This window comes from Miniopterus natalensis, chromosome 11 (genome assembly GCF_054644295.1).
Source record: "Miniopterus natalensis isolate mMinNat1 chromosome 11, mMinNat1.hap1, whole genome shotgun sequence".
NCBI classification, from domain to species: Eukaryota; Metazoa; Chordata; class Mammalia; order Chiroptera; family Miniopteridae; genus Miniopterus; species Miniopterus natalensis.
In genome coordinates, this window is record NC_142091.1 from 61887890 (window position 1) to 62007514 (window position 119625).

At 47.0% G+C, this 119625-nt stretch overlaps 2 protein-coding genes across 2 annotated transcripts; one reads left to right on the forward strand and one right to left on the reverse strand.

Annotated features, from left to right (window-relative positions):
- The first annotated feature begins 12246 nt into the window (after positions 1–12246).
- Positions 12247–72918, forward strand: PRR5L (proline rich 5 like). Its single transcript, XM_016206231.2, has 9 exons — positions 12247–12286; positions 28632–28922; positions 29387–29467; positions 41872–41920; positions 53537–53594; positions 57991–58082; positions 60762–60902; positions 64949–65075; positions 69602–72918. The coding sequence occupies exons 2-9, from the start codon at positions 28759–28761 to the stop codon at positions 69994–69996; spliced, it is 1107 nt and encodes a 368-aa protein (XP_016061717.2). The 5' UTR covers positions 12247–12286; positions 28632–28758; the 3' UTR covers positions 69997–72918.
- A 10331-nt stretch (positions 72919–83249) lies between these two features.
- TRAF6 (TNF receptor associated factor 6) lies at positions 83250–100037 on the reverse strand. The gene is made up of 7 exons (XM_087821813.1): positions 99926–100037; positions 94341–94658; positions 91230–91380; positions 90180–90338; positions 88754–88825; positions 86879–86956; positions 83250–84487 (listed from the first exon to the last, which is right to left on the reverse strand). Exons 2-7 carry the CDS (start codon positions 94634–94636, stop codon positions 83621–83623), a joined length of 1623 nt encoding a protein of 540 aa, XP_087677939.1. The 5' UTR covers positions 94637–94658; positions 99926–100037; the 3' UTR covers positions 83250–83620.
- Positions 100038–119625: the final 19588 nt, after the last annotated feature.

The window sequence follows — 119625 nt, forward strand, 5'->3', positions numbered from 1 at the left end:
TAAATAAATTAATAAATAGTTTAAATTTTTCTCAGTTTTAGTTTTTAATATATTAAATATTGATAGATATAACTCACAAAAGCTGAAGGTCTTTTGAGTCATCAACATATTTTAAGAGTATAAATGGGTACTGAGTTCAAAAAGCTTGAGAGCCACGGTTCCATAAATATTTACTATTTCTACTAGTAGAAAAGAACCATTAGGAGATGTGATCAAAAGATACAGTGTGTTTGTTTATACTTGCTGTATTAGGGTTCGCCAGAGAAACAGACCTTTAGGATGTGAATATAAATGGAGACTCATTATAGGAATCAGCTCACGTGACTGTGGAGGCTGAGAAGTCCCACGACCTGCCACCTGCAGCTGGAGCCCCGGCAGAGGCAGCAATGTGGTTCAGAGAGAATCGTACGCCCCGAGGTCCTGGAGCACCCGTGTCCAGGGAAGGAGAAGACGCCTGTCCCGGCTCAGGCAGAGAGCACATTCACCTTTCCTCTGGTTTTTGTTTGTTTTTTGCTCTTTTCATACTCTCAGTGGACTGGATGGTGCCCACCGTCACTGGTGAAGGAGATTTTCTTTACTCGGTCTACCAATTCAAAGGCTAACCTCTTCCAGAAACATCCTCACAGACACTCCCAGAAATACTGTTGCATCCTGTATCTGGGCACCCCAGTCAAGGTGACACATGAAATTAACCATAATACTTGTTCATTTATGTAGGTAAAGATATATCTATTGAAAGATGAGCCCAGCTGGGCGTGGCTCAGCGGTCGACCTAGGATCCAGGAGATCGGGGATCGATTCCCGGTCAGGGCACATGCCTGGGTTGTGGGCTGCAGCCGATCAATGACTCTCAAATCATTGATGTTTCTATCTCTCTCTCTCCCTCTCCTTTCCTCTTGCTGAAATCAATAAAGATATATTTAAAAAAAAAAAAAGAAAGAAAGATGAGGCAAAGACATAATCTTTCCCTCACCCTTGAACTTCTGCACAATTCCCCAAAGTGTCCTCTAACACAATTTCCTCGATTTTCCTTGTTTCTCTCCTTTGTAGGAGTTGCGGAGTGGCAGACTTTGGGTTGCACCTCGCTACTGGAACTTTCTAAACTGGAATGGCTGCTTCGAGAGGTAGCGAACTCCTCTCTCCTCAAGGGGTTCCAGCAGAAGCTAGCTGCCCACTTCTGGAGGGGTGCTGCCCACTTCTGGAGGGGGGCTGGAGAGGATTCCAGCATGAGGCTGAGTTGGACAGAGCGACCTGAGAGGTCCCCGGCCCGCCTGGAATGTTAGTAAATGAGAGTGTTTTCCCTGACCACATCCAGACTCGCAGGGCTGAAGTAGTAATGAATGGGTACAAATCTTAAAGGGAAAAAAAGAAAGAGAGAGGGAGAGAAAAGATATTCTGTCAGCCCCAAAGCAGTGGACTAGACCCTGGCGGTTCCGGCCTTGCACATGACAGGGCACCCACTGGAGCCTGGGAGAACTTTCTCCAAGTGACGCAGGTACGTGAGGGAGAGCGCAGGGCAGGACACGGTGGGGGTGGAAATGACATGCTCTGGTTCTCGTGGCGCTGACTCACTGAGATTGACATTTTTTAAAGTCACGGATCCCTCCCTTCCCTTTCAGGAGCCCCTTTCCTCTACTTTTAGCAGCAAAGTGTTCACGTGCTTTCTCCCCATTTGCTCTTTAAAAATCCATCTTGTACAGGAATGTAAGGCGTTTGCAGTTGATAATTCAACACATTACCCTTGCGAAAGAAACAAGGAGATCCTGGAGACAGTATCTTGACTGCAAGGAGCAAACCTCCTAAGGAGGAACTCTGAGACACTGGGTAGGCAGAATAAGACATGTGAGTGGGTGGGGAGGGCTTTTCTAGCAAGTCTCCAACTACACCTACTGTTCTAAAGGGGTGATGAATTATGCCTGCCCTCCCTCTCTGCAGCTCTTTCCTTCTTCGTTCCCACTTTCCTCTTTTCTTCTGTAAAATCTTTCACGGAGCCTCTTGTTATACCCCAGGCATTGCCTAGGTATTGGGGATTCAGAGATCAGCAACGTGGCGTCACTCATTTCTTAGTTTGTGAGCGGAAACACAGGTGAACTGATCACTACAACACGCAGAGGCCAAGGCTGTAGGGGGAGGCGGGCCAAGTGCGAGGGCAGCCCGCTGGGATGGGGGGAAGGACACTCCTGACCTCGCTCCTGGAAGGGAAGTGGGGGTTTAGATGCGGAACAAGGGAGCAAGGCACTCCAGGCCCAGAGAGGTCAAGGCACGTGCCCACAGTCACACAGCTGGACCAGCGCAGAAACCCGGTTCCATAGCCTGTACCCTTGGCCTAAACATAAGGAGCTCACCTGGCACAGGGTGAGGTGGAAGAACAGGAGGAGTGACCCGGAATGAGCCCGGACGTCGCATAGCATCCCTTTTGTCACACTGGTAAACAGAAAGGGAGGCAAGCATTTATGGACCAGGGCAAAAGACAGCCACTTCTTTAAGGCGCTGGTAACTTATATCCATGTCACAAGTTATTGACATAGATGCACTGAGCGCCTGCTCTGTGCCGGGGCAGGCCTCGCTCCCTCCCCTCCGGAGCGCACGTCCTTCCAGAGTAGCTGGGGGCAGCCACCGTGCTCAGCGGGACTCATTGTTAATGGCTCCCCGTCATTTCTGTAGATGCTGCGGTTGCAGCTTCTCACCGCTTCCTTAGAAGACCTTCTGCCCCTCCTCCTAACAAAACCCCCGACTTACGCCTTTCCTTCCCTCCTTTCCTTCCTCCCGCTCCCTCCGTCGGGGGCACGGAAGAGCAGCGAACTGACCCCGCAACAGGTTTCCCGCCCAGGGAGGAAGGGGCCGGCGGGGCAAGCAAGGATTGACCTACCTCTACCAGCTCCCGGACAAAGGGACTTGGTCCCCTTTACCTGCCCGATGCGGGCAGAGAGCTCGCTCTTCCAGAAACAGCCGGGCCCAGGGAGAATGGCCCACCCCTCCCGCAAGAATGCAAACAAACAATTGGCTATTAATCTCAAGGAGGGGGCACAGGAACCCATCCAGCCAGGAAATCTAAATCGAAGAGTGCTTAAGTGCAAGCTCCCCGGCTCCGGCTCCGGTTAACTGCCAGGACTGCAGATGGCTCGGCATTCCCCTTAGAGGCCCGTTTAGTGATAGGTCTTGGGAAAGGACTACACTTTTCTTGAGGGGCCCCCTTGTGCTCATCCGGCAGCTCTCTGGGTGGTTAAACCTGAGGACTAGGGAACCAGACTGTCTGGGTCTGAATCCTGCTCTGCCAATTGCTGTGCGTCTTTGGGCAGATTATTTAACTCTCTGTGCCTCAGTTTTCTCATCTATGAAATGGGAATAATAATAGGAGCAGCCTCATACTACTGTTTCTTTATATTATGAGAATTACATTAGTTGATATTTGTGATGGGCTTAGAACTATGTAAACACTTTTAAGGGTTAAACTAATAAATATATTATCCAGCTGCAGGTGGTACTTGTTTCTGTCTTGTCCATCTCCCAGCATGTCTGTGACTGGACAGAAGGAAAGGATTTAGCAAAGAGGCTTAAGAGCAGGAAATTTGGGGTCAAACCATGTCAGTTCAAATCCTGACCCACTGCTTAATTAGAGGCTGTCAGCTAATCTCTCTGATCCTCAGTTTCCTTATCTGTAAAAGGGGGTTATTGTTGTACCTATTTCTTAGGATGGTCATGAGGAATGAGCTGTGTCAAGTTCTCAGTGTAGTGCCTGGAACATGGGAAGCATGCCCTAAATTTCAGCTATTATTTTCAGGCATTCTGGGGGAAAAAGTGCTGTATAAACATAGCAATTTTAATTGCACAAGTTACACTAGGGCCAAAGTTAACATACTGAGCAAATGTGGCCAGACCCTCAAGCCAGCGCCGAGAAGCGGGTTGTGTGCTGGGTAAGGAAGAGCTTGGCGGCTTGGCGGGGTGTGGAAGAGCCCAGCTGTCTGAGTTCTGGCTCTCCTGCTTGCTAGAGGCGTGATGTTGGGCAAGTTAACATCTCCAAACCTCAATTTGTTTCCTTCCTCCCACCCTTCCTTCCTTTAATAAAGATTTATCGAGTGTCTACTCAGTGGAGGCACAATGCCAAGCTCTGGGTCTTCCCCTAGGGGACAGGTCAGTGATGCATCCCAGGCAGCTGTAAGGACTGAAGGAGTCACTGTCTGCTGGGGTTTAGCCTGGGGCCTGGGCCCCAGTGGGCCCTGCTCACGCTAATTTACTCTCAGATGTCCTCAGATCACATCCCTCCTCGTGGCTGGTTCTTATTCTTTTCTCCAGCCCCGAGGAGGTGCTTGGGCAGGTCAGGGGAAATCACTGGTCGAGGTTACTCGTTTTGTTTCTGCAGTGGCAAGTGAGCAGTGATATTTTACCCCAGTAGATTTAGGATAGTATCAGTAGATTAGTCATCCAAGAAATTAAAAAGCAGAAAGCACAGTCTACTGAGTAGACTCAATTAAGATTTCCCCTTGATCTTATTTAGTCCTGGGCCCTTTTCAAAGCAAATTTGACCAACATGCAATTCTTCTGTCTAGGATAGCATTTCCCTAATTACAGTCTGTGGAACACTAGATCCTAAACTGTTAATGATATTCCATGGAAAGAAATTAAATTATTGAATGTTTCTTTCCTGCAGACCACGGCCAAGTTCTTAATAGACTAATGCATATTATGCTATTGTATGCAGTATTTTCAAAATTTATTTGACTAAGGAATCTTTCTCCAGCAACACTAGTCACATCCTGGGGTCCTTCCTTGGAGAACAGTTTAAGAAATGTCCATCTAGGAGATCTAAGCTAGACTTTGTTGATGAAACCAGGCTAAAATACCCAAGCTCTGGTAACGTGAGTATCATATTTATAAGGAGAAGTGAAACAGGTGTTGAGTGAGAGGCTGGCTGTTGCTGTTGTTAGACCAGAACTGCCCCAGTTAATGCTGGAGCAGGAACAGAGAGTCTTTTGAAGGGCAGCCATCTACATGCCAGCCTGGCTTACCTGGATGGGGGGGGGGGGAGGCATCCAAGCACTGCCTGGAACTGCTGTCCTAGGGGTCAGGGCATCTTTGCTCTGCCCACTTTCTACCACTGCAGAATTCTCCTCATTTCCCACATCCAGCAGGAAGCCTCCCTACAGTTGGTGGTTTGGATGAAAATATTTATCTTCCCCAAACAGCTCTGCAACTTCCCCTTCCTAAATTGGGAGGTCAAGATGACTAAAAGTCGGGAAGAACTTACAGTGGGAAATAACACCTTGTAATTTGTGGTTATTTCTACCTCCGAAGAGCTGAGTGACCTTGAGAAAAGACTAAACCATTTATTTTAGCCTTAATTTTTTCATCTGTGAAATGGGGGTAATAATAGTGTGCATGTCATAGTGTTGTCGGAGGAGTGAGGTACTGCTTGCAAAATACGGTGACTATAAAGGTGACTGGTATAGTGTCAGCACCTTGTACGTCTGCAATTAATACTAATGTCAGTTGTAATTGTTATTATGGAGTCTACACTTGTATATGTGTGTGTGTGTGAGAGACGTTGAGAGAGAGAAAGAGACTGGGAGAGAGCGTTTGAGAGAGTGAGAAGGGAGGAAAGAAGGGTGAGGCATGTGTAATGCTTAGGGTATAACGGGAATTCCATCTTGCAAAGAAAGATTTAGATTAAAATGAAAACAAATAGACTTCCTACTAATGCTGACGCTTCCATCTAAAAAGATAATTTGTAAGTGCGATGCTAGGTAAAGTCCCAGGGGCCAATATTATTGATTATATATTAATATCTTAGTTTATACATCAGTCTCTGGAGAATTTAGTTACCATGGATCAATCCAAAAAAGCTTACTTTACTTGGATGCACCTTGTGGGGGTATCATGGTACCCAGGAGGCTGGGTTAGTGGGTAGAGGGCTGTTTGGTGGGCACTGACTCTGAGGAAAGGGGCTCAGGTGGCCTCAAAGGATTTTTCATTGACATTTTGACCGTAGCCTAGATGAACTACCTGGATCAGGAGGCCTCTTTCACCGCTGCCAGCTGTGTATCTGTCCCTTCCTGTCTCCTTCTCCCCTCGCCCAGTAGGAATAAGCGAACACATTCTCGTTCATTCCATTTGCCTTTGTCCACACGCGATGCAGACTATTCATTATGTCATCATATTTATACGATTATGCTCCTTATTTTTATTTTATCTGTTTTTGAAGCAGGGAGAGCATGAATGTCACGTCTTTACTCTTAGGATTACCAGTTTATTTCCATATTCTTGGACCACGTATTGAAGTCTCCTTTATAGTCAACAGTATTTTTTAATACAAAAATACTTTTGCATATGTGTATTGCAGTAATACAATAAATACTAGAGTATAAAGAAAAGCTGAAACATATCTGAACCCAACTGGGAATCGAGCACAATACAAGGCTTCAATAACTGTACAATTTCAATAACTCTTATAAACCTCATTTAAGTCTCATAAAGTCCCTGAACACCAGGCTGTGTCTGCAACTGGGACTATGATGGATTAAGGAACTGCCGCCCAGCAGTACACAAGGTCTAAACCAAACCTTAGGCTTCTTCCCACAAGGAAATATTTCTTGGCTTTTATAAGAAGGGATGACTGTTCTGGTTAAGATACCTGTGGTGCAAAGGACAGCCTTACCTGTACCCTGTACCCCACTATCTCAAATAAAAGGGGCCTCTCATAGAAACGAGGCCAAGCTGGACTTCATGATAGCTGGGGCCAGAAGGAAGTCTGTCTCCCTCTCTCTGTGTCTCTCTCTTTATCTCTATCTCTCTCCCTCCACCTCCCTCTATCTCTCTCTGTGTGTCTGTATGCACATGCGCACACAGATGTATAAATTACCAGTTGTGAGATTCTCACTATCTGCGGGTCATTCATTCATTCTCTCAACAAGTATTTGCACAGTTCCTATGTAACATGGAGGTCATGGGTAACACTGACAAATGGTTTCAGCAGAACAGAGAGGCTGAAAGCCCGATTGGAGAAAGTCAGAGAAAGAAAAAGAGAAGAAATATTAGGGACATCGAAAACTCTTTCAAGGTGTTTGCACTACATGAACCAAAGGGTGGGGTCGGGGACATTTTACATGTTCCACTGGGAGACGGAGAAGGGAGGGGGGCAGGATCTGATGCCCTGTGGAGGGCGTAACCCCAGGTTTGGCACTGGCAGTTCATCCCCAGCAGCAGGAGGGAGGCAGAAAATGGCTACAGCAGTGCTAGTCTACACCTCTTAGCTCAGGCTGCTACTACGAAAACCATAGATGGGAGACTTAAACAACAGACACCCATTTTCTCACAGTTGTGGAGGCTGGGAAGTCCAAGATCAAAGTAACAACATTTAATTCTTGGTGAGGGCCCTTCTCACAGCTCGCAGATGCCACTTTCTTGCTATGTGTTCACATGACCTTTTCTTGGTGGAAAGAGAGAGGAGAGAGAGAGAAAGAGAGAAATCCTGTGGTGCTTTCTCTTTTTAAAGGGTCACTAATCCCATCTTGAGGCCCCCATCCTCATGATCTCATCTAGCCCTAATTACCTCCTAAAGTTCCCACCTCCAAATGCCATCCCCTTGGGGCCTAAGGGTTCAACACATCAACTAGGGGAGGGAACACCAACATTCAGTCCACAGCATTATGGAAGTTAGTATTAGACTTTCCTATATTCTCAAGCAAAGAAGGAAGGAAGGTTCTCAGGTGAGAGTGAGGATGTGGGAGAAAATTTTGTAATGTTGGAGACAGTGGGAAAGGGAGTAGGCTAGAGCCATTTCTTTGATGTGGGTGCAGAGCAGTGTGGTTGCGTATATTTCTCCAGCCGTGTTTTTACTGAGTAGGAGGAGGCTCAGGCTAAACAACTTTGACTTAGCAAAGCAAATACAGTGAAGTGAGAAAGGAGCAAGGGAGTCCAGGATGTATGCAAAGAAGTTAACATAATAATGGAATCTAATCTGGGTGAAGACAGAAGTGAGGACATGAAGGGAATGAGAGGCCATAAAAAGGCAGCATATCTCAGGGAGTTGAAGATTTATGGGAGTCAGATTACTGGAAAGTTGGAGACTGGGAGAGGGTGGCAATAGGAAATGACAAGGTCAAGGCTGGCCATGAGAATAAGCCACGGTGGTGAGAGTGGAGAACAAGGGCATTGGGGCAGAGCTCAAGGAACTGAGATGCCAGGAGATTGAACAAGATTCTTTCTATGGAAATTGAAATCACCTTGTTTCTCATAGAAACAAGGCCAAGCTGGACTTCATGACAGCTGCCCCCAGTCAGTGTTTGTCAACTGACTGACTTATAACTGTGGGAAGGAATAATTGAAATCTGGAAAGTTCAGGGGAAATTCGAGTATGATTGCTAAAATTCTTTTCACTGTTCAGATTCGCTCCTTCAAGTCATTCTCAAAGTACAATCAGATCGAATTCAATACCAGCCCCTTTGGAATGGATGACAGATACGTCCCAGTACCGAAGACAAAAAAAGAGAGTAAAAAAACCAACATACCAGAAACACCCCATTGTTATCAACAAAAAGATGAAAAGGGTGTGAAAATTATGTTTTGTTTGCATCATCCAAAGTTCTTCCAAAAACAAACTTCAAGGTCCTCAGTGTTCTACTGTGGAAGTTAGGAAGAGAGCAGAAGGAAAGGAAGCTATTTTTGACGTGTGTAGTTAAGTTTTGCTGCTGTGCCAAAGGTCACTGATTTTACACCCTGGGGTTAGATCAGATGCTGAGCTTATTTCTCCAATGGTCTGTTTTTATGGATGGTGTAATACTGTTGATGAATATTGAGTGCTTATGCAAGTTCTATATCTAGATGAGCATTTTTCATGAGTAAGTACATTAACTTATTTTATGACTGGAGCTCTGAGGACCTGAAAAACTGTGTGTTTTAACACTGCACAGGCCTGAGGGACCTACTTGTACTCCTCAAAACCTTTGTATCAGGCATCAGCAAAGGATCCTTTCATCTATATAAAGGAGATAAGTTATGGAAGGGTATGATGCTTTCCTTCACTGGAATAATTTTTTGACATGGTATGAGACATGGAAGTAGCATGGAAGGAGGTCCAAACTGGAGACCAGACCTTGAACACCTTAATTCAGCAGATGTTGATTTCCTACTTATTGTAGATCAGGTCCTAAGGCACTAAATGCTATGATTCAGGGATGGAAGTAGTCAATCAGACCAAGAAGGAATATCATGTAGTTCAAGAGCACTGAGTTGGGATCAGGGTTCCATGCCCTGTCCTTTCTTGTCCGTGTATAACTTTGGATGGGCACCTACCCTTCTGGAACTCAGTCTGGTAAGTCTTTGGGGATAGACATGTGCAATGGGGATGGGGTGGGTAGGCACTGTTACGGGAACAAAAGAAAAGTAGAACAGGCCTCTGGAAGAGCAGGAAGTGGATGGTGGTTTTGATCTCAAGGCAGCCCTTTGGGAGGGCCTCCGCTGCTTCTCCCTGTCTTGATGCCCATTGGCCCCCATTTCTACCCCCTAGCTTGTTTTACTTCAGTACCGTCCAGATTATGTGAGTGCAAGCAAATTTTGGTTAAAAAAACCTTGTTGCCATGGAGCTGGAGAGAACCCATGCCATCCTATAGCATAATTTCTGCTTCTTCCTTCCGCTGGTCCCTCCTGATATATGTCAGCATCCCTTCTCTAGGTGCATCTGGTGGCAGGGGAATGGGTGAGCGGGCTGGGAACGAGAAGCATTGATTGGGGAGCGCCTGGCCTTGGGGCAAACTGGAAACTGCCCGGTCTAACGGGGAGAGAAGTGCTCCAGTTCCAGCTAACTGTGGCTGTGCCTGCCTGCAGCATGTTCAATGCCACGTCTTCCAGAGTTTTCAAGGCAAGCTGAAAATTCATATTTTTTGCCTGAGGTTTTCTGATTTCTGCACGTGAGCAATTATTTTTTTTAAATGTTGACACAATGGGGTTCAAAAAATATACATTGAATTTACATTTAGCCCGTCCACAGACAGCCCATCTGCAGCTTCTAGAGTCTAAAGTTCAGATAAAGCCAGGACCTTTCAGCTTTTGTTCTGGATACTAGCTACAGTGTGTGTGTGCTTATGTTCTCATTCCTGAAATGAAATCCCATTGGCTCAGTGTATCTTTTTCATGCCAGTGTTTGTCACAGAGTTTGGCTACATTTGGGTGAGGTGCTTGCCCTTAGTCTTAAAGGGGGCTACCTAAGGCCAACTTCCATTTCAGAGGCTGTGGCCATGGCAAGCTGGATACCTGACGTGTCTAACAAAGACCTTGAATTTCCTCTTCCATAAATGAATGTTTAAATAGAGAGACCAATACTGGATTGTCCTGAAAAAATTCTGTTTCTTAATAAGAAAAGGAAATGTTCCAGTGACACTTAGAATTTTGGTAAAAATTTGGGTGGTAACAAGTATAATATATTAATCATCCTTAGGACAAAGTTCTGATTTACACCAAAAGGTCAGCTACTTCTTATTTTGAGAAAATTCCGCTTACAAAATCAGCAACTTCTAGGGCAGAAGAGACTTTAACCTCTGTAAACCTCCCTTCTAGTCCCTGAATACTCTTTTATGGCATCTCCACCAAGCTGGCATTGCCTACATTGTGAATACGTCTCTTTACCAGGGAGGGTACTCCTTCCAAAGGGAGCTTCTTTTATCCTTGGATAGGCCTGGTGATTATGTTTTAGATTTTTTTTATTTGCACAGTGCCCAACCCACCATAAGCACTCAGTACAGCATAAATTTGCTAAATGAATCCACTTACCCTTCATTCATATAATATTTACTGGGTGCACAGGATATACCTGGCACTGTTCTAGAATTTTGGGCAATATCAGTGAACAGAATAGATCCATGTTCTTATAGAGCCACGCTGTCCTGGAAGTAAGAGGTGGTGGGAGAGAGACAATACATTTTTTTTAAAGAAGTAAATTGTGTAATATGTTACAAGTGATAGATGCAATGGAAAAAGAAAAAGTAGAGTTGAATGAAGGGGTGAGAGGAGTGAGTTACAATTTTAAATAGACCCAATAGAGTGGACCTCATTGAACAAAGACTTAAAGGAGATGAGGGAGTTTGCAACATAGAACGAATGTTCCCAAGTCAGTCTTCCTGTAGCTTTGTAGAAATAGCTTCCTTTTCACCTCCAAGACCTGACGGATAATTATAGTAACAATAGCATAATATCTGTTGAATCCCAGCACTTTCATTAAATCCTCATAACAACCCTAAGAGATAGTTACTACGCTATACCCATTTTCATGGTGGCAAACTGAAGAAACTTGGCTCATACCCTGCAGCTAGTAAGGAAAAGAAGTGGCACACAAACCTTCACCTTCTGCTTCAGGGCTTTGGCTCTTAAAGGCTCAGCACAGCTGCTTTTAAGACAAAGCTCAAATCCCCTCCCAGATCACTGCCCCCTCAGGTTTTTCTTTCTTAGGCACGTGCCTGGCGCCAAGTTCCTTTCATTGTACGTGATTCCTGGGATAGATTTAAAGTCTCTCCATCATCCTGGGGTTTGTACTGAGAATACTTGAGCTTCTCACTAATGTCGCTGGACAAGTGGGAGACCCAGAGCTTCATCAATTCCCCCTCCCCTTTGGGCACACCCTGACCAGCGACCCTTACATAGGTGTTGTAAGGTCACAGTGATCAAAATAAACATGAATTTTTCCCCCTCTGTTTTGACTTAAAAAGATGCATCTTTTCTTCAGCAAATGTCACTGTGGTTTTGAAGCCTAAGTGTGATGTGTAAGCAGGCAGCATTTTAAAAGTATTTCCTGCTCAACCATAGGGTGAAATTATGCAAGCCAGTGAGTCCTGAAACAGCTGCCTTTAATTCTTAACACCTGCAAAAAAAAAGAAGTTTTGAAAATAATTTTACGTTGTTTTTAATTTTGGGATTGGTTGGTTTTCTGTTGTTTCAAACTCTGAAGGGCCGTCCAATTCATGAAACCTTCAGTTGGAAAGAGCTTTCAAAGAGCTTTGCGTATCTAAGGGAGAGGCTTCACTGAAATTGTACTTTCACAAATGCACTTAGAACAACTTCTGGAATGGGCCAGGGGGGCGCTTCTTAAGACAACAGAAGGTCCAGGCTCTAGCTCTCCAGCGAGCCTTCGTGTTTCCAGTCGTGAGGAGGGGGAGTGTTGGGGGGGGGGGACCCCGGCGTGGAGGGGGAGGGGCGTCTGTGCTTGTGTGAGGGAAACGCCGCACCGAGCTCCCTGACCTGTTGCATCCTCCCAGGCTTTTCAAGTGCGAGAGTTGGATTTCCTGAAATTGTTGAACTGGATGTAAGTGCAGGCGCCCCCTCTCCCCTTCTCCCCCCTCTCGAGCCGGGTGAGAGTGCGATGGAGGGAGGAGGTGGGGGCCTCGCAGGGAGACTGAAGCGATGAACACTGGACAGGAAAAGTGGGAGGAGGAGGCGGCGGGGGAGGAGGCCGCGAGACGAGCGAGGAGGGAAACGTGTCACCCGCCGGGCTCCGGGAGCTGCGCGGCCGCCGGGTTGGCTGACTCGCGCTGGAGACGACTGGAGGCTGGACGGGACCCCGCGGAGGGCAGCGCTGGGAGCGCGCGCAGGGGGAGCCGGGCAGAGCGCGCCGGGGGGCCCCCCACGTCCCGCGCTTCCCTCGGGTGAGAAAACTCTCGGGCACAGCGGAAACTTTTCCCCGGGCGCGCGCCTGGGCGGGAGGCGAGCTGCGGGTGTGCGCGACCCGCAGTGACTCACTCCCGGACCCCAAGAGGGAGAGTGGGGAAGCCTCCGGGAGGGGCCGGAGTCGTCGGCTCAGCAGGAGCACGGGACTGAGAACAAAATTTCCGGGCACGCCGCGCACACACTCCGGTGGGGCACCGGGAAAGGGGGCTTGGGGAAAGCGTCACATTTGGGGGCAACCGGCTGGGGACCCCCGCGAGGTCGAGGGTCCTTCTATGGGACGCTGCAGGCAGGCTTAGAGGTCCGGACACGAGACCCCCTGGGGGGGCAGGGTGAAGCGCGCTCCGCGTCCGCGACTTAGGGTGGGCGAGGCACCAATGTGGCTCGGGATGGGGGATGCCGCCGATCGTGGGACCCAGGCTGAGCCCAGGCTGAGATCGAAAAAGAAAGTTTGCTTGTTTGTCTCTCTCATTCTCCTTCGGCCTGTGGGGCAGATTGCTGCCGCCCTCGGGCGCAGGCGCCCCGGCGCCCCGAAACAGCCCATCTTTTCCTGCCGTCTCCGTTTTCCGGAGGGAGGTGTGGGAGGGGAGGGCTGGGAAGGAGCCGCTCTGTCGTGCGCGCCGCTGGACGTGCGCCGACTGGGGTCCGGGGCGCAGCCCGCGGGAGACCCGCCTGGGGCCGGCGGCGCTGGGCGCTGGGCGCTGGGCGCTGGGCGCCGGCCGCAGCCCTTTCGCTTCGTCTTTCCCGCCGCCCTGCTTTCGGCTGGGCTCTTCCCTGCGCGCCTACTGTGCGCGCGCGGCGTGCTCACTTGCGCACAGGGGGCGCTCTGGAGCCCCGCCCGGGCGGCTGGGCTCCTGGGCCCCTAGCGCTTTTCCTAGGGACGCCGCCCCGGGTCAGACCTGGTTGTGTACTTGCAAACTGTGCTTCAGGAATCGGCCCTGGGGTGCCTCCCTGGTTGGCGGTAGGGTTTTCCCCTCTTCAGCCCGGCCCCAGCCCTCGGTCACATGCCGCCGCCTCTTCCCCGCGGTGGCGGGAGCCCGCGCTTTGTGGCTCAGCTGCACTGCGGTGAGTATTTATAGATGCCACTGCCATCCTGCGGTAGGCAGGGTTTCAGTTACTGCGATGCGCTCCGAAGACCGACGGACGGCTCACGCGTGGCGGCTCAGCGGCTCGTCTGCTTCCGAGACCCGCAAGGAGAAAGCTCTAGGCTGGAGTCTCCAGGCATCCCTGCCGGGGCGCAGTTCTCGACCAGAGGAGACGTGCACATTCAAATGACCCATGCAAAGGGACAAAGCAGTCAAAGGGTCCGGATTGTCTCCTTCCTCTGCCCTCCACCCCCACCCAAGGGTGCTCGCTGATCAAGCCCTGGAGACTGCCCTTTTTGACCTCCCTTTGGTGATTCTGACCACCCTGGGTTGCAGACTTGACATTTCGTTGGCCTACATGCTGCAAAATGTCACAGTGCTGCACTCTGGTAAATTGTTCTGGGGTGGAAGGCTCTTACTGACAGCAGCAAGTGAGTCAGGAGGGGAAATGGAGCTTGCAGAAACTAATTTAGCCACATTTTAAATTTAGCTCGTGCTACTGAGAACCCTGCAGGGCTCCTCTGTGGAACCGGGTTGCAGGATTGAGCCCTAGAATCTGACCTAGGGTGCTAAGGGAAACAATGCTGGGTGAATTCACAAAGTTGTCTTCAGTTTTTCCAACCCCAGCCATTGTCCTTTCGGTATTTTACTGACGCTTCTAATAGCCAGCACCATTAATGGTGTAAAAAAGAAAGGCATTAGAGGTAAGTAAGTTAGTCCAACTGGCTTATTTCTCAAGGGCTCAGTTTAGACTAGCTTGTTTCTCAATGAGGAGACCTCATTTCTTTCAGAACCAGAGGGTCATGGATGTATACTTGTTTCAGTAGGCAAGATTTCAATAGTGGTCTGTGTTTAAACATTACAAAAATCTTCCCTGTTTGAGAAGTTCAAAGTCACACGCGGGGTGGAGCTGAGAATGGGTTCCAGATCTGTTACTGCAGGCTTACAGTGCCAGCCTGGCCTCGAAGCGGCTTTCCCTTCAGCTCCTCAGTTGTTGATTAGATTATAGTTGAATTTACCTGGTGGCTTCTTTCTTTTTGAATGTCACATAATACATAGAGCGGCTCAATTACTGAAAATAAAAAAATCCACCCTGGCTGGTGTGGCTCAGTTGGTTGGGTGTAGTCCCATGTACCGAAAGATCTCGGGTTGATTCCGGGTCAGAACACATGCCGGGGTTGGAAGACATGCCCGGGGTTGCAGGCTGGATCCCTGGTGGGGGGTGTGCAGGAGGCAGCTGGGTGTTTCTTTCTCACGTTGATGTTTCTATCTCTCTCTTTCCCTTTCCCTTCCTCTCTCTCTAAAATTAATAAAAACATATTTAAAAAGAAAAAAACCCTAATCTTGTCTTTAGAACCCTGTTACACTGCTATGTGAAAATTTCATGCTGGTAACCCAGACCTAAATGTCATAATCTTTTTTGTTCATTGATGATGTATGTGCAACATTTAAACCATTTATCAGTAGAAAATTGAATTTAGTAAGGACTTTGTGGATTTCTTAATTATTTCTCTATCCTAAGGATTTGTGATATGCATGTGTATATTTCCCTGTGGTCACTCCTTTTGTACTGCCCTTGTACAAGGTAAAATGTACCAAAACCTTTCTTGAATTGCAGCCTTTTTCTCTTAATCTATACAGAATTGATTTGAGAAATAGAGTTTGAGCCCCTCTGAAAGTTCCCTACTGTGTTTAACACCTGTCATTAAAAGTGTGTTCCCCAGAGTTGCCTCTATATGCAGAATGCAAATGCTTGTTAAAAGCAATGCTTATAGAAACTATCATTTGTTAACTCAGTGTGAATTAATATCTCAGTTGCTGAAATTTGGAAATCACATATTTTGTGGATTTTTTAAAATGGAGAATGGGGTTAGGAGTGTGATACCCTGTTAGGCAGAAGGCGTTGTTTTTCAAGGGAAGATTCCCCTTTGGAGCCTATAAGGAAGATGGGAGTGGATGGTGCAAGGCAATGACGGGGCATTAGAGGTGAACTTGAGTTAATTCACGTTTTTGTTAAGGGTTGGGGATCTAAGCTTTGCTTTGAAACTTGTACAGTTAAACAGCCTAACTTATGTATTGGGCAAATACTGTGAGCCAGGTACAGCCATGGTAATGTTGTTTGAGCCTACCAACAACCCGAGCAGGTAGATGCCCTATTTTCTGCTTAAGATGTGAAAATAGAGGCTTAGAGAAGCTCATTACTTTCCTGATATCACACAGCCATTAACTTAAGCTCCTTGTTCTTTCCAGTCCATTTTGATATCTAACCTTGAAGGCTTTCCCTGAGGAACCAGTGTCCCAGGTACTCAAGAAGGGCCTAGTGGTTCACGTGGAAGTTTCTGGATCGGAAATTGATACCAGAGCAGTGCAGGAACTCTAAAATGAGGGGACAGGAGGTGGGTGAACAGTGGAGGAGCTGAAGGGACAGACTGGATAATTCTGACAGTAGTTATTCCACAGAAGAAGGAGACAGGCCCTGTAGAGAGTGGGAATATAGAGAATTACCAGCATTGATCTGGAAGAGGAGGGGCTGTCACACAGCAGAGCAAGACCTGGCGACTGGCATGCCAGACGAGGTGCCCAGAGGGCAAGAGTGCGGAGGAGTCCCTTGACCTCCCTTGGCAGGCCTTCTGTTGTGAAGATGCCTGGTTATAATCCTCAGGTTATAGTTGATATAAATTAGGGAGCTGGTGTGACCTGTTTTCATTTTTGTTGAACTTGGCCCTTTGAGGTAACATTTGCCCAATCACTGTCTTTAAATATTCTTTTCTTATTCTTGCCAGTTTATGGCCTTTGTAGATCAGTTCTTGAATTTTATTTAGAGGAGAGAGAGAAGTAAAAAGCAAAGGTTAGTGATTACCTAAATTGGATTAAGTTCTGTCTGCCAGGGTTTAAAGAAATATGTTTACTCTCTAATTACCATCAACTAGGAATTTAAACGGTCTATTAAATTTGACTTTTTTTTTTTTTTTAAACCTGCATTTGTTTCAGCTCTAACCTATTCTGGGATTTGGGAGGCTTTTTCTGTTCTTCAAATGTGTAGAGGAAAGTCTCTGCCTCTCTCCCACCCCCTCCTATAGGAAAACCTGGTTAGCATCTACCCTCGCTGCTTCCCAAACAACCTATCGTAATTATTTGTATAGTTTATTTTGCGTATAATCATATGTTACATAAAAGCATGTATTTACCTCTCTGGGCTTTCATCTCTTTCCCTCTCCTCAATTTTGAGTTGTAGATTTCTGTCATGCACCCATCAGTGTTCTGGTTTCACTTTAGCTGCTTGCCAAACGCCAGCAACACCTCCAGTTTCTTGGTTCTTTCCTCACTGGTTCCAGAACTTTCTCCAGTTTGTTGGTCCTTTTTGACACAGGTCAGTTCTGGGGCCACTTTGGGCTCCCTCAGCCATTCAGGAAACAGATTCTGTGTCAGCTTAAGCTGAGCCTGGGAGAATACCTGAGAGAATTTGTTTTTTGTTTTTTTCCCAAGGACTGGGGCAAAAATCCAGCAAGGGCTGTGATGTGTGTCCGCATTATTCTGCACTAAGCTGCCTGAAACCCTGCTATAACCTGCTCATGACCTCAGCTGCGTAAATCCTCCGTGTAAAGCCTTTTACACTTGCTGGTTAATTCTAAATATGCTTTAGAGCTAGTTTGGGATCACTCCCCACATGTCTTTGGGAGAGACCACGTCAGCGGCTGCCGTCATTTTGGAGAACTCTGCTCCGGCTTGCTGGCCACTGGCTGCTGGAGTCCACCGCTGTGGGAGCCTTGTGGCCACTTTCAGTGTAAACTATCTGGAGGCAGAATTAGTGGGCAAACGTGGTAATCCTTTGTTTAATTATCTCAGATAATTAAAAAAAATTCTTGACCAATGGGACAATCAATTCCTTTCAGGCTTCATAAAAGACCCCCAAACACCTAAAACATCAGTATCAACTTCGCAGAGAGGGGAAAGCTGTTGAAACAGTTTGGGTGTTGATCCCCAGTGGCATCTCAGAGACAACACGGGTCAGGGTATTGAGATCTGGAATCCGGTTTTGGCTCTGCTGTGGGTAAGCTGTGGGACCAGGGGCAAGTTGCTCGGTTGTTCTGGGTCTCAGTTTTCCTGTCTACAGAATGAGATTGGCCTACCGCCCAAGTCCCTTTCTGTTCTGAAATTCTGTGATGGCCAAGGAAGCATGGTCTAGAGCAGTGCTCAGGTGCATATGAATCACCTTGGGATCTTGTTAAACCAAGAATCTGATTCGGTGGCTCTGGGTTGGGGCCTGAATTTCTAACAAGCTACGACTGAGGTGATGTTAATTCTGCTAATCCTCAGATCACAGTTTAAGAAGCTAGGAGCTAGAGTCTAGATCAGGGTTTCTCAACCTTAGCTGTGTTGACATTTCTAGCTGGATAATTTGTCGTGGGGCTGTCTTGTGCAATGTAGGATGTTTAACAGCATCCTTAGCCTCTACCCACTAAGATGCGTGTAGCATCATCCATTGCCATGCACTACAGCCATGACAACCCAAAATACCTCCATACATTGCTCAGTGTGTCTGGGGAAAGGAAGGGAATGGCAAAATCAGCCCAGTTGAGGATGTTGGTCTAGACCAGTGTTCTCAAGCCTGGTTGTGCATCGGAATCACATAGAAGATGTCCAGAAAGTACAATAGCCTGGAGTTCTTCTCTTTGAGATTCTGGAAAAGTACAAGTGCTAGATTTGAGTCCCAGTGCTGTCCCTCCACAACAGTGGGACCAGAGCTCATATGCTCTCATCCAGAAATCCTTCACTTCTAAAATAGGGGTGATAATGATGCCTGCTTCATAGGGCTGTTGGGGAGATCAAATGAGATGACTTGATCATGAGCTTTGGAAACTACGAAGTCCTGTGCAGAAGTTAGTGCTGAGGGTTATACCACAGGCCTCTGGGGTTTGATGTCATTGGTTTAATGACTTGATTTTTCCCAGGACTGGATTCATCTTCCCTCTGGCCTGCCTCAGTGACCTTCACACCCTTCCTTCATCATTCCTCCAGCCCTCACTGTGACAAGCTGTACACGGTTTCCTGCAGTCACTCTAGAGTCTAACCCAAGGGCCTCAAACTGGCAGCCTGCGGGCCCAACTTTAGCATCAGATGTGTTTGGTTTGGTTTGAATGGTGTTTCTGTTTCACTGCAGCCGGCCCTGGGCCCTCTAATCACCATGGTGCTCCCTACCTCCCCCCCTCCCCGCATCGAGTTTGCCCTTCCTGCTTTCGGCCCTCTTGTCTTTTTCTTTAATCAGGATGAGTCAGCCTTCCCCTTTCTTTTCTTCATCATTGGTAGGACCATATCTGGCTCATCTTGGTGTCCAGGGTGGTAGGTGCTCACCAGGTATTTGTTGAGATGCGGTATTTTCATCCTGTCCTTGCCTATCACAGATAAAAAAGCATATTTGTTGAGCTTTATCTATGGAAGCTTGTTTTGCCTTCCCCAGATTTCCTTTCCAGTCCCCAGTGTCCGTATTCCTTAGCTGGATAGGACAAGGAAATGGAGAACTCACCTTTGTTAGCTGACCTTTCATTAGTTTTGCCTTGTAACTGCCCCAACCTTGTTTCAACTGCCCATCTTCAATTACAGCCCTTGGTGTCGAGTTGCATTTATAACATTACTTTTGAGCATTTCCTGAGAGCCCCTGAGGCCCTCGGGGAGGAAGGTACTCCCTTCTTTGCCCGGTAGGGCTTCCTCTCCTCAGATCCTGGCTCACAGTGGACCTTCCATCGTCTGGTGTTGAATGGACTTGAGCTGAACTCATGACCTCCGTGAAATGATCAGATGTGAGAGCCCATTCAAGGCCCTTATACCTAGCTATGTGACCTGGGGACACGTTTCCTTTCCCTTCATCTCCTTTTCTTATGAAAAAGTATTTCATCCTGTTGAGAGAGTGCAGCTAATTTTTAATCAATAGCACATGTTAGTCTAGGGCACATTTCCCCATAGTTAAAACTCTCGTGGGCTGCCAGACAGTAGCTTTTGACTGCTCTGTCACCCGCCGGGGTTTTATATGTGTTACATGTCAGAAATGTAATTGCTCACATAATGGTCAGTCAAGCTCCCGCTTGCTTGTGTCTAGACTTATCGGTTTACCATCTGGTATGCGCAGGGCAGAATCACCCTGGATGGCGTTTATGGGCCACACCCAAACAATTTGCACTCCAAGAAATTCGATGCTGAAAAGTGGGGCTTATAGATGAGTAAATAAGTAAGATGTGTGGTTCTTTCCCACAGCTTTGCCTGACTGGTACCAAAGCGGGGATTTTTCTGGTGATTACACAGTGGTTTTGCAGGCCAGGGTGGTGATGATGATGTGATGAAATAATTACTGCTAGATGGGTCTAAATTGTCAGTGCTCTGAGTCCTGTGGACATTTAGCAAAGGCTGCTGAGCAGAGATAAACACTCCAGCTTGCATCCTGTTTGCGCCAGTGTTTACTACTGCACAAATTCGGACTTCCAGACTCTTTTGTCTGCTTGGTTTCCAGTGGAGGGCTGAGAAAGTTGTCTCATCCTTCCTGTTGAGCCTTTTCCATAGTCCAAACGTGACCGTTAACATTTTCTCCTTTGTAGGAGCGTCTGTCTCTCTGCCGGCCTTTGTCTCCTGAGTTGTGAAGTCCATTCTGAATTAGAATAGACCCGCTGTGCTATGCATAAGGTGCCTCTCCTCTGCCACGTTTGTGGGCTCCCCTAACCAGCAAACAGACCCAGGGTCCATGCTTGACAATGCTTAGGTGGCCTCGAGTTCAGCCCACTGTGAAGAGAATTTTTCTGGTCCCTGGGAAATGGGAAGGCCCTTCTTCCTGGTTGCTCAAAAGTCCACATTTCATTCCATCATTCATGAGTATTTACTGGGCACCTTTTGTGTGGCCAGCACTGAGCTCACAGCAGGATACTGCCATGAAGGAGATGGGCAAAGTCTTTGACTTTGAGGAACTTAGATGCAATCATTCCGGGCTGGTCAGACAGTAAACAAACACGATGACTTCATTGTGCTTGCTAAGTGCTGTGAAGAAACACAGTCTCCTTCCTGTGAGGGACAGAGCGCTTGCTGCCTGGACCAGGTAAGAAGCTGTCAGTGGTGTTCAAGAAGGGAAGCCACCGGTGGCATTCAGCTCTTGCCTCTGCGTGTGGTAGACGTGAGCATTGCTTAACAAAGTGGTTAGCAGTTCAGGCCCTGGAATCAGGTAGGATTTGACTCTGGGTCCCTCTTACCAGTCTTCTGACTTTGGGCAGGTTAATTCCCATGCTTCAGTTTCTTCATCTGCAGAATGAGAATAATAAAATCTACCCCTCTGGTTTAGGGTGGAAATGAACTGAGATGACAGATGCCAGTAGAGCATTGGCACCATCCTGACCCTCATGGCCAGCCTGTGATGATAGATACTATATTCTTATCTGCAATAAATATAATAAAACAGTTATGATAAGCAATTGATTTGCAAAATCAAATTACTGCTCTTAAGAGAAATCCTACTTCTGACTTGGCTTCTATCCAGTGGGCAGGGTGCCGTGTGTGGAGTTCAGACCCACTTTCCCAGGTTGGCTCGGTGGGTCCTGTTTGCTGTGTGTTTCTTTTAGCCATACCCCAGGTGCTGCTGGCCTGCCCTGTTGTAAGAGTGGATCTGGGTGTGTGTTCAATACAAAGGGGAACTGAGGACTCAGTGGTGGGATCAGAGTGAGATAAGATAGAGAGCTGGTTAAGAGGCTGGCCAACTAGATGGTGTGGTAGATGGGAGTGGAAACATCAGCGGAAGGTTCTGGGTTTGTGCTGTGCCACCTGCTCTCTCAGAGGTGCCCAGGGCTCTCAGCCAGGGGCTGAATGTATACTTGGTTATGCTGAGAGATCATCATGGCCATCGACTAGGCCGAACTCTTAATTAATTGATAAGTCAGAAGCCCTGGGAAAGGGGAAGGACTTGCCCAAGCCCACAGTGGCTGGTTCATGCAGGCTTACATTATACCTGGCTTAGGCCTGGGTAAAAGGTGTGAGAAGGCTGGTGGCCATAGCTGTGACGGGATAAAATAAAGGTCTGGTCACAAACCTATATGTCAGGCTTCTAAAGTGCTAGATGGCTTGGTGAACTCATTGCCAACGCTTACAAATCAGTGATTTTGCAGTTTTAAAAATCTAGATTTCTGGCTTTTCTTGAAAAATTCAGATCTGACAAAACTGAGCTTATATCCTGAGATGGTAAAACCAGATTGGACGGAGTGGTGGCTGCCTCCTTTAGCCTGGGCAGGACTTGCCCATTGTCTGTGACGTTCCAGGCCTGGACCTTTGGGTAAATGTATAGTAGTACATGGTGCAAAAAGGAAAGAGATTTTTTCTTCCTTTTAGCTTTTCTTACCAGGGTTTATTTTCTGGCCCATGTGTCCCTTACACAAGGCAGCTGCTTTGTAGAATAAGTGCTGAATAAATGAATTTGTGTGGAATGAATGAATGAACTGTAATTGATAGAGCATTGAACTTGGGATCAGAAGCCACCTTTGAATCCTGACTTCCTCCAAACAGCTGAGTGACTTTGAACAAATCCTATAACCTGTATTTTTGTCTTTCTTTTTTAGGGGGCAGAGGAGAGGGTTCACTGTTGTTCTTACTTACTTATTTGAATAAGTAATACATTTTTATGTTTCAAAATCCAAAGGTACAAGAAAGTTTATGAGAAAAGTCTTCCCTGCTGTGTTCCTGCCACCCAACTCCCTTCCCTGTGGGAAAGGAGTGTGAGCAATTTCTGCTTTGTCCTTTCATAGATATTTTTATACATATAATAAAATATGTAAATGCTCTTTTCATATTTTTTTACCTAGATAGTAGCATAATATGTACACTCACATCTGCGTTTAGCTTTTTAGCACACTTTCATTTAGAGCGCCCCCTGGAGAGCACCCCGACCAATGCATGAAGAGTTTTCACCTTTCTTAGAGCTGGGCAGGGTTCCAGCATGTGGGACACCATAGGTTACACAGCCAGTCCTCTGTTGCTGAGCATTTAGGCTCTTTCCCACCTGTTGCCGTTGTAAAGAAGGCTGCAGTAAAATCCCTCGTTATGTAGGTCATTTGAGACACCTGGAGTAAAATTCCTGGAAGTAGAATTGCTGGATCAGAGGCCTTTGTCATTTTGGTAGGTCTTCCAGCAATGTGTGAGAGGGCCCTGTTGCCCCATACCCTGGCCAGATGTCACCTTTTGAAGCCTATGAGAGTTTAGCGAGGGACACAGTGTTTTATAAAAATGTTAATGCGAACTGCAGTTTTTTTGGCCCTTACTATGGACCTATCATGATCTAGGGCATCTAATTTAATCTTAACAACGTTGAGGGAAGTATCACACTCATTTGACACATGAGGAAACTGAGATTCAGAGTTTGAGTCATTTACCTGGGTCACCCAACTGATATATTGTAGAGGCTCGATTTAAACCTAGGGTGGCCTGGCCAGACGTTGCTCAGTAGTTGAGCATTGACCTAGGATCCAGGCGATCGGGGTTCGATTCCCGGTCAGGGCACATGCTCGGGTTGTGGGCTTGGTCCCCAGTCGGGGGCATGCAGGAGGCAGCCGATCAATGACTCTCTCATCATTGATGTTTCTATCTCTCTTTCTCTCTCCCCCTTTCCTTTCCTCTCTCTGAAATCAATAAAGATATAATTAAAAAACAAAAACAAAAAACAAACCTAGGATGATCTGATTTCAGTACCAGGATGTTTTCATTGGTAAAGCTCTAATTTAGGTGTTGGTGTTCCCAGGTGACACTTGCTTACAGTTCCTGTGCCCCTCCCAGCAGTAGGGCCTCTCACATGGCTGGTTTATATGCCCATTCATTAAATGCCTGTGAATCCCTGCATTATACTAAGCCCTGGGGATGCACTTTTCAAACAAGATAGACATAGACATAGTTTATGGACTGCACAAAAACAATACAAAATAGTTCTGTAGTCATTTATTGTGATAGATTGTGACAGGACAACAAAGGTGGTGAGGAGGGTGGGACTGTGGAATGATGTGACCTAATCATGGGTAGGGGTGAAGGAGTGCCTCTCTGAGCAAGTAAAGGACAGGTGATAAAAGGTATGTGGGTTTGAACCTGGAGAAGTGGCAGGGGAGTGGGGGGAGAATATTTCACACAGAGGCCACAGCAGGTGCGAAGGTCCTGAGGTAGGGAAGAGCAGGTGGTGGTGGAGGAAATGAAGGAAGGCCAATGAGCTGGCATGCAGAGGTGGGAGGTGAGTGTGTGACGATGGGGTTTGGGATTTATTCTAAGAGCTCGGTGGAACCTTTGAAGGCATTGGAGCTACAAGGTGATGTGAGTGTGTTGGGCCCTGGACTGTTGGGTTCTTGCCCCAGCACCACCTGTCACAAGTCTTGTGACCTTAGATAAGTTAAACAATTGGCACTTCTGTTTCCTTCTCTGTAAAATGGGGATGGTAATAGATCAGACACAGGGACTTTCATACATTTTCACTGCCACATACAGTGTGAAATATGTGATACATTTTGACTCAGTCCACGAGTACACACGTAACGTGTATGTTTCCCCAAAATGCAATTGATGCACTCTGATGTTTCTATTCCAACTTATTTCATTAAAGATTTTGGTCGAGCCCTACCCGGTTTGGCTCAGTGGTTAGAGCGTTGGCCCTCGGACTGAAGGGTCCTGGGTTCGATTGTGGCCAAGGGCACGTACCTTGGTTGCAGGCTTGATCCCTGGCCCCGTTGGAGCACGTGCAGGAGGCAACCAGTTGATGTGTCTCTCTCACATCAATGTTTCTCTCTCTCTCCCTCCTTCCCACTCGCTGAAAAAGCAATGGAAAAAATATCCTCAGGTGAGGATTAAAAAAAAAAAAGATTTTTGGTCAAGACCCCCTATGTTCATTTAAAAAATACTGAGATAATACACACCAAGTGCCTATTCCACAGTTGACACTTGTTCAATGGTGCAATCATTCTCCTCAATGTCATCATTATAAAGATAATTCTGGCTGCAGTGAGAGAGTGGATCGGTCGAGTCCAATGACAGTATCCAAGTCCTGACGGTGCTGAAGGACATTGGTCTCTGTTCCTGTGTCCCCTGGCAGAGAAGAGCTCCACGCCGGGCATACTGACTGCAGGAGCTCCCGAGGGGAGTGTGTAACATGGGCTGGCTGTCTGGTTTCCCTGGGAACTGGCTTTTCCTCATTTTCGGGCAGTCACATCATACTGTGCTGTTTTCTTTGACTTCTTTGTTATTTACACGCAGAACGGCTTTTTCCTGGAAGCCTCAGAGTCATTATAAGCCTCCCACTTCTTTATTTTCAGTTTTGCCATGATTTTACTTCCCTTTTCAGGGTCAAGGGTTGGTGCCTTAGTAGAATTCATTTGCATTTTCCACGAAGAGTCCCACCTTCTTCTGCCCACTGGCCCTGCCTGATGGCTGTGCCCCTTCCCTGTGCCCTGGCCCAGGCAACTGGGGTGAGAAAGCAAGACCCCACCTTCTTTTTCTCCAGGGACACATCCTGGATCCTGAGCTCAGGTTCGATGCTGATTTTCTGGCTGCGTTTGGTAGCATGACTAGGTGGGAGTGGGCTGTAGCATTGGGCGCCTGTCAGGGATTTGACACTTATTAGCTGTGTGACTTCTGGCAGGTTACTTCACGTCTCTGATCTCCTGATGGGGTTTTGTGAGGACTGAGTACGTCTACCCACTGTGACAGTGCTTGTCACGGTGTCGGGCGGGCAGTTGATGCCTCATTAATTGCTGTCCTTTCCTCCCTCCTCACCGTGGGCAGCGTGCTTAATCTTGAGGACACAGGGATGAGTCAGTCCCCATACCAGTCTTCAAAGAGTTTATAGGATGGCCTAGGTGGGGGCTGGGGAACTTTCTAGATCAGGAGTCGGGGAACTTGAGTTCTAGCCAGTGCCGGTTCTCCCCTACCTCAGTGAGGGTAGGATAGGTTTCTCTGCTCTTCAGGGCGTCACTTGTAAGTGGGGGCCTGGGCTGGCAGCACTCCAAGGTCCCATCTGTCTCGTCACTTTCTGATTTGTCACGTTCAAGCCAGGACAAGCCTGTGCCCGTGGGGCCAGCGCGTAGCAGGTAGATATAGGGTCCATCAACTCTTCCCTTGAGGCCACTCTTGTCGACGCCGCCAGCCGCTTCCTCTCCGCGGGGCTCTGCAGAGGCATGTTGGCTCTGTCCGCAGTCGGAGTGGTGGGAACAAAGATGGCTTTGGGTTGCCTTCCGCCCATCAGGATCTGAGGGCTGCAGATTTTGCTGAGCAGTGAGTCAGAGGCAGCTCCTTGTTGTGTGCCCCTCGGCAGCGATGGGAAGCTGTGGGAACTGCAGTCATCGTCCTTTCTCGCTGAAAATCACCTTTCTTTAAAAAGGGTCATCTGTGTGGATGGGGCTGCCTGTGTGTCTTGCTGGATGTGCACATGGCTTGAGGTGGGAGGCCTGGGGAACGCCAGCTGAGAAGCGGGGGTGGCAGGAGCCAGCCGCATGATCCCCAGTGTCACCCGGCCTCCTGGCGAAGTGGCTGTCTTGGCAAGCAGCCAGAAGGTGAACACCTGGAATGATCCATTCAGCTCACCTTTCTACCTCCCCGTTCAGCTGCCACCGTGTGGGAGGCAGCTCCTTCACCTCGAGTTTAAGATTCTCATCAAAGGAGTTAACATTCCTGTAATTACACAGATAGATTGCACTTAGCAGGCCCATTTAAAGAAGGGCCGTGAAATGGATCCTCTTTTAATAGTGTGACCTTTGCTTGGTAAGCGAGCTCCCAAAGCCAGCCACTGTGAGGGCTCCGAGGGGGCCTCTGTGGTTTCAGGATATCTTTGCCTCATTCATTGATTTGTATCGATCTTTCCAAATTCCAGTGGTACTTATGGAGTTGCTGAGGCCCTCCCACCCTTGAGCAGGCGAGTTCTGACTCCCCAGCATTCATTGATAAACTTTAGCCATTACTGACTCATTCCAAGAAGGGGGTGGAGGGACAGAAGACTGTGAAAGAAAACGGTGCGCAATTCTGCTCTCCTTCAAATTTCACAGGGGTAGGACAAGCCATTCTTTCTTTGGCTCCTGTTCTCACAAGTTCATTGCCCCTGTGCCCATTGGCTATTGACAGCTGCTGCCTCACCCACGCTCTCTGAATGGCAGGACTTGGTGCCTGTCATACCTCCGTCTTCTGGCCCCGCACAGCACTGAACTGGGAGATGACACCTTGGTTTCTTCTTCAAATGCAACCCTCCCCCCCGTCAACCTGCAGATTGACACTTAGGCCAGAATATCTTTCTTTCAGCTTTGGTTTTTGGAACATAGCAGAGTTAGCTCATGAAAGGGGTGGGGCGGCCGTGAGAACACTCCTGGGCTAACCTGTAAGCCCTTGAGAAAAAAAGTGACTGTAGCCTTGGTGGGGTTTCCTCTTGTCCTTCACTCTGATCAGCTGCAAAACTCACTCTAAGTCATTGATTGAGACGTTAGGTTCACCAAAGAGTAAGAGACTGAAATGACGGGTCCAGAGGTGCTGAGAAATTCAGCGATTGGTCTGACAAGTTGGTAGTTACAGAGTAGTCACGGGGGTTTTCAAGTACAGCCCAGGGAATATAGTCAATAATATTGTAATAATATGCCAGTCGAGTACTGGAAATATCGAGGGGAACGCTATGTAAAGTATATGATTGACTAACCATGAAGCTGTACACCTGAAACCAATACAAAATAAAATTGAAAGTAAAAAACAAAACAAAAACGCAATGGATCTGAGTGGAAATAGACAGTTCTTGAGGGTCTTGAGTCTGACTTCTGCTGGGTATGTCACACGACTTCATTTCACGTCTCATCAGTCCTATGACGTTGACAGTGCTGACAGCTGAGGACTCTTAGGCACAAAGTGCCCAAAGTCTCACAACTTGGGAGTGGCCTCATGAAGACTAGAATCAAGGTTCACTCCAAAGCCATTGCCATTAACCAGGAAGCCATAAAGTCTCCCAGGAACTGCTCAGGCAGGGGACAGTATCCTTGAACTCAGTCCTGCAGGGTAAGTTAGATTGAGATAAGCAGAGAGGAAAAGGAAGGGAATTCTAGGCAAGAGGAGCAGTAGATACAATCAGAAAGCCTGGGAGAGGGAGGAAGGACTACATGGAACAGCACCTGCTGGTTGTAAGCTCCATAGGGCGGGGACCATGCTCTCTAGGGCCACGGTTATATCCCCAGTACCTGAGTGAGGGCCTGCTGCATAGTAGGTGCTCAGTAAATATTTATTGCATGATGAATACACAGTTGTCTTCTCCATAGACCATAAGCCTCTTTAGGGTAGGGACTAGGTCTTAGAAATCTTTGGATGCCCCACAGCTCCCGGTGGTAGTAAACACTCAGTAAATCTGTTCTGATGGCATGAGTGAATGAATGGCAGGTCAGGGGTGGTGGGAGATGTGCCCGAGTGAAGAGGTACCGACTTTAGGGAATACTTAGCAATGCACATGGGCTGGCGTGGTGAGAACATCCTGTGGACCGCCTTCAGTGCCAGGACAAGGAGCTCTTGTGTTCTCCTTGAGGCATTTTTTAAAAAGCTCTCTTTTAATGCACAACATTGTGGGGTCCGCAGAAACCCAGCCAGTGCCCAGACTTTGATGGTGTGCACAGGAACCGAGGTCGAGCACAGCTTAGAAATCACTTTTCTGTTGGGCTGGCCTCAGCCTGGACCCATTGACACTGCCTTCCTACTTTGGGGTGACCACATTGTTTTAAACCAAAAGAGACCTATACAAACTTGTGAATGGGATCCTGCAGGGTAGAGATGTTACTGGGGGGCCTGGAGTTGTTTTTAGGATCATTTGGCTGGAAAGTCCCAGCTAGCTTCCTCTAAGACTTGGTCTGCTCAGCCTAGGGGTTTTCAATAAAAGCTGCCCTCTCTTTTCAGGTGTTGGCTAAATTTGTGGTTTTAAGAAAACCTGAGAGACTGAAGGCAGCAGCCCTGGGGAAAGCCCTTTCCGTGGGCAGCCGGAACCTTCTGGTCCAGAGGAGAAGCCGTCCCCTCACCTGGACTTATGACCCGTGGCTTTGCCCCCAGCCTGCCCATTGAGTGCCACAAGATGGGCTCCTTCCGCAGGCCCAGACCACGCTTCATGAGCTCCCCGGTGCTCAGCGACCTGCCCCGATTCCAGGCCACCCGGCAGGCCCTGCAGCTGAGCTCCAACTCAGCCTGGAACAGGTAAAGGAGGCCGCCGGGTGTGGAGTGGGGGCTGCCAGGGGCCAGAGCAGGGCCGGGCACTGGCTTAGCTTCTGCTTCCGAGATCTCTGCTTCAGAAGGTCGTGATTATAGGGGCAGTTGATGAAAAGAGGATGTTTTCCTATGGTTTCCTGAGAGCAGATCCCACTGTCTGCTCTTTATTACGGTCACTCCCCAGCAGGGCTGCCAGTGAGGGGAGGAAGGGAGGCTGCCAGCCTGCGAGTAGGTGTGGGGAGAGGACCTGCTTTTGGGTCCTCTTGACTTCAGTCTTCCTGCCTCTCCAAGGACCCTGGATGGAAAATGATGGGTTCCAGGAATGGAAAACGTGGCCGTGTTCATGCCACAGGTTTTTTGCCCTTTCAGCCACCTGCAGCCCTGAGCTGTTTGTTGAGATGGCCCTGGGGAGGCAGAGCCCCTAACCAGGACTTGCTTCTGTTTCCCCGCAGTGTGCAGACTGCTGTGATCAACGTCTTCAAAGGCGGAGGCTTGCAAAGCAATGAGCTCTATGCACTGAACGAAAACATCAGGTACGTGCGGGTCGGGCCAGAGGCCGTTTCCCCGCGGCCTGAGCTGGGGCAGAGGAGGCCTTATCTTGAGTTTTGTTTTCTGCTTGGCTCTTCTTGCTGCCTCTGTCGGCTTTTATGTGGCTCTTATGGCTGTTAAGTCCCAAGACCCTCATTGGTCTAGACTTCTACTCCAGAGGGGGTTCATCCATTTCTTCATGGCTGTGTGTGTGTGTGTGCGTGGGGGGGGGGGGCAGAGGCTCACAGATGGCAGCTGTCTTCTATTCTGTGAACATTGACTTTGCCCTGCTTAACGATTAGGCACCATGTTAGGCAAGACGCCTAGGGGTTGTAACTAGACTGCTTGGGATTTTATTGCTGTTCTTTGTACTAAGTGACTTCCCAACTATTTTGTGCCTCAGTTTCCTCTTATGTGAACCAGGGATAGAAAATGTGTCTACTTCCATAGGATTCTTGTGTAGATTAGATTGTTACACACATAATCTATTAGAACAGGGTTGGAACACGCTAAGTACTTGGGCCTTGTAGCTCTTAACATCATTATTAGTTACTGTCATTCCTGTTAGGTTTTGGCAATATAACCCTCAATAAGACATGGTCCTTGAGGAGTTTATGGTTTTCCAGAATCTTCCCAATAGAGTAGTGTCGGCATTCATTCATTCATCAAATATTTGAGTGCCTCCCTATTGGCCAGAGACTGGAGAGATAACAATAAGCAAAGACACATGGACCTTGCTCTCCTGGAATTTATATTCAGCCAGGGAAATAATCATTAGTCAACCAGTCACACTTGTAAGATGCAGAAGTGCAACTGCAACAGCTGCTGCCACACAGCTGAGTGTTGAAAGCATATCTGCAAGACCTGATCCTGCCAAGGAGGCCAGGAATGGTGATGCAAAGCTTGTGCTGTGAGCTGAGGCATCAGAGGGAATTAACTAGGTGAAGAGGGCCCCACGTAGTGGAAACTGCAGATGCAAAGGTCCTGTGGTGGCAGTGAGCAAGGAACTAAAAGAGAACCCACGTGCATGGAGTGCCAGAGGTTGGGTGGTGGTGTGAAGAGAGGGCAGAGAGGTGGGCAGGGCTCTGAGCACCAGGGTCTCCTGGGGACAGAAGGTTAAATATCAAGTCTTATTAATGCCTTGGTGTTCATTCCTCTCTGGTGTGTTAAGTACAAAACATCAAGGCAAAAGACTCAACCCTGGAATGGGCAGAACAATAAACAAGGCCATTATTCCGGTCCTGTTTACATTTAGTCAAGACCTGTGTTAAGGGTCAATGAGGTGTTTTAAGAGCTCTACTTTCATTAAAACCTTCAGAGCTCAGAAGTAAACAGAGTTGTGTTAAATTTCTATCCAGGTGCTTGAATTTCACATAATTATTGCACAAATATGGAGTCAATAGATATCATCTAGCCCAAGGCCCCTCCTTTCACAAAGGAGGAAACTGAGGCCCCAAGATGTTCAGTGATCGAGGCAAAGTTGGGTCAGCCAAGCCCCAGTTACAAGAACTCCATTTTACTCCAAGAACTCAGACCCTGGCCTCTCCGTGAGGGGTCTTCAGCTCACAATAGAAGCATAAATAAAATCGGGGACTCAGGAATGTGCTAATTGTTCCTCACTTCAGGAGACCAATCCTGAAATTGTATTTAAAATCTTTGTTCACGGGCAGCAAGGAAGAGTACAGGCCACGCCAAAGTTCACCAGCCCTGTGAGCTCAGGGCTGCTAACTCAGAAGCCTCAAGTGCAGAGCATGTCTTCCATGTGGGTGAGGCCAGCCTGGTGCAGGGAGGTGAGAGCTCACCCCCTGCCCAAAGGGGATTACCCCGGCAGAACCAGGTCCCATGACATATCATCTTATTTCTCAAGAAGAACAGGAAATTAGGATTTTTATGTGAAATTTCCTGGCTTTTAAATGTTGATAAATAACCCACATTTCCTCAAACATCAATACAGCCCAAACAAAACACATCTGTGGGCTGAATTTGACCAACAGGCCGCCCGTTTACAAGGTCAGCTGTGGCCTGCATGGGGGAGGCATCGCTCATTGGGAGTCGTAGCATCCCAGAATCTAGCACTAAGGCCACCGGAGGGGGAGAAGGGAGCCTGGAAAAGCTCTAGGCACCTTTCACATCCATCAACACACTTACCCTTCCTCACAGCCCTGTGAGGGAACCATTGGCATCAGTAGTTTACCTACAAAATTGTGGGATAAGAAAAACGAAGTAACTTGTCCAGGGTCCTGCAGCCATAAAGAGTGGAGTCAGGACTTGAACTCCTGTCTGACTTAGATACCTGGATCAGTCTGCTCAGGCTGCCGTAACAAATGCCATAGACTAGGTGGCTTAAACCATAGACATTTCTTAGGTTCTGGAAGCCAGAAGTGTGAGATCAAGGTGCTGGCAGATTTGGTTCCCTGTGAGAGCTCTCTTCCTGGTCAACACCTTGCTGTGTCCACATGGCTTCTTTTCTATGTACAGACACCAGGGGAGAGAGCAAGCTCTCTGGTGTCCCTTCTTGTAAGGGCACTATTTCCGTCATGGGGCCCCATTCTCATGACCTCATTAAACCTAATTACCTCCAAATACCATCATGTTGGTGGGGGTGGATGGAGGGCTTCAATATGTGAATTTTCGGGGGGACACAATTCCGTTCATAGCAATGCCTGTGCTCTTCGCACTATATTGTAGTGTCAGAGAGAGAGGTTTTAGGTTGGAAGAAGGGTTAAGGTGATGGTCTTGAACTTCTTTCTGCCTTCATCCCTTTCATGAGCCTCTGAGCCCATGATCACCTTGTGCTGTGATTCTCAACACCCTCGAGGAGCATGACACTCACCCAACCCTCCGCTGCTGAGTTTTGGGGGCTGCTGGATATTCCTCTCTATTTTTTTTGAGTGATTTTCAGGCTGATGAGAAATACATATGGTTGGGCTTTGAAACGGATCGCTCATATGGGAATTGAACCCAGTCACAGCTGTTAAAAACCAGAGCAGAGCTTCTGTTACCCATGTTCTCTACTGGCCCATCGCCTGCCCCTTCTCTAGAAAGGTGGTTAGGCTGGAGATGGGCTTTTACATCACAGAAACAACTCAGAGTGTAACCGAGAATGTGGAATGCGTCCCAGGCCTGCCTGTGGCCTGGTCGTCCAAGCTGAATAAAGTGGGCTGACCTGCACATGTGTCCACATCTGTAAGTGCCTATGTGGAATTTAACACAGCTGCCCTTATTTCCATAATTAAAATGCCAAAAGAGACACGCTGTTCTGCAGTTACACTCACATAGCCAGGGGAGTTTTGCTTTTCCCTTTTTTTCCCTTTTGGAGGACCTGTTTGCAGAATAGATCCAGAAACTCCACAGGGTTGAGGCACGACCAGTGGGGAGGGTATGTGCGTGAGGGTGGGGGGCACAGGACGGTCGACAGGGAAGATGTGGAAGGAGAGAAGGGAAGTTATTCTCGGACCCCTTTCCCAGTCCATTATGACAGTTTTCTGTGCAAGATCTGCGTTAGGTTGCGTGGAAATCTTTAACTTAAGAGAGTAGCTTTCGGATTCAGAAAGACTGGGGATCATGATTAGACTAGCTGTGCCCTGGCCGCTGTGGCTTAGTTGGTTGGGCGTCTTCCCCTGCACCAGAAGGTTGCCAGTTCGATTCCCTCAGGGCACATGCCCAGGTTGCAGACTCGGTCCCTAGTAGGGGGTGTGCAGGAGGCAGTCGATCAATGTTTTTTTCTCTCTCTCCCTCTCCCTTCCTCTCTGTCTTAAAAAAAAAATTTAAAAAAAGATTAGACTAGCTGTAGGACCTTGGGCACAGCACTTTGTTTTCTAAGATTCTTTTTCCTTTTGTTCAGTGGGGCTAATAATAACATCAGTCTCATGGTGGTTGGGGAATGAGATAATAATAAACATGTCATGGGTATAGCACCCAGCGCATAATAAGCTTAGTGGTTATTATCCCGTTACAATGAAAATCTAGCAATAGTAAGGTGATAAATGGTGGTGAGCACTACGCATGGGCACCCGGGCAGTGTGGTGAACTTGCCCGTGCACAGTCTGAAGATTTCTCTAGCAGTTTGCACGAGGTGAGCCCGCTTTGAACTACAGAGGTCCTGGGTGTGCTCCTCCAAGAATGTGCTGGATTTGACATCGGGGTGAGGCTCGGTTCTTACATGGAGAGCCAGCTGTGTCTCCTTTCCGCAGAGCAAAGAACAGAGGAAATGACTCTCTCAGTTCTCCATTCTACTCAAGCCAAACAGTAATAAATTTTGTTGGATTGTACACACTCAGTGTCAAAGCCTCAATCCATCAGCTTCCCTGGGTCACCCCAGCCAGCCCTGACCATCTTTGTAAGTGTAGAGTTAGTATAGTCCATGGGAAACGTGAATCCTTTTAAATACAGGGCAAAAATCGATTTAGAGTTGTTTGTATGGAAAATAATACAATAATACAAAAATAGACTGTGTTTAGTGTATTCATCGCTGTAAACCTACTTTTGCTCCACCCTGTATTAGCCAATGTGAAGGATGACCAGGGAGGTAGAAGTTTTATGACTGTGTCCCAAAATGCAGTCATTACAAACAATGGGTTCTTCCCAGATGTGTCATCAAAAATGAACTCCAGTATAAGTTTTAGCAGGTAGACTTTGGGGTGGCTATGAGGAAGAGCTTTGGACTCAGGATGGTCAAATTCTAAAACACATTGTTAGATCAAGAGAAGGGTGTGGAGATCTTTTAAGAACAAATTCATCAGGAATGTCACACCTCAAAGTGGCAAATTGCCCTAGATAAAAGTCAGGGCACAAGCTCCATCAATAGGAAAAACCGTAAATCCGAACATTTTCTATCGAAACTGCCTTAGAAAGCAGGGTGTACACACTGTTATGTCCCTGGAGGCAAGAAAAAATGACCTTTCAGTGTAGATGATATAGTCTAACCTGCCCTCCGCCTGCCCTGAATTTCCACCTGCCCCGCCCTGCCCTGTGCTGGTCCTGCATGTCCTCTTGGTTTAAATTCTCTGTGGGACATCAGTGTGGTTTTTTATGCCCCTCTCCCGCCTCCGTCCTGCTGGGGCTGCATTTTGGCTTGGGGACAAGCCTGGGCCAGAGGCGTGGGTTTCCCGAGCTCCTCCAGGGAGAGTGGCCAGACTGCGCCACGGGAGCGCGCTCTTCCTGAACATTCTCTGAAGAACCAGCGCCAGCAGGTCCTTCGAGCGCTTTCAGATTTGCCCGGCGGGAGCGTGTGTGTAGAGGGGGCGGGTTGTCGATGCTCTTACTCATGTTTTCAGTGAGTGTCTGTGCAGCGCTCTGTCGGCCCTGGGCCAGGCTCGGGTAGCTGTTGAGGTGGGTGGTTCTTGTCTTTAGAGGGCTCACTGTAGAGAGAGAGGGGAACTGAGCAGGCAGTTGCCATAGGATGTTTTAAGTGGGGCGATGGCCAAATCCGGAGTGCTGGGGAAGTGGGAGGATGGGCACATAATTAGATTTGGGCGAAAGTGATGCCTCGGTTGAAATCTGAAGGATGAGCAGGTGGCTGTCCGTGGAAACTGTCTCGCCGCTCCTCTCTCCATGCCCTCCCGCCCCCTCCTCCCTCGCAGGATTTTGTTTCTCTGCAGAAACAAAAATGCTCAGAGATGAGGTTTCCGGAAACCAGAGATGAGTTATCTGCAGCTGGCCTGAGGCAGGAAACTCACATTTTCCTTCTCTCCCCGACCACCTTGCTTCTGTTCATGCTGGGAGGGAGGTGTCTCGAAGGAAACCCCAGAGATTTTCAAGGAAAGGGGAGGTTCCAAGAATCGTGCTCGATCGTTGACAGATCTGAGTTGAAACGTCCCCCTTCAGAGTCAGTTGGCCGCCTGAGCCCCCAAGGGGAATCCACCTCCAATTTTTCCATCTCTGTAAGGGAGTCCCTGGGACCCACACCTGGGGCAAGGGCTGGGAGATGAGAAGGGGGAGAGCCAGGGTGCAGCCCCCAGGCTGGCAGAGCGGGCCGGTCTGAGGCGAGGGAGTGATAATAGCAGACATTCGTATAGCTTTTGGTAGGAGCCATGCTTTAGAATTGTCACTTTTAAAACTCACCACATCCGTATGGGACAGGTACTATATCCCTGGTCTTACAGGTGGGGAAATCGAGGCACAGAGAGGTGGGCTAACTAGCCCAGTGTTGTATAGCTAGTTAGTAGCTGAGCTGAGATTTGAACCCAAGCCTCTTGTGTTCTTAAAAACGCAGTAAGTAGGCTGCCAGAGGTACACAGAGCTGGCATTATCCATATTTAGGCCTGACTCGCTGGGATATAGATGCATTCATGCATCACAGTTTGGGAGGGCCCTAGTCTGGACCCTAGTTTGGGAGGGTGTAGGTAAGGTCTTCTTTTATTTTGGCTCAGGTGACTGCCTGTGTGTTGACACCTTTTGTCTGGCTATGAAACAGACCTGACTTTGGGGGTGGGATGAATAGTTAGAGGGAAGTGGTGAATCTGAAACCTCCGGGGCTGCCTTTAGAAATGTAGACATCTCCCCTAAAAATCCAGGCCTCTCTGGAAAGTTCACTCAGGCAGAGTGGACCCACAGTCCCACCTAGTACTGGCCAGCGGGAGCCGAAGCCTGGCTGCTGGCTGTAGGGGAGTTGGCTGCAGGCCCCACTGTCCGTGCCTGGGCGCCTGCCCCTGTGGCGCGGGAGGTACCACTGGCTAGTGTTCAGGCTGCCTCAGTTTGAGTTGGGATCTTCCAGTGTATGAAGATGACCCCGGACAAGACGCTGAGCGCTGTTCTCCTCACCTGCAAAGCGAGGATACATCCCTACCTAAGAGGCTGTTGGAGAACTTGAGGAGCTGTGTGCCAGTGTGCACCACATCTGGCATCTCGTGTGCACCGGTTAGGAGCTCAGTGCATGCTCTTTGTTGGGGTTCTCCATCTCTTCCACGGTCCCCACTGCCACCCCCTGTGTGCAGAAACCAGAGGTGTGGGAGGACCGGCATTTCACCCGAGTCCTGGCCACCACCTCTGACGGGCCCCCATGGAATGTGCCTCTCACCCAGCTGGACTCCAGCTCTACTGGCGCCTCCCTTACCTTCAAGCCCGCAGAAGTGGGAAGTTGAGTTGACAAGCCCGTGAGGGGCAAGACGGTGGGTGGTGTAATAACAGGAAATCCTGTCATCTGGGTTGGTGTCTTACCCGGTCAGCCGGGGAGGGACAAGGGATGAGATAATACAGACCAGTGGGTCATCCCCCCTTTTTTTTCTATTATGGCCCTTTTGGCTTCTGACTGAACTTCATGCCTTGCTTCCCTTGAGGGCTGGTCCCACTACGCGTTCCCTTCCCACTTGTCTCAGGTCTCTCCTTCCTTCCCCTCGTAGCTCAGTGGCTGCTGCTGCTGCTGGTGGGGAGCAGCAGAATTGTTTTCAATGAAACCTGGTGTGGGAGTCCAGTGTGTGAAATAGAGGAAGCCTGGATGTTGCTTCCATCACAGTCCCCTCAACCCTTTCCCCGAGCTCTGCCCCGATCGTCTTAATTCCACCTTTTATCGGGGTGGTCTGGCCCCTACTCTACGGCCCCCTTCGTGAGTTTCACCTGCGTCCTTAATGCAGGTTAACTGCTGGTCTGGCGATACTTTTAAAAAGATGCTGACAGGCAGGGGAATGGAGCTCTTAGAGGAGTACAGGCTCCGGGGTCAGATGTCCTGGGTGGAATCCTCGAAGCCAACAGCGGCCGAGCCTTGCCGTGTGCCAGGCTCTGCTCTAGGAACTAACCATTCTAGGATTAATTCCTTTAGCCCTGGGAACAATCCTGTGGAGTAGGTGTCTATTATCCCAAAGTTCCTGTTGAGGACACAGGCACAAGGGACTCAACCTGTGAAGCGAACCTGCACAGGTAGGTTATTGGTCACAGCGGCCGCGAAGCGAGCCCAGCTGTCCAGGTCCTTGCCCGCAGTGAGGCTCCTCTCTGTGGTGGCCTGGTCGCCAGCCCTCCTCACAACCTCTGAGGGGCTGTTTCCTTGGGTATAGAAAGTGGAGATGTTACTGCTACCTTACGGTTTTGTTTTAGGCTTAAATGAGGAAACACCTATACCTTGTTGACAATAGTGCCTGTGACTTAGAAAGTCAACTTTAACTGGGGGAAAAAGCCAGCCCCCGTCCTAGGAGCAATCTGGTTTTTATTTCTTATTTATTTATCTGTCTGCCTATCATCTATTTTTGCTCCAATAAGTCATTACTTTTCTGTTTCCCAGGAAAGGGTGGAAAGAGTAGAAGGAGGCTGCAGGATGCCAGGCCTCTGTGCCTGGGAGGAACATATGTCCTAGAATATCCTAGAATCGGGATTTTCATCTCTTTGCATCTAGGGAACCACAAACCACAGACTCTTCAATTCTGTTGTTTTCCCCCCGCTTCTCTTCCTTCTTATGCTCTCCAAGTTGAACTGGCTGACTCAGTGAGGACGGTGACAGGGCGAGTTGTCCCCCTGCGATTGTAAGTATGAGCATCTCTAATGCCTGGGCACTCTGACTCCCAGTTTTTGGAAAAGATGGTGCTCCTGAGAGAGTGGCCCTGATGGGAAGAAATCACTGTCGGAGCTCTGTGTCACCCTTTCCTTCCAGCATCTAGCACCATGTCTGACACAGCGCAGGCTTTCAGGAAAGGGTTATGATTCAGTGAATGAATCCCCAGGGTCCCAATTCTCAGTCACTCTTTCCTTTGTTGGAGGGAAGCCGCTGCCCAGTTCCCCCCAGAAGGGTGGTGCATCAAGTCAGGGGGGTGGAAAATCCCTCTTTCTCTCAGTTCGTCTAAGACCGGGGTAGAGTTTTTCAGAAGTGCCCTTTCCTAGTAAACCAAGTACAAGCAGAATAAACACAGGGTATAGAAATAGAAGGTGGATTTTGCATATGACTCAGCCCCGGCCCTTTCCCTCTCCTCGCCCCTTCTCTCTCTGAGTTAAGTTCTCCCGTTACCAGCCTGAGGGGGTTTGGGCTGGCAGGTTCTCAGGCCTGTGGGATTCTCTGACACTCCTAGGACAGCCTGCTTCCTGATATTGTGCCCTTGATGGGAACTCCCTCCCACAACTTCTTCTCGGCTTCAAGCCATGCACGTAAGCTTGGTGGCTGTTATTATTAATTGAAAAAAATTGTTTAATGGTTTTTGAATAGGATTGTGTTCCTAGGGTACAAAATTTTAAACCTATAAGGAGCTATACGGTGAAGAATCTCCCTTTCCGGTGCCCCAGAAACTCAGTTCCCATCCCCCCAAAGATAATATAACAATAGTTTATTGTTTAGTCTCCCGAGCTGCTTTATGCCCATATAAGGAATATTTGTGGAAAAGCAGCTGGGGATACCCTCACTTTATACATACAAGGTCCCTGAGCAGTGTGGTGTAGCATCTGCAAGCCAGTGCCTCCTGCTCCCGAGAGTCGAGTTCGCTGAGGCGTGTTGTTGCCGTCCCTAATTTCCAGCAAAAGCTCCAAACTTCTCTAATCTCTCACTTGGGGAGATGGAGAACAGGAGAAAAACCCAGTGCATTTATACATAATTTCAAAAATGCTGTGTGTGTGTGTTTAAAAATCAAGGTGCTAATTTCAGTGCTGAGGGCCTCCTGGAATGCAGATCATGACAGGAATTTGTTGGTGCTGTGTAAATAAAAATGTGCCTATTCCCCTTTTTGACAAGGTAGCATGTCGTACAGACTGCTGTGCATCTTGCGTCTTTCTTCTCACTTCATGTGACGTAGATCTTTTCATAGCATTCCTTAGAGCACGTCAAGGTCTTGAACTTGGGACTCGATAAGGGACAGATGCGTGGTTCTCTTGCCAAACCTAGTTTTAGCACTTCTTCCAGTTGCGTGGAATTCCGTTGTCCGAATGAACCGTATTTTTCTGGGAGCACTTCAGTGGTGCACATTTGTGTCGATTCCTGTGATTTGCTGCAGTGAAAACTCCACACACGTAGGCAGAGGCCTTGTCTAATTCAACGTGCTCGGGCAGAAATAAGACGGGGTTTTGTAAGGGACGGAGGAGCTTGCTGACTCGCCCAGCCAGGAGAGGAGAGCGCTGACTCGATTGGTCAGATAGGGTCGACTCTGTTCAGATAAGTCTGTCTGACGATACCTAGCGGGGAAGGTCTTGAACGTGGGACTTAATAAAGGACAAAATGTGTGGGTCTCTTGCCAAACCTGGTTTTCGTCCACTACGTCTAAAGTATATAAGGCAGACTCCCGCTCCTGAGCCTGGCCCCTTCTCAGTAAAGGACAAGGACTGCCCTTACCCGTGGGGTGAAAGCGCCTCAGTGTCCTGCTGCTTTGCTCACCCGCCACCACTCCCGCCTCCGGTGGGGCTGCTTCTAGCTTCAGTCCTCTTTGCTGAGCCCGTGTCTGGGCAGTTGTGTCGAGTTCACGCCTTAGCCTCCGCTCTGTTGTCAGCCGGTTTCTACCTCAAGCTTTGCCTTCTCGTGATGCTCTGCAGAATTCTGGCCTTGGCCGTGGCTGGCTGCAGCCCTGGCTGGACCAAAGGGGCGGTGCCTCCCCCTCACTGCAGGCTGGAGCCTTTTCCCCCTCCGTGAGAGGCAGGGGAGGAGACCCCTCGGGTTGCTGGAGAGCATCGTGAGACTCCCCAGTATCACTGTGAAATGTCCCTGGGCCCCAATCACCTGTGTCGTCACGTCCAGCCAGTTAACTATTGTTACACTTGGGTAGATGCCTCTTCTACCTGTTCCAGGAGGGTCTCCATAGTTCTTGACCTTGAAGCCCACCCTTCTGCTGACCTCTTCCTCTTGCCATTTTCCCTGAAGCGTCTTCTTGAGTACAGTGTTTTCCCAGCGCAGGTTCCTTGGGACACCCGTTCCGTATCATCTGGACTCAGAATCGTTAGTCCCTCAGCATCGTGAGTCCCTAAGATAAGCCGGGAAACTCTGTTCGAAGTAGTGTGTTAATAGGACTAGTTTCCCCGCCGTTGAGGCTGGGCTTCTCCTCTGGTTTGGAGACTTCCCAGTGGCCATGAAGACCTCGTTGGGAGGTGTTTCCCCTCGGAAGCAGCCGTCCTGCCTCTTCCTGTTCTACAGCTGTCTTCTGGGGCTGCCCACTGGGTTTCTGATTTTCATCAGAGAGACACCTCTAGCCTCTAAAAGCCCTGATGACCAAGCTTCTCGAGGCCCAGTAGCCTCTGTCGGACCAGCCCGTACCTGGGGAAACCCCTTGGTTGTGTTGATGGGGTGGCCTTCCAGGAGCTTGCCGTGAAATTGGATCTCAAAGTGCAGTATCCGCCACAGACACGTTTTCTGTGGTGGGAAAGGAAGGTGTTTTTCTTGCTCAGCACCTGTGTACAGCCCAGGCTCTTTCCGATAGAGAAGTTTAGATTGCGGGCGTCTCTTCTTCTGTCTCGATCCTGCTGGGTTTGTGTTCTGCACAGAATGATATCTCGCTGTAACTTCCTGTGTATCCTACACGTGGGAATGCGTTTTCAGGGAGGAATTAATACCCAGCAGGTGTTGTCAGAAGCATTTTGCTCCTTAATAACCAGGACTGGTGGGATGAGTAAAGAAATCATATGAAGTCATGAAGAGGGTCCTCCCAGGGAACTCACTGGAGTGGGAGCCAGTTATTCTTGTTTTTAGCTTCCTTACCTGGATCCAACTAAAGAAAGAGCAGTAGGGTGGGTCCCATGATTTGACAATCTCCAGCCTGTCACTGCAGCTCAGTAACTGTTTGCTACCTGGATACATAAACTCTATCCATGGTGGGGATGCATAAACTCCCCACCAGGGTCCCCTGTGAAGGACCGCCTCAGTCCCTCGGGAATAGGCGGAAAGACCACCCAGACCATGGCACCGAGGAGAATGCCTCCGCTGGATTTGGAGGAGAGCTGGGGCGGGGTTATGGGAAAAGATGTTGAATTTGTAGAAGGTCTGGGTTTGAATCTTAACTCCGCCACTGACTTACTTAGGGGACCTCTCTGAGCCTCCATTTCTTTATCTATACATGAGGGGTAATAATTGCCCCTCTCTCCACACACACGTGCTTTATAACCTTTGGTTGAAGAATGTATGAAAGATGCATTTTAGACCATAAAGCCTACAAATGTGGGGACTTACAAAATTGTGGTCTTTCTCTTCTTGGCGTTTTGTTTGTTTGTTTGCTCCTTCTGAAGCCAGGAGCCTTGGCCTGCCTCCACCAGCTCCGTTAGCTGGGACCTCCTGGAACTGCCTTTTTGAGAAGGTTGTTTTTGTGAGCTAAGAAGTGGGCCCCCTATAGGGTTTCCATCACCCCAGTTCCCTAATAACATTGGTGGAGTGGTATTATCAGGGCCGAGGAAAGTTCACCCTTTTGGGGCTCGGCCTGGGCCCCTGCCATTGGCCAGCATGCCATCATTGTCACCTGTCCGTGAACTGGACAGCGGGAGCTGTACCACTGAGGGCTGCTTGACCGTGTTTTTCTCTCCCCAGGCGGCTGCTGAAGAGTGAACTCGGATCCTTTATTACAGACTATTTCCAGGTAAGCGTGTGGGTCTGAGTGTCCGTCATTACTGTGCCTGTGGGATGTGTCCCTAAAGGGGTGGCCGATGCTGTATACCTGGGCATTCATTCAACATCCGAAATGAGCATCCCGAGTTCCTGCTGGGCACTGGGCACTGTAGTGCGGCGGCTGCCTGGGAGCACGGGGCAGGTATGGTCCCCGGTCTTCAGAAGGTCATAGTCTCAGGCACGGGCTCCTGGGCTTTTTAGTCTCAGGACCCCTTTATGCTCAAAACTTTTAACTTACTTGGATTCTGTCTATCTGTCTTCACCATATTAGGGACTAAACCTCAGAAACTTTACAATATGCTTTAATTCACTTAAATAATAAAGTTATTAAATATTGGCCCTGGTTGTTGTTGCTCAGTGGTTAGAGCATTCGTCTGTGCATTGAAGGGTCACGGGTTTGAGTCCCAGTCAAGGGCACATACCTGGGTTGCAGGTTCGATCCCCAGCCCCAGTTGGGGTGTGTGTGGGGGGAGGCAACCAATTGATGTTTCTCTCTCACATCGATGTTTCTCTCTCTCTCTGTCTTTCTCTCTCTCTCTCTCCCACCCTCTCTCTCCCCCTTCTCCCTCTTTTCCTCCCTTCCACTGTCTCTAAAAAATCAATGGAAAAAATATCCTCAGATGAGGATTAACATAACTCTCAGAATAAAAAAATAGTTAGGAGAGTGGCCTTGTTTGATGTGTTTGCAAATCTTCCCCATCTGGCTTCTGAGAAGGTAGCCAGACCCTCATATCTTTTTCCCATTCAACCTGCTGTGATACTGCATGTCGTGGCTCTGGAGAACTCCACAGGATACTCACGGAGGGTGCAAGGTAGATAACAGCCTGGTGATGTTAAGGAAGTAGTTTTGAGCATGTGGAAAGGTCTGAGGGATCCCCCAGGGCACCCCAAACCACACTTTGAAAACTGCTTCTCTCATGACATTCCCCCCCACCCCTATGTATGGCATCTAATTGGGTTAATTATAGGTACCCTTTAGCCAAGTTATTTGTTGTTGTCTATTTTGTTAAAGACAGACTTGTATCAGATGATCTAACGTTTCTCCTGCCTGAACACTATTGTTACGGGGCAAATGAGTTCAAGGTTTCATTAGAGGATGGTTTCTAATCCCCTGACACAGCTCCCTTCCTGATTTAACCCACAGGCCATGGGGGGAGGCTGTGGGGAGGTGTGTAATGCCTGAATGAAGTCAGAGTGCCCGCCTATTGGCTGAGTGGTCTTGGGAAAGCTGCTTCACTGCTCTGTACCTCAGTTTCCTCATCTGTAAAATGGGAATAAAAATATGATCTACCTTATAGGTCATTGTATGGTTTATATGAAATAACACATGTAAAGCACTTAACAGTTGGTGTGTGGGGGGCAGAGTAGGAAGGTTGTTAAGAGCATGGCCCTCAGAGTTAGGCTTCCTGGGTTCAACACCCACCGTACACCATTAGCCACTTACTCGCTGTGTGACCTTGAGCGAGTTGCTTTACGTCTCTTTGTTTTAGTTTCCTGTTCTGTAAAAACAGGGATCATAGGACCTAACCTTATAGAGTTGTTGTAAGGACTAAATAAATTGTTATTTGTAAAGTGCTTAGAACAGTGACTAGCACTGAGTAAGACAATGATAAGTATAAGTATTCATTAAACTTTTATATATTCATATTTGTTATTCTGAAGTGTCACCCACCTCTTTTAATGAGAAGGTGACAGAAAAATACATAACATCTTGGTTTCAGGTTGGTGAGGCTATTCTGTGTCTGAGGAGAACCTACTTCTAAGACAGTTTTAAGAGATTTTAGGTTTTAAAAACGGCATAGGCATCCTTTTGTTTATTTTTTCTTTTTACGAGTCAGGAAGCTTAAACTTTCATGTGTATTTTAAGAGAACGACAAATGTCAGTTGTTTCACACACACACAGTGGAAAATGGCTGCTGTAAATGTGGACAAAGCGAGACCCTACCGAAGCCTGTAATTCAGCTGGGTCAGACGTCTCCGCTGCTTGAAAGGAAGCTCCTGCCCTGGGAAAGACCAACGTAAAGATTAAGAAAGAGATAATTAGTCACAAATGTGAATAATTTCAGTTGACCTTGACTCAAAGGTCGGTGTTGTCCTTACTCCCTTCTTTCGCCGCCTCTAATGATTGTTTTTTAAATCCAGCTACGGAGAAGTGGTCTTTTAATCCGTCTTGGAGAAGCCTGCTGGCCCAGCAGCCTTCCTCGCTGACATTTAAAATAGACAGGGTTTGGTGTGGTTTCAATTGAGTTTTAAATGTCAGTCGTCTTTTGGCATTGGGGGCTACCCTCAGGACAGGTGAGGAAGGGCATTTGGGTGGGGACTTGTTTATCTGAGGAGGCCCTGAGGTTTTCGGGGAGGTTAATGCTGCTTGCAAAGTATGCCAGACACTTCACAGCTAATAGCCACATGTCATTTTCTACTGAGAGCTTAATCAGAGAAACCACTGAGTGAATATTGAGTCTCTGGGGGTGTGAGATGGGACCTGGTTTTTACAGTTTTGACTCTGGGGTTTTCCTTAGCTTTAGGTGCTAGACTGGAAAGAAGTCTATCCTAGACACTGTGTATTTAAATGTAGGTTTTAAGTCTCATGTGGGTGCAGAGCCTTTTTTATTTTTATTTTTTAATTTTAAAAAAAAGATTCTCACCTGATACGCTTTCATTGATTTTAGAGAGAGAGGAAGGGAGAGGGAGAGAAAAAGGGAGAAACATTGATGTGAGTGAGAGAGAAACATCAATTGATTGCCTCCTGTACTTGCCCAAAACGGTGATCTAACCCTCAACCTTGGTATGTACCCTGACCAGGAGTTGAACCCACAACCTTTGGGTACACAGGACGACTCTCCAACCAACTGAGCCACACTGGCCAGGGCGAGCCTTTTCTATTTTTAAATGCGTTCGGTCCTCTAGTTTTTAGAAAGTCCCTGGTACATAGTAGATGCTCAGTAAATCTTGGGGAGGCGGAGAGAGGGGGTATGTCCACCACAGATATGTAAGGCATTTTAGGCGGTACATGCAATGGCATTAAATAACATACACAGTGTTGTCAGAAAGTGTTTCCCTTCCTTATTTTCTTTCAGTGCTTCTGGTTGTGCCATGGAGAGTCTTGGTTTGTGCCACTATCACACACTTCTAGCCTGGGTGACCTCCTTTGTTTAAGGAAGAGAGAGCAGGCCTCCAACCTGGGGTCTTTAGCTGGGGACACTGTCTGATTAGGATTTGATAACACCCGTTTGTTTGAGTTGGGTTGATCATTGAGTCACATTCTGTTTAAGACGCATGATGTCACTATTACTTCCTTTTTAAACATTAACGCTCTTAAAAAGTGGGTTGATTTTATAAAATTTTCATACAAAGAATAACAGTGTAGGTGGCCCTGGCTGTGGCCAAACTGTGGTGGTGGTTCAGGAGAGACAGGTTCAGAAAGGCCCATGCTAGGCGCTGCTCGACAGTGGGCTGGTTCCAAAGCCATGCGAAGGACTGTCCTTGTGAGCAGGAACATCCAGGAGGGAGGCTCACAGAGGCCAGCCGCACGAGGTTCAGCCAGCAGATGTAGTTGCAAGAAGAGAAGTCAGATGGGCTCTAAAGAGGGGGAGGAGGGAGGAAGGCCTGGGGACAGGTGAGGAGCGGAATCCAGCAGGAGACAGGTAAGACCCCGAAGCTGCAGATGGATGTGGCTGTTGGGGGAAGTCATGAACGGCTGCTTGGCACCAGGCTTCTCAGAGTGGAAGACAATCAGAGGGTCTCCTCCTGGCCATTTGCCTTCAGCAGCCAGTCCGTCTCCTCCCAGACCCCGAACCCGGTATCACCCACCTCTTGTAAAGCCGTCTCGGTGGCCCTGCTTTTGAAGGTGAGCACGTTTAAGTTGCAGCTTTTTTTTTTTTTTTTAAATATATCTTTATTGATTTCAGAGAGAGAAAGGGAGAGGGAGAGAGAGAGAGAGAGAGAAGCATCACTGATGAGAGTCATTGATCGGCTGCCTCCTGCGCCCACAGGAATCTCTGACATCTCCAGGGTTGGTTTTTCTTTTTCCTCTGTTTTGAATTGCACCCGGAAGGAAAATTGGGGTTTCTAAGAGGAACTCTGTGTACTAGCGACAGCTCTGAGGGATCGTTGGTTCAGTATAACATTGGAAATGATGATATGAAATGCTCTGCATTTTTCTGTCGCCTGACTAGGTACCTCTGTGGTTCGGGCGGTGGGGATGGGAGGTTTGCACTTTTTGTCTTTCTGCCTCTGCTGGCTGCGCTATGTTTGTTAAAACCTTTTCGCTGGGCCCAGAAAGTTCAATTTCTTTTGGTTAGAACTAGTTGTACTTGATACAGAAACTCAGTCTCTAGTCAGTGGCTGTGCACAAGATACCACTTAGGAGAGAAAATTAGTCACCGCAATTGCCAGTAGGTCGTGGGGCCTGGTGGTGTTTGATATAAACATTTCTGTTTTCGGCTCATATCTGCTTGAGTTCCATAAAACCAGTTTCCCCTTAGCTCATTATGACCAGAGAAGGTTCATTATGCTTGTGGCACATGGCAGAAAGCCAGAGGAGGAGATCCAGCGTCCCGGTCACCGTGGAGTTGGAAATTGAAGACAGTGTGGAGGCAGGGATGCCTCCACCTGGGTAACACACAGCATCGTGCTAACTGAAGACCTGAATGGGCGGTGAAGGCCTAGAAACAGGCCCAGAATGAATGTATTTTGTAGGGACAAAGATGGGACTTGGAGGAATCCACAGAAAGTTGGGGAGAGGGATGATGAAGAGAGGGGGACATTTTTTGGGTGATTTTTCAAACCCACCTTGAATAGAGGGGAAAAGTCTCAGCTCCTCTTTGATCAATCTGGGAAGGCTTCTAAAATGAGTGGAATTCCCAAAATGGAAAAAGAGATTACTAGGTGGATAGAGGGTAGTGAGGGACAGTTCGCATATACTCTGCTTTGAAGGTAAAATTGGGGCCAGTATACAGAAGGGCTTTGAACAACTGGAGCTGGGCTCCAGAGAGAAGACAAGAGAGGGAGATGGCGATGGCTTAGGTGAGGTCATTAGAGGTCGCATTTTGGATTTGGCCAGTACTTGGAGGAAAGGCATTGTGGAGTTTGTAACCACTGGGGTCGCCACCCCGAGGAGAGAGAACGGGGTGGCACCAGTCTGAGGGCTGCGAAAAGGACCCCTGGATGTTTCAGGCGACTGTCTGGGCTGCTGCCCGCCAGCCAGCGGTTACCTTTCAGCAGCTTTCTTCTACTTAATCTCCCTGGCAATTATGTGAATTTTATGCAATTATTTGAATATTTTTATTATACTCTTCTCAAATTTTATGAAGATAAATGGAAAAATGAATCTTGAAATTGACCACCGTAGGGCTTAATATAATTGAGATGACGATGAAAATCAATAGGCTTGCTGAAACGGCGGATCTTGCGCCTCATTGGACTTAGGTTATTGCACATTCAGTTGTTACAGAAGGAACATGTAGGTACGAAATGCCCAGCATACATCCCCCAAAGACGAGCTTTGAATACAAGGTTAATTAGGGAATTTACAGTCCTTTGTCGCTTTATGGGAACAGAACGCCTCCTTCGATCCTGTAAGCGTCTTGTTCCACATGACTACTTGTTTTCAGGAGCCCATTATGTATGAAATTGGGTGACTTCCTATAGACCAGGCAAGGAGTCCAGGAGCCAGCTTTAGGGTGCTTGGGGCCGGGGGCGGGAGGGAGTCGGGTGGGAGGCAGGATAGACACTGGCAACGTGGCATTCAAATAAGTAGGACTGTTCAGCAATTCAGCGGCCATGAGGCGTAAGGCCTGAGTTGGACGGGCTGAGAAATACTGGTTAGGCGTGCCAACTTCCTCCCAGGATGCTTAAGATCTGTAAGGAGGACAGATGTAATAATAGTAACAACAGCTAACACTTTCAAGATTTATATGCCGGGCAGTGTTCTTAGTTGGTGGTTCTCAAAGTGCTTGTTGCTTGGGCCAGCATCTTCGGCATCACCTGAGAACGTGTTGGAAAAGCAAATTCTCAGGCTCCAACCCAGACTCACTCAGAAACTATGGAGTTGGGATCCAGCAGTCTGTTTTCACAAATCTGCCATGATTCTGACGGGCACACAAGTCTGAGAGCTGCTCCAAGCATCTTTCCTGAGCTGTCATTTATTCCTCCTGACAGCCCATGGGGAAGATTTTGTTGTTAGCAGTTTGCAGATACTGCAGCTGCAGCTCAGAGAAGGGAGGTTATCCAAGATCACGCAGCTAGTAAAAGGTAGAGCAAAAATCAAACCCGGGCCACCTGGCCAGAGATGAAAAGAATTTGGGTCATACTTTAAATGTTAAAATACTCTTAAGACATCCCCTAAAAAACTCCAGAGAAGAGAAATTTCAGTGTTTGTGTTTTTTTTTGGGGGGGGGGAGAGGTGTTGTTCAGCAAAACAGACATGGACTGTTTTCCTGTTTCCTTGTAAAATAACTTTTTAAAAAGCCCCCATTCACCTTTTAATCACCACTGACAGGGTGCTGGATGCCGAATGAAGAATTAGCATTTGTACCAGGTTTTTAATCTGCATTCTCCACCTGGGGATTTCTCTCTGGTCCCATCACACCCACATACCTCTCCCTCTCCCCGAACCAATTTATTAGGGACTCTCTGGGCCTGGGGGTGAATTGTGCTTATAAGACTTTTTGTGGCTTATCTAGAAAGGCATCAGAGTTCACAGGAAACGTAAGCATCCTTGGAGATGCTGGCGGTATTTCAAAGTCACAGAGGGGAAAAAAGGAGAAGGCCTGTGATTTTCATCACTGGCTGGGTGCCAACCACAGGAACTTTCGTAGACATTGATGTCCCTGGAAACGTGCCTGGACTGGAATTGTTGGTTAATACAACTTCTCGGTAGGTGGAGTGACACACTGCTAGATTCCTCTGGGCTAGGAAAGAATGTCTTATTTGGGAATAGGCTCCACCTAGGAACTAGGTATTCACCTTGTTAGACATCAGCTCTGGGTACTGGAGATGAAAGCCCCAGAGAATACTTTTGGAGACGTGCAAATTGGGAAGCTGGTAGCGGCAGAAATGACCCAGCTGGATGGAAGCTTTGTAGGGGAACCCAGTTACATGGCTGGAGATGGCCAAGCCTGCTGCCCCCAATGTCTGTGAACCTGAAATGGACCTCTTCTACTTTCCCCTGTGGGCAGGGACCTAAGAAACTTCTCCAATTGACAGGGCAGGAGAGTGGGATGGCTAAAAGCACCGGCCCTTCTGCCGGGTAGATCTGGATTCCAATTCTTGCTAGAACACTAATTGGCTGTGTGACTGCAGGCAAGTTATTTAACCTCTCTGAGCCTCAGTTTTCTTAGCAGTAATCTAGGTGTAATCCTGGTACCTCCTTCAAAAGGTTGATGTGGTTACTAGATGAGATGCCGTATGTTAAGGGCTTGATACATACTGAGCAGTCTACAGATGATGGCTATTCGTACGTTAGTATTTTTTATTATCATAGCTAAAGTAAACCAGAGGAATATACTGGCAGGGGGAACGTGGGCTTTGGATTCAGACCAACCGAGATGCAAATTCCAGTCTCACATGTGCAAGTTGCTTCTCTGAGCCTCAGTGTCTTCATCTGCAAATGGGGATAGGATTGTGACTAAGGTAAATGAGGTATACATGAACAGGGTGTACCACAAGGGCTGACAAAGAGTAAAAACCAATAAACAACTCTGGCATTTTTCCGAATATTATCACGCAGGGCTAGCAGCCTCAGCACTTACAGAATTCCCACTGTGTGGAAAGTTCTTTCTCCTGGGAAGATGGGGGTAGCCTCACTCTCCCTGCCCCCTAGCCCCGTGGTTCCCCGTTTTCCTGAGTCCCTGTGGCCCCCTGTGGAGGTGGAGGTGCCTGCTTGACTAGAGGGGCACTGTTGACAGCCCCCCCCCTCCTGCCCACCCTCTGGGATTACCAATCCCCTGCAGACTGGGTGGTTTCGGATGCCTTTCCCCAGACATCTTTGTTGTTCACATTCTTCCTAGCTGCACCTCATTTTTTGTGGGCAGCCCATTTCTTGATGCCTTAAAAAAATACATATGTCAGCTGTGTTTCATTTCCGGGCTTGTCCGCCACTTCATTAAAGTGCTGTGTATTCCACATCTAAGTTCATTGATGGGGCGGGGGTGCCTTAAGTGGCAACGGGCCTGGTTCCAAGTCCCAAATCATTTCCTAGGTGGCTGCTACTTAATGAAACCGTTTTTTGGCTTGAAGCCTTCAGGCTCGGGTAGTGGGGGGTGGGTGCCGTGGGGCAAGGAGTGGGACAAGAGAAAAGCTGGTTCCTCTCCAGCTCCATTGCCCCCCACCCCATCCCCATCCTCAGCCCCAGCCCCGCTGCCCCCCAGCCCCAGCCCCGCTGCCACAGCAAACATCACCCAGCGCCTTCCAGAGCTGGCATTTGTCAGGGGCGGGGAATATGAGAGGTGAGGTCGGCGAGAACAGACACTTAAAAAGACAAACAGCGCAGACAGCTGCCCGAATCGCGGCTGGTTTTCTTTTCTTCTTCCTTTTTTTTAGGTCCCAGCAGCCTTTAGCCCCACCCATGACCAGTTGGCGTGTCCCTTTGTGAAGTGACCAGCAGACAGGCTTCATACTTGCCAGGGCCCAGTGCAAAATGAAAATGTGGCTGTTTCCCATGGGCCTGTGAATGGGTAACCCCCAAGAGATTGTCACCTCCGCACTCTGGGCCCAGAGATCAGGGGGTCCAGAGGCCCCTGCTGAGTCACCAGCACATGTGTCAGGGTCCTGTTGCCTGTCGAGGCCTGGGAGGGTGGCACCAACCCCGCCTCTCCCTGCCCCGGTGCCTGGACCCCCACCACACGTCCCTGTCACCATCTCAGGGGTAGGATGACTGACAGTGATGGGGCCAGGCTCCAGGAAGCAGGTGCCTAAAAGCCCCTTCTGGGGAGGTGGTAGAAGGCAGGTCCACTGAGGCCCCAGGTCCCCAGTGTGTGCTCCATTGCCCCATCAGACTTCACTTACAAAACACAAAGTCAGAGGTAAAAATACTAAGAAGTGTAGATGGCAGCTGCAGAACCTTGAACCCCAAGCAGGTTCAGTGTGCAGAGCCCGTTGGGGCACAGGGGCCTGGTGGCTGCAGATTCCCAGGAGAGAAGGTTATTGGCTCGGTTGGAGACCAGGTGGGGCGGGGGCAGGAGCAGGCCAGTCCGCTAAGCGGGAGGTTGCAGGTGTAGTCAAGGCTTTGAGCGTGCGCGACGGGGCAGGGCAGGCTCCCCTGGGCAGGCGGCGGGGCTGTGCTGGGCTGACCCAAAAAGTCCTCTGGTCGCCTGTGCTCCTAGCCTCAGCTTATTCAACTGTCAAATAACAGAATCTGCAAACTCCCAGCAGTCTGAGCATTTTCAAGATGTGTTTGGTCGGTCCGGGCGTGGCTCAGCGGTTGAGCATTGACCTAGGATCCAGGCGATCGGGGTTCGATTCCCGGTCAGGGCACATGCCCGGATTGCGGGCTCGATCAATGACTCTCTCATCATTGATGTTTCTATATGTCTTTCCCTCTCCCTTCCTCTCTCTGAAATCAATAAAGATATATTTAAAAAAAAAAAAGAAGAAAAAAAGATGTGTTTGGAAGGTGCTCGAGCTCCCTGGAAAATGGCTCCATACAACTATCATCAAAACCACGTGAGACCATTGGATTTGACTACAGGACTGGGGAGAGCGGGGAAAAACTAGATGATTTTTGAGGCTCTTTTTAACCCCAAGGCTACAGAATTTTCATGCTGTGTATCATGAGAATTTTCAAAAGAATATTTTCTTTTCCATTCCTCTACAATATACAAATACCTTCTTTTCCTTGAAAAAAAAAAATTCTCCCCCTAATGTCTTCTTGATGGGGAAAGAACTAGAAAGAAAGGAAGGAGAACCTAGGCCATATTTTAAAATTTATTACTTTTACAATGTAATTTTTTATCACGTGAAGAAAACGTCAGCAGACTGAAAGGCTCTATGTTGCTCAGTCTAAATTTGGTGCTGTGGTGTTTTCTTGCTTTCCCACCCAGAAGCTGCTGGAATTCATTTGCTTGGCTGGAAGGTGGAGAACACAGTTAGGGTTTTACCTCAATTAACTGTCCATTCCGTAATGTTTTGTAAAGGAATTCTTTGTCATCACTTCGATTTTAGGGTTTCATCTACCTTCTTGAAACTAACTGGTGACCAGTTTTTAAAATTAGGCCGCGTCTTGTGAATTTTAGTAGGACCTATAAAATTTGGTTTATGTATATTAGTCACAAATGAGACAGTACCTTTGATAAAACGTTTCAGTGTTTTTGATGGAGGCCTATTTATTACAGGCTCTCTTTACTTCCCGCTCCTTGTGTGAAGATAGTTGGGCTAAGAGAGCAGCTATTATCACTACCCACCACTGATTACTGAGGACATAAAATGCCGTTGTGTGGTGTGTGTGTATGTGTGTGTGTGTGTGTTTGTAATGATTATTCTTATTAGAGCTTTATGAAATGGTATAATGCCATTTTACAGATGAAGAATTCAGGACTCAGGGAAATTAAGTCCAGGATCACACAGCTAGAGTGTAGCCGAGCTGGGACTTGAACCCCTGTCGGATGCACAGTCCTTTCCTCTCTGCCATCCATGCACTCATCAGCTCTGTAACAGGGCTTTTTGTAGAGGAGAATACTAAGCCATGCATTAAGTTAGGTTGTAGGCTACATGTCATCTTGGGCCTCCCACCCTCTAAGCATAGGCCTTGGATAATCTAGTGATGTGAGGTGAGTGGCGAGGCTCCAGCCCACTCTTGCTCTCTGAGCTTCTGCGACTTGCAGAGAGGCTGCTCTGGGACTTGCGGGACCGGCTGTAGCCTTTTGAGGAGAGGAAGGGGTTGGGGGGGCAGCTTTTTCTGGAAGGCAGCAAAGCAACGTGGAAAGAACAGTTCCTGGGCCCAGGAGGACAGTGCTGTCTCCTGTGGGCAAGTGTTCACTGTGAGCACCAGCAAGATAAGAGAATGTCCCCAACCTGATAGGATGATCAGGGGGGTTAGAATTCAACGAGATGAAGAATATGAACCCTCTGGCTTACACAGAATGTTCAGCTATTAGTTGCAGTTGCAAAAGGATTAAGTCTCACTCTCTCCTTCCATGACTTTCCCATGCACACTCCTGACAGACACATACACTTCTGCTCAAGATTTTGCATGCAGTCTCCTTCATGACGGCGTGAGAAACCCTAAATTTATCTTTTAAGGAATATTCTTTCTGCACAGTTTCCCGGTGCCTTCACGTTCTCTTTCCTGAGTTTAGATCCAGGGCTCGAAGGACACCGGGTGTCAGTGTCCGTGCACAGAACCCGGCCAGGCTTGTGGGGTGCCTCTCCTGTGGCTGGCGGGATGGCGGGGGGTGGGGTGGCTCTTGTCTCATTCTTTGGCGGCGGGATGCCTCAGTGTCTCCTCCTGAAGCCTCGGCCTTCCAAGAGGACAAAAGGCTTCTTAAACTTGGAGGCCCGATGAGCTCACAAGTGCCCACCCGCTGGAGGTGGGAGAGGCCTGGCAGGCTGCAGAGGCGCTCAACTCGCGTGTTTTGTTCTCTTTTGGCAGAACCAGCTTCTTGCAAAAGGACTGTTGTTTGTGGAGGAGAAGATTAAGCTGTGCGAAGGCAAGTACAAGGCTGCCCCCGTGCAGCGGGGTCCCTGTGACTCAGCCTTTGATGTTCGGACAGCTGACGGGCTTCTGTCTGAAGGTGACAGGCTCCAAGCGAGTGAGTCCCCGGCCGCCGCCTCTCCAGCTGGGCGGCAACGTTTCGCTGTGAGCCGGCCACCGGCGGTGCAGCCAGAACTGTGTGTAGCGAAAGGAAGGGGAACTGGGTGGTCTCTTCGGGGACCGCACTGAAGGGGTTTTTCCACGGGATGTGTGCTGGTGGCCTCCTTTGGTGGGTGAGCTATGCTGTATGGATCCTGTCACGCTGTTCTCTCTCGGCGGACCCAGGCTGTTTCCTAGTGGCCTCTGTCCTATTTCCTGTGGTCCTATGTGACTGGGGGCCTGTCCATCAGGGAAACTTAGGCTAAGCGGATACCCACGGAAGGGGGTATCGTTTGATAGGCAAAGGCAAACTTCTTGGCTTTAGAAGATTTTTAGAGCCCGGTTGACAAGACAGAATGGAATTGGAAGGTGGGTCCAAAGGCAGGAATCGACTCCGCCGGGGACTCTTGTCAGCTCCCATCTGTGTGGATCCTGATCTCAGCTGCCCCCTACTTTTTGGATGACTTTTGGCAAATTTTTAGTTTCCCTGAACCTTGTTTTTTATTACATTTAAAACGATACAACGAGGGTAGGGGCTGTAGAGAGGATAAAGTACACATCGCAGCACATAGTAGGTATGCACACTGGTTCCTTTTTTTTCTTCTCCCCCTACTCTAGCCTGAGACCTCTGTCTGTAGGACAGACTGACTGCTAGACCCAGACATCAGGCATTAGATCATCCCTTTTTTTTCCCATTCCCTGGAGAAGAGACTGGTGTCTAGGGAAGTAGCTCCTAGAAAGACAAAGTAAGAAGGAAAATGCGGAGCTGACAGTGGAAAGTCAGATGTCCGGCACACAGTAGGTGCTCACCAAACCTTTTAAAGAACAGAGGTTAGAAATTGACCTCTGTCCATTTGAGAGTTATCTCAATCTGTAGCCTGGTTTCCTTTCAGTGCATCTATGTGAAGACTCTTCCTTATAAATACCCGCTAACCCAAGGCCTTGTTTATAAGTGACTTGCTTTGACAAGAACTTAGTGGGCCTTTTGCATTTTGGTGGCAGGCTAGTTAGTATACATGTGTGGAAGGTGGCGGCCTAGGAAAGAGAGGAAAGAGAAGCGTGGTCTCTTGCCACATTCTTTGTAAGTCATTTGGGAGTTATTACATGCTCCTGTAAATATGGAAAAATACCAGCTTTATAAAAAAAATGCTGAGCAAAACCAAAGATCTGATTGCCCTTAAAAAGGGAAGTTGAGTGTCTCTCGCCCAAGTGACACTCAACAGATACATTCAGAGTGAAACCTCAAAAGTGGAGCTAGATGGGTAAACAGAGGTCACCCAGGGTTCTGTGCCCAGCCCCAGAGTGTGGCCAGAGAGCTCCGGGCCAGGGCCTTCTCTCTGCCACCCTCTAGCCCTGGAGTCTGGGTGTCAGGGTCCTTTCTGCACAGTGAAGGGGCCTGAGGGGAACCTTTAAGGGTTTTTTGTATCTTCAGCCAGAATGTCTCTACTTTATTTTATGTATGACGACTCCAAGAGAGATTTTGTTTGGTAAAAGGATTCTCTTGCTATAAAATGTAGTTTGGAAAGGACTGATAGGACCCATCCTGTCCCTGAACACACTTCTCTTTATTAATCTATTTGCTTAGCTACGTCCACCCCGCCTCATGGCTGCAGAAGGGCAGAAGCAGCTCCTGCCCAAGTGTCAATCTCTTGTGGGATGTGCCACGTGACTCTCAGCCATCTGTTCCAGGGCTTTAGGGATCTTGACTTTGAAGAAGTTTCTTGTACCTACTCTCTGTACCTCTGGTGATCCAAACTCTCAGGATACATTAGAGGAAGGTTTTCTAAGAGAGTCATCTAGAACCTTCCATCTAAACCCCCTTCATCTTTGCTGGGACTAAGTCCTTGACTTGGGGGCTGTTTCTGGAGGCAACGTCACCTCCTTCCCTCCCCGGGGCTACCCTGTGTCTATCTGATGTTCTTTTCTGTACGTGTTCCAAATCTTCCATTACTCTTTGAAGTTTGCAGCCAGCAGTTAGGCCCAGGACGGGTGCCTTCCTGCTGCTGGGCTGAAGGATGACCTCGCGTGCCGATGAGCCTTCCTTCTCAGCGGTGAAAGGGACTAGGTGGGCTCTGGCACTGACCTGCAGGATTCTCCTCCCTCCCTTCAGGGCAGGAGGGCCTCTGCTTGTCTTTGTAACCGAAGGCCTGGAATAGGGGCTCTCAATAAAGGAGCTGGAGCAGCCTCTTCTCCCTTGAGGTTGGGGTTCATCTTGGTTTTAGGTACAAGGATGACCTCACGTTTCAGATGGTCCTTTTGAACATCCCTGACTCCTCCCTGCAGAGAACTAGCATAGCCTTCATTTGAAAGGAGGATGCTGACTGATTGATTCAAACATTTATTGATTATCTAGGTACTTTCCTAGGTGCTGGGGAAACAGTTGTGAACAAAACCATCATAAGATTACAGGCCCTTGTAGAGACACAACCTGATAGTAGAGACAGATATTAATCAAATCATCACTTAAATATAAATCTGCAACCAAGACAAGTACTAAGAATACTGTCCTTTCCATAGTGGGGGGATTTGACCACTTTCCTTTGGACGTGATGTTGGAGCTGAAACTACCAAGATCAACATGTAGGTTAGGCAAAGAGAGGAGGGAAAGAACAGTCTGGGCAAAGGGACTAGCATATGCAAAGGCCCTGCGGCACGAAGGGACATGGTGAGTGTGAGGGGCTGAAGTAAAATCCACATAATGAGGGCCAAAAGGCTGAGGGCGATATGGAAGAGCAAAGACACAGAAGGAAGCAGACTCTCCCTGCCAGGTTGCTCACATTATGGAGCTTTTCTTTAAGCAAAGGAGAGTATTGGAGCTGACCATTGAGTCCTGTTCTGTCCTGTCCCATATGTCCCCCTTCCACTTACCAACCCTAGCATCTGCAAAAAACAACAAAAAAACCCTACACACATAATACTTACCATTCGTTCATTCATTCATTCATTCATTCATTCATTCATTCATTCATTCAAAGATTTCTAGAAGTTGCTTTATTGATGTGTCTGGTATCATGCTAAGCACTAGAAATATCTGCGCTCACTCCCGTTCTAGTGGAGACAGAGAAGCAAAATAAGGGATTCCAACCAAGTGTAGTTAGTGCTGTGAGAGGAAAAGTAGAGGGTGCTTTAGGTTTGCATCTCCCCAGTACACCTCACTCCGACCTTCCTAGATCTGCATGTCTTTAGCCCTGCTAGCTACTAGTCATGCCCTTGTTCTGTTCTCTCTCCCAGCCACTGCTTTTTATCGTCCATTGAATTAATAGACGGAAGATGCTAAAGGAAGCTTTCTGTATCAGTTTAGTGGAACTGGCAGTGTTTTGCCAAACTCGGCTGTCGGTGTGTAATCTTGGCTGACCCAGTTTCTGTGCCTCGGATGCGCAAAGACAGTGCCCAATCGGCTCTGTTATCTAGGTCATTAATCAGCAGCCACTGTGCAGGCCCCTCTCTGCCAGCGCCTGCCTTTCCTGCAGGTGCAGAGTTCCTCACACAACCTTCCGGTGGCATTGGGTGACCCGGGTACATCTAGCCTGGGGGTGGCACCTGGCCATGCCTCTGGCTTCCTGATCCAAGGGGTGAGAGTAGGCACCACATCAGGATACGGGTCCTGTGTCCTACAGGTGACCACTTCAGAAATGCTGCCCTCCTGGTTACTGCAAAGCAGTGGGTGGAGGTGACAGTTTCTGGGTCCTCTTTCCATCTCCCTCAGCTGTCAGCTCAAATCCAGAATAAAAAGGCCATGGCTTAGTGTTTAAAAAAACAATAACAAAGTGCAGAGCAATATATAACACAGCACATGGTCTGACCAGATTACATTGGTCAAGACCACGGGCTCTGGAATCCCAGCTCTGCCTTCCTGCTGTGACTTTGAGCCAGGTACTTGGCCTCTGTGAGCCTGTCCCATGGGGTAAGAGAGTCTACTTCTGAGATGTCTCATATATAAGTAGCTTAGCACAGTCACTGATAATGTTGTAACCATTCTCATGATAATAACAATTATTATACGATTTTTAAAATTCAGCTCTCTTTTCTGGATTAGGGTTAGAAGGCATATTTGCATATTTCTAGTTGAGTCTTTGCATCCAACCCCACGTTTACCATAGTAACACTTACAGATCAAATGTAGGTAAAGCCTTCTTCCCCTGCGCCCCCCCTTCCCTGCTCCATTCAACGTGGAACTGTCTTCTGGCCTCTCCTGCAAGTAATGACAAAGTTCTTTTCTTTCTTTCCCCTCCCGTCTTCTCGCCCTCGTGTAGGTGAAAATCGCATTGAGGTTCTGGCTGAAGTCTGGGACCACTTCTTCACTGAGACTCTCCCCACCCTGCAGGCCATATTTTACCCAGTTCAGGTCAGTCTCACGGGAACAGCCTCGGCTTGGCCTGTGCCACCTGGAGCCTCCTGTTGAACGAGGTTGCACCAGGAGGTCCGCCTGAGTTGGCTAAAGGACTTTGGAGATCTTTGCAGGGCGCTCTGGTTGTCTTTTTAGCATCTAACCTCAAAGAGGAGACCCCACAAAAGCAGCGATTTGTAGGCCTGTGTAGCTCCATTTCGTGTCCTGCAAAGTGAGGAATTTAGACTGAAAGATGAGAGGTGTCTCTTTCATGTTCTTACTCTGTGACCTCAGCTCATTCTACCACTTGATTACTTTCTGCCCTCCGGCGGGACTGGTCAGTGTCAGGTCACGGTGGACATTCCCCAAGGCAGGTTGACCAAGAGACCGTCCTTTCCAAGACCTATGTCTCTGTCATACACCCACGCTGCCCTGTGCTCGCTGTCCCACTCCTTCCCCTGGGGTTAAGGCTTCCTTCCTCCGTGGGCTTTGGTGACGTGCCGGCGTGGGTGCTGCCATAACACGGCCGTAGCAACGGTAGGCACTGTCTTGTGCCACAGGTAGTGACCTACGTGCTCTGTTGGCTCTGAATGCCGTTTTAAAGGAATCTGGAATTCCTTTAAATATTTGTCAAATATTTAAAAGTTGGGAGGCTATGCCTATGGAGTCCGTTTCCCATTCCGAGCCTGCCCGACTGCTGCAGTAGAAGCCTCCAGCCCGCAGCCCCCTGTCTCCTTCGCTCATTTTCAGCTCATCCTGCTCCCCCATGAGAGGACTGACAGCATTGATGTGGACAGCTCAGCCCCCCTCGTGCCACGAGTGTCTCCCTTCCCTGCAGTGATCACTCCTCGGCCAGCAGTGCGTCTTACGAGGACAGTCCTGGGAGACAGGGTTGACAGATTTAGCCAATGAAAATACAGGATGCTGAGTTAAATCTGGATTTCAGAGCAACGTGAATAATGCAATGTTTGTGACATAGACTAAAAAACTATTCACATTTAACTGGACCTCTTGTGTTTTATTTGGCCACCCCACTGAAGGGGATTTGCAGTCCTGGGTCTCTCTTAGGACCATTCGGGTGTGGGATTCTCAGGGGCAGAAACCTGGATGGGTTTAGAATGGGAGTGTGGGATCTTGGTGGGCGTGGTCCTGGGGTAGTCACCCGAGGACCAAGAGGGGCCCTCTTAGGCTCTGATCCAGGCAGGAGCCCAGTTGTGCCGGTCTGAGGCTGGTACGAGAAACTGCAAGATCTGGAAACAATTGGTTTTGTCCCCTGTTCACCTCCCCCTAATTTCCCAAGTGATGCTGCTGCTGGTCCAGACACCCCACTTTGAGAACCCCTGACTTAGGTTTGCTCACTACTGGTGGTAATACCCCCTGAGGTGCCTGTGAGTCCAGCCAGATGCTTCTCACAACTCCCTGTGTGTAGAGGTGTCTGTGAGACATATTTCCTCACTGGACAGGAGGGTTTTTGAGTGCCTATTGTGTTCAAGGGGGTGGGACTTTGCCTTAGTTTATCCGCCCTGTAAAACGGAAGGGCTTCTGGAGATGAAGTGAGGGCACTGATACCCGTGAGATAAGTAGTCAGTGACAAGTGCTGGGATGTGGTGCAAAAAGTAGAAGCTGTAGGACCTTGGAGAAGAGGGGGGCGGGGGGTGGGGTGCCAGTGGAGGTGGTCGGGGAAGGCAGCCTGGAAGGGGTGGTTGGAGTGAGCCTGTGCGGCCTGGGCGGTGGTGTGTGTGTCTTTTGGGATTGGAGGGTACAGGGATATAGGGATGGCCACACCACTCTTGCCCATGTTTCTGTAAAACCTTGCTAAGGAGTTATAGGAAATGCAGAGCTTTCTTAAGCTTGGTAGCCTTGAAGGCTGTGTCCTGCTCGGTAGGGTACCACGCGAATTATGGCTTTGTCTCTACTGAGAGTAATCGACTTTTGGAGTGTTCTGTGTACCTATGTGCGAAGGAGAGCCTGGAAAACGGGCCCTTCTTTCCCTTGCTGTTTTGGCAAACTTCAGGAGCTCTAATCCAGCTCTACACTGGGTAAATTACTGTCACTCTGGGCGTTAGGATTTTCCACCTGTGAAGTGGGTTTTGTAATAGGACCTGTTTCAAAGGGTGGTCGAGGGCATTAAATGTGTTATTTACATCAAGAATATCTAAATCGTGCCTAGCCCATAGCCAGAGCTTAGTGTCAGCTCTTAGGATTATTAGCGATTATTTTATTTCCTTCCCCCACCCCCCATGGTTGAACAAGTCCCTTTCTTCTACTTTCCCAGTTATTTTTCTTCCTAAGTTACTTGCATTTATATAGTTGTCTAACAGGTCCCCTGTTTGCCTCTGCCTGGCATGTGATTGGCGCTCAGATATTTAACGGTTAGGCTGAGGAAGTGGCCTTGAACACGGGGAGGGGGTTGTGATCTCTTCTTGTTTCTCTCTGACCACTCACGGCACTCGTGACAGCATGGTCCCCATTATATGTGTTTTGTATCACCTTTGGGTTACCGAGGCAGGTCGAGTCACACCTTATCTTAAACAAAGCTTTCACTCTGAAGGATGGGGGCCAAGCCTTCGACCCTCTGATAGCCCCTGGCATTGCAGACACCTTGCCCTATCCCTCCCTGGGTCCTCTGAACCCCATGTGGCTGGTGGTAGATCCAGTGAGCTCTCCCCTCCCGACACGGCCTCTTCTCTCCTCCAGGGCCAGGAGCTGACCATCCGCCAGATCTCCCTGCTGGGCTTCCGTGACCTGGTCCTGCTGAAGGTGAAGCTGGGTGACCTGCTGCTGCTGGCCCCATCCCAGCTGCCCTCGTCCATCGTCCAGATGTTGCTCATCCTGCAGGTAAGGCCCCAGTGGAGATGTGACCCCCAAGGCCAGGGAATGAAAAGAAGGAGAGACTGCCGCTGTGAGACGGGGGGAAGGAACCAAATGACCAGAGCACCTTAGCTCAGCTCAGCTGAGTGTCCTCGAATCGTTCACATTCCTTAGTTCATTTGCTCATTTGCTGTATGACCACTGAGCATCGTTGGGGTCCCTGGCACTGAGCTCTGTGCTGGGACCCCAGTGGGGAGTGAGACGCACAGTCCCGTCCTTCAGGGAGTGAACACCCTTCTCTCTTCTCCTGTCCTGTCAAGAAGTACAGGGTACGAGTAACAGCAGGAACCCACTGCAGCCTAGCTCAAGGCAGACCAGGACTCCCTGGAAAGCTCCCAGGGCAGGTGGGCTTCCTAAAGTTATAGCGACCAGAGGGGAGACCGTGCCAGTCCACAGAGCCACCAGCCTGTCTCCACTTACTGGTCTTTACTTAAATCTGGCCTACCTTGGTTCTCTTTGACACTGCCTCTCCTGGCCTTGTCTGGTTTCTCTTGGACTTGGTCTCTCTCTCTGCAGAATTGCATTCGGTGCTTTGGTTTGCACCTGATCAAATGTGGCATCTCATAGCTCATGTGTTTCCACCCAGAGACAACCCCTGATGGTTGCCTAGTATCTCTTCATTCCAGTTCTAAATCAGTAATAGGAAGGTGAGCTAACATTTACTGGTTCCTGCCAGGCACGGGCCAAAGCTTTAAGCGTGTTGCTTTCTGAATCAAATCATCCAAATGACCATGTGATGAGGTGGGCGCTGTTGTTATTCCCATTTTACAGGTGAGTAAACTGAAACTCAGGAAATTTATGTGCTTGCCGGAGGTCCCTCAGCAAGGTAGTAAGATTAAGAACTATGTACACTCAGGGGAAAGACTTTGATTGGTCCAGCGTGGGCTACACGATTCCCCTCTGTCCAGTCAGCTGTGACCTTGAGTGGGATCAAGGAGTATAAACATGGCCTCAGCAATCCCAGTCCTATGGATGGGAGCATATAATTCTCAAGAAACAGGGCTTGTGGGCTAGGGACACCCCCAAAAGGAGGCTACTATGCATCCTTCATCTCTGTACCAAGTTCAGAACCTGCAGGACCAGCTCTGAGCCCATCCACAGTGAAGACAGTTCATCCTTGGTCAGGCTGGTGGTGGCCCCTGGCTGTCCTCTCGGCAGGGGTGGGACATCAGGCTTGGGGCCCTGATATATTTCTCCCCCTTTGGCTGTCTCTCCCTGTTCTCTAGTCAGACCATCCGTCAGGGCATTCTCCCCCTTTCCTGAAGCAGCGGGGGAGGAGTTGCCTAATAGGATGAGAGTGGGCGTAACTGGCTGGAATGCCAGGTCACATTTTTTTGTGGCAGGGCAGAAGGAAGGGGGCAGAAGAGTGTGTGCAGCTTGTGTCCAAGAAATATAAGTGAGCTTGGATCCCGAGTAAGCAATCTAAACAACGAGCTCTTTGGGATGAGAGGAGATTCTTCTTTTGTTGTTTCGTTTGTTTGGAAGGAAAATGGAGGGGAGGGCTCTCACCTGTGGACAGTAGACCAGGAGGCCTATCTCTGTGGTAATAAAAACACCTACCCCATTCCAACATTCCAGGCCCTGTGTCCAGCAACCCAGCAACCATACAAGAAAGCTGTCAGCATCCCCATGCAGCCCCTAAAGATGGTTAGATGGCTTTCCCAGGAGAACCGTCCTTCATCCACCCTGCCCCCCCATTTGTTCTTAGTGGGCCCTGGTAGTTGGAATAGCTCCCTTCTCTCCCCAGTCCCCACCTTCAGCACTTCCATGAGGTCTGGGGCTGATTTTCCCCTGCATGCCTCTCTTACAGGGAAAAGAGCCGCTTCTCAGGCCTGCTCTCTCCCTTTCCCAGTGCTCTTCCACAATGTCCCTGATCAACCCCCTCCCTTTCCAGAATACACGAGGGGCTCAAGCTTTCCTGCTGTGGGCTGTGCATCCCATCCTCAGGCTGTGTGGGAAGAGGCTGAACTAGAGATTTTGACCAGTGTGGAGGTCTGGTTCCTCCTGACAGGTGCAGAGCATCCTGAGGTCAGCCTAGAACGATGCCTTCGAGGTCCCAGCCAGGCAGCCAGGCAGGGTGAGCGACATGTGCAGTCGCCCGCGGCCCCAAGCTCAACAGGGCCCCTGTGCTTTGTTTAATTCTCTCCCATCGCCATCCTGAAATTCTTAGGAATTTTTGAACAAGGGACCCCACATTTTCATTTTGCACTGGACTTTGCAAATGCGTAGCCAGGCCAGCAGCCAGGCTGAGGTGGGGGGCAGTCCCTTACTCGAGGGCTGTGTACGAGCCAAGTTCTCAGCGGCTACCCTGGGAAAAAACCATCCAGCTCCAGATCATGTGCCTGTTACCCATTCTCTGCCCACCTTTCGCTGCTTCTCCTTTCTCTGTCAACCCTCCTATTTAGGGCTTATGAATTGTAGGAGGGGAAAGCTGGGGGAGAAATATCATGAAGGGGAAAAAATGGAAAGAAAGCTTCCTGGGCTCTGAAACCTCATCCAGGTGGTTTGGGGGCTGAAACTGCTCAGCTTTGGAGGCCTGGGGTGGGACCCCAGGAACGTGAATCAGGCTCCCTCCCCTTCTCCGGCCCTGAGGATTCCCTTCCGTTTGGGCTGATGAGTGTATTCCTCAGAGAAGCACCTCCTTTGCCCCCCTCCCCCAGCATTGCCAGCGTTGCTGTTGCTTGCTTGGGGTGAGCAGACCTGGAGCCAAGGAGGCGGGGAAAACCCTCATGCCTTCTCCCCATCGCCACCTTCAAGCGCCAGGCAGCCTTCATTGGAGCACCGTGGGTCTGAGGCCCACTCACATTTTCTCTGCATTTTCTCCCTTCAGCCCCTTCCCAGACCCGACCTCCAAGTCTTGATGTCTCCTGCACCACAGCCCCTCCTTAGCCCCCTCAGTGTCTCATTAAGCTGCCCCTTCCACCCACCACCCCACCGTCCTGGAGCCAACAAGGAGCCAAGCCAACCTGCTTCCTCGGGAACATCCCTCTCACCTGCTGATCCCCACCTGCAAGGTTGGCCCTCTGGCTTCATAGCCCGGCCGTCTTCCCCTGCAATCCCCCCAAACTCCAGTGCAGTGGAGGGCTCTAACTGTAAAGGAAGGGTGATTTAAATCCATTCCACTTTGAGAATTTGATGGGACAGCCCCCACGATCCTTACCTCTCTGCTCCCCTGCAGCCTCGACATGAGAGCGTGGCTTGGAGACCTTTCCGGGGATCAGTTGAGTCCCCTAGGAGTTTGCTGGTTTTCTGGAAATCCTTGGTTACTTCCTGGCTCCTTTCCGATTTGACCGTTGCGGTCATTGTGTTAGCTGGTGTTTGCTCTGGCCTTGGCTCCGAGGATTCTGGTCCTGCTGGGCTTTTGAACTGACTTTTCATCTTGGTGCTAAACACATCTTGTTCCACAGCGACGCTCCCTTTCTTCTACTGCTCTGGAGTTTTTTCATATTCTGTCCCCCTTTCTTTTCTAGCCTGTTCACAAGTGGAAGCAAGATGTGCTTAGAGCCAGACAGCTTGAGTTCTAGTCCAGGTTTTTGCTGCTTACTGGCTGTGTTTTCCTGGCCAACTTGCTTAAGCTCTCTGGGCCTTAATTTCCTCACCTGCGGAGGCAGAAGATGGGCGTGTCACCTTCCTTGGGTTGTTGGGAGCCTCTGTGCTTTGATACATGTCACGTGCTTCTAGAAAGTGCCTGTGCCGTTTGAAGCTGTCATTGTGCCAGTGGGGGTAGGATTACTATGGTTGGGGCCAATCCTCAGCCCTGGAGGTGGGGTGGGGACAGTCCCACCCACACTGCATTGGTGGGATCTGTGGGGAGAAGTGCCATAGCACCCAACATACACACAGTTCTAATCATGGTGTCCCATGACAAGTGACTCGGGCTTCAGGCCTCTGTTTCCTGTGTTCCAGCCACAAGGACGCTGCTTGCTGGCATCACTGCGTTGGACATAGTAGGAGGGCCAGCTGGCCGTGGTGACTTTGGCTGACCTTTGCCTCTCTCGGATGTTTGTTTCCAGAGTGTTCATGAGCCCACAGGCCCCAGTGAGGGTTATTTGCAGCTGGAGGAACTGGTGAAGCAAGTGATTTCTCCTTTCCTGGGCATCAGCGAGGACCGTGGCCTCTCGGGCCCCACGTACATGCTGGGTAAGGGGCACGGCTCTCGGGCTGCCAGGAGCCTTGATGATAACGCCACCAGCTGTGTATTCTGGGCCCTGGTTATGTGCCAAGACTTTTGCTTCCTATGCAGGCCCATGCAAATGTGTGCATGTTAATCCCTCACGTTCCTGGCTGCCCTGTGTCTCAGTAACCTCCTCCTTGCTCTGGTATTTCCCCCAAGGGACCCTACTGAGCCTCTGCGGTGGTGCTTGTCTGATCTGCATCTTTCATCAGTGGCTTTAATCTTTTTCCTGTGCCTGCCACCTTAATTTTCCCTGCATCTGACACCAGAAGCTGTGCCTTATTGCACCCCCACCACTCCACTGAGTGGAAAAGCCACCCGTGGTGGATTTCCCTTTGAAAGCACCTGGAAGTGTGAAGCCAACCATTTGCATGTGTGGCCAGATGAGATGGAGCTGCTGCTCCCCACACCGTTTCTGTAGGTACCGCCAGGGCCTTCACACCAAGGAGAGGGGCTCCTGGATTTGGGGATCAATACTGTTGGGGCTGTTTTTGGTGTCTGGAAAGTTAGCATTAGCGAGCATCTGGCTCTGTACCAGGCACCCTAGGGAAGCTAGAGCTGAGTCACATTTATTCTTTCTCTTAGTGAGACCTCTGTCTAGATGGGGAAGTAGTTCTGTAATAAGGCTTATCATAAAAGATGTTTCCGTTCCATCTGAAACAAAAGTTCCCCAAATGTAGGAATTTTTTGGATTGTTTTATCTCTAGTAACTGGAATGGTGTCTGATATACAGTAGGTACTCAAAAATGTATGTTAGGTGGATGGCATCTGGACCCTGAGGCCAGGGTGACCAGAAGCCACAGAGAGGTGCAGAGACGAGAAACGATTTCCTGAATTTAGAACCTTTATCCCCTCTCCTTGCTTGAATGGAGTTGGAGCTGCACTCAAAGCGAAAAGGAGGAGCAGCCTCGGATGAGGCTCCTGCCCCTTCCTGGGCCTCTCCACTGCAGAGAAAGGCAGGGCCAGCCGCAGTCTTCTCGGCCCCTTCGTGTTTCTCTGGAGACATCAGCTTAACCACAGCCACCACAGATCGGGGGTGCTGCCCCAGCCTGCCGCCTGTCAGGTCCTCCCCCTCCTCGCTCACTCACTCATTCTACCCAGGAGCTGGAACAAGCCAGAGTAGAAATGACAGCCGAAGGAAGCCTGCCCTCCGACCGTGCCTGGGTGCCATGTCGCCGCCCCTCCCTGGAGCCTGGTTTCCTGCTTGGGCTCAGCCCACTGGCTCACCTCGCCCAGGCCCCCTGAGCCGGGTGGGGGGACCCAGGCAGATGTCAGGATGCCAGCAGGTTGGGCCATGGCAGGGACTCCACCCATCTTCCCTGGGCCTAGAGCCAGGAACAAGGGTAGATTCGAAGTCTGTTCAGTGAGAACTTACTCTAAGAGGCGTACCTTCAGTTTTCCAGCTAAAATAATACATACTTTTGTCAAATTATATATAAAGCAGAGAGGCCTGAGGTTTCATTCTTGGACCAGGGACTGTCCTTGCCTTCTGGGGAGTTGTCTCAGTAGGGGCAGAGAAGGGAGGAAGTGACCCTCTTTAGATTATTTTTTATTATTATTTCAGCAAATGTGCACTAAGACCCTATTCCAGGCACCTTGTGAGATGCTGCAGGTATATCCTTGAACAAAACTGACCCACCCCTGGCCTCTGGTGTGCAAGGTCCTGTGAGGAAGTCAGTGTACAAGTGCTCTGAGCAGAGAAGTACAGGGGCCATGGTTCCCCACCACAGGGGGACTTTGCCGTCACGGGGAAATCAGGGAAGGCTCCCGGGGGGAAGTGATATCTGTAATGGGACTTAGAGGAGGAGTAGGGGTTAGCTGAGTAAACTGGAAAGGCAGACTCTCCCCAAAGCAAAGGGAGGGATCTTCGAGAGGGCTTGGGATGGGGGAATTGGGGGATGGGTGTGCCTTTGAGGACCTGAAGTTGCTTCAGAGTTGCAAAGTGGCTGGTGGCAGGGGAAGCCCAGGATATAGGCTAGGTCCTGGGCACTGCGCTGGGTGGCTGGACACCATGCCACGGAGTAGGCACCATTGTTCCTATTTCACAGGTGAGGGGAGTGAGGATTGAGGTCACTTGGGGGCTTCCAAGTCCCCAAGCTGGTGCGCTTGCCTGGCTTTCCCGCCTGCTCCACCTCATCCCCCCACCCCTGTCAGCTCCTAGGAGGTGACTGTGATTTTACTGGGGGCAGCTGAGGCAGAGGTCCTTACCTATCATCCCGTAGTCCAGGAGGCCTCTGAGACCAGACATTTCCCCTCAGACCTCTGGATACTAAAAATCTGAAATGGCCTCAGTGGTGTCCTTCCTTGCTGGGGACACTCCTTTCCAGATTGAGAGGACTCTCGGGCTCAGTCTTCCCCTCAGCAAAATGGAGACAATGACATTTATCCTGCCCGTGGGAGAGGAGCATTGAGACGACCTGCTGCAGTCGAGACTAAGGAGAGGCGTTGGATGTGAGAAACCCCTGTACCCACAGGAGGGTTTGCCATGGTCCACGGGGGCTGACCAGGAGTGGGGGTCAAGGGCAGCTGGATGGTCATCTGCAAAGCCACCACTTATCAAATGCCCGTTGCATTGCAGGTGCTTGGCATGCGTTCATCTCATCATGGCACAACCTGCTGGGGGTGGGTACTGTGGTTACCTGGGTCTCAGAGTCGTTAAGAAACGTCCCCAGGATCAAGAAGTGGTTTTTCTAGGAAGTTCCTTACATGTTTGATCAGGGATTCACAGGAAGTCTCCCTCTCTCTCCCTCGCCGGCCAGGCCCACGGGCCTGAGGAATACGCCTATTGCCTGGATATTCGAGGCTGGCTGCAGAGAGAAGATAGGAATCCGAGGCCATGATGGGGTGTGTGCGTGTCCCCTCCAAAGCCGTCATTTTTCGAGGGCGGGGGGGTGGTGCAAGGAGGAAGAAAATGAAATCTTAAATAGGTCCATCTGTCAGAAGCCAGGCCCCATTCTACCTTTTTATAGAATTCCCAGTTTCCAAGCTGCTGTCCCGGCTGCTTCCAGGGCCCTCTGAGCAAACACAAAAGCCCTGGCCTCCCACACACCTCCCCCCGTTGTGTTGCGGGGCTGGGGGGGCTTTGCCTCCAGATACTGTAGCCTCTCTTCCTGACAAGTAGGCATTCATGGGCTTTCAGGTGCTGGGGCCTGGGGAGGACGCCCACAATGGGCTTGGTGTGCAGGGGTCACAATGCCCGCATTATGGCCGCCCCGCCGCCCCTCCGGTGGGGCCCTGCCGGTGAGCCACGGAGATCAAAGGCCTGGGAACTGAGTCCCCAACAAAGGGCCAGAGGAGAGGCCTCACCCAGGCTTTCTTCTTTCTGGGGTGTGAAAGGAGCTGCCATCAGGAGCTGCCATCGCTGGCTCCGGTGCAGGGGAATGGATGCCAGAGCTCAGCGGGGGAGAGCCTGGTCCCTGGGGAAGGACAAGAGGCTCCCCCTCCCCCATCCCACATGAAAGGCAGGGGTAGGCCTGGAGGTAGGTGCCAGTAGAGGGGGCAGGACCCAGCCCCTTTCCCTGCTCAGAGGGCACCAGGGCAAGGGAGGGACCAGTGTTTAGGCTCCAGGGGGATGACAGCTTCATCAGTCCCTACATGGGAGGTTTCCTCTGAGTAGCAGGACCCGGCCTTCCCTGGTGTGAAGAAGAAATGTAGGAGAAAGCAAACAGCAGCAGTGTGGGGAGCTGTCAGCTCGGGGCCCGGCGTCAGTTTTAAGGCCTCCCAAGGGGCCCAGCAGGGGCTCACCCACTGGGGATGCAGCTGGCACACTTGTCTGGGGGTTGCCTCTGGAGTCTGGTGGGAGTTTATCGAGCAGACACCGCCCAGGGCACAGTCCAGCAGCCCCTGTGGTCTGGGCTCTGCCCACACCCAGTGTTGGGAACCAAAACATTTTGCCCGGAAAGCAGAAGCAAGAGCTGTAGGCCTCTCTGAGTCATCGCAGGGAAGGCAGGGAGCAGCAGTAAGGAGGGAGGCGGGGCCAGCCGCAGAAGGAGCAGCGCCTTGTAAACTACAAGGGCTGGGCTTCAGCTGTGTGGCCAGGGCCCAGCTTTTGTTCTAGCTCTTTCCTCTTCCTGGTCCTGCATGTAGTAAGTGCTCAGCGAACAGTCCAGCCCCACCTCCCGTCAGGCTGGTTGTAGAGTTGGGGCTGCAACAGGGGCTTTGCAGTTGCTAATCTCAATCTCAGGCGCTCGCTTTTAGCAGCAGCAGGAGAGAAATGAATTATTTTCGAGGGCGTTTTTAAAGGTTGGTTCTTTAACAGGGTCTCTGTTTCTTTGAACTCTCCTGGTGCTTCTGTTTCATAGGGATCGATTTTTGTGATCATAAGAGAAATACACGGTTATTGTAAAAATGGGCCACAGGCTGGCATAGGTTCTTCTGTCTCGGCTGCTCCCTGGCATGTTGTCTCCTGTTCATGCTTCCCTATGGGTTAGGGGCTGTTGACCCCCCACTAACTCCTCCTCAATCACAGCCTGTGCTGGTTTCTCTCTTGCAGCCAGACGCCACTCCCGGGTCCGGCCCAAGGTCACTGTCCTGAACTATGCCTCCCCGATGGCCACCGTCAGCCGGCCACTGAATGAGACGGCCCTGACCCCGCTGACGGAGCAGGAGGGGGAGGCCTACCTCGAGAAGTGCGGGAGCGTCCGGCGGCACACGGTGGCCAACGCCCACTCGGACATCCAGCTGCTGGCCATGGCCACCATGATGCACTCAGGCCTGGGCGAGGAGCCCGGCGGGGAGGACAAGTGCCTGCTCCTGCCACCCAGCTTCTCCCCACCCCACCGCCAGTGCTCCAGCGAGCCCAACATCACCGACAGCCCCGAGGAGCTGGAGGAGGTGGCGGGGGGCAGCCAGGAGGGCTCGGAGCTGAACTGCGCTTCCCTCAGCTGACTGCCCAGCTCTGCCTCGCAACCAGGGTGAGGACGGCTCCATCCTGTGAGTCACCAGCGGGCTCTTCCTTTGGGCAAAGCTGCCTTATGTCTCCTTGGGTACAGGCCTAGTCTGAGTGCCCTGGAGGAGATCCCTGTTGTAAACCTGTCCGTTTTTGTGACTGTGACCACCTCTCCGCAGCCATACAGACCCAGCTGCCTAACGCCGACTTTCTGACTTCCAGCCTTGCCTGCCTGACTCGGATCCTCGTACTGGACAGTCCGATGCTCCCCACGACGGATCCCAGTGCCCTTGGCATGGTGTAGCAGGAGGCTGTCTGAGCCACACATGGAGCCAGCAGGGATGTGCTGGAGTTCCCCTTTAGGTCTGGTGACACAGAGGCTTGTGGGTGGAAGGATCCCTCTCCTCTCTTGCCTTTGTTTGTAGGGAGCGAAAGGACACACAGCCCCTACCAAGCAGGGCTCTGGGAACGTGCCTTCCTTGTTTTAGTTTCAGAATTACTGGGACAGAGTTGCCCCCCTGGGTGGTGAAGGTCTGTCTTCACCTACGTCCGGAGGGCCTCAGGGCTGGATTAAGCCTCAGCCTTTCCCGCTCAGGCTCCCCCCAAGCTGTAGAACTAAGCTCCCGGGTGGAGTAGCTGGTGCCTTCATCCCTCTTTTCCTTCAGAAACTGACCGTTTTCCTGTTGGGGGTGAAGGGCTGGCGGATGCCAGCCAACTAGTTTTATTCCTGGATTTCACTTGAATTTTCAAAATGTGCATCATTTCAAAAAAATTGTTTGCAAATATTTGCACCTAGGATCTTGCTTTGCTCCTTTCCAACGGGGTCTGTCTTCAAGCTAAGAAACAAGCAAACCCCCCGGGGAAAGGAGCCTGAAAGTGGTTTGGGGTGAAAGTGATCGTGGTGGGCAGGTCTCTCGGGCTGCAGAACTCTGGAAGCAGCTGGATTTGCAGCCAGAATGGCCTGTGTTTGTGATTGTCATGGCTCGTAGGAGAAGCTGCAGCGAGGTAGGGCGACGGCTAGCCTTGCGCACAGAGGGTTGCAGCCAGGGGAACGTCTCAGTGCTTTCCAGTGGGGAAGCGGGGCAGGCGTAGGTAGGACCTTTTGGAGAGATGTTCGTTCCCTGTGATTAAAGAAGTACCCAGAACTGCTGGAATTTCTAACACGTGAGGTCTCCAGATGCTCTTGGGGCAGCAGGCTCTGTACCATGCTGTCTCCTTAACGCTGCTCCCTCCAGGTCTGGGCTTTTTATACACCTCGAACCTCTTATTTTCTCTTTGTATTTGCCTGTTGGCCCCACTCATAACAGCTCTAGAAGAAAAGAGAAGGCTCCCCTGGATCCTTCTGGCACCTCCTAGGTATCCTGTTAGGCTTGGAAACGTTAATAAAATCTCAGAGACGGGGGCCAGCTTGGCTTCAAATGTGGCAGGAGGAGGCTGGGAGAGGACGAGTGAGGTGTCAGCTGCCAGCCGCCGAAGGGCCTCCTAAGATCCTCTGAGCCTTGACAGCGTTTCCCTTCCAGGCAAAGATCTGAAATACGACCAGAGCGGTGCTTTTGATGGCTTGTAATTTGGAAATCGTGTTTAACAAGTTGTTTCATGTTCATCCTTCTACGAGAGTGATAGAAGAGCAATGTCCAAAGGAGATCTGAGAATTTCAAACACAAACAAATAATAATCTTGGTATGTGTGTTGGATAAAGTCCACAAATTGACGAACATGCATTAGCAGATGGAACATCAGTAGGTAATAGCACGATGATTTATTTAACTGATGGCTCTGGTCCTTTAGTAGGCTGAGCACTCGGGACTGGTATTTATTGATGCAGGCAAAGTAATTAATCATGCTTGGTTTTTTGTTTCTTTTTAGTTTACAATGTTAGCAATACATATGTTTTGAAATGCTTTTTCCATATAGTGAGCGGCCCCGATGTGGATAGCCGTCATCAGTTAAATACATGAGCTCCTAGGTGGAGAAGGGGAGTGTCAGCCCAGACCAGTGGACTCGGTGTTGCTGATGACTGTTAGCCAGTTTACAGCATCACCTGTGATGTACACACCGGGTGTTTGTGCAGTAAATATTTCAGACTGTACCCATAACAATGTTATTGGTGTCCATGGGCATTCCAGCCATCGGAGCCGGTGCAGGAGGCCAGCTGTCGTGTTTTAACCACTGTTGCTCCCCTTTGTGAGATGAAGGTTCATTCTTGTTTGAGCTCGGATCTTCCTGTGGCTAAGGTTTAAGGACATGAAGCGATCGCTCTAAACTCCGAGTGCCTCACAAACCCCAAACCTCTCATGCTGTCTGTGTCCAAAACGGATTCAATAAATACCATTTTGCACACGTTACCTACCCTGTTGCCACGTGGTGGTGCCTTGATTGAATCTGCCCGCGCAGCAGACCACTGGGCGTCCTGCCCTCGCCCTCTGTCCCCGCTTTCCCTGCCTCCGTGTCCCTTTTCCTGCAGCCTCCCTGTGGGAGCGGCGGCAGACTTCCCTCGGCCAGTCTCCTTGGGCTTTGCCTGCCAGCCGTGTCTGGCTTGGCAAGTCGTCTCCTGGAGGAACGGCCTGTCTGCGGAGCTCGGGAAACACCGAACAGAGTCCGAGAGGGCAAACGACTTCTCGAGCCAGCTTGGTCTCTTCCACCGCGTCTGAGCTAGAGGGGCCGCGTCCCCCTCACTCGTGGACGTCTCGGGTGTTCCCCTCGGGCTCTGTTGGGTGAAAGGAATTTATACTATTTTACTGTCGGCCTAAGTTTTCCTAGGAGGCCTGGGGCAGGAGGAGCCCGAGACCCCTGAAGGCTTAGTAAGAGCATTTAAAGAGGTGCGACCTGAGCTGATTGAAGGGCCTGGAGGATGTGAAGGGGGCGTGTGGACGTTTTTGTTGAGCCTTCCGAGGCTGTAACTGGGGACAGCGGCTGCTGAGCACTGTGCTCTGTAGGTTTCTTGTCGGTGCACCACGGCACTCCCTCGCCCAGCCGCCCGTCGCGTATTTGGGCAGCTGCCACTATGCGGAGGCACTTTCCTTGGTGCTGGAGATACAGTGCTAGACGGAACCGAGGTGCCTGTTTTTTTTGAGGCTACAATCTTATCAGGTCAACACAGGAATTTCAAATAATGTGAACAACAGATGAAATAAAATGGCCAAAGGCAGTGGCTAGAGGGTGACCTTGGGTGAGGTGGCTCAAGAAAGTCTCTCTGACGGGGACTTGAGCTGAGGCCCGAGGGGGAAGGGGCCAGCCTTACAATGTGTTTTCAATGACCACAGACTGGTGGCTCAAAGCAGCATGCACTTGTTAGCAGTGCTGTGGGCTAGAAGCCTGACATGGGTCTCCCTGGGCTAAGACCGCGGTGCTGGCAGGGCCGTGCTCCTTTCTGGAGCCTCCAAGGAGAATCTACTGCCTGGCTCTGCGAGCTGCCAGAGGCTGCCATGCGCCTTGGCTCCTGGCCCTCTTTCTCCAGCTCCAAGCCAGCAACGGTGGGTCAAATCCCTCTCATCCCATCACACGGACCTACGTCCTGCCTCCCTCTTCCACCTTTCGGGACCCCTGTAGTTCTGTTGGGCCCATCTGGATAATTCAGGATAATCTTCATCTCAAGATTTCTGTGGGCACTGCCTCTGCTGCCCCCTCTGCTGCTGTCTCTCTCAGTAAGAAAAAGGCTGGCCAGGGTGTGCTGGAGCCCTCTGGAGGCTGAGACTGCGCTGGGCAGGTGGGTGCTGGTCTCAGTGTCCAGGGCACACTGGCTGGCCTGTCCTAGAGGCCTTGGACTCCAGCAATGACCATGATTCTGGAGTCCCTTGCTCAAATCTCTCTCTTCTCTTCCCATATGCCTGTCAGGCCCTCATCACCCCCGTCAGGCCGTCATCACCCCGTCAGGCCCTCATCACCCCCGTCAGGCCCTCATCACCCCGTCAGGCCCTCATCACCCCGTCAGGCCCTCATCACCCCGTCAGGCCCTCATCACCCCGTCAGGCCCTCATCGCCCCCAGTCAGGTCCTCATCACCCTGTGTGGACCTCATCGCCCCATCTACAACTTGGTACCAATTTGCCTGCAGACTTCATCTCTCCCTGGGGATGTCCCCAACTGATTTTTCTAAAGTGCAATTCCTACTTAAAACTTCTTCCTGGCTTCCATTAAAATCCACATACCTGAACTTGTCTTACACAGTTGCCTAGGTCTTCACTCTACCTTCAGAAGTATGCCTTTCTCACCAAGTCACTCATTAAGTTGGTTCTTAATTTCTTTGACCTTTTGGCCTACGTTTGATGACCTTTGAGAAGAATCCTAAGCAATGTAAATAACTTGAATCTTAGTAGGCTCCTGAATTCTTTCATATTTACAGGACCACATAACATTTAAGAAGTACCTAAACTTCTGTCTTATATCAGTTAAATATAGCAGATAGTTTTGTCTGGGGTCCAACTTATGAGGTCATTCCATTCTCTGTGGACTGATTAGGATCAGGTCAGTTGCCTGTCAACCAAAACTTCTCCTGCCCATTCTAAGGTAGTTTGGAGACGGGCTCAATGAATGGAAATAGCATAAGGCTTCTGGTTCTGGCCATAGGGGAATGGCTTGTCTCAGATTAATCTTCCTGCCAAAATAATTCTAAAAGCTGGACAATATATATAAAGCAATCGTTTGAAGGAATTGGAGAGCACCCAGTGCAGGCAGGATTTGAGAGGCTATGACCCCTAAGAGAAGGGAAATGTATTAGGCAATCTTCACATTCACCCTGGTTTTTCCTAAGGGCATTTTGCCAAATCGCTGGTGGGGGTGGGTGGTGGGAAGAATGGTGATAGCAGTAGCAGCAGTCTGACTGGGCTGAGATCAGAATTTAAGGCGGCCAGAGTTACTGGGACTTGGAGGAGGAAGGCTGGAGAGGACTTCATGAGACAGCTACTCTTCAAGCTTTTGGCTGACTCCTAAGCTGAGCATGCAGTGAGAACTCCAGGAAACCCAGCAGAGAACAGCAGCTGGGAAGCTAAAGAGCTGAACAGATGTGAGCTGTTGCACAACAGTGAGGAGACAGAGGTTCAAGTCCCACTGAGGTAGAGGGGCTTTGACAAATATCCTGGGCTTTTGGATTAAGACGCCAGAAAGGCCACACTCTAGGAGTCAAAGTCATGCTCAATAGGAAGATGGTAGACACAACTATATCTGTAATTACATTAAATGTAAATGGACTAAACATTCCAACGAAGACAAAATAGTCAAACCAGATTAAAAGTTAACAATATGCCATTTATAAGAGACTTTAAATGTTGGGACACAGAAAGGTTGAAAATAAAAAGATGGAAAAAGATACATACCATGTAAATGCTAGCAAAAGAAATTTGGTGTTGCTAATTTACAGTCATGCAAATTTCATTATGATAAAGGTGGATTCAAAAGAAAGATATAAATTTACAATACATAAATTATCACTTATTGGTCATCAATTATATGCCAAACATCACCCTAAGCATTTCACATTCATTGTTTTGTGTAATCCTCTGAGCAGTTTTATGAAGTAAATGTCATCCTCTCCATTAGATGAGGAAATTGAAGCTCTGAGAGACTGAGCAATTCGACTAAGGTCAACACAACTAGAAAATAATAGAGACAAGATTCAAACCTAGTTCTGTCTGACCTCTTGCCAAAGAGCTTCTAAACACTGCTCTGCTCTCTAAGCACCATGCTGCCAGTTGGAGAGGACCCCTGAGGGCCCAGGAGAGGACATTCTGTGGGGAGTCCTGGGACTCTGGACTGGAAACCCTGCAAGAACTAAGATTGTTTGACTCTTTTGCACATGCATGCACATTACACACACACATACACACCCACACCTGTGTGAATGCTTTGCCCTTCCATACACATGATCCCCAAAAGGTGCAGAGACCTTCCAGGATGGACTATTGAAACCTGACTTTGAATTTCTTAGTCCAAGTTCTCAAGAATCTGGTCTGGTTCAAGAATCATGTATTTGTCCCTGATTCAGTCAATCAGCTGAACTCCACAGAGAAACCAGGGCTAATAAATTTTAGATGCTGTTACCAATAACTTAAAAATTGGTAAATTTTATCAACAAAGTGAGTTTTTAAAAATTAAGTCAATGTAATACAAAAGACATGTTTGTGGTTTAATAAAAACAGAAAAATGCAGAAGTACAAAGAAGAAAATAAGTCTCTGTTATTTCACTTAGAGATTAACACTGAAAGATTACTGTACAAAAATTACTAAATTTTACTTTTACTTTGAGTAGAAGAAACAACTGAAATGAGGAAGTTGCTGAACTTAGTTTCTTTATTCACAACAGAGCTATTCATCTCCAAACGACATCTCTAAAGACAAAATAAGTTAGGAAAAAATATTGAGGTTGGCTTTTCTATTTAAATATGTGTTTCTTGACGGTCAGAGTTTAATTTCCCCACGTGGACAACTGTTTCATAAAAATCAGGGGATATTTCTGATGTTTAAACAAAGTGCCAGAATTTTTAGAGTAAAAACAAAAGAACAAAGTTGAAAATTTTAGCAAACTTTTAGATAAACTTCAAAGAGAAATTACTAGGGAGTAAATGACTAGTTTGTAAGCCAAATAACTACAGAAATGACAGATCACCTATTTAAAAAGCAGGAAGAAGTGATTGTATCTAGTGTCTAAAATAAATCCAAGGAGGCTGTACATGAATTCTGAGTATCAGTCAGTTTTCTCCTCCCTCTGAATTAATTGGTTCTTGGTTTTGAATGTATCTGCTGCAGCCTAAATGTTCTCACTCAGAGGTATAAAGTAGACACACTCCATGTTCATCTTTCACTCACTGCAAAGGAGAATTATTTAACACTTGGAAATAAGGCAAAAAGTTAGGCTGATGTCCTTTCAAAGTCATACTGAAGGATTATTTAATTTTCTAGGGAAATGTACCTGTGTTTGATTTTGCTATTTATTATTTGAGTATAGCCTAGACACTGTGAAGTTACATGTTTATATTTTTCTACCTGGTAGGAAGGATAACCTCAAAGGTTATAATTTTATTTAAGCCTGCAGGACATTAACCAGTTTCTTCTGTAACCTACCAATCATAGTCTAACACTCTTTTTAGTTTTGAAGATGCTTTCCCTGGTGGATCACATAAACTCTTTTTCCTTTAAGTGCTCCTGGAATGAGCTTTACCATCTAATGGCTCCATCGTAAATTAACAAGATGAACAAAACCTGTGACATATGTTCATTCTATCAAACGAGAAGCGTGATTTTAACATTTTAACAATTATACTTTGACTTAGTTGACAGACCTCGGATGGTACTTTCTCTCCGTCTTCTGTGGCTGTGTGTGTTACGTGCTGTTGGGTCGGCTCTGACTCTTGGCGACTCTATGAATGAGTGACGTCCACAATGTCCTGTCCTCAACAGCCCCGCTCGGCTCCTGTAGACTCACGCCTATGGCTTCTTTTATGGAGTCAATCCATCCCATATTCTGCCTTCCTCTTTTCCTTCTGCCTCCTATTTTTCCAGCATTTTTGTCTTTTCCAAAAAACCTCCCTTCTCATCATGTACCAGAAGTAGGGCAGCTTCAGTCCTGATTACTTCCTCTATTTTGCAGAAGAGTCACCTGGGATGCTAATTTAGTGTGCAGATTCCTCAGCTGCCCCCCAGGAAGGCTGACTCTGGGAGTTTGGCACCAGGCCTCCTAATATGCATTTCAATATGCACCCCAGGAGATCCTGAGGCTTTGGTCCCAGAGAAAGATCCTGCAGATGCCTTGAGAAAGCCCCTCAGTGAACTGCCTGGTGGTGGTGGTCCTAATGCCCGCTTGGTTCTCGCTGTTCAGCATGGTCAGGGATGGATGGGTTAAACGTTGATGCCTTGGGATGGACTACAGCCCAACAGTCCATTTTCCTAAACTTCAATTTGGCGATGGCAGCTGATCTCAGATGTTCATCACCCATGGGCTGTATCAGAACGGGGGTAGGAGAGAGAAGACAACCAGGAATCTGTGTATACAGGTCTAAATTGCTGATATTCAACTCTTTCTGACTTTACAAAAATGGTGGTTTTATGTGGGGGTTGACCTAGGAATTCCTCAGGTGTTTCTAATTTGAAGCTAATTTGGCAACCAACTTGTGAATATGACAGTTGGGACATGGAATTTCCAATATCTGGGAAAAGTGTTTTGTAGCTTTCATCAGACTTAAAGGCAATAAATGAACGAATGAATGAATAACTAAATAAGGATGTTCTTCCCGGAAAAATGTATAAAGTAGAGCTTTTTGCATACAACCTCTGGGAGCTTTATGGACTCAACAGGCTGAAGACTCCGCATTAACTCTGTTTTACAACTTTCTTTCAGAAGGCTGCATCCTCTAGGGGTGGAGCTTTGCTGCCCCCTGCTGCCCCCTGGTTCTCAAAGGGCTGGCTCTGTTCAGGCCTGGGTTCTAGTGTGGAGTTTTGTAGGAGCTAGAACCGGCTATCATCTCAGGTCGACTGACAGAGTGGCCCCGCTCTGGGCAGACGTACTGTTTTATAACTCACACACAATATTGAACTACTGTTAGTACAGGGTGTGGGGAAAAAAAGCAAAAAACAGTGACATCTATGCCTTACAACCTAAAACTTACATGACAAATAAACTATCAGGAACTGGTCGGCTTCAGCCAGTAGTCGTACTAAATTTTATTATTAAACATTTGAATGTGTTCTTTGTGCCAGGTACTGCGCTAAGTGCAGAGTTTCAGCAGTGAACAGTGTCTCTGTCCTTCAGTTTCTTATTTATCATTTATCCCAACATTCTCCTGAGGCCTAGAGTAAAAAACTGTTCTTCTGAGCTTCTAGGACCACTGGTGCTTTAGCTGCCACGGAAAATCTACTTAGAACTTTGGGATAAATGCAGTTGGTCAGCAGAGGCAGGGAAACTCTCAGGAGTTTCTCCTTTTCAGAGAACATGGCTGGGAAGTGGCATCCCAGCTGTGCCTTCATGATGTTCTGGGAGCCAAACTGCCCCCAATATTCAGAGCCTCAAGCTTAGAGAGGGCAGAACGCCTCCTTCCCTTTTGTTCTGAAGGCCAGGCTAGTGACCTGCTGAGAAAGACTTTTGAGAGAGAAAAAGCAGCAACACCCCATCTGCTCATTCCACGAAGTGTTTCCCCCCTCTGGAGTTATTTTTCAGTATTTTATAATAACAGCCTAAATTTTCAGGGAGGAGTAAGCTTTAAAACATTAAAGGCTTAGGTGACATTTAGTGAAAACAACTAGGAATGGGCTGCTAACAGTGAAGGCTGTGAGCCAGCATTACAATCTGCAGACCCATCTCATGGATTTCATCAGGTCATTTTTCCGGATACTGGGAACCGGGAGGCGCCAACTGCATTCTACGGTGGCAACGACAGCAACTGTGAAACTAACTACGACTCATCATGTGAACCTGAGAATTAAAAATAAAGGTTTTTCAAAAGAAAAATACAAAATGACTATTTTCCCTTTTTCATTTCCTTAAGGCACTGCCCTGCTTAGGAACTAGGCGTCACCAAAACACCTAATATATAGAAAACGAATTAGAGGCAAGCCAAGTAGAATTAGAGGCAAGCCAAGAAAAAGAGCAACAGCAGTAAATGAATAAAGGAAAAAGTACTTCAGAGTCCTAGGTTTGAAAGACCTCTCAAATAATTTAAAATGTTCTGGTCACCAGAGACTTTGAGGATTCTCTGGATAAAGGAATGACAAGCAGTTGCTCCTTCCTAAGGAGAATGCACCCTAATTACACGCATCAGTCACAAACATGCTCTTAGTTTATCTAAGACTTACTGGCATAAACAGCAATGGAGGCCCATTTGATAACTTTATACCTGCTAATCGTCCAACATCTCATTTTTCATTCTATTTCACTTTTCTATTTTTACTCCCCAAAATAAAAGTTGAATCATATTATAGCAGCGGTTTTCCAAACTTTTTCATCTCATGACACACATAAACTAATTACTAAAATTCTGCACACCAAAAAATATATCTTTTGCCAATCGGACACACACACAAAAATATATAATTCTGCTTCATTTACATCTGATGGCTATTGTGTTGGCTGTTGTCATGTTTTTATTTGACAATCTAAGGGAAAAGAGGTCAGTGCCCTGACTCAATAGTCAGGCATTGCACATTTTAAAAATTCTTGTGGCACATGGCTGAGAATCACTGTTTTTCGATATAGCCAGAAACTGTCATTGCTGCAACAGCTGAAGGACAGTAAAAAACTACTCAACTACAAATCAATATCCTGACTTGTTTTCCAAGGGCAAAATGTATGTCTTGAGGCAAGTTTCATCCAAATTGGGTCAGGTATGTCTGGGAAACAAGGAAACAATTTATTTTCAATTTGTCAATGTCCAAGAATGATGTCAAATGATAAACATGTTAAAAGGTTGGTAAAACATAAGCCTGAACACTTGTAGGCCAGCTGAGTGAGACTAGCCTGTTTGGGGGGGAAGAAAGGAGATTTGAGAAACAGACAAGCTTTTCAGGAAAGACTCCATTCTGAGTTGAAGTCTTAACAAATGTTTCTATTCGGAATGACAGTCTTACCGCTACTTTCATTCCTTATTCACAATGAATGACTAGTATAAAATAAGTGGCTGGTTTATTACAAAATGCCAAATGTTGGGGGTTAAAAAAATTGCTTGTTAAAATTAAGATGAGACCCAGCTGACAGAAAGTAAAGTATTATGTCAACAAAAAATAAGCTAACGTAATTTTCCACCAGCAAAATCCTTTCATGAGTATTGTTGACATGCTGCTAGTTAGAACTTAATTTCCTAAAGCAGAATTTTATGGTTGGAGTGGACCATAGAAACGTCTAATCCAACTCCTTATTTTACAGATAGGAAGCCTGGGGCTAGAAATTGAAGGTAGATAAAAACTGTTACTGTTTGGATTAAGATTCCTGAGTAGGAAAAAAACACAAACTAACCAAAGCAGGAAATGACTCCTCAGTACCTAATGCACAGCCATGCTTTTAATAGAAATTTGACTAGACCAGGAAGCTTTTAAATGTCAATTCCTTTTTTGGTGAGGTTGAATGTTTTGTGGCAACAATTTTTTTCTCTGATAAAAGTACATTTATTATAGAAAATGCAAAACATACAAGAAAGGCCAAAGAGAGTAAGTCATAAAAAATAGTTTAGTATATTTCCCTCAGACTCTTTTCTAGGCAACAAAAATAACTACCATTTACTTTGTAAATGGAAAGCGACGATTATTTCTTCTTGGACAAACAATCACAGGAACAGCAGGGGTACAGGGCTCCCTACCTAGTGGGTGCTGCTGCAATGATTCTCAGGAGCCATTTGGAAAGCATGGTAGCTAAGGGACACACACTGCCCGCTAGTCCATCAGGTGGTGCTGACCATGGCACTGGGAAACGGCATGACCTGGATTTTCACTTTAAAACATAAACCCACCACAGCAGGAACCTAAACATGGGGTGGGGGGGAGGGGAGAGATAAGTAAGGGTCAAGGTCGAAGTGCACTTTCCAGGCTGCGTCTGCCTGGAACTAAACTCTTCTTCTCCATAGTCTCTTTGCTTCCTCTTGAAATTAAGGCTGATTTTTTTTTCTTTCTAATTTTTATGAATTAAATTTATTGGGGTGGCATTTGTTAATAAGATTACATAGGTTTCAAGTGTAGATTTCTGATAAGGGATCTGTATATTGCACTGTGTGCTCACCACCCAAACTTAAATCATCTTCCATCACCATGTATTTGGCCCCCTTTGCTCCCTCACCCCCTTCCCTAGGTAACCACCCTACTGTTGTGTCTATGAGTTTGTTTTATGTCCCACACAGGAATGAAATCATATGGTTCTTAACTTTTTCTAAGGCTGGTCTTTAACACTGGTTAGGAGGCTCTGATTTGGCTTCTCTGGAGATACAGTACCATCTCTCACGACCACACAACTTTAAACAGCCTGTGTAAACAGCACAGTGTATGGGTCCTCTTAGGGTCTTTTTAAAAATTTTTTATTATGCACTACGTAATACACTGCATCACCTTCTAGCAGGGGTAGATGAGCATAACCGAGTTATTCTCATCCATCAGGAAAATGTTTCCTTACTCAATGTTCTCTAAATCTTTGACACATAGCAACAATTAACTTCAGAGACACACCTATCTCTTTTATTAACTTCAGAGACACGCCTCTCTCTTTCTGACAAAGTCCACTGATGGAATAACAGGCAACCCTTTCCCCTTGCCCATCAGTGAGCCTGTGGATGCACAGTGGCAACTCCGGGCATGGGAAAGCCTGTGCCCTGACAGCGATCCCAGGGAGAATCTCAAGTCAAACTGTGGCAAGGTTACCAAGGCCTTAGATTCTTGATAAGAGCCCATACTAGTTCAGGACACCCATAATATTTAATACCTGTAGGCCTTTAACAAATATATAAAGGCATAGAAATCATCTCTCCCTATTAGGAACATTTAGCCACTTCAATAAATTCAGCACGATCCTCCTCAGGCATGAACTGTTGGACTAAAGCAACTGCTCAGGCTAAGTCCTGATGTAACACTATGACTTCCAACCTTAGTTTGGTGACCTCTCAGGTAGCACCAATGATTTCCTAAGTATTAAGAAATTTTGCTTTTAGAAAATCAACTTTGTCCCACTTAACTAAACCAGAGTGTTCAGAAAAGCTGAAAATGTCTGGCTCAAACAGCTTTTGTCAACACCACTGAGAAGCCCTATTAGCTGACCAGTTGAGCCATTTTAATTTTTATGTTGGTAATTTTATGTGTGCATCTCCTTGTCCTATAAGCATTAAGTGTCAGGAACACATGCAGGGCTGTGGAATTCACTGTGCATTGAGTGGACACAAAGGGATTTACAGCACAACACTGAGCAGCTGGTATCCATAGGACTGCGGGCATCCTAAACTCTGAAGATGCTACTTTGTAACCTCAAAAAAATACAAGGTAGAATGAAACATTTCAACAAGAATTATTCAAAAGACAACAGGCACACACTAAATACGTAAGGTTATATTCAGGGTTTAAACTAGTCCCTGAACATCCTTAGTAACACCCCGGAAGGAAATGGGGTGAATGAGAACTTAAGCTTTCCAAGGATTACAGTTCAAATCCTCTGAAATTAACTGGAGGTCAAATAAAATGAGAACTCAAGTTTACAGTAGTAACTTCTTGCTGGCACCAGCACAAGGCGGTAGTGATCTCAAGTTTAATATATTACATGTAATACTATAAAAATAAGCTGAAGTTTTAAGGAGTATCCATTATTATTAAAAGGTTTGAGCTTTACTACTCCAACCCTGGGGTTCTGACAGAACATTCTGGAGAAAAGCTCCTAAGAGCACAAGAAAGAGGTATACTAACTGACAAATAGCTGCTACGATATGCCACAGGCACTTGAGTTGTAACAATCTGGAAAAAGCATGGAACAGGTAGATTTCCAGGGAAAAACGGCTTCAGGCATGTGTAACAGAAACAAGTAGCAAATGACAAGTGACCTCTCTCACCACATTCACCGATGGGTATTCCATCTTTCCCACTGCTTTTTTGTTTACATATTATTATTGAGAACAGGGCAAGGAAAGGCAGTTTTCTCCAGGTGGCGTTTAAAAAAATAAAAACAAACGAGGGGATGCTATACCCCTGCATCAGTGCTCCGTGGCTGAAAACCCTCCCTCCGAAGACTGCCCATGTCAAAGCGAGTAGAGACCTCACAGCGTACTAACAAAGTATCATCCTTAATGAAGGTTCTTTGTCTTAGGGCTTCCAGATGCATAAAAGTCACATAACCAAAGCCTTTTGGGTTCCGTGGGATTGTGGGTCTCTGGAAGGCAAGGAGCTCTGGTTTGGCATCCATTATCTCCTCATGGTTTTGCCTTATAGGTGCTTCAGACTGATCGAGAATTGTAAGGCGTATTGTACCCTGGAAGGGCCAAGGGAGGTGGCTGTCATACTCTCCTTGCATTGTGTGGACAAAGAGGGATATATAGTTTGCACAGCGCTGAGCAGTTGGTAACTGAAGGTGCAGGCGCATGCAGAGTTTGTATCCGGGTTTGCCTGTGTAGAACCCAGGGCTATGAATGACAACAGGTTTCTCCTCTTCTTGAGATTTCAAGTGCATCCCAAAGTTACCGATCTTCCAGATGTAAATCCCATTGCACTGCTGTGCTTCTATTTCAGCAACTTTGTCCTCAAGGGTTCGAATAGTTCGTTTGAGCTCACTTACATACATGCTCTGAGTTTCCATTTTCGCAGTGAGCTCCCGGATTTGATGGTCTTGTCTTACAAGGCGACCCTCTAACTGTTGAATGGTTTCTTGGAAATTCTGGACCTCTGGGTGACACCCAGAGACCCGGGGTAGAGAGGCAGAGTCATATGGTAGCATATCACGCTGTGGCATGGGAGCTACAGCAAGGTTTAAACTCTGCACAGCCTGGGCCAGCATTCTCATGTGTGACTGGGTATTCTCTTGTAGGTGGCGCGCCAAGTGAATCCTCTGCATCTGAAAATCAAGTACAAGCTTTAGGCTGGACTAGATACTGTGAGGACTAGGACAGGGGCCTAGCCAAGCCAAATATATGGTTTTTAGGTAACGTCACCATTTCCCTCAATCCCCTACACCCTTCTTTGTCTTCACTAGATTCTAGATCCTACTGTTACTGGACAGGGTCTGGGCCCAGGGTGGGTCTGCCTAGGGCCTGCCAGTAGTGTGTGGGCTCCTGACTTTGTATAGGAAAAATTTCACAACATGAGTCCAGGTGGCTTTTGAGAGTATGTTTATTAAGGCTGGAGACAGTAAAACAAAGGGAGGGCTTGAGGTAGGAGAAGCAACAGGAGAGAAAAGTCAGAGAACAGGGTGGAGGCCTTGGAGACAGGTTCAGGGGGTTAGCCTGGGTAGAGTTGCTGCCACTGCTCCCCTGGCCGCAAGTGTTGTGGGGTCCCTTGGAGTTTAGGAGAAAAACAGCAGATACAAGGTGTGGGCGTACTCTTGGGAGAGCACAAGGTAGGTGAAGTATGTTTATTAAAGCTGGGGCCAGTGAAATGAAAGGGTGGCTTAGAGCCTAGGTGGGGTTGCTTTGGCTCTCTGAGAAAGTGAAGTCACAGTGACAGAAGTGAGCTCACTGGGAAGCCAGAGAAAAAGGGGGCCCTGGAGACAAGTTCAAGGGGTAAGCCTTGGACAAGCTGCCACTGCCCACTGCTCCCCTGGCTGCAAGTCTCATGGGATCCCTTGGAGTTTAGGAGATGCTTGTGGAGGAAGAAGTTGGGAAGGGAAAAGTGCTGGCTTGCTCCCGGGAGGGAGAGAGAGCTTGCCATGGATCCTTTGTCTTGAGGCTTTTTAATCTCTCTTTGGCTGATGGAATCCTAGGGGAGGGTCTCAACAGATTATTCATTAGCTCTTCAGATGTGTCCTTCGATATGCTGATTCATCAAAACGTGTGTGTAAAGGGGCCAGAGTTATTTTCTGGTTAGTTTTATGAATGGTATTGAAGAGAGACTGGGACCAAGCAGGTCTGCCCAGGACAGTCTGGAATGTGTAACCCATTTGCTCCTAAGTGTCCTTGGTTGAGGAAGATAAAACCTTGTGATTTATTAGCTGGCTGTAAATTGCTCAAATTGTTTGGCCTTGTCTAATTATTTTGTCTCAGTTTCCCTTATTCCACTTGTCAAGGAATTTCCCGAGCTTCTTACTATCCTCTCTCACTATGAGATAACCCTGTCTCTTAATTCACTGAAAAACTGAGGCAATCTGCTGAGTATGCTCCTATCTGTCATTCAGATAAACCTCCCTCCCACTTACAAAAGTATCAGGATCCACACCCGTCCTCCTCTTCTGACTCAGGGATGGCTCTCCTCTGATCCAAGATTAATGCTTCACCTGGGCTCCTAAGTGGCACCCGCCCCTTTCAAAACCTCAGAGGTGTGGCTCAGTTATCCCCTTTCTATCATCAAACATTGTCTCCCCCTAACACTTCCCCTCAGAATATAATTATTAAAGTCTTTCCCATTAAAAAAAAAAAAAAAGGCAAACCTCTCTATTGATCTTGCGTCTCCCTCTAGCTAATACAACCTCTTCCTTTTATAACCACGAGTAGTCTACCTGCACTGACGCCAAGTACTCACTTATTATACAAATCTATTGCAAATTAGAATCTTTCCTGTCTTCATACTCTTCTCAGGTCATCAAGAACATTGTAATTGTTATATGAAAAAAATAGTCCTGATGTAACAATTTTTATTGTAATAATAATTCATGTGTATTATAAAAAATAGAAAATGTAGATGATCAAAAAGAAAATGTTACCTCATTTAGCTATTAACATTTTGATACATTTCCTTGAAGTCTTCTTCTCTATCCACACATATACAGAATTTGCACCCCCAAAATGAAATCATACTGTACACAATTTGCTCCTTTTATTTTTTAAATTATTAAATACATGCTTATTGTAAAAAAAGTCAGATAAAAAAACATAATGGCAATGCAAAGTGTAACTGTACTCTCCAGAAAGAGTACAATTAGTTATTTTATAACTAATGACCTATCTCGGATACTTGACACAACTGATCACTACTAGTCTTGACACTCATTTTGGAGACTATAACACCACATTCTCCTTGCCTGGTTTGAGTTCTAACACTGTTCACTATAGCTTCTGCCCTGGTCAACTTCTCTTTCCTGTACACACTTGCCCTATGTGATCTCAATCACACACCTTCCATTCATCACTAACTACTTCCCCAAGTCAATATTCTGAGTCCCAATTTCTCTTTGGAGTTTAAGACTATATACAATGCATGCCACCCACTTCCATTCCCACTGGTATTCTCCACTGCATTATATAACTGAATTTTCTTGATCTATATTTAAGAATTAAAAAAAGAAACACCTTACCTTTTCATGGCAACCAAAAGAACTGAATGTGCATGGAATTGGGGCTGTAGGACAGTCTAGATCAAAATGATTAGGCATCTGAAAACGGAAACAAAGGTTGAAAAATGTTTTCCCCTGCATATCTGGTTATAGTTTGATGAGATCACACTTAAAATAAAGATTTACATTTCATCTAAACAAAATCGTGGATTATCTATGGCTGCCTTAGCATCACAAAGGCAGAGTTGAATAGTTGGAACAAAAGGCAGGTAGCTCACAAACATTAAAATAATATTTACTTCTAAGTCACAGAGAAAGAAAATACCAACATCTCATACCATCCCCCAAATTACTCAAAATTCAAGAAAATGAATTTGTTCCTATTGCTGGGAAGTGGAACCCTCTAGTGGCACTTTAAAGAAAAAGCACCTTCTGACGTCAACCTCAACTGCAAATTTAACCAGAACTCTCACTGTTGGTCCAGACTATTTAACAGGAACCAGCCAACTGTAAGCCACACACTGCACCCAGCACTTCCCTCACGACCATCTTTCATAAATCTTCTTAGCTTTTGTTAACCTGAGCATGTTTTGGCTACAACGGGAGACTCAGATGTCAGAAGGTATTTTAAGTACATTAATAAAAATTCTAAAGAACGTCTCAGCTTTTGATTTGGGGGCTCAGTCTTTAAGGTAAGACCCATTACAGAGAACCATATTCTTTGGAACTGACACCAAATTCCCTTAGAAATTTAGGTTAGCTATAGTCATAGACATTTCAAGGGGAAACGACATTAGAGACTATTTAACCCAATCCTTCGATTTTGCATAACCCACAACAGTGAACAGCAAAATTTTTTGTAAAGGGTCAAATAGTAAATATTTTCAGCTTTGTAGGCCCTATGGTCTCTGTTCCAAGTACTCAACTCTATCATTGTGGTAGAAAACCAGTCATATATGACATATAGACAAATGGCATGGCTGTGTTCCAATACAACTTATTTATAAAAACAGGCAGCCAGGACACATTGGGCTGGGAGGCTGATATGCTGATCCCTTATCTAGAATCTCAAGTTTCTTGCCAAGATCAATGGCAAGGCAGTGGCACAACCAGGGTCAAAACCTAGGTTTTCTGACTTCTTAACCTAGGATTTTTTTCCTACATTAAGTTTTATTTTTCCTAGGTTTTAGATGTGCTACATGGTTTCCTTCAAATATTTTAACAGAGCAGGTGAGACTTAATAAGCAAAAAAAGTTTAACATCTTTAAATTAAGACTTCGTTGGAAAAAGCTATAGGACTCTATTAAGACAAATGGAAAAGTTTAGTCGAGTGACAGGTTTTGCTTGCTGCTAGTTAGTAAGGTAATCAATTATGATTTCTGGGTTTGCAGATTTCATGGGCGTATAAATAGTGACTAATATTCAAATTCTGTGGGTAAATTCCCCAAATGTCAGAAGATAGCAATCAGATGGAATTTTCCTATCTCTATTAATTACATAAATGCATAGTTTTCTACTGTAACTGCTACTGCTGCGGCCCCATTAGTGATCTATGGGACAACTAAATAAGAGGGGTTACAGATCTTGGGAGTCTCAGAATCTCTAAATATGCCTCAGGCGCCATGCAGACAAATAATGCTCTGCCACTGAACAGACCTGCTTTCTTCTATTGCATTGTTCTGTCAGTCAGTCTCTGGATACCTAAGGCCCTTATTTCATAGTGCGTAAATATGTATTTAAGGTGTTTTTTCCTTTAAACGGGGATTTTGATTATTTGTATCTTAAAGTTACCTGGTTTTATCTGGAAGTTTTATAAATATTGATTTAATTAAAAACCTAACTCACTCCTTTAATCTATTTATGGAAATATTAACTGATGAAAGGGAATCATTATACCTGTTCTCTGATGAGCACTGTATTGCAGTATTCACAGATGACATTTGCCAAAGGACAGTTCTGGTCGTGGAGCTAAATTTTATTAGAGAAATATAAGAAAAGTGTGAGAAAATCTGAAAAATGGGAAAAACAACCTATTTTTAGAAAAGTAATTTTTTCACTATAAAATTAAGGACATTAACATGTATTTTAAAAAAGTGAGGATAGTAATGAGATACATCTCGCATTTCAGCTCTTTAAAAGAACATAGTAGTACACAAAAGAGAATCTTTTAAATGACTTCTTTTAACATGAGGCAGAGCATCTCTCACTAATCTGGACATCATTTACCAATACTATAATTCTCCAAAGGCATTCCTCCAAAAATCTCCAGCAGCAGCATGACAATTATATTAAAGCTCTTATCAGGAGGGTTAAAGAACAGAAGCGTTATTAGGGCAGGAGGCTTTGGTGCCCAGGTTCTCATAGGCCCTGGAAGGGTGAACTTGTTTTCTAAAATACAGTGAATTTAAGAAATAACTAACCCTTCAGGTTACATCCATTTAATTTACTTAAATTTAGGAAAACATCAATTTGTTCTAATTATGCCTCAGCCTTCTCTCCATTTTTAGCAAGTTTGTTGACTTTTTTCAATATTTCATCAACTTAATGAGTATAATATGCTTGATTTCATAAGAAAGCAGTGAAAATTACTAATATACACTTATAAGAAATAAAGTTTGAAGAAGTATGATAGTAGTTATAAAAGAATATAAGTTATATGTAGATTATTTTAGTAAAGAGGACACAGGACTAGGATCTCAGTGCTAGCTTTGCCTTTACAATGTTAATATAAAATTACTTAACTTCTTTACATCTCAGTTTCTGAATGAAAAAAACTGCTCTATTATCATGATGCTGTCAGGTGCCATGAAGTTTCTTTTTAAAGATAAATGTTTTAACTGAAATGTAACTTATTTCCAGAAAAGTGAATTCATCATATGTGTAAAGCTCAGTGATTTATCACCAAAGAAACGCGCGTGGGATTTAATTTGTTCTCCATAAAAGTTTTAACAATCCATTCTCTTTCTCAACGAGTAAAGCCTAAGTCTTATATGGTAATCATTCTACTTGTCTTTAATTCAAGACTGGTCATTAAAATATCTCCTGGGAGAGTGGGTCAACATGTCTTTCCTCGAAGATTTTTGTCACTTGCAGATCTACTATGGTGGTAAGTAGTATAAACAGTGTTTTCTAAGACAGATATTCGAATATAAACTCCATGCTTATGTACTAGAATGGTTAACGGAACTTCTTAAAAAACGGACCTTTCCACACTGATAACAGAGACTCAGAACTGGGAGTGACAGCCTCATCTACCACAAAGTCCCTTAAACGTACATTAAAAAAAAAAGTAGTGGAATTTAGAAATCCAAGTAGTACGTGCCTCTTTATCTTCAAATGCCATCAACATAGCACAGTTTTCACAAGAAACCTGTCTCCTTGGACATTCCTTGAGAATATGGATATTAAGCTGGCACTTTTGGAACCGACGCTGGCACTGGGGACAATTCATGAGAGCAAACTCACAATGTACTTGATGATCCTATAATAAGGAAAAAATAATCTATTAGTACCTGCCAATCTTTAAGAAACCTCCCAGATATAATCTCTTCTGAGTACACACTATTCTCTCTCAAAACAGCTACTCCTTCACAAGGAGCTAAGTAAAAGGGACAGGTGCAAATATGTTTTAAACACTTAATTTCAAATAGATCATAAACAATATTTAATTTCTCAGAAAATGACCAAACTAAAAATGAATTTAATTTAGAGGCAAATTCTTTTACCTGGTTGCTTCAGTTCATCTCAAGTTATAGAAAGACTCCATTTAGTTCATAATAAAATGGAAAATTTAGAAAAAGAGATAAAAGTATAATGAGGGTACTAAGATGATGGCTATATGAGACTTGTTACTTATTTCAAAATGAGAGAAATAGCCCTGGCCGGTGGCTCAGTTGGCTGGAGCATGATCCTGTACACCAAAAGTCTGCGGGTTTGCTTTCCCAGTCAGCGCACATACCTAGGCTGGGGGTTTGATCCCCCATCAGGCCGGTAGGGGAAGCAACCGATCGATGTCTCTCCCGCCCCCAACTCCCTCCCTCATATCCTAGGCAAGGATGAAAGAGAGAGAGAAATGAAGAGATTAAAATGTGACATTTGTATTTAAAATGCTCTTCAGTTTTATAGCAAATAATGTTCACCCCAAAACTTAAAAGAATACTACCTTCTTTATTATCGTTTGGCAAAATCAGAATAGATGGAATAAGAAATTTCTATTTCTACTTATATTTATATCCAAAAACGAAAGGGATGGTATCTTATTAACAACTATTGTATGCTACGCACTGGCAATACACAGACAGACACAGCAAAGTCTCTATTCTCTGGGAACTGCCTTGCATATATGCTAAGGCTAGAAAATAACTTTTAATACCTCAAGATGCCTCAGTTCCATCTTGTGCAAACAACCTTCATTTGGACACCTCACCATCAGAGAAAGAATCTCTCGTTTTGCAAAATTGTCAGGAAACAGCTGAGTTTCCAGTAGTATTTCATTATCAACTGGACATTTGTGACCTGCATCCCTAAAAGAAACAAATAACATACATACATTTAGTAGGTTTAAACAAACATTAACATTAAAAAATACAAACAAGTTTAATTCACCATGTAAAAATTCTCCATTTATTATTTCCTGTGGAAAATAATTTTAATACATTATATTGCATATTACCAAAAAACCTCCCCAAAACCAAAAAAACACACACACAAACCACACAAAAAAATCAAAAAACAAAAACCCCAAAACCTGTCCTTTTATGTACAGTTCATGAACTGTTCTTTTATGCAATGAATACAACTAGCACCATATTGGTTACCTATCAGAAACTATGGGATTTTGGATTGTGGGATAGAGTTCAACCAAAAAATGAGAAAAAGTAACTGAATCAAGTAATATTCTGATTGTCATTAAATGAAGTAAAAGTTACGGATGGGGATTTTGCAGTCTGGCAGGCCTCTGTTCTGTCAGCAGCTACACAACATGCTGGCGAGATAAACTAAATATGCTGCTTGTAATACCAACAACATGCCGATAGCTCATAACAACAAAAGCTTTCCTTTATTTTTATGTATAGGGTACAATTTAGTAGGGAGTTAAAGGACCTCTACTTCTTGCTTCCCAGTGGTTTCCCCGTGGTTATTTCATCTTATGATGGGAAAAACCATCCCCAGGAAGTCTGGTTGTCTGTCACTTCCCTTTAACTTTTTGGGATGTCTCAATCTTCACTCACAAAATGTGGCAGGTCAGGTAGGCTATAGGAGCATTAGTCAATCATTCAAATCATTTGTTGAGCATCTCCTGCGTATAAGCCAACAGTGGTAGTTGCTGTGGTAGGTAGTTGCTGTGGTAGGTAGCTGAAAATGGGGCCTGCTGTCAAATGCCTTAAAACTAATAAAGGTGAGGGATACAGACAATCTTTAATGGGGATTCTCTCAGGCTAATGTTATTAGTACACTGTCAAATATTTTATGAGAAGAACAGAAACTATAAACAAGTTTATTGAAATATATACCCAAGACCTAAGTGATGGATGTCTAAGAGAAAAGAAGAAGAAACTTACAAAGTAAACTGAAAACCATTATCCACAGCAAATGGAATTGGATTAACATATATTTTCATTCCTGAAGGATTATAATGGATGAGAAATTTTGAAGCCATTCTTTTAAGAACATTAGACTCAAAGTAAGTGGTCATTTCTAGCTGAGGGAGATAGAAAAAGAAAGCCTCAGACTTCCTTTTGTGGGTTTTACTTCCTTTTTAGACCACTGTCCATTACTTTCATGAATATCTTGCTATTTTAAAAAACTGCTAAAGATTAGCTACCTTCCTGGGCATGATGACACTTTGTAAAACACTGCACATCTCTCTATCTACAAAAAAATCAACGATCCATAATATGGTACATACAACCTATGAAGACTGAATCATGAAGAAACAAAATCTGGACAGATTACTAGTAAAGAAAGTAAATCAGTAATCAACCTCTTCACTTCCCCCCAAAACCCCCAAAACCTCCCAACAAACAAAAGTCCAGGAGTAGATGGCTTCTCCATCAAACATTTAAGGAAGAATTAATACCTATCCTTCCTAAACTCTTCCAAAGAATGGAAAAGGAAGGAACACTTCCAAACTCATTTTATTACCCTGATACCAAAACCAGACAAGGACACAAGAAAAGTCAATTTAAAAGTTGAAAGAAAAATTTGCAAGATAGTTAGTAGCCAGCTTAACTTACTTACAAAAGATTTCACCAATATAACTAGATGTTTGTTATTGAAGAACATAGAATCCTCCCACTACTTCCAATTATTTTTTGTCTTATACAGAACTCTTTAGTCACCTGAAATATTCCCATCTACTTTTGCATCATAATAAAATGTATTTATTTCTTGGGAGATGAACTTGACTCATTCATGGAAATCCCACATACCTTCATTCAGTTAAAGCAACTATGATTTACTGAGTGCCGGGCACTATTTCCGGCACATAGGAAATATCAAGAAATTAAATAGATCTCAACCTCTGCTCTCAAGGAGCTTATTTTCCAATTGGGTAAGAGAGATTGGGCGGGGGGGGGGGGGGGGGGGGAGACGGAGGGGAGGCATGCTGTGATATAAATAGGGTAGCCGGGGTACCTATGAGAGGTGAGATTTGAGCCACATCGGAGGGAGTAAAAGGTTGTGACGCAGTTAATTGAAGTAAGAATGTTCCAGAGAGAACAGCTACAGCAATTCCCCAAGGAAGGGGTATGCTTGGCATGTTGAAGGAAAAGCAGAGAGTGAACTGGTAGAAGGAAGAAGAGAATAGTAGACAGGAGGTCAGAAAATAGATTATGAATTTATCAGAGCCCAACAAGCCCTCTGGCTTTTACTTCCACATGATGTGCTACAATGTTGAGCAGAGATAACCAGGTTCACTCTGGCTGCTATATTGAGAACAGTCTGGAAGAAGGCAAGGGTAGAAGCAGGAGGCCTGTGACAGAGGTGATGGTGACTCAGGACAGGGTGGTAGCAGTGGAGGCAGTGAGAAGGGATTGAATTTTGGATACATTGTAAAGGTAGAGCCATCAATTAATACTTTCTTTAAAAATACTGGTTATTTTACAGTTGTCCATAGATACTAGATAACAGATTCTAATGGGGCTAAAATCCTAAATGGTCAACTATAGACGCATCTTTGTACGGTTGAGCTGCTCAGATTCTACTGTCATTTAAGCTATGCTCATTTTATATTATTTTCTTAAAGCTCAGAGAACTTATTTATTTATTTGAGGGTCAGAGGAGGGTAGGGGATAGGAAGTACCTTTCATACCACAGTAGGAACTAGGGTAAGAATGTAGATGTCTCAAGTTTCTGTCCAATGTTCTTTTTCCTTGAGTAGGTTTTGCATGTAAGACTACTCTTGAGATGTCCTGTGTTCTGTGAATATCGTTCTCTGTATTTGGTTCTGGTCCGGACACAATTCTTTCTTATGCTCACATACCTTATGGATTTGATGATGCAGGCTTTGCAGAACCTATGGCCGCATGGTGTCTGCACTGCTTCCCGTAACGCCATCAGGCAGATGGGGCACTCGTACTTGCTCTCCAGCGGTGGGTCAAACTCCACGTCGTAGCCCTGGATCTCCTCCATAAAGGAGCTGGAGAGAGTCCCTGTGCAGGCAGTTGCACCCACGCTGTCGTCCTTCGCGGCAGCACTACAGGAGCTGGCCATGGCAGCGCAGCAGTCGCTTTCAGACTGGCTGGATGCACAGCTGTTTTCACAGTTTAGCAGACTCATAGTAACGATGTTATTAATTGCTCTGTAGAAACAGCAAGGAAAAAAATGCTTTAACATACATATAAGTATACACACTTACATATCACAGCTTATTTATGCAGGTCACCTCTTAGTTGATATAATCTTCATTAATATAATTTATGGAAAACTTTCAAAGTTTTTTGAGTTTTACTTCATGACTACCATTCTATAATAAGTTAAGGAGTTCAAGATCTATTAGGTAGCCAGAATGTAAAGTTAAAAGAAAAAATTACCTCAACTGTAATACCTAATTATATCACAATTATCTGTTTAAATGTCTGTTTCCTGTGACTGAAGTCAAGAATTTAATTTTCATATCCTTAAGTACTCAGCACAAGATCTTTCACATAACAGGTGTTCATTAAGCATCTGCTGAAGAACTTAATTATGCTGCCGAAGTTCCCTCAAGCATCCTAAGCAGGCAGTGCAAGGAAGAGCAACACACGGGGGATTAGATGTTTATGGGCAACTATTAGGTGTGTGATTTCGTGCAACTTAGCCACTTGGATCTTGGTTTCTTCTTCTAGATCTAAAATTCCATGAGTATATCCAAATGTTCAGTGTGGAGATTTCCATTATGTAGAAAGAATAGAACTAAAAAAGTATATTTGGACGTTCTGCCTTCAGTCATGTCAAGTGACTATGTTTCATTATCTGACAGGAAAAACAAGTGAGGTTTCGTTTGCCTATGGAAAACTATTGCTTTCATGGGTAGGTGGGGCACCTTCAAATTCTAAATCATATGACAGTACTGAGTGAGAAACTAATGTCTAAAGGCAATTCATGGCCTAGGTAACCAGGTTTCTGCAGTAGATAATTAGACCTGTGGAAAATTCCTAGTATGTGCCCGATATAGTTCTAGAAACCGAATGTAAACTCCTGGTCAATATGGTGAACAATCATCCCTGCTCGTGGGTTAAGAAAGTAATCCTCTGTCTTTTTGTCTTTTTTTACCCCCACAGATATCTTTTTTTCTTCTCAAAAAGATTTTGCATATCATCTAATGAGCACCTACAAAGGATGAGGCCCTGTTCTGGCAGGAGGGGCAGGACAGCCAAGTAGTGAATTACCAAGAGGATGAAACGTGTTAATATGTGAGAGGACTTAGGACTGTGCCTGGAAGTAAGAATGCGTCAGTCATGTGCAGCTCTATACAGTAATTTTATGTAATAATTTTATTGCCCCCTCCCTCTTAGCAAAGTGGAAACTATGGAACTTAAAAAGGTGAAGTAACTTGCTGAGGACTACTCAACTAATAAGCAACAGAGCTGGAATCAGAACCCAAGTCTACCTGAGCCCAGAGGCTATGCACTTTGTACTACACCATGTTTGTCTCTTTGTGTATGTGTGTGTGTGTGTGTTTTGTTGTTTTTTTTTTTAATATATCTTTATTGATTTCAGGGAGAGGAAGGGAGAAGGCGAGAGAGAGACAGAAACATCAATGATGAGAGAGTCATTGATTGGCTGCCTCCTGCATACCCCCAACTGGGGATCAAGCCCACAACCTGGGCATGTGCCCTGACCGGGAATCGAACCCCGATCGCCTGGATCCTAGGTCGATGCTCAACAGCTGAGCCATGCCCGGATGGGCTGTCTCTTCCTGTTTTGACAAATGTGTTTATAAAGCTGCACTTAAAATTTCTTTCCCTTTATTTTTATTACAGTAGACTAAGGTGTTGACCTCAACTGCTCAGCTTCTACAAAACATGACCTGTCTAGCGTTATTATGCTGGGTTGATAGAATTTCAAAGAATCAGTAGAAAAAAATTGACATTTGTTTTACTTTTGACATACTATTTTCAAAAAAGTTAAAAACAGCTCCCATGCCCTGGCCTATGGCGGCTCAGTTCGCTGGACCATCGTCCTGTACACCGAAGGGTCTTGGGTTCAATTCCTGGTCAGGGCACATACCTAAGTTGCAGGTTTGGCCTGGTCCCCAGTCAGGGAGGCAACCAATTGATTTTTCTCTTTCTCTCTTTCTCCCTTCCTCTCTCTAAAATCAACAAACATACCCTTGAGTGAGGATAAAAAAAAAAAAAGACATTCCTACAGCTAATGCGGATTTCTAGGGAAGACTTAGTACAGGCTGAAAGGCAGCAAGGGATGGCAAGATAGTGCCAAACACAGAACTAGTCATTATACCTGTGCTCCAGGATGGGGTAGAAGGCCCCTGTTATACCCTCCAAACCTGAGGACATATGACACTGCTATGCTATACTTAGGGTTTACATCCTTAGTTATTTTTCTTCCCATACACTTTTGTGTCCAATTACTTCTTTAGGTAAATCTCATAGATTTAGAATTATTTGGTGAAAGGGTATGTGACTTCCTAAGGTTTCTGACAGACAATGCTGGTTACCCAATGTGTATCAAAGGCTTTTTAATTCCCACTCCCCCAAAGAGAGTAAGTTTGAGATACCCTATATGTAATTTTATATACCCTTGACAATTCTAGGTATATTTATCTTTTGGATCGTTAACCATTTTCTTTTTTAAAGTAAAATCATTTTGAGAAATTAGTATTTCTCACTTAGCTGTACAGAATATATCAAAGTGTTAGAAGACAAAAGCAAGTTACTGAGCTATATCTCCTTTTTCTGTCCAACTGTCCAGTTACAATTCAGTTTACTAGGCAGTCTATATACTGCCCTCTTGCAGTCCAGTTTGAAAGAGTTGAAGGTCTTTGGATTTAAAGAGACCTTTCATAGCAAGTGTGTTACTAAGAAAACATGTGTAATCAGTCACAATTCCTTAAAAAGAGTTCCACTGTAGGAATGCAGTGTGCACACTCTTAAAAATCTAGATGTCGTCAATTTTCATATACTTTTCATGCTTTAAGAAGTGATATAGACGCTCTACACCCTCCAAGTAAACTTTTTCAGGTAGTCACTTTCTGTGCCTTCAGTATATAGACCCATGGAACTATACTGCAAAGAAAAAATTAAGCTAAAACAGTATTTTGAGTGCCATTTAGTATTTTTATGTTTACTCTTTCTTTCTGGCAAGTTAAAACATTTTCCCCTTTACTTTTAGAGACTGTGATGACACAATGACTCAAGTGAAAATCACTTTCCTAACTATAATAAATATTTTAATTAGTGCTAAGAGAAGAATAAAAAGTGTTTTGCGTCCGCTACAGAAGTGAACGGAAGATGATCTGGCGCCCTTGCAGGAAATATGCTCTATTAGGGTTCTTTTTATTTCTTATGGTGCCACAGGTACCCGTTTCATGAGAGGCTACAAAAGCAGGCTTTGGCTTTACATAACCTGTGAAAGATGACAGGGGTGGAGCCATATTATGAGAGTCAGAGTAGTCACTTCAGAGGAACTGCCCTGCGTGCCTGTGTTTCTTTACCCTCCAAACCTTACGTTCTACCTGTTAGTATCTGGGGATATAGTAGAGTCCAGAGTATACTGTTAAATTTCTGCGGGAGGGGGCGTAGGGTGATGCACAAAAATTGTCTCCCTAAGGTTAACAGGTGCTAACAAGAGAAATGTCTAAGCTAAAGAAGTCAACAAGTTATATCTTGAATTGGTTAATTTTAAGTTAACAGAAATTCATTCATGGCTAAACACACAACTCATAAAGTAAAACAAACAGATCGTGTAAAACAAACAGATCGTGTATCAGAGAAATGTACACCTGAAACCTACAGAATCTTACTAACCGATGTCACCCCAATAAATTTAGTTTTAAAAAAACACCTTAGAAAAAGAAATTGCCTTTAATTTGCTGCTAGCTTTAGGAACAGGAACTACTTACTGACTCTTTAAAATCTATTCTTAAAATACAAAGACCTGCAGATGCAAATGCTGCAAAACAGTCAACTGTTATGTCTTAATTCTGAAAACAGACTCAAGGGGCAGTCCCCTTCCTAGGCGCTATTTGCTCCCCTCAGGAGGCAAAGGTCTGAACAATTTCTTTCAAAATCCAAGAGGTCAAAAATTTGTCAGCATCACAGATCGAAATTTATCAAAGAAAAGTCCTCAAGTTACAACCCTGAAATACTGTTAAGTATACAGTGTGTGCAGGTTGAAACGCTCTGATCATCACATGGGCACCAAGTGCCTGAAACACATCCCTTCCTTCCTAGAGTTACAAGGAGGCCGGCTGTCCTTACCCCACCCCGACCTCAGTCAGAAAAGCCCCTTCTTCCTTCCCCAGTAATCGCCGGGGAATGGACGAAACGCCAGGGGCCAGATTCACAAGGCCAATACTCAGAATTTCTTAACAAGTTTTTCTCGTTTCTGTGTCTGTGTAGCGAGACATTTAGTGATCTGCTTGTCCCGAGAAACAAAAGAAACGCACAAATACTTTATATTCAGGCCGCTAGCACTTTAGGTGCTTTCTGTTCACAGTCATGACGGTCCCACCTCTCGGCTCGAGTTCCGCTAAAGCCAAATACTAGGAACAGCTTTATCAGCCCGGCGTCTGGAACAATCGCTAGCGCTGCGCGTGCAGGGGCGGGGAGGGAAGATCCGTGTCATCTGAACCTTTTTTTTTTTTTAAAACTTGCTCCCTGGGACCTCTAACGAGTTCAGCAGGGAACCCAAAAATAGCTCTCCCATGACAGTGACAGGGGGAGGCGCTGGGAACTTAAAAGGGATTTTAAAATTTATTTTCAAGCTGGTATCAGCTCCGAGGGACGGGAAAACCCAGGAGGCAGTTTCCTTTGCTGGGAAGGGGAATGTGCGGGCTGACGAAGCGGGCGCGGGATTCCCGCCAGGGACGCGGCGAGGGGGAAGGAGGGGGAGGCGGCCCCAGCCGGTGGGAGACGAGGGGAGGGGGAGGCCCCAGCCGGTGGGAGACGAGGGGAGGGGGACCCCAGCCGGTGGGAGACTATGGGAGGAGGGGGGAGGCGGCCCCAGCCGGTGGGAGACGAGGGGAGGGGGGGGACCCCAGCCGGTGGGAGACGAGGGGGGGGACCCCAGCCGGTGGGAGACGAGGGGGGGGACCCCAGACGGTGGGAGACGAGGGGAGGGGGAGGGGCCCCAGTCTGTGGGAGACGAGGGGAGGGGGGGGACCCCAGCCTGTGGAAGACGAGGGGAGGGGGAGGCGGCCCCAGCCGGTGGGGAGCGAAGGGACAGGGGGCGACGTCCCCAGCCGGTGGGAGACGAGGGGAGAGGGAGGCGGCCCCAGCCTGCGGGGAACAAAGGGACAGGGCGATGTCCCCAACCTGTGGGAAACGGGAGGGGAGGGGGCGGCGTCCGCAACCTATGGGAAGAGAGGCCGCGGCTGCCCGGAGGAGACGTCAGAAGGGGACTCACCGCTCTCGTCCTCCGGGCCGCCGACTCCACTCGACCGCACGACTCCGCTCAGCCCAGGCACCCGGAGAGGATCGGCAGCGCGCTCCGAGCCGAGGCGGCCCGGACACCACCCTCCCGGCCAGAAGGCCGCCGCTACCGCGCCCCCGGGCCGCCGGGAGCCCGAACCCCAGCCGCGGAGGCCCCTACTTCCGCCTTCCCTGCCAGCCGGGGGTGGGGGGTGGAGCCAAGGGCGGGGAGGGAGCGGGGGAGGAGACAGAGCGGCCGAGCTGCGGCTCGGCGCCCCCTGGCGGCGGTCCTCCACAGTGCGCGGGCTCCGGCGCAGGCGCGGGGAAGTCCGGCTGTCGATCAGAGCTCTCGGGCTGGGCTTCTCTCCACCGAGAACTGAGGCCGTGGGATCTGCCGGGAGCCGCCGAGCGATCCGGTGCGCGGCCGCCGCGGCAGCAGTCAGAGCTGCACTTTTATAGCTCCCCTTATGCAGGCAGGAGAAACCCCAACTGGGCTAGCTCATCTGACCTTCGGCAATTCTTAAATCCCTCCCGACTCCACCTTCCCGGCCAAGGAAGTGTTCCCTTCTGTGATCACCTGGCCCTCCCCCTGCAACCAGTGCGAGCGAGTCAAGCCCATATATTAAACACCCCGCCAAACTGCTGCCAACTGTACCACTCCTTTCTGCCAATGTCACCAGAAAGCTATTCGGAATTCCTTGTTTCACTGGATGCAAGCCTCTAAGGAATGTAACAGGCACTTTGCAGGAGATGCACAAGAGTTTCACCCACCTCTGCCCATTTGACTCAAGAGTTCAGCTCTTGGGGGAGCTATTACAGGGTGGGGGTTTTTTATGTATACATACCCTAAAACCAGAGTGCTTTATTTAAATCTAGTTTTTCCTCCTTTGTAAATTATGACTTAAGATAATTTACTTAATCTGACTTTCATCTTTTTTTTTTTCATCTCATATTAAAATGGGGATAATAATAGCACCTCCCTCACAGGGTTGTTGGAAGGGTGAGATTAGCTGGTAATGTAAATACATTATTTATCTAGGGCAGCAATTTTCAATCGGCGTGCCGCAAGAATTTTTAACACATGCAATACCTGCCTGGCCTGCGTGGCTGGGTGTTTGAGCCTCGATCTCTGAACCAGGAGGTCGTGTTGGATTCCCCAGCTGGTCAGGTCCCATGCCTGGGTTTCAGGCTGATCCCCAGTAGAGGGTGTGCAGGAGGCAGCCAATCAATGACTCTTTCATCACTGATGTTTCTACTTCTCTCTCCCTCTCCCTTCCTCTCTCTGAAATCAATAAAAACATTTAAAGAACAAAAACTCATGCAATACCTGAATATTTAGCCAGGGGCACTAACCTCTTTTCCCCTAGATTGTCAAATAAAAAAATGACAACAGCCAGGACTACAATAACCTTTCAGTGTGAATGAACCAAAATTATACCTATTTTTTTTGTCAGATAGGCAAAAAATATATTTTTTGATGTGATGCAGAATTTTAGTAATTAGTTTATGTGTGCCATGATATGAAAAAGGTTGAAAATCGCTGATCTACGGTATAGTATGTGATAACAATACTGTATTTCCTGCTCTCTGGCTGCCAACATTCATAGAAAACGCTTATGTTTTCAAGATAAGAACCTGTCATTGGTTCTCAGACTCCATCTGCCTTCCCCCTCTTTTATAAAACTTTTTTTGAAATATTTAAGACATAAAAAGAATTATACACACACATCTCTGTGCTCACCACCCAGCTCAAGAAACAAAATACTGTCAGTAGAATTGCCAGGCCCTGTGTTTTTCCACTCCTCACCTTATAAAAATAAATCACTTATGGGATGACAAAGAGAGCATTATATGAAACTGAAAAATGGAGGAAAGGAAGAGCAAGGAAGTTAGACTTCCCTGCTGTTATTAGTATGAACTCTGGAGCAAGTTATATAACCCTCATGAGCTTCAGCTTCCTAAACTATGAACCCAGGGATAATATTTACCTTCCAGACTGTTGTCAGGATCAACTCATAAAAATGTATAGGAGAGCCCAGCTGAAAGTGGCTCAGCGGTTGAGCATCCACCTAGGATGCAAGAGATGGCGGTTCGATTCCTGGTCAGGGCACATGCCTGGGTTGCGGGCTCAGTCCCCAGTCGAGGGTGTGCAGGAGGCAGCCGATCAATGACTCTCTCATCACTGATGTTTCTATCTCTCTCTCCCTCTCCCTTCCTTTCTCTGAAATCAACAAAGATATATATATATGTGTGTGTGTGTGTACACACACACACACACACATAAATAAATATATGGGAGAGAACCCAGCGCTGCGCTTTCAAAACATTAGGTGTTCTGTGTGTGTTCACCATGTTTGTAAGTGTCCTCAAGGGGCCTCCTCCTACTTCCACAAATCCTATTTATTCTTCACCACGTTATATTTGGTGGAGAGTTTTAGTGCTCACCCGTGCCCTATACACACAGGAAACATACATTTCCCTGTGTCCTTGCAGTGGGGCAGTGTCATGTGACTAGTTCTACCTGACAGGCTGTGAGGGGAAGGGATGCATGCCATTTCAAGGCCAAAGCATTTGATTTTCATTGCAAGACCCTCTTCCCCAAGGAGACCATGGGGCAGCTATAAGAGCGTGGACCACTAAATTGTCCTGTGGAGGGCGCTGGCCTTGGAAATTCAACCCACTTGCATTGGACTCACATGAGCAGGAAACAAATGCCTGTTGTTTGAAGCCATTGAAATGTTGGGGTTGTCTTTTCTGCAACATCCTATCCTATGCACAGGTCTCCTTTGAAGTCTTTTCTAACAGTTCGTACCCTATTGAACTAGGAATCAGAAAACCAAAGTTTTACTCCTGGTTCTGCCTCTTACCTAAATTGGGACCTGGTCAGGTGTCTTCATCTGTAAAGTTGGAATAAAATCTACCCTGTCTTCTTTTCAGAGCTGTGATAATTTCAAATGCGATCATATATGTAAAAACGCTTTTCACACTAGCAAGTCCTATACAGATGGGGGAAATGAATGCTCTGATTAGTCGTGTTACCTATGTACAGCAACCATAGTGCCCAGGTTTTCTGGAATGTTGCTAATTTAAAATATTTTGCTCAGCTGTCCTTACATAAGTAAATCAAAGTGCACAAAAGGATCACCACATCATTCCTGGGTTGCTTTTTTTTACATTCTATTTGAAAAATGAACTAAGATACACCTTGTAGACTATTGCAGGTGAGGGTGGGCAGATGAGAGATTCTTTTCCCAAACATTTAGCAGTAAGATAGCTAAATTACAAATGAACTAAATTATAAAATTCAAACACAATCCATTAGTTCAAAACATTTATTGAACAACCATTGTGAGTGTGTGGCAATCAGCCTTGTAGTATTTATGCCCTGTGTGATCTCCTTCCCCAGTGAATGGGGGGTAACCAACAAGATGTGAAAATGACAGAATGTGACTTCCTAGGCTAGGGTGACTCCAGGCTTCCAAAGAACCAAGTCAAGAATTCACAGCTGCCAGGGCAGAATTTCTTGGACAACATGGAGAGATTCAGTAAGAAATATTCTAAGTGACTGCATCTTATTTCATTCAGAAAACAAACTTGAGACAAACCAGTTTTCTATCATTCCTTCCATCCACCTAATTCTTCCTTTCCTTCCTTCCTTCCTTCCTTCCTTCCTTCCTTCCTTCCTTCCTTCCTTCCTTCCTTCCTTCCTTCCTCCCTCCCTCCCTCCCTCCCTCCCTCCCTCCCTCCCTCTCTTCTATCTTAACATCCATCCATTTGGCTATCCATTGATCTATAATCTTTATGTTTATTTTAGAGTTAAAATTCACAAATAAGATGGTTTTCATGATGCATTCTGTTAGACGGATTTTGATGGAAAACTGATGGAAAATGAATCTGACTGACTGAATTGGAGTGTCAGTGAGAACTGGCTTTGTTAGATTATATAGTAGTTTTTCCCCATAAATTGAATGAGAATTGAATGATCTATAGATACAGCTCCAAAATTTTGTTGAAAATACATAAAGCATACAATATAACAGAATTACATTCTTTGCAATTACTTGAGCTTATAAAAAATTTTTAGATGCCAACCTAAAAGTATGCAATGGAATGTATCATTTTCCAAGAGCACCTTAAAGTCAGAATCTTTCTCACACCCGAAACAGGAAGAGCAAGAAAATAAATATAATAACCTTTGATAAAATTACAAAGAAAGACTCAGTCAACCAGAGGAGGAAGTAGAGATGATGGAGCCTAGAAAAAGGTCAGAAAGATCCAATTGGGCATTTCCCACGTGCATTCTGTTTGGGGGAGGAAGTGCCCTGCCTAGAAATCTCCCCTTCGTTGTCCATTTCCAGAGGCAGGAGTTTTGGAGACGGCCTGATGTCACTCATCTGTGAGTTGTAGAAGCAATCACCTGTTGAATGAGTTCATGCTCGCTAACAGTGGCTAAGTGAAGCCGGAGGAGCCCATGAAGGGATATTGTTACCCAATAGAGGATTCTGGCCTTGGAACGGGTTTCAAGTACAGCAAGTTTCAGGGTGGCCTCCACCACCTCTCCTTCCCACCCCACTCCCATAAAGTAAGGGACAGATCTCAGAGGGCAGAGGAGGGAGGAGGTGACGACCCCTGAAGGTGTGGGGCAGGAAGATGAACGAAGTGTGTAGACACGTGGGTGTGTGCAGGGAAGCCCCGGGGGCGGTTTCAGACAGTAACCAGCGGCTCGGATGGTGTGGCCTTGCCTCAGGCCACTGCAGGCTGAGAGGGGACTGAGCCACCGGACGCAGGAGCTTAGTCTTGGAAGCTGCCTGGGATCTGCGGAACCTCCCGGGGTTGTCCGCAGCAACGACTTCTCTTTGGTAAAGGCTGGCTACCCCCAAGTAGTAAAAATACTTGCCCTTCCCTCTTCATCTGCTTCCCGAATCCCAGTCGAGAGCCCAAACTTTCTGTGTGGCACGCTCATTTTTCCTGCTCCTAGAAATAGGAGGGGATTTTTCTTTTTCATCTGGAAAAACGGGGAGGGTGGTCATGTTCCCACTGCGTTGGGACCAGTTTTTTCATAGTTTCACCGCTGCTCACCAGGCAGTGTCGGGATGGTAAACCGGCTCAACTTACTCAAAATCAGTGTTTGAACTGAAGCGCTAAGGGTCAGATGAATCCACCGTGGTCAATAATGCCTTGTGACTTCTCTTGGCACATTCTCTTTCTGGACACTTTTAAAACAATTTCTATTAAGAAAACTCACCCCAAACTTGAAATATAGCAGGAAAAAGGCTACATATCCTTTGGTGTCATTGTTTAACGTGTTCACCTAATAATTATTTAATTTTTGATGTCTGAGAATTCACCTGTGTTTGGCTTTGCTACTTACTATTTGATTAGAGACGGGATACTGACGTTACACATTAACTTAGAGATTTCTGTCCGGTAAAACGTCAAACCCCAGAGGTTAATGCACTAGAAGATATTAACCAGTTTCATATCTATTAAGCAGGGAAATTAATTTCAGTATTCTTTTGGCTGAATATATAAAATCTCAATTTTTCCAAGTCTCCTTTGAACTAGCTTTATCCCTTTGCCTATTCATTAATTAATGGATTGAATAAAATCTTAGATGGGTGCTCAGTCTATATTTGTACAGCAGCCATGTGCTTAATTTTTTTGAAAATTATTTTGACATTACAACATTCCTGCTTGACTTCGTTTCTTTCCAATGTTTGCATATTGAATAAATCGCTCACTCAGATTTCTGCATGTTTGATGTTTGCCTCTTGAATGGGAAATGTTGAATCTTTCTGGACATCAGGATCCTTATTTCTTTTAAAAAAAACACATGTTAATCATGGCACTGTAGCACAAAACCAAAAATGTACATATAGACTTTTGGCTTATCCACATTCTGGGACAATTAGAGGCTAATAGTTTAGGAAGGAGGGGAAGGAGGACTTTGGAGCCATAGGTTGGCAAACTTGAAAAGGGCTGTTTAAAGGTACTGATAACATGAGTTGGAAAGGGTGAGGGAATTTAGTCAGAGAAACACTTAAGATTTATAAGAAGCTGACCGCATTTATTTAAGAGAGTGGAAAAGGAGCCCTTGTGCTTGTCTAGACAAGTAAGGCATTAACCATTCCGATTACAGGACAAAGTTCGTGACTATTGATTATGGAGGCTGTTTGTCTACTCACCACTCCTTGAGTGTCTTGCGTATATGCTTATCTCTCAGAAATGTTCCATGTCCTCCCTTCCCCCCCTTCTCTCTCAATTATTTGAGAGATGGTGTTTTTTTTTTAAATTTCTGAATTACTCAAGAGTTCGGTGCAGACGTTGCTACATTTCCCCTAAATTCAGCATACTAAGAATGAGTGCAGTTATATAGTCTCCGAAATAACTACAACATTATTATCGCGCTCAAAAATTTAACGTCTACAACAGATTTTTTATTAAGTTTATTGGGGTAATGTTGGTTAATATGAGTATATAAATTTCCAGTGTACAATATTATATAACACATCACCTGTATATTGCATTGTGCGCGCATCACCCAAAGTTTAGTCTCCTTCTGTCACCATATATTTTATTCCCTTTGCCCTTTACTACCCCCCACCCCCTTTCCTCAGTGGTAACCACGATACTATTGTCCCTGTCAATAATTTTTGTTTGTTTGTTTTGTTTGTTGCCTTCTGTCTTATGTCCCATATGTAAGTGAAATCATAGGGTTCATGTTCTTTTCCATATGACTTACTTTGCTCAGCACGATACTCTCAAGATCCACCCATGTTCTTGCAACTGGCAGCATTTCATCTTCCCTCGTGGCTGAGTAGCCTTCCATTGTATACATGCCACATCCTCTTTATCCAGTCATCCAGTGAAGGACAGCTGGGTTGTTTCCATGTCTTGGCTACTGTGAATAAAGTTGCAATGAACATAGGGCTTATATAATAGATATTATCCAATATGCATCCATATTTGAGTCTCTCTAATTGTACCCCAAATAGTCCTTTAGAGCTGCTGATTTGGTTTGGTTTTCTATCCAGGATTCAGTTCAGATTTATAACTGCTTTTGCTTGTCAATCTTTTTAAAAATTAAACCTTAATTCTGAAATAATTGTAGATTCACATGTAATTATAAGATATAATACAACCCTGACCAGTGTGCCTCAGTGATTGGAGCATCAGCCAGGGCACTGAAGGGTGACAGGTTCCATCCCCTGCTCTGACCAGGGCGTGTGCGGGAGGCAACCAATCGATGTGTCTCTCTCACATCGATGTTTCTCCCTCTCTCCCCACCCCACTTCCACTCTTTCTAAAAATCAATGGAAAAATATCCCCAGCTGAGGATTAACAACAACAACAGAATAGATACAATACACAGAAATCCCATTTATCATTTATCCAGTTTCCACCAATGGTAACATCTTGCAAAACTGTAGCACAATATCACAATATCTTGATATTGATCCAGTAAAGATATCAAATATTTCCATCACCACAAGGATCCCTCACATTGCCCTTTATAGTCACATCCAAGGCCCCCTAGCTTTTACCTTCCTTAAACCCTGGAAACCACTAATCTATTTTCCATCTCTATAATTTTATCATCTCAAGAATGTTACATGAATAGGCCCACATAACCATGTTAACTTTGGGATTGGAATTGGCTATAAACATTCCTGTACAGGTTTTTGTGTAAACATACATTTTCATCTCTCTGGGTCACATGACTAGGAGGGTCATCACTGAGTCCTATGGTATTTGCATTTTAGCTATTAGGGAAACACAAATGAAAACCACAGTGAGATATCACTACACAGCCACCAGAATGGCTAACAGAAAGCTGAATCACACACACATTGCTGGTGAGAATGTACAATGGTGCAGCCATTCTGGAAAACTATTTGGCAGTTTCTTAAAAAGGAGAGAGGTTTCAGGAGAAACCAAACCTTCCAACACTTTGATCTTGGACACCCAGCATCCAGAACTGTCAAAAATAAACTTCTATTTATTTATATTCCCAGTTTATGGTATTTTGTTAAGACAGCTCTAGCAGACTAATATAGACTCTGTCTATCCATTGTTCTGCTAATCTATAGAGACTTCCAGGGATCTTGGCATATGTCTAATTTTTATTGCTAATGTCTTACACTGCTGAAATTTCCTCTCATTTTGTAGGTTTTATAGGCATTTTAATGGAGCATTGAGAAAAATGAGTCCATATATAATTGAACCTAGATTAGGCTGTCTGCCGCAATGAAAGCCAAACTCGAGAGGCCAGTGCTGGTGGAAAAGGAAAGAGGTTTATTTGAGTGCCGGTATCTCAAGATGAGGGACTTTCCCAGTCCTTCAAAACCCATCTTAAGATTTCAGTGCAGGTGGAGGTTTTTTATAAAGATGGAGAAGGAAAGCAGAAGAAAGGGATCAAGGGAAGGGGCTGTGGACATGCAGGTAGTGTCCTTGCTGGTCCAGTTATGCATTGCATTGGCCATCTGATTGAATTCCTTTGTCTGGGTGATCAGCATTAACCAGGGCTTTGAAGGTCAGGCTGCTCCTTAGGTTCACACAGGAACTGAAGCTACTGAATTGTGAAATATACTAAAAGAACTTTTAACATGTAAGTTCTAGTTTTGATAGAAAAATCAGGTCAGAGTAACAATTTGGGTTTAACATTTACTAAGATTAATATGGGTAGCTTTATATAAGTATAGCATATTCATTCCCCATTACACATTGGCCTTCCCTTTATCTCCTGTGAAACTTTGTATTTGTTACGGTTTTTAGTATGCAATTTAACCAGTCATGTCCTATCTTGTTCCATTCATTAATAGCAACAGCTTTAATATCATCTGCCCAATTAACCTGAAGCTTGCAAACATCAGGTTATGTTATGTAATCCCTGTCTAGCACAATGCATGTGCTTAAAAGCTTGGAAAGGTTGGTTGATTGTTTTAAAACCTCAAATTGGATCCAGGGCACAGGGATCTTCTCTATCCTTTCTGTTTCCTAGGTTTAGATGGTGAATTCAGATTCCTGAGGCTCGAGCACAGGGCGGCTGGGCCATCTCTCACCAAATGGGAGTGTTTTGGAGCCCCAGCCTGCTTTCCGCATGAAGTAATATGCTGGTCTGTTGTTTTCCTCTGGGACCCAGAGGAAGATTTTTTGTAGACAAACAGCAGGTGAGGAGGAAGAGCTGTAAACAAAAGGGGCTATATTAAGAATGTGCATCTGCAGAGCTTGCTTGTATCAATCCTGCCACCCACTGGGCATGTTCCTGAACTGACTTTCTGTAGTCAGCTCATCAGCCACAGGTGTGGAATGATTTGCACTACACACAAGTGGCAGCATTTTAGAGTTGGAAAGTTTCTTCGACATCACACTCTTTGATGTTTTACAAAGTCCCACTGTGGTACGTGAAATATTTTAGGTAGTGCATGAGGTGATTTTAGGTGGAGACATATTAACATTGGGTGCACATTAACACTGCACTGCTTTTCCGGTTTTCTGTCAATCCTTTTGATTCAGGGAAGGAGGAAGTATCTGCTTGGTGCTGGCAGACCTTTATGTACACCAACCCTCCTTCCTAACAGAGAGAGCATTTTCCCTCCTGCATCAGATCTCTGCTACTCCCGTTTGATAACATAAATATCCCTTTTTAAAGCAAATAAACTTAAGTAAGCACGGTGACTTCCTTTAAAGACAAAAATTAAACACGTAATAGTACAGGTGATATTTGGATAAAGCAAAAATGGGGAAGGCGATACAGAGTGAAATGACGGAGACACTGGCATCTCACCCCTCTCCTCATTTGCTTCTACAAATAAAGAAACCGAGGCCCCTTTTGTAATGTTTCATTGAGAGGCTGAGCTGGAGTAGTTGGGATAGTTGACTAGTGGCATCTGTTATGACCAGGATGTCCAAGGGGAAGGAAAGGCTGTGGTGGAAGAGACCAGAGCTTGGTGTCTGTGGGGATCTTTACAACGGCAAGGCCTCACACACAGAGAGGCCTCTGACCAGCCACCCCCCCACTGACCTCCAGAAGGCCAAGACAAGAACACTGTGAGGAGAAAGAGTACTACATACGTGCGAGCGTGGTCTCTGAGGCATAAGAAGGCATGGGAGAAATTGAGAAGACAGTACAGAGAATCCTCATGTACCTCTCTCCTACTTTCCTCTATTACAGCAGTATGGCTCATTGGCCACAATTAGTGAGCCGGTAAACTTCCTTTAGCAATTTTTTAAAAGGTAGGTACAGCAGGCTAAATAAACCACGGCCCAGAGAGATAGCAGGTTCTAATCCCTGCAACCTATACATGCTACCTTCATGGCAGAGATTTTGCACGTGTGATTAAATTAAGGCTCTGGAGATAGGTTGATTATCCTAAATTATCCAGCAATGTAGCCACTCCCGTGTAGATGTAGGAAGAAGCGAGGAGCTAATCCTGCCTTAAAACCTCCCAATTCAAAAGGCACTAGAAGAATCTAAGTTTCTCTCCAGTAGTTCCCCTTTCTGAAGGCAGCCAGTGTTACTAGGTTCTTGTGCATCTTTCCAGAAATAATAGATGCATATACGAGCTAAAGGTATTTATATACATATTTCCCTCTCTTTTTATCTTCCTGTTAGCCTGTACATTGTTCTGCATCCCACTTTCCTCTTGCCTTTTCACTAACAGTAATTCTCGAAGATTATTCCAAACAAATGCATAGTTTCTTTCTTCCTTTTATGGTCCTTGTAAGAAGATAAAGAGACACTAGGAGTTCACACCCGTAGAGAGAAAAGGCCGTGTGAGGACGCAGTGAGACGGCAGCATCTGTGAGCTGAAGAGAAAAGACTCACCAGAAACCAACCCTGGATCTTAAAACTTCCAGTCTCCGGAACTGTAGGAAAATAAATTTCTGTTGTTCGAGCCACCGAGCATCTGGTATTTCGTTATGGTAGCCCTCCGGATGTGTCCAGATTTCTTCTTGTGAGGGTAGCAGCCAGATTGGATTAGGGCCCAGCCTAATGGCCTCCCTTTAACTGAATCGCTTCTTTAAAGGCTCTATCTGCAAATAAAAGTCACTTTAAAAAAAAAATTATCTTTATTGTTGAAAGTATTACAGGTGTCCCATTTTTCCTCCCTCAGTTGACCCCCTCCACCTTGCTCCCACCCCCTCCCCAGGCCTTCACCCTGTCATTGTCCATGTCCATGGGTTACTCATAGATGCATATAACTTCTTTGGTTAATCTCTTCCCATCCTCCACCCTCCTTCCCTCTTTCCTCTGAAATATGATCGTCTGTTGCATACATCAATGTCTCTGGATCTATTTAGTTCGTCAGGTTTTGTTCATTAGCTTCTTCTTAAAGAAGACCCTTCAACATTTCCTGTAGTCCTGGTCTGGTGGTGATGAACTCCTTCAGCTTTTCCTTGTCTGAGAAGCTCTTTATCTGACCTTCAGTTCAAAATGATAGCTTTGCTGGGTAGAGCAATCTTGGTTGTAGTTCCATGTTTTTCATCACTTTGAGTATTTCTTGCCACTCCCTTCTGGCCTGCAAAGTTTCTGTTGAGAAATCAGCTGACAGTCGTATGGGTGCTCCCTTGTAGGTAACCAACTGCTTTTCTCTTGCTGCTTTTAAGATTCTCTCTTTGTCTTTAACTTTGGCATTTTAATTATGATGTGTCTTGCTGTGGGCCTCTTTGGGTTCCTCTTGTTTGGGACCCTGTGTGCTTCCTGGACTTCTACGTCTTTTTCTTTCCCCAAGTAGGGGAAGTTTTCTGTAATTATTTTTTTAAATACGTTTTCAACTTCTTGCTCTCTTTCCTCTCCTTCGGGCACCCCAATAATATGAATGTTGGGCCTCTTGAAGTTGTCCCAGAGGCTCTTCATACTATCTTCATATTTCTGGATTCTTTTTTCTTTTTGCTCTTCTGGTTGGGTGTTTCTTGTTTCCTCATGTTCCAAATTGCTGATTTGATTCTCAGCGTCCTCTACTCTGCTGTTGACTCACTGTAAATTATTCTTCATTTCAGTTCGTGTAGCCTTCATTTCAAATTGGTACTTTATTATGTCATCGATTTTCTCAGTTATTTTTGTAATACTCTTACTACTATGCTTGAGCATCCTTATAATAACTATTATTCTGAACTCTGTATCTGTTAGCTTGCTTGGATCTATTTCATTTAGTTCCTCTTCTAGAGATTTCGTCTGTTCTTTCCTTTGTGACATGTTTCTTTGCCTCCTCATTTTGGCTGCTTCCAGGTGTTTGTTTCTATGTATTAGGTAGAGCTGCTATGTCTCCTGGAATTTGTAGAGTGGCTTTGTGTATTAGGTGTCCTGTAGTGTCCAGTGGCTCAGCCTCCCCAGTCACCTGAGCTGGGTCTTCTAGGTGCTCCCCTGTGTGGGCTGTGTGCAGAGTGTCCTGTTGTAGTTGAGCCTTGATTGCTGTTGGCGTCACTGGGAGGAATTGACCCCCAGGCCAATCAGCTGTGAGGACCAGCTGCAACTACAGTCAAAGAGCTGCTGTGCTGGAGACACCCCTATGGATCAGGATTTACTTCAGTGGAGGTTTGGTGTTCACCAAGTGTGCCCCTTGAGTGTGTCACTTGTGGATGTGGTAGGGTTGTAATCCAGCGTGGTTGAGTCTGACTACCAGGTGCACTGTCTCTGGGGCCTCCCGGGAGGTGCAAAGTCAGCCTCTGCCAGTGCCTTGCCCAGGGCAACCCAGCATGAGCTACACAGCAAACCGTAGTTGGCTGCTACTTGTGCTGGGCTTGGAGGTGCCCAGGAGAGGCCAAGCTATGAGCCAGTGCAGCTGCCGCTAGTGCCAGGCCTGGGGCCACTTATCAAGCCATCTGGGGCCCGCTGCTGCTTGTTTGAGAGATTTTAGGAAAGTCCTAAGCATGAGGCTCGAGATGGCACTTGGACAGAAAAGCCCCTGGAAATGGCCTGGATGAGCTGCGGGTGGGGAGGGGCGGGGCCTCCGGGAATCACGGGGCGGGGCCAACGTTGCGAGTCAGGTGCTGGCGACTCATACATGGCGCCTGCCTGCCGGCTGTGTGCGGGGAGGACTCGCCACAGGAGCCATGGCCTCCGCCAGCCCTTCTGCCTGGGAGGAAGCCGCCCCTCCACCTGTCGCCCGGATCTCAGGCAGGTTAGTTCCTCCCCGAGTGTCCCGGGTCCTTTCAGGCCGCTGCCCGGCGCTGGGCTCAGAGGGAGCGTCCGCGTGAGTCCGTGCCGGGCCCTTTAGAGGAGCTGCTGGGGCTCCCGCAGCCTCCGCGACCCTCAGGGACAGTCCCCGCTGGTTTCACAGCCCAGAGTTGTGGGGACGTCTCTTCCCGGCCCTGGAACCCTGGGCTGGGACCCCTCGTTCCTCCAGGGAACCTCCACCCTGAGATTCCCTCCCGGGTTTAACCCATGGCACCGGGTGTGGGCCTGCGGCCGCGTCTGCAGGATTCAGCCCCGATCCGCCCGCGTCTCCGCCCCTCATATCGGTCTCGATGCTGCTTCAGCTCCCTGGTTGTTGGCTTCTGTGCAGCGGGATTTCAGGAGGCTCTGAGTGATGATGGTTCTGTATTTTAGTTGTGATTGTGATGTGGTTGCGGGAGGCGGCGGGTGCCGCTGTTCCCTACGCCCCCATCTAGTTTCCAAGTCACATTTTGAGGTACTGGGAGTTATGATGCCAATATTTGAACCGTGGGAGACACCATTCAGCCCCTAACACCCACCTTCACACCCATGGGCATAAACCACACCTTACTTCAACACTACACTATATCACTGATTATAACCAAAGAGAAGTGGCTTTGTTGGGAGAGGGAGTGATGAGTCCAGGCGGCCAAAAGGCCACTGGACCCGGAGCTGATTCCTGGCGTCTTACAGTCTCTACATAGGAGGCAACGAGAAACAGGAGCCACTGGGAGGTGTCAGGACGAGTCGTGACGTCTAGTCATGTTTCTCTGGTATGGAACATGTGATACATGCCAATAAAAGATAAACATGGTGATTTTTCTTGTTCTCCCATCTCCACTTAGGCGTTTGTTACCTATTTTCTGGGACTAGTTAGCAGTCGGGAGCTAGTGAGACTGGAGTTCCACGTTGGATCCCGGCCGTAGTGCAAGACTGGAGTGAGTGAGGGTGGGGCCTTTGACCGCCTAAACTTTTGGTGCTATTTCTTAGTCTATAGCAATTATGGGGGATTCCTAAGAGGTAGGAAATGGTGGGGGGGTTGGGAGGGAAGATAAGAATTTGGGATAAGGGGGGAGAGATGGGAACCAAACTTAGGATTCCTTTCAGACCTGTTCACAGATCCAGTACATTTTTGAGACTTTTCTGAGAGCTCAGTGCTATGGACCTCCTTGCCCACAGGATGGCGCCAGCTGTTTAGAAAACAGCCTCGCCAACCTGAGCAAGCCGCTGAGGCACTGCTGAATTTGGGGGGAATGAGCTGCAGCTGACGTTTAGAGCAATTAATGACGCATTAGAAAATTTACTAACAGGGATAATCAACGTTGAGTTAATTAGAAAGCAATTCAAGACTAGGGGAAGTAGGGGAGAAATGAGCGTTGTGGGGATGCCCGCTCTCTACCTCCAGTGTGGTGGCAAGTTTGTGCATCACTGAAGGTGCCCATCTAGCGAGGACCTGTCCCGGTTCTGCTGCGGGGCCAACTCAAGCTTCTTCCCAGGCGAAGAGAAGCACGAAGGCACCGAGAGAGGGATGCTCCCTGTCCAGGGTCGTGGAAAGAATCTTGTCCTGGGAGGCCGAGTTTGTAATGCTCTTTCCGCTGCTAACTCCCTCCTGTGATACTGAACAGGGCACTTTGCCTTTTGGGGAGACTGTTTCTCACCTCCAAAATGCATCCATTGGGTCAGATAACCTCTAAGTTCCCTTCCAGCTCTCGCCTTCAACTGCATGTTAGAAGACAAGACTTTCGCAGGCTGGACTTACAGATACACACTTATGTTTGTAATCACAGGGTGGGTAACCAGTATCTGCTGGATTATGACAAGGCCACGTGATGCAGCGTTCACACACTCAGACCACAGCTGCTCGGGTAGATTTTGATTGATATCAGCCACCGGAGCTCATGCTGTCTGGGAAGAAACTGAGTTTGAAAAGGTCTCTTAGAAGGGCGTCCAGGGAGCCAGGGGAATTAGTGTAGGCAACCTGCTCAGGAGGGCTTGGGGCTTGGATGGAGAGGCGGGTGCAGGGCGGAGCAGGGGGTGCAGACGCCCAGTGGGAGTCCGGCCTGGGTAGGGTCTGCTGACACTTCTAGGACTACCCACAGCTAATGGCTCAGTGGGAGGGCCGAGCTCCAGGCGGGAACCTGGCGCTGAGTCCTTCAAACTCTAGTGTGGCCTTTTCACTCTTCCCCACTCGCTAAATTGGCCAAGATCTGTCCGCAGTGTTTTTCTTTTTGATTTGCTTGGAACAAGGCGGAATCTCAGGCAGCTCTGACTTTGCCGTTTTATGATGGAAGTCAAAGTTTGCTCCCCGTGGAATTTGTTATGTGGAAAAGATTCGAAATGAGAACAGTGGGTGGAATTTTAATGGCCAGGAAAAGGGACAAGGGCCCATCGCTGGAGCTGTTGTTCTTGGTGATCCGGTGGAGGTGTCATCCCACAGCAGAGGACAGGTGACAGCAACAGGGTTCCAACGGGGGGAGACAGAGCCCCTAGGTACAACAGGTACAGACAAGAAAATACTGGAAACTCTGCCCCTGGAGAATCTGACATATACAAATCCAGACTTCTATGACAAAACGATTAGAAGAGTTTATATGCACCCAATATTTTTTTTGTCCTGTTTTAAATCCATTATTCATATGTATTTTTATTTGTTTGTAAATCTTGTGTGTTTTTCTATTTATAAAAGTAATATGTGACTAAAAAAATTAAACAATACAAAAATCTATGGTAAAAAAAGAAATAAAAAAAGAGAAAAATCTCCCATTACCTGGTCTGACCCTCGTGCCCTGTGCCGCATGGCCTGGATAATGTCCTTTGAGTAGTGTCTCTCTGAGCGCTCTAACTTCCCCAAGAAAAACTGAGCAAGATTCCATTTATGAATGTTTGAGCTCAGAACACATCCCAGTTCTGGTTTGGGTCTGAAGGGTGAGTAGCTGACCCTGTCTGCCTTAGATTTTCAGGGTTAAATTCTAGGAAAGTCCTGGGCAAATTGGGATGGTTGGGCACCCTGGGTGCACTTAACTTCTAAGTCAGTCTATAAACTAAGCCTATGATCCTAGGAAGCTGGATCTTGCTACTTTTTTCCAGTTCTTTAAGATATTACTGTTCCTCTGTTTCCTTTGAGGTCGAAGCAAAGAAACCTGGCCCTTTCCCCCTCTTTCTGTGAGTCCAGTGGAGACGGAGGGGTTTGGAGCACAGAGGATGGAGAGGAAGGACACCTTCTCTCATGTCAGCCACCTGGGACTCCTCTGTACTTGACCCCATTGTTTAAAGGGGGCATCAAGGCACATCCTGGAGGCCCTGCTTCCTGCGGGCTTGAACACGTGCACTGTCTTCAGGAAACAGTCTGTTCCCACCTGCCCAGCCTCACAGTGTCATGTGAACCTCAGGTGGAGGCAACATCCCCTCAGGCATAAAAAAACACCGAAGCTCTAGAAGCCACAAGCCAGTTTCCCCTCTTTCCCAATATCACTGAGATGGCTTCTCCCTGTCCTGAGTTTACTGAGCAGAAGCTGTGTCCCCAGGACTCGGTCGTGTGTGGTTGGACAGGCCCAAGCGGAAAATAGTGGGGATAGAAGAGTGTCTAACGAGGGCAGCGGAGCACGGAGGAATCCTTGCATCTGTTTGCGCTGAGGGCCCAGTGGGAGCAAGGCAGCCCCTCAGGTCTCAGCTGAACACAGGGTTACTCTGGGGATAAAGCTGGTCTGAGAATTACAAAGGGGATTTGAACTACAGACTGCTAGGTACACCGATGTTCCTTTTTCAGTCATCCTCACACATTGCTTCAGTATTTTCCTTCTACAGCAGAGTGGAGGCATTAAGGACGCAGGCTTTGGAAGCCCGCTCCACCCTCGCTAAGTAGTGGGTCTGTGACCACTGGCAAGCTCTCCACGGCCCTCAACTTCTGTTGCTTCTCTTTAGAGGTAAGAACACCACATGCGTAGGATTGCTGTCACAAATGATGTGCGAAGCACTTAGAAGATTGCTCTCAATAATTAGGGGCTAATGTTATCCATCGTAGGTTGCAGGTGAGGAAACTGAGGCATCAAAGTCTGTTGACTTCAGAACTCTATTAGTGTTTAAAGTTAGTGTTGTTACAAGGAGCCCCACCTCGCCTGACTGAGGATTGACCAGCTAGGAGGATTCCGGGGTGGCTTGGATACCATTTCAAAATAATAATAAAAAATTACTGAATAGTTAGTATTTGACGGGTAGGTACCCAGGGCAGACACTCCTCCAAGCACTTCCCTGCAACTCTCACTGTATAACCTCACCGGCTCTTCGAAGTCTATACTCTTTGTATTTCCATCTTACGATGAGGAAACTGAGGCACAGAGCTGGAGAATCTTGGCAGAAGCCAGAGCTTAGATTGGCAAGATCATTTCCAGCCAAACAGGGGAGTGAACTGGCAACGTGGCAAAGCTCCAGCACACGCCCGTTTAGGGCTCTGCACTCAGCGCCCCAGCGAGGCTTCCTGAAGAGCCAGGTGCCAGCTGGAGCTGGGGGCCGGGGCCCTGATTGGCTGCCAGCGCTGTGGTTGGCCCTCCTCGGTGGGGGAGGCTGGGAGGGACAGTGGCATCTGATAAATAATGCAGAGGTCTGTTCTGAGGGGACAGGAGAGCAAGGAGGGAGAGCAGAGCACACTTTGCTTTCTTGTTGGTGTCCAGTAATATCAACTGAATTACAGACATCCCAACACTTTGCCCAGGCAGCCTGCTGAGCAAGGTAACATCCAGACTTTTCCTGCCTTGAGCTACATATTTATTTACATTTTTATGTTTCTAATCAGAAATACTTGGCCTTTTTCTTTTTTCTTTTTTCTTGCAGGGGATGAGGGGAGGGAGGGATGCTGACATCGATTTGACTTTGCTCTCTAATGTGTGAAAACAGGAAAGGAACCAAAAGTCAAGGTTAGGAAGATGCTGTAGGTTCATAGAGAAGTTGCAGGGTGTCTGAGTTACTGTAAATGAATGCTGAGGCAGAGGAGGGGTTCAAGGTGTGCTTCTTAAATGAGAGTCCACAAAGCAGCAGAAGGAAAGATATGAGACTCTCAGGGAAAAAAAAAAATACTGTGCTGGTCCAGGCAAGAAAAATTATCAGGAGCAGACAAATTGCCGGGGGGGAGGGAGTGTGTACTTTCCCAGCCATTGCCAAGCATTGCCAGGATTTGTTTGAATTCGACTGGACTAAGTAGGAGACCAGTATTTCTCAAGGTGTGACCTGTGGGCCACTCCCAGCAGGATCACTGGGATGTCTGTTCAAAAATACAGTTTCTGGACTCCATCCCAGGTAAACGGAATCAGGCTCTCTGGGACCTGATGATCTGCATTATTTTTCCAAAAACACAAGCTCCCTAATGATTGTGATACATAATAGTTCTGAGAATTGCCACTGTAGAAACCCCGCTCTTACGGCCCTGAGCCAGGATTCCCAGCCAGGGCTTGGGACACAGGACATTTCTCTTTCTGAACTGGTTCAAGCAATACGTTGCCTGGAGGAAAGGCAACAATCTTGGGGTTATTTTGTGGCTGCCTGAGACTTAGAAAAAGGCTTTTGATGCTGCCAACTTTTGGAGGATGGTGTTGGGCCAATTGTAGACAGTAGTGTTTCTGGAGTGAATGAGTGAGTGAGTGGAGCAGGCGTGGCACTGAGAGGGGTCACACCTGGGCATACATTAGCTGCTTAGGCGCTGTGTTTAGACCAAGCTGATTTTGTTCAGAGGGGAGATTAAGGGCCAAGCACTAGGATGTATATGTGCGCAGGGGGGGAGCTGGGCTAGGTGGGGGATGGTGCTGCAGCTGTGGCCCATCCTCTTGAAGATGACAGCACTCACCACCAACGACAGCTTCCACCCCATCCAAGCCCCCAGACTGGTTGGTACAGATGACCCTGTGCCCGGGGAGAGAGGGATCACTGTGGCCGTGGTGGCAGGTGATGGCAGGTGATGGCAACTCGGAGACGGCAGTGTCCCACGGAAGCAGGGCCGAGCCAGCAACGGCCACTCTGCCCTTTAGAATCTGGGCTGGTCTGCTGTGGGACCTGTTGTTAAAAGGGAGGCCATCAGGCGCTTGGCAGATTCCCTAGTGTGGGAACATGACCGCGAGAGGACTCTTTTCTAACTTCATGCTGTCTGCAGGTTTATTTTTCAGTCCCCTTTCGACGCGCTTACCAGAAAAAAAAGATCAGCTGAGAGTGGTGGTCAGATTTAAGGTTTAGCCAGGTCTCAAATTTAGAAATAAATACGGAAAAGTGACTTGCGTGGATATACCTGCCAATCTAGTCTTTAAAACGCTTTTTCCCCTAAATGGAATTGATGACAAAAATTGTAAAAATAATGTTTTTTGTGAAAAATTCAAATGATATAAAACGAATAGAACAGAAAATCAGGAGACTCCTCGCCAGTGCCAGTTCGTTCTGTAGAGAGTGAGCATGGTTGAGACTTTAGTGCACGTCCTTCGGAATCTCTGCACTTTCAGGTGCACACAAATATGAACAAATGTGCATAAAAGAAGCCCCCCTATATTGCTCTTGTTCTC

Coding starts and splice junctions, on each gene's coding strand:
- PRR5L (XM_016206231.2), top strand. CDS start 28,759: ATGACCCGTGGCTTTGCCCCCAGCCTGCCCATTGAGTGCCACAAGATG. Junction 41,921..53,536: donor TTATTACAGACTATTTCCAG/GTAAGCGTGTGG, acceptor CTCTTTTGGCAG/AACCAGCTTCTTGCAAAAGG. Junction 60,903..64,948: donor AGATGTTGCTCATCCTGCAG/GTAAGGCCCCAG, acceptor GTTTGTTTCCAG/AGTGTTCATGAGCCCACAGG.
- TRAF6 (XM_087821813.1), bottom strand. CDS start 94,636: ATGAGTCTGCTAAACTGTGAAAACAGCTGTGCATCCAGCCAGTCTGAA. Junction 90,339..91,229: donor TGGAACTGAGGCATCTTGAG/GTATTAAAAGTT, acceptor TCCTTATTATAG/GATCATCAAGTACATTGTGA. Junction 86,957..88,753: donor CAGTGCTCATCAGAGAACAG/GTATAATGATTC, acceptor TTCCGTTTTCAG/ATGCCTAATCATTTTGATCT.